Source organism: Pelophylax lessonae (genome assembly GCF_965119305.1).
Source record: "Pelophylax lessonae genome assembly, chromosome: 13".
Taxonomy (NCBI): domain Eukaryota; kingdom Metazoa; phylum Chordata; class Amphibia; order Anura; family Ranidae; genus Pelophylax; species Pelophylax lessonae.
The window spans coordinates 83313009-83453521 of record NC_138780.1 but is presented as its reverse complement, the minus strand read 5'-3'; positions in this window follow the sequence as shown (position 1 = coordinate 83453521).

Sequence of the window (140513 nt, the reverse complement as noted above, 5' to 3'; positions counted from 1 at the left end):
TCGCTGGGAGGATGTTTTCTCCTCTGCTCGCCGCTTCCGCCGTCATTTTCTCTCTACCCACCCTTGCCTCCTTCTCCGCGCAGCTCTCGATTCCCCCCTCTCTTTCGCACCCTCCATGGCATATTCCGCTCCAGGAGCTCCATCATAGCTCCTCGCTGTCGCTGGGAGGATGTTTTCTCCTCCGCTCGCCCCTTCCACCGTCATTTTCTCTACCCACCCTTGCCTCCTTCTCCGCGCAGCTCTCGATTCCCCCCTCTCTCTCGCACCCTCCATATTACATCCAGCTCCAGGAGCTCCATCATAGCTCCTCGCTGTCGCTGGGAGGATGTTTTCTCCTCCGCTCGCCCCTTCCACCGTCATTTTCTCTCTACCCACCCTTGCCTCCTTCTCCGCGCAGCTCTCGATTCCCCCCTCTCTTTCGCACCCTCCATGTCATATTCCGCTCCAGGAGCTCCATCATAGCTCCTCGCTGTCGCTGGGAGGATGTTTTCTCCTCCGCTCGCCCCTTCCACCGTCATTTTCTCTCTACCCACCCTTGCCTCCTTCTCTGCGCAGCTCTCGATTCCCCCTCTCTCTCGCACCCTCCATATTACATCCAGCTCCAGGAGCTCCATCATAGCTCCTCGCTGTCGCTGGGAGGATGTTTTCTCCTCCGCTCGCCCCTTCCACCGTCATTTTCTCTCTACCCACCCTTGCCTCCTTTTCCGCGCAGCTCTCGATTCCCCCCTCTCTTTCGCACCCTCCATGTCATATTCCGCTCCAGGAGTTCCATCATAGCTCCTCACTGTCGCTGGGAGGATGTTTTCTCCTCCGCTCGCCCCTTCCACCGTCATTTTCTCTCTACCCACCCTTGCCTCCTTCTCCGCGCAGCTCTCGATTCCCCCCTCTCTTTCGCACCCTCCATGTCATATTCCGCTCCAGGAGCTCCATCATAGCTCCTCGCTGTCGCTGGGAGGATGTTTTCTCCACCGCTCGCCCCTTCCACCGTCATTTTCTCTCTACCCACCCTTGCCTCCTTCTCCGCGCAGCTCTCGATTCCCCCCTCTCTCTCGCACCCTCCATATTACATCCAGCTCCAGGAGCTCCATCATAGCTCCTCGCTGTCGCTGGGAGGATGTTTTCTCCTCCGCTCGCCCCTTCCACCGTCATTTTCTCTCTACCCACCCTTGCCTCCTTCTCCGCGCAGCTCTCGATTCCCCCCTCTCTTTCGCACCCTCCATGTCATATTCCGCTCCAGGAGTTCCATCATAGCTCCTCACTGTCGCTGGGAGGATGTTTTCTCCTCCGCTCGCCCCTTCCCCCGTCATTTTCTCTCTACCCACCCTTGCCTCCTTCTCCGCGCAGCTCTCGATTCCCACCTCTCTTTCGCACCCTCCATGTCATATTCCGCTCCAGGAGTTCCATCATAGCTCCTCACTGTCGCTGGGAGCATGTTTTCTCCTCCGCTCGCCCCTTCCACCGTCATTTTCTCTCTACCCACCCTTGCCTCCTTCTCCGCGCAGCTCTCGATTCCCCCCTCTCTTTCGAACCCTCCATGTCATATTCCGCTCCAGGAGCTCCATCATAGCTCCTCGCTGTCGCTGGGAGGATGTTTTCTCCTCCGCTCGCCCCTTCCACCGTCATTTTCTCTCTACCCACCCTTTCCTCCTTTTCCGCGCAGCTCTCGATTCCCCCCTCTCTTTCGCACCCTCCATGTCATATTCCGCTCCAGGAGCTCCATCATAGCTCCTCGCTGTCGCTGGGAGGATGTTTTCTCCTCCGCTCGCCCCTTCCACCGTCATTTTCTCTCTACCCACCCTTGCCTCCTTTTCCGCGCAGCTCTCGATTCCCCCCTCTCTTTCTCACCCTCCATGTCATATTCCGCTCCAGGAGTTCCATCATAGCTCCTCACTGTCGCTGGGAGGATGTTTTCTCCTCCGCTCGCCCCTTCCACCGTCATTTTCTCTCTACCCACCCTTGCCTCCTTCTCCGCGCAGCTCTCGATTCCCCCCTCTCTTTCGCACCCTCCATGTCATATTCCGCTCCAGGAGCTCCATCATAGCTCCTCGCTGTCGCTGGGAGGATGTTTTCTCCTCCGCTCGCCCCTTCCACCGTCATTTTCTCTCTACCCACCCTTGCCTCCTTCTCCGCGCAGCTCTCGATTCCCCCCTCTCTCTCGCACCCTCCATATTACATCCAGCTCCAGGAGCTCCATCATAGCTCCTCGCTGTCGCTGGGAGGATGTTTTCTCCTCCGCTTGCCCCTTCCACCGTCATTTTCTCTCTACCCACCCTTGCCTTCTTTTCCGCGCAGCTCTCGATTCCCCCCTCTCTTTCGCACCCTCCATGTCATATTCCGCTCCAGGAGTTCCATCATAGCTCCTCACTGTCGCTGGGAGGATGTTTTCTCCTCTGCTCGCCCCTTCCACCATCATTTTCTCTCTACCCACCCTTGCCTCCTTCTCCGCGCAGCTCTCGATTCCCCCCTCTCTTTCGCACCCTCCATGTCATATTCCGCTCCAGGAGCTCCATCATAGCTCCTCGCTGTCGCTGGGAGGATGTTTTCTCCTCCGCTCGCCCCTTCCACCGTCATTTTCTCTCTACCCACCCTTGCCTCCTTCTCCGCACAGCTCTCGATTCCCCCCTCTCTCTCGCACCCTCCATATTACATCCAGCTCCAGGAGCTCCATCATAGCTCCTCGCTGTCGCTGGGAGGATGTTTTCTCCTCCGCTCGCCCCTTCCACCGTCATTTTCTCTCTACCCACCCTTGCCTCCTTCTCCGCGCAGCTCTCGATTCCCTCCTCTCTCTCGCACCCTCCATATTACATCCAGCTCCAGGAGCTCCATCATAGCTCCTCGCTGTCGCTGGGAGGATGTTTTCTCTTCTGCTCGCCGCTTCCGCCGTCAATTTCTCTCTACCCACCCTTGCCTCCTTCTCCGCGCAGCTCTCGATTCCCCCCTCTCTTTCGCACCCTCCATGGCATATTCCGCTCCAGGAGCTCCATCATAGCTCCTCGCTGTCGCTGGGAGGATGTTTTCTCCTCCGCTCGCCCCTTCCACCGTCATTTTCTCTCTACCCACCCTTGCCTCCTTCTCCGCGCAGCTCTCGATTCCCCCCTCTCTCTCGCACCCTCCATATTACATCCAGCTCCAGGAGCTCCATCATAGCTCCTCGCTGTCGCTGGGAGGATGTTTTCTCCTCCGCTCGCCCCTTCCACCGTCATTTTCTCTCTACCCACCCTTACCTCCTTCTCCGTGCAGCTCTCGATTCCCCCCTCTCTTTCGCACCCTCCATGTCATATTCCGCTCCAGGAGCTCCATCATAGCTCCTCGCTGTCGCTGGGAGGATGTTTTCTCCTCCGCTCGCCCCTTCCACCGTCATTTTCTCTCTACCCACCCTTGCCTCCTTCTCCGCGCAGCTCTCGATTCCCCCCTCTCTCTCGCACCCTCCATATTACATCCAGCTCCAGGAGCTCCATCATAGCTCCTCGCTGTCGCTGGGAGGATGTTTTCTCCTCCGCTCGCCCCTTCCACCGTCATTTTTTCTCTTCCCACCCTTGCCTAATTTTCCGCGCAGCTCTCGATTCCCCCCTCTCTTTCGCACCCTCCATGTCATATTCCGCTCCAGGAGTTCCATCATAGCTCCTCACTGTCGCTGGGAGGATGATTTCTCCTCCGCTCGCCCCTTCCACCGTCATTTTCTCTCTACCCACCCTTGCCTCCTTCTCCGCGCAGCTCTCGATTCCCCCCTCTCTTTCGCACCCTCCATGTCATATTCCGCTCCAGGAGCTCCATCATAGCTCCTCGCTGTCGCTGGGAGGATGTTTTCTCCACCGCTCGCCCCTTCCACCGTCATTTTCTCTCTACCCACCCTTGCCTCCTTCTCCGCGCAGCTCTCGATTCCCCCCTCTCTCTCGCACCCTCCATATTACATCCAGCTCCAGGAGCTCCATCATAGCTCCTCGCTGTCGCTGGGAGGATGTTTTCTCCTCCGCTCGCCCCTTCCACCTTCATTTTCTCTCTACCCACCCTTGCCTCCTTTTCCGCGCAGCTCTCGATTCCCCCTCTCTTTCGCACCCTCCATGTCATATTCCGCTCCAGGAGCTCCATCATAGCTCCTCGCTGTCGCTGGGAGGATGTTTTCTCCTCTGCTCGCCCCTTCCACCATCATTTTATCTCTACCCACCCTTGCCTCCTTCTCCGCGCAGCTCTCGATTCCCCCCTCTCTTTCGCACCCTCCATGTCATATTCCGCTCCAGGAGCTCCATCATAGCTCCTCGCTGTCGCTGGGAGGATGTTTTCTCCTCCGCTCGCCCCTTCCACCGTCATTTTCTCTCTACCCACCCTTGCCTCCTTCTCCGCGCAGCTCTCGATTCCCCCCTCTCTCTCGCACCCTCCATATTACATCCAGCTCCAGGAGCTCCATCATAGCTCCTCGCTGTCGCTGGGAGGATGTTTTCTCCTCCGCTCGCCCCTTCCACCGTCATTTTCTCTACCCACCCTTGCCTCCTTCTCTGCGCAGCTCTCGATTCCCCCCTCTCTCTCGCACCCTCCATATTACATCCAGCTCCAGGAGCTCCATCATAGCTCCTCGCTGTCGCTGGGAGGATGTTTTCTCCTCCGCTCGCCCCTTCCACCGTCATTTTCTCTCTACCCACCCTTGCCTCCTTCTCCGCGCAGCTCTCGATTCCCTCCTCTCTCTCGCACCCTCCATATTACATCCAGCTCCAGGAGCTCCATCATAGCTCCTCGCTGTCGCTGGGAGGATGTTTTCTCCTCTGCTCGCCGCTTCCGCCGTCATTTTCTCTCTACCCACCCTTGCCTCCTTCTCCGCGCAGCTCTCGATTCCCCCCTCTCTTTCGCACCCTCCATGGCATATTCCGCTCCAGGAGCTCCATCATAGCTCCTCGCTGTCGCTGGGAGGATGTTTTCTCCTCCGCTCGCCCCTTCCACCGTCATTTTCTCTACCCACCCTTGCCTCCTTCTCCGCGCAGCTCTCGATTCCCCCCTCTCTCTCGCACCCTCCATATTACATCCAGCTCCAGGAGCTCCATCATAGCTCCTCGCTGTCGCTGGGAGGATGTTTTCTCCTCCGCTCGCCCCTTCCACCGTCATTTTCTCTCTACCCACCCTTGCCTCCTTCTCCGCGCAGCTCTCGATTCCCCCCTCTCTTTCGCACCCTCCATGTCATATTCCGCTCCAGGAGCTCCATCATAGCTCCTCGCTGTCGCTGGGAGGATGTTTTCTCCTCCGCTCGCCCCTTCCACCGTCATTTTCTCTCTACCCACCCTTGCCTCCTTCTCTGCGCAGCTCTCGATTCCCCCTCTCTCTCGCACCCTCCATATTACATCCAGCTCCAGGAGCTCCATCATAGCTCCTCGCTGTCGCTGGGAGGATGTTTTCTCCTCCGCTCGCCCCTTCCACCGTCATTTTCTCTCTACCCACCCTTGCCTCCTTTTCCGCGCAGCTCTCGATTCCCCCCTCTCTTTCGCACCCTCCATGTCATATTCCGCTCCAGGAGTTCCATCATAGCTCCTCACTGTCGCTGGGAGGATGTTTTCTCCTCCGCTCGCCCCTTCCACCGTCATTTTCTCTCTACCCACCCTTGCCTCCTTCTCCGCGCAGCTCTCGATTCCCCCCTCTCTTTCGCACCCTCCATGTCATATTCCGCTCCAGGAGCTCCATCATAGCTCCTCGCTGTCGCTGGGAGGATGTTTTCTCCACCGCTCGCCCCTTCCACCGTCATTTTCTCTCTACCCACCCTTGCCTCCTTCTCCGCGCAGCTCTCGATTCCCCCCTCTCTCTCGCACCCTCCATATTACATCCAGCTCCAGGAGCTCCATCATAGCTCCTCGCTGTCGCTGGGAGGATGTTTTCTCCTCCGCTCGCCCCTTCCACCGTCATTTTCTCTCTACCCACCCTTGCCTCCTTCTCCGCGCAGCTCTCGATTCCCCCCTCTCTTTCGCACCCTCCATGTCATATTCCGCTCCAGGAGTTCCATCATAGCTCCTCACTGTCGCTGGGAGGATGTTTTCTCCTCCGCTCGCCCCTTCCCCCGTCATTTTCTCTCTACCCACCCTTGCCTCCTTCTCCGCGCAGCTCTCGATTCCCACCTCTCTTTCGCACCCTCCATGTCATATTCCGCTCCAGGAGTTCCATCATAGCTCCTCACTGTCGCTGGGAGCATGTTTTCTCCTCCGCTCGCCCCTTCCACCGTCATTTTCTCTCTACCCACCCTTGCCTCCTTCTCCGCGCAGCTCTCGATTCCCCCCTCTCTTTCGAACCCTCCATGTCATATTCCGCTCCAGGAGCTCCATCATAGCTCCTCGCTGTCGCTGGGAGGATGTTTTCTCCTCCGCTCGCCCCTTCCACCGTCATTTTCTCTCTACCCACCCTTTCCTCCTTTTCCGCGCAGCTCTCGATTCCCCCCTCTCTTTCGCACCCTCCATGTCATATTCCGCTCCAGGAGCTCCATCATAGCTCCTCGCTGTCGCTGGGAGGATGTTTTCTCCTCCGCTCGCCCCTTCCACCGTCATTTTCTCTCTACCCACCCTTGCCTCCTTTTCCGCGCAGCTCTCGATTCCCCCCTCTCTTTCTCACCCTCCATGTCATATTCCGCTCCAGGAGTTCCATCATAGCTCCTCACTGTCGCTGGGAGGATGTTTTCTCCTCCGCTCGCCCCTTCCACCGTCATTTTCTCTCTACCCACCCTTGCCTCCTTCTCCGCGCAGCTCTCGATTCCCCCCTCTCTTTCGCACCCTCCATGTCATATTCCGCTCCAGGAGCTCCATCATAGCTCCTCGCTGTCGCTGGGAGGATGTTTTCTCCTCCGCTCGCCCCTTCCACCGTCATTTTCTCTCTACCCACCCTTGCCTCCTTCTCCGCGCAGCTCTCGATTCCCCCCTCTCTCTCGCACCCTCCATATTACATCCAGCTCCAGGAGCTCCATCATAGCTCCTCGCTGTCGCTGGGAGGATGTTTTCTCCTCCGCTTGCCCCTTCCACCGTCATTTTCTCTCTACCCACCCTTGCCTTCTTTTCCGCGCAGCTCTCGATTCCCCCCTCTCTTTCGCACCCTCCATGTCATATTCTGCTCCAGGAGTTCCATCATAGCTCCTCACTGTCGCTGGGAGGATGTTTTCTCCTCTGCTCGCCCCTTCCACCATCATTTTCTCTCTACCCACCCTTGCCTCCTTCTCCGCGCAGCTCTCGATTCCCCCCTCTCTTTCGCACCCTCCATGTCATATTCCGCTCCAGGAGCTCCATCATAGCTCCTCGCTGTCGCTGGGAGGATGTTTTCTCCTCCGCTCGCCCCTTCCACCGTCATTTTCTCTCTACCCACCCTTGCCTCCTTCTCCGCACAGCTCTCGATTCCCCCCTCTCTCTCGCACCCTCCATATTACATCCAGCTCCAGGAGCTCCATCATAGCTCCTCGCTGTCGCTGGGAGGATGTTTTCTCCTCCGCTCGCCCCTTCCACCGTCATTTTCTCTCTACCCACCCTTGCCTCCTTCTCCGCGCAGCTCTCGATTCCCTCCTCTCTCTCGCACCCTCCATATTACATCCAGCTCCAGGAGCTCCATCATAGCTCCTCGCTGTCGCTGGGAGGATGTTTTCTCTTCTGCTCGCCGCTTCCGCCGTCAATTTCTCTCTACCCACCCTTGCCTCCTTCTCCGCGCAGCTCTCGATTCCCCCTTCTCTTTCGCACCCTCCATGGCATATTCCGCTCCAGGAGCTCCATCATAGCTCCTCGCTGTCGCTGGGAGGATGTTTTCTCCTCCGCTCGCCCCTTCCATCGTCATTTTCTCTCTACCCACCCTTGCCTCCTTCTCCGCGCAGCTCTCGATTCCCCCCTCTCTCTCGCACCCTCCATATTACATCCAGCTCCAGGAGCTCCATCATAGCTCCTCGCTGTCGCTGGGAGGATGTTTTCTCCTCCGCTCGCCCCTTCCACCGTCATTTTCTCTCTACCCACCCTTACCTCCTTCTCCGTGCAGCTCTCGATTCCCCCCTCTCTTTCGCACCCTCCATGTCATATTCCGCTCCAGGAGCTCCATCATAGCTCCTCGCTGTCGCTGGGAGGATGTTTTCTCCTCCGCTCGCCCCTTCCACCGTCATTTTCTCTCTACCCACCCTTGCCTCCTTCTCCGCGCAGCTCTCGATTCCCCCCTCTCTCTCGCACCCTCCATATTACATCCAGCTCCAGGAGCTCCATCATAGCTCCTCGCTGTCGCTGGGAGGATGTTTTCTCCTCCGCTCGCCCCTTCCACCGTCATTTTTTCTCTTCCCACCCTTGCCTAATTTTCCGCGCAGCTCTCGATTCCCCCCTCTCTTTCGCACCCTCCATGTCATATTCCGCTCCAGGAGTTCCATCATAGCTCCTCACTGTCGCTGGGAGGATGATTTCTCCTCCGCTCGCCCCTTCCACCGTCATTTTCTCTCTACCCACCCTTGCCTCCTTCTCCGCGCAGCTCTCGATTCCCCCCTCTCTTTCGCACCCTCCATGTCATATTCCGCTCCAGGAGCTCCATCATAGCTCCTCGCTGTCGCTGGGAGGATGTTTTCTCCACCGCTCGCCCCTTCCACCGTCATTTTCTCTCTACCCACCCTTGCCTCCTTCTCCGCGCAGCTCTCGATTCCCCCCTCTCTCTCGCACCCTCCATATTACATCCAGCTCCAGGAGCTCCATCATAGCTCCTCGCTGTCGCTGGGAGGATGTTTTCTCCTCCGCTCGCCCCTTCCACCTTCATTTTCTCTCTACCCACCCTTGCCTCCTTTTCCGCGCAGCTCTCTATTCCCCCTCTCTTTCGCACCCTCCATGTCATATTCCGCTCCAGGAGCTCCATCATAGCTCCTCGCTGTCGCTGGGAGGATGTTTTCTCCTCCGCTCGCCCCTTCCACCATCATTTTATCTCTACCCACCCTTGCCTCCTTCTCCGCGCAGCTCTCGATTCCCCCCTCTCTTTCGCACCCTCCATGTCATATTCCGCTCCAGGAGCTCCATCATAGCTCCTCGCTGTCGCTGGGAGGATGTTTTCTCCTCCGCTCGCCCCTTCCACCGTCATTTTCTCTCTACCCACCCTTGCCTCCTTCTCCGCGCAGCTCTCGATTCCCCCCTCTCTCTCGCACCCTCCATATTACATCCAGCTCCAGGAGCTCCATCATAGCTCCTCGCTGTCGCTGGGAGGATGTTTTCTCCTCCGCTCGCCCCTTCCACCGTCATTTTCTCTCTACCCACCCTTGCCTCCTTCTCCGCGCAGCTCTCGATTCCCTCCTCTCTCTCGCACCCTCCATATTACATCCAGCTCCAGGAGCTCCATCATAGCTCCTCGCTGTCGCTGGGAGGATGTTTTCTCCTCTGCTCGCCGCTTCCGCCGTCATTTTCTCTCTACCCACCCTTGCCTCCTTCTCCGCGCAGCTCTCGATTCCCCCCTCTCTTTCGCACCCTCCATGGCATATTCCGCTCCAGGAGCTCCATCATAGCTCCTCGCTGTCGCTGGGAGGATGTTTTCTCCTCCGCTCGCCCCTTCCACCGTCATTTTCTCTCTACCCACCCTTGCCTCCTTCTCCGCGCAGCTCTCGATTCCCCCCTCTCTTTCGCACCCTCCATGTCATATTCCGCTCCAGGAGCTCCATCATAGCTCCTCGCTGTCGCTGGGAGGATGTTTTCTCCTCCGCTCGCCCCTTCCACCGTCATTTTCTCTCTACCCACCCTTGCCTCCTTCTCCGCGCAGCTCTCGATTCCCCCCTCTCTCTCGCACCCTCCATATTACATCCAGCTCCAGGAGCTCCATCATAGCTCCTCGCTGTCGCTGGGAGGATGTTTTCTCCTCCGCTCGCCCCTTCCACCGTCATTTTTTCTCTACCCACCCTTGCCTCCTTTTCCGCGCAGCTCTCGATTCCCCCTCTCTTTCGCACCCTCCATGTCATATTCCGCTCCAGGAGTTCCATCATAGCTCCTCACTGTCGCTGGGAGGATGTTTTCTCCTCCGCTCGCCCCTTCCACCGTCATTTTCTCTCTACCCACCCTTGCCTCCTTCTCCGCGCAGCTCTCGATTCCCCCCTCTCTTTCGCACCCTCCATGTCATATTCCGCTCCAGGAGCTCCATCATAGCTCCTCGCTGTCGCTGGGAGGATGTTTTCTCCACCGCTCGCCCCTTCCACCGTCATTTTCTCTCTACCCACCCTTGCCTCCTTCTCCGCGCAGCTCTCGATTCCCCCCTCTCTCTCGCACCCTCCATATTACATCCAGCTCCAGGAGCTCCATCATAGCTCCTCGCTGTCGCTGGGAGGATGTTTTCTCCTCCGCTCGCCCCTTCCACCGTCATTTTCTCTCTACCCACCCTTGCCTCCTTTTCCGCGCAGCTCTCGATTCCCCCCTCTCTTTCGCACCCTCCATGTCATATTCCGCTCCAGGAGTTCCATCATAGCTCCTCACTGTCGCTGGGAGGATGTTTTCTCCTCCGCTCGCCCCTTCCCCCGTCATTTTCTCTCTACCCACCCTTGCCTCCTTCTCCGCGCAGCTCTCGATTCCCACCTCTCTTTCGCACCCTCCATGTCATATTCCGCTCCAGGAGTTCCATCATAGCTCCTCAATGTCGCTGGGAGGATGTTTTCTCCTCCGCTCGCCCCTTCCACCGTCATTTTCTCTCTACCCACCCTTGCCTCCTTCTCCGCGCAGCTCTCGATTCCCCCCTCTCTTTCGAACCCTCCATGTCATATTCCGCTCCAGGAGCTCCATCATAGCTCCTCACTGTCGCTGGGAGGATGTTTTCTCCTCTGCTCGCCCCTTCCACCGTCATTTTCTCTCTACCCACCCTTGCCTCCTCCGCGCAGCTCTCGATTCCCTCCTCTCTCTCGCACCCTCCATATTACATCCAGCTCCAGGAGCTCCATCATAGCTCCTCGCTGTCGCTGGGAGGATGTTTTCTCCTCCGCTCGCCCCTTCCACCGTCATTTTCTCTCTACCCACCCTTGCCTCCTTCTCCGAGCAGCTCTCCATTCCCTCCTCTCTCTCGCACCCTCCATATTACATCCAGCTCCAGGAGCTCCATCATAGCTCCTCGCTGTCGCTGGGAGGATGTTTTCTCCTCCGCTCGCCCCTTCCACCGTCATTTTCTCTCTACCCACCCTTGCCTCCTTTTCCGCGCAGCTCTCGATTCCCCCCTCTCTTTCGCACCCTCCATGTCATATTCCGCTCCAGGAGTTCCATCATAGCTCCTCACTGTCGCTGGGAGGATGTTTTCTCCTCCGCTCGCCCCTTCCACCGTCATTTTCTCTCTACCCACCCTTGCCTCCTTCTCCGCGCAGCTCTCGATTCCCCCCTCTCTTTCGCACCCTCCATGTCATATTCCACTCCAGGAGCTCCATCATAGCTCCTCGCTGTCGCTGGGAGGATGTTTTCTCCTCCGCTCGCCCCTTCCACCGTCATTTTCTCTCTACCCACCCTTGCCTCCTTCTCCGCGCAGCTCTCGATTCCCTCCTCTCTCTCGCACCCTCCATATTACATCCAGCTCCAGGAGCTCCATCATAGCTCCTCGCTGTCGCTGGGAGGATGTTTTCTCCTCTGCTCGCCGCTTCCGCCGTCATTTTCTCTCCACCCACCCTTGCCTCCTTCTCCGTGCCGCTCTCGATTCCCCCCTCTCTTTCGCACCCTCCATGTCATATTCCGCTCCAGGAGCTCCATCATAGCTCCTCGCTGTCGCTGGGAGGATGTTTTCTCCTCCGCTCGCCCCTTCCACCGTCATTTTCTCTCTACCCACCCTTGCCTCCTTTTCCGCGCAGCTCTCGATTCCCCCTCTCTTTCGCACCCTCCATGTCATATTCCGCTCCAGGAGCTCCATCATAGCTCCTCGCTGTCGCTGGGAGGATGTTTTCTCCTCCGCTCGCCCCTTCCACCGTCATTTTCTCTCTACCCACCCTTGCCTCCTTCTCCGCGCAGCTCTCGATTCCCCCCTCTCTTTCGCACCCTCCATGTCATATTCCGCTCCAGGAGTTCCATCATAGCTCCTCACTGTCGCTGGGAGGATGTTTTCTCCTCTGCTCGCCCCTTCCACCGTCATTTTCTCTCTACCCACCCTTGCCTCCATCTCCGCGCAGCTCTCGATTCCCCCCTCTCTTTCGCACCCTCCATGGCATATTCCGCTCCAGGAGTTCCATCATAGCTCCTCGCTGTCGCTGGGAGGATGTTTTCTCCTCCGCTCGCCCCTTCCACCGTCATTTTCTCTCTACCCACCCTTTCCTCCTTTTCCGCGCAGCTCTCGATTCCCCCCTCTCTTTCGCACCCTCCATGTCATATTCCGCTCCAGGAGCTCCATCATAGCTCCTCACTGTCGCTGGGAGGATGTTTTCTCCTCCGCTCGCCCCTTCCACCGTCATTTTCTCTCTACCCACCCTTGCCTCCTTTTCCACGCAGCTCTCGATTCCCCCCTCTCTTTCGCACCCTCCGTGTCATATTCCGCTCCAGGAGCTCCATCATAGCTCCTCGCTGTCGCTGAGAGGATGTTTTCTCCTCCGCTCGCCCCTTCCACCGTCATTTTCTCTCTACCCACCCTTGCCTCCTTTTCCGCGCAGCTCTCGATTCCCCCCTCTCTTTCGCACCCTCCATGTCATATTCCGCTCCAGGAGTTCCATCATAGCTCCTCACTGTCGCTGGGAGGATGTTTTCTCCTCCGCTCGCCCCTTCCACCGTCATTTTCTCTCTACCCACCCTTGCCTCCTTCTCCGTGCAGCTCTCGATTCCCCCCTCTCTTTCGCACCCTCCATGTCATATTCCGCTCCAGGAGCTCCATCATAGCTCCTCGCTGTCGCTGGGAGGATGTTTTCTCCTCCGCTCGCCCCTTCCACCGTCATTTTCTCTCTACCCACCCTTGCCTCCTTCTCCGCGCAGCTCTCGATTCCCTCCTCTCTCTCGCACCCTCCATATTACATCCAGCTTCAGGAGCTCCATCATAGCTCCTCGCTGTCGCTGGGAGGATGTTTTCTCCTCTGCTCGCCGCTTCCGCCGTCATTTTCTCTCCACCCACCCTTGCCTCCTTCTCCGCGCCGCTCTCTATTCCCCCCTCTCTCTCGCACCCATCATGTCATATCCCACTCCAGGAGCTCCATCATAGCTCCTCGCTGTCGCTGGGAGGATGTTTTCTCCTCCGCTCGCCCCTTCCACCGTCATTTTCTCTCTACACACCCTTGCCTCCTTTTCCGCGCAGCTCTCGATTCCCCCCTCTCTTACGCACCCTCCATGTCATATCCCGCTCCAGGAGCTCCATCATAGCTCCTCCCTGTCGCTGGGAGGATGTTTTCTCCTCTGCTCGCCCCTTCCACCGTCATTTTCTCTCTACCCACCCTTGCCTCCTTCTCCGCGCAGCTCTCGATTCCCCCCTCTCTTTCGCACCCTCCATGTCATATTCCGCTCCAGGAGTTCCATCATAGCTCCTCACTGTCGCTGGGAGGATGTTTTCTCCTCCGCTCGCCCCTTCCACCGTCATTTTCTCTCTACCCACCCTTGCCTCCTTCTCCGCGCAGCTCTCGATTCCCCCCTCTCTTTCGCACCCTCCATGTCATATTTCGCTCCAGGAGTTCCATCATAGCTCCTCACTGTCGCTGGGAGGATGTTTTCTCCTCCGCTCGCCCCTTCCACCGTCATTTTCTCTCTACCCACCCTTGCCTCCTTCTCCGCGCAGCTCTCGATTCCCCCCTCTCTCTCGCACCCTCCATATTACATCCAGCTCCAGGAGCTCCATCATAGCTCCTCGCTGTCGCTGGGAGGATGTTTTCTCCTCCGCTCGCCCCTTCCACCGTCATTTTCTCTCTACCCACCCTTGTCTCCTTTTCCGCGCAGCTCTCGATTCCCCCCTCTCTTTCGCACCCTCCATGTCATATTCCGCTCCAGGAGTTCCATCATAGCTCCTCACTGTCGCTGGGAGGATGTTTTCTCCTCCGCTCGCCCCTTCCACCGTCATTTTCTCTCTACCCACCCTTGCCTCCTTCTCCGCGCAGCTCTCGATTCCCCCCTTTCTTTCGCACCCTCCATGTCATATTCCGCTCCAGGAGCTCCATCATAGCTCCTCGCTGTCGCTGGGAGGATGTTTTCTCCTCCGCTCGCCCCTTCCACCGTCATTTTCTCTCTACCCACCCTTGCCTCCTTCTCCGCGCAGCTCTCGATTCCCTCCTCTCTCTCGCACCCCCCATTATACATCCAGCTCCAGGAGCTCCATCATAGCTCCTCGCTGTCGCTGGGAGGATGTTTTCTCCTCCGCTCGCCCCTTCCACCGTCATTTTCTCTCTACCCACCCTTGCCTCCTTTTCCGCGCAGCTCTCGATTCCCCCCTCTCTTTCGCACCCTCCATGTCATATTCCGCTCCAGGAGTTCCATCATAGCTCCTCACTGTCGCTGGGAGGATGTTTTCTCCTCCGCTCGCCCCTTCCCCCGTCATTTTCTCTCTACCCATCCTTGCCTGCTTCTCCGCGCAACTCTCGATTCCCCCCTCTCTTTCGCACCCTCCATGTCATATTCCGCTCCAGGAGCTCCATCATAGCTCCTCGCTGTCGCTGGGAGGATGTTTTCTCCTCCGCTCGCCCCTTCCACCGTCATTTTCTCTCTACCCACCCTTTCCTCCTTTTCCGCGCAGCTCTCGTTTCCCCCCTCTCTTTCGCACCCTCCATGTCATATTCCGCTCCAGGAGCTCCATCATAGCTCCTCACTGTCGCTGGGAGGATGTTTTCTCCTCCGCTCGCCCCTTCCACCGTCATTTTCTCTCTACCCACCCTTGCCTCCTTTTCCACGCAGCTCTCGATTCCCCCCTCTCTTTCGCACCCTCCATGTCATATTCCGCTCCAGGAGTTCCATCATAGCTCCTCACTGTCGCTGGGAGGATGTTTTCTCCTCCGCTCGCCCCTTCCACCGTCATTTTCTCTCTACCCACCCTTGCCTCCTTCTCCGCGCAGCTCTCGATTCCCCCCTCTCTTTCGCACCCTCCATGTCATATTCCGCTCCAGGAGCTCCATCATAGCTCCTCGCTGTCGCTGGGAGGATGTTTTCTCCTCCGCTCGCCCCTTCCACCGTCATTTTCTCTCTACCCACCCTTGCCTCCTTTTCCGCGCAGCTCTCGATTCCCCCCTCTCTTTCGCACCCTCCATGTCATATTCCGCTCCAGGAGTTCCATCATAGCTCCTCACTGTCGCTGGGAGGATGTTTTCTCCTCCGCTCGCCCCTTCCACCGTCATTTTCTCTCTACCCACCCTTGCCTCCTTCTCCGTGCAGCTCTCGATTCCCCCCTCTCTTTCGCACCCTCCATGTCATATTCCGCTCCAGGAGCTCCATCATAGCTCCTCGCTGTCGCTGGGAGGATGTTTTCTCCTCCGCTCGCCCCTTCCACCGTCATTTTCTCTCTACCCACCCTTGCCTCCTTCTCCGCGCAGCTCTCGATTCCCTCCTCTCTCTCGCACCCTCCATATTACATCCAGCTTCAGGAGCTCCATCATAGCTCCTCGCTGTCGCTGGGAGGATGTTTTCTCCTCTGCTCGCCGCTTCCGCCGTCATTTTCTCTCCACCCACCCTTGCCTCCTTCTCCGCGCCGCTCTCGATTCCCCCCTCTCTCTCGCACCCACCATGTCATATGCCGCTCCAGGAGCTCCATCATAGCTCCTCGCTGTCGCTGGGAGGATGTTTTCTCCTCCGCTCGCCCCTTCCACCGTCATTTTCTCTCTACCCACCCTTGCCTCCTTCTCCGCGCAGCTCTCGATTCCCTCCTCTCTCTCGCACCCTCCATATTACATCCAGCTCCAGGAGCTCCATCATAGCTCCTCGCTGTCGCTGGGAGGATGTTTTCTCCTCTGCTCGCCGCTTCCGCCGTCATTTTCTCTCCACCCACCCTTGCCTCCTTCTCCGCGCCGCTCTCTATTCCCCCCTCTCTCTCGCACCCACCATGTCATATCCCACTCCAGGAGCTCCATCATAGCTCCTCGCTGTCGCTGGGAGGATGTTTTCTCCTCCGCTCGCCCCTTCCACCGTCATTTTCTCTCTACACACCCTTGCCTCCTTTTCCGCGCAGCTCTCGATTCCCCCCTCTCTTACGCACCCTCCATGTCATATCCCGCTTCAAGAGCTCCATCATAGCTCCTCCCTGTCGCTGGGAGGATGTTTTCTCCTCTGCTCGCCCCTTCCACCGTCATTTTCTCTCTACCCACCCTTGCCTCCTTCTCCGCGCAGCTCTCGATTCCCCCCTCTCTTTCGCACCCTCCATGTCATATTCCGCTCCAGGAGTTCCATCATAGCTCCTCACTGTCGCTGGGAGGATGTTTTCTCCTCCGCTCGCCCCTTCCCCCGTCATTTTCTCTCTACCCACCCTTGCCTCCTTCTCCGCGCAGCTCTCGATTCCCCCCTCTCTTTCGCACCCTCCATGTCATATTCCGCTCCAGGAGTTGCATCATAGCTCCTCACTGTCGCTGGGAGGATGTTTTCTCCTCCGCTCGCCCCTTCCACCGTCATTTTCTCTCTACCCACCCTTGCCTCCTTCTCCGCGCAGCTCTCGATTCCCCCCTCTCTTTCAAACCCTCCATGTCATATTCCGCTCCAGGAGCTCCATCATAGCTCCTCGCTGTCGCTGGGAGGATGTTTTCTCCTCTGCTCGCCCCTTCCACCGTCATTTTCTCTCTACCCACCCTTGCCTCCTTCTCCGCGCAGCTCTCGATTCCCCCCTCTCTTTCGCACCCTCCATGGCATATTCCGCTCCAGGAGCTCCATCATAGCTCCTCGCTGTCGCTGGGAGGATGTTTTCTCCTCCGCTCGCCCCTTCCACCGTCATTTTCTCTCTACCCACCCTTGCCTCCTTCTCCGCGCAGCTCTCGATTCCCCCTCTCTCTCGCACCCTCCATATTACATCCAGCTCCAGGAGCTCCATCATAGCTTTACGCTGTCGCTGGGAGGATGTTTTCTCCTCCGCTCGCCCCTTCCACCGTCATTTTCTCTCTACCCACCCTTGCCTCCTTTTCCGCGCAGCTCTCGATTCCCCCCTCTCTTTCGCACCCTCCATGTCATATTCCGCTCCAGGAGTTCCATCATAGCTCCTCACTGTCGCTGGGAGGATGTTTTCTCCTCCGCTCGCCCCTTCCACCGTCATTTTCTCTCTACCCACCCTTGCCTCCTTCTCCGCGCAGCTCTCGATTCCCCCCTCTCTTTCGCACCCTCCATGTCATATTCCGCTCCAGGAGTTCCATCATAGCTCCTCACTGTCGCTGGGAGGATGTTTTCTCCTCCGCTCGCCCCTTCCACCGTCATTTTCTCTCTACCCACCCTTGCCTTCTTCTCCGCGCAGCTCTCGATTCCCCCCTCTCTTTCGCACCCTCCATGTCATATTCCGCTCCAGGAGTTCCATCATAGCTCCTCACTGTCGCTGGGAGGATGTTTTCTCCTCCGCTCGCCCCTTCCACCGTCATTTTCTCTTTACCCACCCTTGCCTCCTTCTCCGCGCCGCTCTCGATTCCCCCCTCTCTCTCGCACCCACCATGTCATATCCCGCTCCAGGAGCTCCATCATAGCTCCTCGCTGTCGCTGGGAGGATGTTTTCTCCTCCGCTCGCCCCTTCCACCGTCATTTTCTCTCTACACACCCTTGCCTCCTTTTCCGCGCAGCTCTCGATTCCCCCCTCTCTTACGCACCCTCCATGTCATATCCCGCTCCAGGAGCTCCATCATAGCTCCTCCCTGTCGCTGGGAGGATGTTTTCTCCTCTGCTCGCCCCTTCCACCGTCATTTTCTCTCTACCCACCCTTGCCTCCTTCTCCGCGCAGCTCTCGATTCCCCCCTCTCTTTCGCACCCTCCATGTCATATTCCGCTCCAGGAGTTGCATCATAGCTCCTCACTGTCGCTGGGAGGATGTTTTCTCCTCCGCTCGCCCCTTCCACCGTCATTTTCTCTCTACCCACCCTTGCCTCCTTCTCCGCGCAGCTCTCGATTCCCCCCTCTCTTTCGCACCCTCCATGTCATATTCCGCTCCAGGAATTCCATCATAGCTCCTCACTGTCGCTGGGAGGATGTTTTCTCCTCTGCTCGCCCCTTCCACCGTCATTTTCTCTCTACCCACCCTTGCCTCCTTCTCCGCGCAGCTCTCGATTCCCCCCTCTCTTTCGCACCCTCCATGGCATATTCCGCTCCAGGAGCTCCATCATAGCTCCTCGCTGTCGCTGGGAGGATGTTTTCTCCTCCGCTCGCCCCTTCCACCGTCATTTTCTCTCTACCCACCCTTGCCTCCTTCTCCGCGCAGCTCTCGATTCCCCCCTCTCTCTCGCACCCTCCATATTACATCCAGCTCCAGGAGCTCCATCATAGCTCCTCGCTGTCGCTGGGAGGATGTTTTCTCCTCCGCTCGCCCCTTCCACCGTCATTTTCTCTCTACCCACCCTTGCCTCCTTCTCCGCGCAGCTCTCGATTCCCCCCTCTCTTTCACACCCTCCATGTCATATTCCGCTCCAGGAGCTCCATCATAGCTCCTCGCTGTCGCTGGGAGGATGTTTTCTCCTCCGCTCGCCCCTTCAACCGTCATTTTCTCTCTACCCACCCTTGCCTCCTTCTCCGCGCAGCTCTCGATTCCCCCCTCTCTTTCACACCCTCCATGTCATATTCCGCTCCAGGAGCTCCATCATAGCTCCTCGCTGTCGCTGGGAGGATGTTTTCTCCTCCGCTCGCCCCTTCCACCGTCATTTTCTCTCTATCCACCCTTGCCTCCTTCTCCGCGCAGCTCTCGATTCCCCCCTCTCTCTCGCACCCTCCATATTACATCCAGCTCCAGGAACTCCATCATAGCTCCTCGCTGTCGCTGGGAGGATGTTTTCTCCTCCGCTCGCCCCTTCCACCGTCATTTTCTCTCTACCCACCCTTGTCTCCTTTTCCGCGCAGCTCTCGATTCCCCCCTCTCTTTCGCACCCTCCATGTCATATTCCGCTCCAGGAGTTCCATCATAGCTCCTCACTGTCGCTGGGAGGATGTTTTCTCCTCCGCTCGCCCCTTCAACCGTCATTTTCTCTCTACCCACCCTTGCCTCCTTCTCCGCGCAGCTCTCGATTCCCCCCTCTCTTTCGCACCCTCCATGTCATATTCCGCTCCAGGAGCTCCATCATAGCTCCTCGCTGTCGCTGGGAGGATGTTTTCTCCTCCGCTCGCCCCTTCCACCGTCATTTTCTCTCTACCCACCCTTGCCTCCTTCTCCGCGCAGCTCTCGATTCCCTCCTCTCTCTCGCACCCTCCATATTACATCCAGCTCCAGGAGCTCCATCATAGCTCCTCGCTGTCGCTGGGAGGATGTTTTCTCCTCCGCTCGCCCCTTCCACCGTCATTTTCTCTCTACCCACCCTTGCCTCCTTCTCCGCGCAGCTCTCGATTCCCCCCTCTCTTTCGCACCCTCCATGTCATATTCCGCTCCAGGAGCTCCATCATAGCTCCTCGCTGTCGCTGGGAGGATGTTTTCTCCTCCGCTCGCCCCTTCCACCGTCATTTTCTCTCTATCCACCCTTGCCTCCTTCTCCGCGCAGCTCTCGATTCCCCCCACTCTCTCGCACCCTCCATATTACATCCAGCTCCAGGAGCTCCATCATAGCTCCTCGCTGTCGCTGGGAGGATGTTTTCTCCTCCGCTCGCCCCTTCCACCGTCATTTTCTCTCTACCCACCCTTGCCTCCTTCTCCGCGCAGCTCTCGATTCCCTCCTCTCTCTCGCACCCTCCATATTACATCCAGCTCCAGGAGCTCCATCATAGCTCCTCGCTGTCGCTGGGAGGATGTTTTCTCCTCCGCTCGCCCCTTTCACCGTCATTTTCTCTCTACCCACCCTTGCCTCCTTTTCCGCGCAGCTCTCGATTCCCCCCTCTCTTTCGCACCCTCCATGTCATATTCCGCTCCAGGAGTTCCATCATAGCTCCTCACTGTCGCTGGGAGGATGTTTTCTCCTCCGCTCGCCCCTTCCCCCGTCATTTTCTCTCTACCCACCCTTGCCTCCTTCTCCGCGCAGCTCTCGATTCCCCCCTCTCTTTCGCACCCTCCATGTCATATTCCGCTCCAGGAGCTCCATCATAGCTCCTCGCTGTCGCTGGGAGGATGTTTTCTCCTCCGCTCGCCCCTTCCACCGTCATTTTCTCTCTACCCACCCTTTCCTCCTTTTCCGCGCAGCTCTCGATTCCCCCCTCTCTTTCGCACCCTCTATGTCATATTCCGCTCCAGGAGCTCCATCATAGCTCCTCGCTGTCGCTGGGAGGATGTTTTCTCCTCCGCTCGCCCCTTCCACCGTCATTTTCTCTCTACCCACCCTTGCCTCCTTTTCCGCGCAGCTCTCGATTCCCCCCTCTCTTTCGCACCCTCCATGTCATATTCCGCTCCAGGAGTTCCATCATAGCTCCTCACTGTCGCTGGGAGGATGTTTTCTCCTCCGCTCGCCCCTTCCACCGTCATTTTCTCTCTACCCACCCTTGCCTCCTTCTCCGCGCAGCTCTCGATTCCCTCCTCTCTCTCGCACCCTCCATATTACATCCAGCTTCAGGAGCTCCATCATAGCTCCTCGCTGTCGCTGGGAGGATGTTTTCTCCTCTGCTCGCCGCTTCCGCCGTCATTTTCTCTCCACCCACCCTTGCCTCCTTCTCCGCGCCGCTCTCGATTCCCCCCTCTCTCTCGCACCCACCATGTCATATGCCGCTCCAGGAGCTCCATCATAGCTCCTCGCTGTCGCTGGGAGGATGTTTTCTCCTCCGCTCGCCCCTTCCACCGTCATGTACTCTCTACCCACCCTTGCCTCCTTCTCCGCGCAGCTCTCGATTCCCTCCTCTCTCTCGCACCCTCCATATTACATCCAGCTCCAGGAGCTCCATCATAGCTCCTCGCTGTCGCTGGGAGGATGTTTTCTCCTCTGCTCGCCGCTTCCGCCGTCATTTTCTCTCCACCCACCCTTGCCTCCTTCTCCGCGCCGCTCTCTATTCCCCCCTCTCTCTCGCACCCACCATGTCATATCCCACTCCAGGAGCTCCATCATAGCTCCTCGCTGTCGCTGGGAGGATGTTTTCTCCTCCGCTCGCCCCTTCCACCGTCATTTTCTCTCTACACACCCTTGCCTCCTTTTCCGCGCAGCTCTCGATTCCCCCCTCTCTTACGCACCCTCCATGTCATATCCCGCTCCAGGAGCTCCATCATAGCTCCTCCCTGTCGCTGGGAGGATGTTTTCTCCTCTGCTCGCCCCTTCCACCGTCATTTTCTCTCTACCCACCCTTGCCTCCTTCTCCGCGCAGCTCTCGATTCCCCCCTCTCTTTCGCACCCTCCATGTCATATTCCGCTCCAGGAGTTCCATCATAGCTCCTCACTGTCGCTGGGAGGATGTTTTCTCCTCCGCTCGCCCCTTCCCCCGTCATTTTCTCTCTACCCACCCTTGCCTCCTTCTCCGCGCAGCTCTCGATTCCCAACTCTCTTTCGCACCCTCCATGTCATATTCCGCTCCAGGAGTTGCATCATAGCTCCTCACTGTCGCTGGGAGGATGTTTTCTCCTCCGCTCGCCCCTTCCACCGTCATTTTCTCTCTACCCACCCTTGCCTCCTTCTCCGCGCAGCTCTCGATTCCCCCCTCTCTTTCGAACCCTCCATGTCATATTCCGCTCCAGGAGCTCCATCATAGCTCCTCGCTGTCACTGGGAGGATGTTTTCTCCTCCGCTCGCCCCTTCCACCGTCATTTTCTCTCTACCCACCCTTGCCTCCTTCTCCGCGCAGCTCTCGATTCCCCCCTCTCTTTCGCACCCTCCATGTCATATTCCGCTCCAGGAGTTCCATCATAGCTCCTCACTGTCGCTGGGAGGATGTTTTCTCCTCCGCTCGCCCCTTCCACCGTCATTTTCTCTCTACCCACCCTTGCCTCCTTCTCCGCGCAGCTCTCGATTCCCCCCTCTCTTTCGCACCCTCCATGTCATATTCCGCTCCAGGAGCTCCATCATAGCTCCTCGCTGTCACTGGGAGGATGTTTTCTCCTCCGCTCGCCCCTTCCACCGTCATTTTCTCTCTACCCACCCTTGCCTCCTTCTCCGCGCAGCTCTCGATTCCCCCCTCTCTTTCGCACCCTCCATGTCATATTCCGCTCCAGGAGCTCCATCATAGCTCCTCGCTGTCGCTGGGAGGATGTTTTCTCCTCTGCTCGCCCCTTCCACCGTCATTTTCTCTCTACCCACCCTTGCCTCCTTCTCCGCGCAGCTCTCGATTCCCCCCTCTCTTTTGCACCCTCCATGGCATATTCCGCTCCAGGAGCTCCATCATAGCTCCTCGCTGTCGCTGGGAGGATGTTTTCTCCTCCGCTCGCCCCTTCCACCGTCATTTTCTCTCTACCCACCCTTGCCTCCTTCTCCGCGCAGCTCTCGATTCCCCCTCTCTCTCGCACCCTCCATATTACATCCAGCTCCAGGAGCTCCATCATAGCTTTACGCTGTCGCTGGGAGGATGTTTTCTCCTCCGCTCGCCCCTTCCACCGTCATTTTCTCTCTACCCACCCTTGCCTCCTTTTCCGCGCAGCTCTCGATTCCCCCCTCTCTTTCGCACCCTCCATGTCATATTCCGCTCCAGGAGTTCCATCATAGCTCCTCACTGTCGCTGGGAGGATGTTTTCTCCTCCGCTCGCCCCTTCCACCGTCATTTTCTCTCTACCCACCCTTGCCTCCTTCTCCGCGCAGCTCTCGATTCCCCCCTCTCTTTCGCACCCTCCATGTCATATTCCGCTCCAGGAGTTCCATCATAGCTCCTCACTGTCGCTGGGAGGATGTTTTCTCCTCCGCTCGCCCCTTCCACCGTCATTTTCTCTCTACCCACCCTTGCCTTCTTCTCCGCGCAGCTCTCGATTCCCCCCTCTCTTTCGCACCCTCCATGTCATATTCCGCTCCAGGAGTTCCATCATAGCTCCTCACTGTCGCTGGGAGGATGTTTTCTCCTCCGCTCGCCCCTTCCACCGTCATTTTCTCTTTACCCACCCTTGCCTCCTTCTCCGCGCCGCTCTCGATTCCCCCCTCTCTCTCGCACCCACCATGTCATATCCCGCTCCAGGAGCTCCATCATAGCTCCTCGCTGTCGCTGGGAGGATGTTTTCTCCTCCGCTCGCCCCTTCCACCGTCATTTTCTCTCTACACACCCTTGCCTCCTTTTCCGCGCAGCTCTCGATTCCCCCCTCTCTTACGCACCCTCCATGTCATATCCCGCTCCAGGAGCTCCATCATAGCTCCTCCCTGTCGCTGGGAGGATGTTTTCTCCTCTGCTCGCCCCTTCCACCGTCATTTTCTGTCTACCCACCCTTGCCTCCTTCTCCGCGCAGCTCTCGATTCCCCCCTCTCTTTCGCACCCTCCATGTCATATTCCGCTCCAGGAGTTGCATCATAGCTCCTCACTGTCGCTGGGAGGATGTTTTCTCCTCCGCTCGCCCCTTCCACCGTCATTTTCTCTCTACCCACCCTTGCCTCCTTCTCCGCGCAGCTCTCGATTCCCCCCTCTCTTTCGCACCCTCCATGTCATATTCCGCTCCAGGAATTCCATCATAGCTCCTCACTGTCGCTGGGAGGATGTTTTCTCCTCTGCTCGCCCCTTCCACCGTCATTTTCTCTCTACCCACCCTTGCCTCCTTCTCCGCGCAGCTCTCGATTCCCCCCTCTCTTTCGCACCCTCCATGGCATATTCCGCTCCAGGAGCTCCATCATAGCTCCTCGCTGTCGCTGGGAGGATGTTTTCTCCTCCGCTCGCCCCTTCCACCGTCATTTTCTCTCTACCCACCCTTGCCTCCTTCTCCGCGCAGCTCTCGATTCCCCCCTCTCTCTCGCACCCTCCATATTACATCCAGCTCCAGGAGCTCCATCATAGCTCCTCGCTGTCGCTGGGAGGATGTTTTCTCCTCCGCTCGCCCCTTCCACCGTCATTTTCTCTCTACCCACCCTTGCCTCCTTCTCCGCGCAGCTCTCGATTCCCCCCTCTCTTTCGCACCCTCCATGTCATATTCCGCTCCAGGAATTCCATCATAGCTCCTCACTGTCGCTGGGAGGATGTTTTCTCCTCTGCTCGCCCCTTCCACCGTCATTTTCTCTCTACCCACCCTTGCCTCCTTCTCCGCGCAGCTCTCGATTCCCCCCTCTCTTTCGCACCCTCCATGGCATATTCCGCTCCAGGAGCTCCATCATAGCTCCTCGCTGTCGCTGGGAGGATGTTTTCTCCTCCGCTCGCCCCTTCCACCGTCATTTTCTCTCTACCCACCCTTGCCTCCTTCTCCGCGCAGCTCTCGATTCCCCCCTCTCTCTCGCACCCTCCATATTACATCCAGCTCCAGGAGCTCCATCATAGCTCCTCGCTGTCGCTGGGAGGATGTTTTCTCCTCCGCTCGCCCCTTCCACCGTCATTTTCTCTCTACCCACCCTTGCCTCCTTCTCCGCGCAGCTCTCGATTCCCCCCTCTCTTTCGCACCCTCCATGTCATATTCCGCTCCAGGAGCTCCATCATAGCTCCTCGCTGTCGCTGGGAGGATGTTTTCTCCTCTGCTCGCCCCTTCCACCGTCATTTTCTCTCTACCCACCCTTGCCTCCTTCTCCGCGCAGCTCTCGATTCCCCCCTCTCTTTCGCACCCTCCATGGCATATTCCGCTCCAGGAGCTCCATCATAGCTCCTCGCTGTCGCTGGGAGGATGTTTTCTCCTCCGCTCGCCCCTTCCACCGTCATTTTCTCTCTACCCACCCTTGCCTCCTTCTCCGCGCAGCTCTCGATTCCCCCTCTCTCTCGCACCCTCCATATTACATCCAGCTCCAGGAGCTCCATCATAGCTTTACGCTGTCGCTGGGAGGATGTTTTCTCCTCCGCTCGCCCCTTCCACCGTCATTTTCTCTCTACCCACCCTTGCCTCCTTTTCCGCGCAGCTCTCGATTCCCCCCTCTCTTTCGCACCCTCCATGTCATATTCCGCTCCAGGAGTTCCATCATAGCTCCTCACTGTCGCTGGGAGGATGTTTTCTCCTCCGCTCGCCCCTTCCACCGTCATTTTCTCTCTACCCACCCTTGCCTCCTTCTCCGCGCAGCTCTCGATTCCCCCCTCTCTTTCGCACCCTCCATGTCATATTCCGCTCCAGGAGTTCCATCATAGCTCCTCACTGTCGCTGGGAGGATGTTTTCTCCTCCGCTCGCCCCTTCCACCGTCATTTTCTCTCTACCCACCCTTGCCTTCTTCTCCGCGCAGCTCTCGATTCCCCCCTCTCTTTCGCACCCTCCATGTCATATTCCGCTCCAGGAGTTCCATCATAGCTCCTCACTGTCGCTGGGAGGATGTTTTCTCCTCCGCTCGCCCCTTCCACCGTCATTTTCTCTTTACCCACCCTTGCCTCCTTCTCCGCGCCGCTCTCGATTCCCCCCTCTCTCTCGCACCCACCATGTCATATCCCGCTCCAGGAGCTCCATCATAGCTCCTCGCTGTCGCTGGGAGGATGTTTTCTCCTCCGCTCGCCCCTTCCACCGTCATTTTCTCTCTACACACCCTTGCCTCCTTTTCCGCGCAGCTCTCGATTCCCCCCTCTCTTACGCACCCTCCATGTCATATCCCGCTCCAGGAGCTCCATCATAGCTCCTCCCTGTCGCTGGGAGGATGTTTTCTCCTCTGCTCGCCCCTTCCACCGTCATTTTCTGTCTACCCACCCTTGCCTCCTTCTCCGCGCAGCTCTCGATTCCCCCCTCTCTTTCGCACCCTCCATGTCATATTCCGCTCCAGGAGTTGCATCATAGCTCCTCACTGTCGCTGGGAGGATGTTTTCTCCTCCGCTCGCCCCTTCCACCGTCATTTTCTCTCTACCCACCCTTGCCTCCTTCTCCGCGCAGCTCTCGATTCCCCCCTCTCTTTCGCACCCTCCATGTCATATTCCGCTCCAGGAATTCCATCATAGCTCCTCACTGTCGCTGGGAGGATGTTTTCTCCTCTGCTCGCCCCTTCCACCGTCATTTTCTCTCTACCCACCCTTGCCTCCTTCTCCGCGCAGCTCTCGATTCCCCCCTCTCTTTCGCACCCTCCATGGCATATTCCGCTCCAGGAGCTCCATCATAGCTCCTCGCTGTCGCTGGGAGGATGTTTTCTCCTCCGCTCGCCCCTTCCACCGTCATTTTCTCTCTACCCACCCTTGCCTCCTTCTCCGCGCAGCTCTCGATTCCCCCCTCTCTCTCGCACCCTCCATATTACATCCAGCTCCAGGAGCTCCATCATAGCTCCTCGCTGTCGCTGGGAGGATGTTTTCTCCTCCGCTCGCCCCTTCCACCGTCATTTTCTCTCTACCCACCCTTGCCTCCTTCTCCGCGCAGCTCTCGATTCCCCCCTCTCTTTCGCACCCTCCATGTCATATTCCGCTCCAGGAATTCCATCATAGCTCCTCACTGTCGCTGGGAGGATGTTTTCTCCTCTGCTCGCCCCTTCCACCGTCATTTTCTCTCTACCCACCCTTGCCTCCTTCTCCGCGCAGCTCTCGATTCCCCCCTCTCTTTCGCACCCTCCATGGCATATTCCGCTCCAGGAGCTCCATCATAGCTCCTCGCTGTCGCTGGGAGGATGTTTTCTCCTCCGCTCGCCCCTTCCACCGTCATTTTCTCTCTACCCACCCTTGCCTCCTTCTCCGCGCAGCTCTCGATTCCCCCCTCTCTCTCGCACCCTCCATATTACATCCAGCTCCAGGAGCTCCATCATAGCTCCTCGCTGTCGCTGGGAGGATGTTTTCTCCTCCGCTCGCCCCTTCCACCGTCATTTTCTCTCTACCCACCCTTGCCTCCTTTTCCGCGCAGCTCTTGATTCCCCCCTCTCTTTCACACCCTCCATGTCATATTCCGCTCCAGGAGCTCCATCATAGCTCCTCGCTGTCGCTGGGAGGATGTTTTCTCCTCCGCTCGCCCCTTCAACCGTCATTTTCTCTCTACCCACCCTTGCCTCCTTTTCCGCGCAGCTCTCGATTCCCCCCTCTCTTTCGCACCCTCCATGTCATATTCCGCTCCAGGAGCTCCATCATAGCTCCTTGCTGTCGCTGGGAGGATGTTTTCTCCTCCGCTCGCCCCTTCCACCGTCATTTTCTCTCTACCCACCCTTGCCTCCTTTTCCGCGCAGCTCTCGATTCCCCCCTCTCTTTCGCACCCTCCATGTCATATTCCGCTCCAGGAGTTCCATCATAGCTCCTCACTGTCGCTGGGAGGATGTTTTCTCCTCCGCTCGCCCCTTCCACCATCATTTTCTCTCTACCCACCCTTGCCTCCTTTTCCGCGCAGCTCTCGATTCCCCCCTCTCTTTCGCACCCTCCATGTCATATTCCGCTCCAGGAGTTCCATCATAGCTCCTCACTGTCGCTGGGAGGAAGTTTTCTCCTCCGCTCGCCCCTTCCACCGTCATTTTCTCTCTACCCACCCTTGCCTCCTTTTCCGCGCAGCTCTCGATTCCCCCCTCTCTTTCGCACCCTCCATGTCATATTCCGCTCCAGGAGCTCCATCATAGCTCCTTGCTGTCGCTGGGAGGATGTTTTCTCCTCCGCTCGCCCCTTCCACCGTCATTTTCTCTCTACCCACCCTTGCCTCCTTTTCCGCGCAGCTCTCGATTCCCCCCTCTCTTTCGCACCCTCCATGTCATATTCCGCTCCAGGAGTTCCATCATAGCTCCTCACTGTCGCTGGGAGGATGTTTTCTCCTCCGCTCGCCCCTTCCACCGTCATTTTCTCTCTACCCACCCTTGCCTCCTTCTCCGCGCAGCTCTCGATTCCCCCCTCTCTTTCGCACCCTCCATGTCATATTCCGCTCCAGGAGCTCCATCATAGCTAATCGCTGTCGCTGGGAGGATGTTTTCTCCTCCGCTCGCCCCTTCCACCGTCATTTTCTCTCTACCCACCCTTGCCTCCTTTTCCGCGCAGCTCTCGATTCCCCCCTCTCTTTCGCACCCTCCATGTCATATTCCGCTCCAGGAGTTCCATCATAGCTCCTCACTGTCGCTGGGAGGATGTTTTCTCCTCCGCTCGCCCCTTCCACCGTCATTTTCTCTCTACCCACCCTTGCCTCCTTTTCCGCGCAGCTCTCGATTCCCCCCTCTCTTTCGCACCCTCCATGTCATATTCCGCTCCAGGAGTTCCATCATAGCTCCTCACTGTCGCTGGGAGGATGTTTTCTCCTCCGCTCGCCCCTTCCACCGTCATTTTCTCTCTACCCACCCTTGCCTCCTTCTCCGCGCAGCTCTCGATTCCCTCCTCTCTCTCGCACCCTCCATATTACATCCAGCTTCAGGAGCTCCATCATAGCTCCTCGCTGTCGCTGGGAGGATGTTTTCTCCTCTGCTCGCCGCTTCCGCCGTCATTTTCTCTCCACCCACCCTTGCCTCCTTCTCCGCGCCGCTCTCGATTCCCCCCTCTCTCTCGCACCCACCATGTCATATGCCGCTCCAGGAGCTCCATCATAGCTCCTCGCTGTCGCTGGGAGGATGTTTTCTCCTCCGCTCGCCCCTTCCACCGTCATGTACTCTCTACCCACCCTTGCCTCCTTCTCCGCGCAGCTCTCGATTCCCTCCTCTCTCTCGCACCCTCCATATTACATCCAGCTCCAGGAGCTCCATCATAGCTCCTCGCTGTCGCTGGGAGGATGTTTTCTCCTCTGCTCGCCGCTTCCGCCGTCATTTTCTCTCCACCCACCCTTGCCTCCTTCTCCGCGCCGCTCTCTATTCCCCCCTCTCTCTCGCACCCACCATGTCATATCCCACTCCAGGAGCTCCATCATAGCTCCTCGCTGTCGCTGGGAGGATGTTTTCTCCTCCGCTCGCCCCTTCCACCGTCATTTTCTCTCTACACACCCTTGCCTCCTTTTCCGCGCAGCTCTCGATTCCCCCCTCTCTTACGCACCCTCCATGTCATATCCCGCTCCAGGAGCTCCATCATAGCTCCTCCCTGTCGCTGGGAGGATGTTTTCTCCTCTGCTCGCCCCTTCCACCGTCATTTTCTCTCTACCCACCCTTGCCTCCTTCTCCGCGCAGCTCTCGATTCCCCCCTCTCTTTCGCACCCTCCATGTCATATTCCGCTCCAGGAGTTCCATCATAGCTCCTCACTGTCGCTGGGAGGATGTTTTCTCCTCCGCTCGCCCCTTCCCCCGTCATTTTCTCTCTACCCACCCTTGCCTCCTTCTCCGCGCAGCTCTCGATTCCCAACTCTCTTTCGCACCCTCCATGTCATATTCCGCTCCAGGAGTTGCATCATAGCTCCTCACTGTCGCTGGGAGGATGTTTTCTCCTCCGCTCGCCCCTTCCACCGTCATTTTCTCTCTACCCACCCTTGCCTCCTTCTCCGCGCAGCTCTCGATTCCCCCCTCTCTTTCGAACCCTCCATGTCATATTCCGCTCCAGGAGCTCCATCATAGCTCCTCGCTGTCACTGGGAGGATGTTTTCTCCTCCGCTCGCCCCTTCCACCGTCATTTTCTCTCTACCCACCCTTGCCTCCTTCTCCGCGCAGCTCTCGATTCCCCCCTCTCTTTCGCACCCTCCATGTCATATTCCGCTCCAGGAGTTCCATCATAGCTCCTCACTGTCGCTGGGAGGATGTTTTCTCCTCCGCTCGCCCCTTCCACCGTCATTTTCTCTCTACCCACCCTTGCCTCCTTCTCCGCGCAGCTCTCGATTCCCCCCTCTCTTTCGCACCCTCCATGTCATATTCCGCTCCAGGAGCTCCATCATAGCTCCTCGCTGTCACTGGGAGGATGTTTTCTCCTCCGCTCGCCCCTTCCACCGTCATTTTCTCTCTACCCACCCTTGCCTCCTTCTCCGCGCAGCTCTCGATTCCCCCCTCTCTTTCGCACCCTCCATGTCATATTCCGCTCCAGGAGCTCCATCATAGCTCCTCGCTGTCGCTGGGAGGATGTTTTCTCCTCTGCTCGCCCCTTCCACCGTCATTTTCTCTCTACCCACCCTTGCCTCCTTCTCCGCGCAGCTCTCGATTCCCCCCTCTCTTTCGCACCCTCCATGGCATATTCCGCTCCAGGAGCTCCATCATAGCTCCTCGCTGTCGCTGGGAGGATGTTTTCTCCTCCGCTCGCCCCTTCCACCGTCATTTTCTCTCTACCCACCCTTGCCTCCTTCTCCGCGCAGCTCTCGATTCCCCCTCTCTCTCGCACCCTCCATATTACATCCAGCTCCAGGAGCTCCATCATAGCTTTACGCTGTCGCTGGGAGGATGTTTTCTCCTCCGCTCGCCCCTTCCACCGTCATTTTCTCTCTACCCACCCTTGCCTCCTTTTCCGCGCAGCTCTCGATTCCCCCCTCTCTTTCGCACCCTCCATGTCATATTCCGCTCCAGGAGTTCCATCATAGCTCCTCACTGTCGCTGGGAGGATGTTTTCTCCTCCGCTCGCCCCTTCCACCGTCATTTTCTCTCTACCCACCCTTGCCTCCTTCTCCGCGCAGCTCTCGATTCCCCCCTCTCTTTCGCACCCTCCATGTCATATTCCGCTCCAGGAGTTCCATCATAGCTCCTCACTGTCGCTGGGAGGATGTTTTCTCCTCCGCTCGCCCCTTCCACCGTCATTTTCTCTCTACCCACCCTTGCCTTCTTCTCCGCGCAGCTCTCGATTCCCCCCTCTCTTTCGCACCCTCCATGTCATATTCCGCTCCAGGAGTTCCATCATAGCTCCTCACTGTCGCTGGGAGGATGTTTTCTCCTCCGCTCGCCCCTTCCACCGTCATTTTCTCTTTACCCACCCTTGCCTCCTTCTCCGCGCCGCTCTCGATTCCCCCCTCTCTCTCGCACCCACCATGTCATATCCCGCTCCAGGAGCTCCATCATAGCTCCTCGCTGTCGCTGGGAGGATGTTTTCTCCTCCGCTCGCCCCTTCCACCGTCATTTTCTCTCTACACACCCTTGCCTCCTTTTCCGCGCAGCTCTCGATTCCCCCCTCTCTTACGCACCCTCCATGTCATATCCCGCTCCAGGAGCTCCATCATAGCTCCTCCCTGTCGCTGGGAGGATGTTTTCTCCTCTGCTCGCCCCTTCCACCGTCATTTTCTGTCTACCCACCCTTGCCTCCTTCTCCGCGCAGCTCTCGATTCCCCCCTCTCTTTCGCACCCTCCATGTCATATTCCGCTCCAGGAGTTGCATCATAGCTCCTCACTGTCGCTGGGAGGATGTTTTCTCCTCCGCTCGCCCCTTCCACCGTCATTTTCTCTCTACCCACCCTTGCCTCCTTCTCCGCGCAGCTCTCGATTCCCCCCTCTCTTTCGCACCCTCCATGTCATATTCCGCTCCAGGAATTCCATCATAGCTCCTCACTGTCGCTGGGAGGATGTTTTCTCCTCTGCTCGCCCCTTCCACCGTCATTTTCTCTCTACCCACCCTTGCCTCCTTCTCCGCGCAGCTCTCGATTCCCCCCTCTCTTTCGCACCCTCCATGGCATATTCCGCTCCAGGAGCTCCATCATAGCTCCTCGCTGTCGCTGGGAGGATGTTTTCTCCTCCGCTCGCCCCTTCCACCGTCATTTTCTCTCTACCCACCCTTGCCTCCTTCTCCGCGCAGCTCTCGATTCCCCCCTCTCTCTCGCACCCTCCATATTACATCCAGCTCCAGGAGCTCCATCATAGCTCCTCGCTGTCGCTGGGAGGATGTTTTCTCCTCCGCTCGCCCCTTCCACCGTCATTTTCTCTCTACCCACCCTTGCCTCCTTCTCCGCGCAGCTCTCGATTCCCCCCTCTCTTTCGCACCCTCCATGTCATATTCCGCTCCAGGAATTCCATCATAGCTCCTCACTGTCGCTGGGAGGATGTTTTCTCCTCTGCTCGCCCCTTCCACCGTCATTTTCTCTCTACCCACCCTTGCCTCCTTCTCCGCGCAGCTCTCGATTCCCCCCTCTCTTTCGCACCCTCCATGGCATATTCCGCTCCAGGAGCTCCATCATAGCTCCTCGCTGTCGCTGGGAGGATGTTTTCTCCTCCGCTCGCCCCTTCCACCGTCATTTTCTCTCTACCCACCCTTGCCTCCTTCTCCGCGCAGCTCTCGATTCCCCCCTCTCTCTCGCACCCTCCATATTACATCCAGCTCCAGGAGCTCCATCATAGCTCCTCGCTGTCGCTGGGAGGATGTTTTCTCCTCCGCTCGCCCCTTCAACCGTCATTTTCTCTCTACCCACCCTTGCCTCCTTTTCCGCGCAGCTCTCGATTCCCCCCTCTCTTTCGCACCCTCCATGTCATATTCCGCTCCAGGAGCTCCATCATAGCTCCTTGCTGTCGCTGGGAGGATGTTTTCTCCTCCGCTCGCCCCTTCCACCGTCATTTTCTCTCTACCCACCCTTGCCTCCTTTTCCGCGCAGCTCTCGATTCCCCCCTCTCTTTCGCACCCTCCATGTCATATTCCGCTCCAGGAGTTCCATCATAGCTCCTCACTGTCGCTGGGAGGATGTTTTCTCCTCCGCTCGCCCCTTCCACCATCATTTTCTCTCTACCCACCCTTGCCTCCTTTTCCGCGCAGCTCTCGATTCCCCCCTCTCTTTCGCACCCTCCATGTCATATTCCGCTCCAGGAGTTCCATCATAGCTCCTCACTGTCGCTGGGAGGAAGTTTTCTCCTCCGCTCGCCCCTTCCACCGTCATTTTCTCTCTACCCACCCTTGCCTCCTTTTCCGCGCAGCTCTCGATTCCCCCCTCTCTTTCGCACCCTCCATGTCATATTCCGCTCCAGGAGCTCCATCATAGCTCCTTGCTGTCGCTGGGAGGATGTTTTCTCCTCCGCTCGCCCCTTCCACCGTCATTTTCTCTCTACCCACCCTTGCCTCCTTTTCCGCGCAGCTCTCGATTCCCCCCTCTCTTTCGCACCCTCCATGTCATATTCCGCTCCAGGAGTTCCATCATAGCTCCTCACTGTCGCTGGGAGGATGTTTTCTCCTCCGCTCGCCCCTTCCACCGTCATTTTCTCTCTACCCACCCTTGCCTCCTTCTCCGCGCAGCTCTCGATTCCCCCCTCTCTTTCGCACCCTCCATGTCATATTCCGCTCCAGGAGCTCCATCATAGCTAATCGCTGTCGCTGGGAGGATGTTTTCTCCTCCGCTCGCCCCTTCCACCGTCATTTTCTCTCTACCCACCCTTGCCTCCTTTTCCGCGCAGCTCTCGATTCCCCCCTCTCTTTCGCACCCTCCATGTCATATTCCGCTCCAGGAGTTCCATCATAGCTCCTCACTGTCGCTGGGAGGATGTTTTCTCCTCCGCTCGCCCCTTCCACCGTCATTTTCTCTCTACCCACCCTTGCCTCCTTTTCCGCGCAGCTCTCGATTCCCCCCTCTCTTTCGCACCCTCCATGTCATATTCCGCTCCAGGAGTTCCATCATAGCTCCTCACTGTCGCTGGGAGGATGTTTTCTCCTCCGCTCGCCCCTTCCACCGTCATTTTCTCTCTACCCACCCTTGCCTCCTTTTCCGCGCAGCTCTCGATTCCCCCCTCTCTTTCGCACCCTCCATGTCATATTCCGCTCCAGGAGCTCCATCATAGCTCCTTGCTGTCGCTGGGAGGATGTTTTCTCCTCCGCTCGCCCCTTCCACCGTCATTTTCTCTCTACCCACCCTTGCCTCCTTTTCCGCGCAGCTCTCGATTCCCCCCTCTCTTTCGCACCCTCCATGTCATATTCCGCTCCAGGAGTTCCATCATAGCTCCTCACTGTCGCTGGGAGGATGTTTTCTCCTCCACTCGCCCCTTCCACCGTCATTTTCTCTCTACCCACCCTTGCCTCCTTCTCCGCGCAGCTCTCGATTCCCCCCTCTCTTTCGCACCCTCCATGTCATATTCCGCTCCAGGAGCTCCATCATAGCTAATCGCTGTCGCTGGGAGGATGTTTTCTCCTCCGCTCGCCCCTTCCACCGTCATTTTCTCTCTACCCACCCTTGCCTCCTTTTCCGCGCAGCTCTCGATTCCCCCCTCTCTTTCGCACCCTCCATGTCATATTCCGCTCCAGGAGTTCCATCATAGCTCCTCACTGTCGCTGGGAGGATGTTTTCTCCTCCGCTCGCCCCTTCCACCGTCATTTTCTCTCTACCCACCCTTGCCTCCTTTTCCGCGCAGCTCTCGATTCCCCCCTCTCTTTCGCACCCTCCATGTCATATTCCGCTCCAGGAGTTCCATCATAGCTCCTCACTGTCGCTGGGAGGATGTTTTCTCCTCCGCTCGCCCCTTCCACCGTCATTTTCTCTCTACCCACCCTTGCCTCCTTCTCCGCACAGCTCTCGATTCCCCCCTCTCTTTCGCACCCTCCATGTCATATTCCGCTCCAGGAGCTCCATCATAGCTCCTCGCTGTCGCTGGGAGGATGTTTTCTCCTCCGCTCGCCCCTTCCACCGTCATTTTCTCTCTACCCACCCTTGCCTCCTTTTCCGCGCAGCTCTCGATTCCCCCCTCTCTTTCGCACCCTCCATGTCATATTCCGCTCCAGGAGTTCCATCATAGCTCCTCACTGTCGCTGGGAGGATGTTTTCTCCTCCGCTCGCCTCTTCCACCGTCATTTTCTCTCTACCCACCCTTGCCTCCTTTTCCGCGCAGCTCTCGATTCCCCCCTCTCTTTCGCACCCTCCATGTCATATTCCGCTCCAGGAGTTCCATCATAGCTCCTCACTGTCGCTGGGAGGAAGTTTTCTCCTCCGCTCGCCCCTTCCACCGTCATTTTCTCTCTACCCACCCTTGCCTCCTTTTCCGCGCAGCTCTCGATTCCCCCCTCTCTTTCGCACCCTCCATGTCATATTCCGCTCCAGGAGCTCCATCATAGCTCCTTGCTGTCGCTGGGAGGATGTTTTCTCCTCCGCTCGCCCCTTCCACCGTCATTTTCTCTCTACCCACCCTTGCCTCCTTTTCCGCGCAGCTCTCGATTCCCCCCTCTCTTTCGCACCCTCCATGTCATATTCCGCTCCAGGAGTTCCATCATAGCTCCTCACTGTCGCTGGGAGGATGTTTTCTCCTCCGCTCGCCCCTTCCACCGTCATTTTCTCTCTACCCACCCTTGCCTCCTTTTCCGCGCAGCTCTCGATTCCCCCCTCTCTTTCGCACCCTCCATGTCATATTCCGCTCCAGGAGCTCCATCATAGCTCCTCGCTGTCGCTGGGAGGATGTTTTCTCCTCCGCTCGCCCCTTCCACCGTCATTTTCTCTCTACCCACCCTTGCCTCCTTTTCCGCGCAGCTCTCGATTCCCCCCTCTCTTTCGCACCCTCAATGTCATATTCCGCTCCAGGAGTTCCATCATAGCTCCTCACTGTCGCTGGGAGGATGTTTTCTCCTCCGCTCGCCCCTTCCACCGTCATTTTCTCTCTACCCACCCTTGCCTCCTTTTCCGCGCAGCTCTTGATTCCCCCCTCTCTTTCGCACCCTCCATGTCATATTCCGCTCCAGGAGTTCCATCATAGCTCCTCACTGTCGCTGGGAGGAAGTTTTCTCCTCCGCTCGCCCCTTCCACCGTCATTTTCTCTCTACCCACCCTTGCCTCCTTTTCCGCGCAGCTCTCGATTCCCCCCTCTCTTTCGCACCCTCCATGTCATATTCCGCTCCAGGAGCTCCATCATAGCTCCTTGCTGTCGCTGGGAGGATGTTTTCTCCTCCGCTCGCCCCTTCCACCGTCATTTTCTCTCTACCCACCCTTGCCTCCTTTTCCGCGCAGCTCTCGATTCCCCCCTCTCTTTCGCACCCTCCATGTCATATTCCGCTCCAGGAGTTCCATCATAGCTCCTCACTGTCGCTGGGAGGATGTTTTCTCCTCCGCTCGCCCCTTCCACCATCATTTTCTCTCTACCCACCCTTGCCTCCTTTTCCGCGCAGCTCTCGATTCCCCCCTCTCTTTCGCACCCTCCATGTCATATTCCGCTCCAGGAGTTCCATCATAGCTCCTCACTGTCGCTGGGAGGAAGTTTTCTCCTCCGCTCGCCCCTTCCACCGTCATTTTCTCTCTACCCACCCTTGCCTCCTTTTCCGCGCAGCTCTCGATTCCCCCCTCTCTTTCGCACCCTCCATGTCATATTCCGCTCCAGGAGCTCCATCATAGCTCCTTGCTGTCGCTGGGAGGATGTTTTCTCCTCCGCTCGCCCCTTCCACCGTCATTTTCTCTCTACCCACCCTTGCCTCCTTTTCCGCGCAGCTCTCGATTCCCCCCTCTCTTTCGCACCCTCCATGTCATATTCCGCTCCAGGGGTTCCATCATAGCTCCTCACTGTCGCTGGGAGGATGTTTTCTCCTCCGCTCGCCCCTTCCACCGTCATTTTCTCTCTACCCACCCTTGCCTCCTTCTCCGCGCAGCTCTCGATTCCCCCCTCTCTTTCGCACCCTCCATGTCATATTCCGCTCCAGGAGTTCCATCATAGCTCCTCACTGTCGCTGGGAGGATGTTTTCTCCTCCGCTCGCCTCTTCCACCGTCATTTTCTCTCTACCCACCCTTGCCTCCTTTTCCGCGCAGCTCTCGATTCCCCCCTCTCTTTCGCACCCTCCATGTCATATTCCGCTCCAGGAGTTCCATCATAGCTCCTCACTGTCGCTGGGAGGATGTTTTCTCCTCCGCTCGCCCCTTCCACCGTCATTTTCTCTCTACCCACCCTTGCCTCCTTCTCCGCGCAGCTCTCGATTCCCCCCTCTCTTTCGCAACCTCCATGTCATATTCCGCTCCAGGAGCTCCATCATAGCTCCTCGCTGTCGCTGGGAGGATGTTTTCTCCTCCGCTCGCCCCTTCCACCGTCATTTTCTCTCTACCCACCCTTGCCTCCTTTTCCGCGCAGCTCTCGATTCCCCCCTCTCTTTCGCACCCTCCATGTCATATTCCGCTCCAGGAGTTCCATCATAGCTCCTCACTGTCGCTGGGAGGATGTTTTCTCCTCCGCTCGCCTCTTCCACCGTCATTTTCTCTCTACCCACCCTTGCCTCCTTTTCCGCGCAGCTCTCGATTCCCCCCTCTCTTTCGCACCCTCCATGTCATATTCCGCTCCAGGAGTTCCATCATAGCTCCTCACTGTCGCTGGGAGGAAGTTTTCTCCTCCGCTCGCCCCTTCCACCGTCATTTTCTCTCTACCCACCCTTGCCTCCTTTTCCGCGCAGCTCTCGATTCCCCCCTCTCTTTCGCACCCTCCATGTCATATTTCGCTCCAGGAGCTCCATCATAGCTCCTTGCTGTCGCTGGGAGGATGTTTTCTCCTCCGCTCGCCCCTTCCACCGTCATTTTCTCTCTACCCACCCTTGCCTCCTTTTCCGCGCAGCTCTCGATTCCCCCCTCTCTTTCGCACCCTCCATGTCATATTCCGCTCCAGGAGTTCCATCATAGCTCCTCACTGTCGCTGGGAGGATGTTTTCTCCTCCGCTCGCCCCTTCCACCGTCATTTTCTCTCTACCCACCCTTGCCTCCTTTTCCGCGCAGCTCTCGATTCCCCCCTCTCTTTCGCACCCTCCATGTCATATTCCGCTCCAGGAGCTCCATCATAGCTCCTCGCTGTCGCTGGGAGGATGTTTTCTCCTCCGCTCGCCCCTTCCACCGTCATTTTCTCTCTACCCACCCTTGCCTCCTTTTCCGCGCAGCTCTCGATTCCCCCCTCTCTTTCGCACCCTCAATGTCATATTCCGCTCCAGGAGTTCCATCATAGCTCCTCACTGTCGCTGGGAGGATGTTTTCTCCTCCGCTCGCCCCTTCCACCGTCATTTTCTCTCTACCCACCCTTGCCTCCTTTTCCGCGCAGCTCTCGATTCCCCCCTCTCTTTCGCACCCTCCATGTCATATTCCGCTCCAGGAGTTCCATCATAGCTCCTCACTGTCGCTGGGAGGATGTTTTCTCCTCCGCTCGCCCCTTCCACCGTCATTTTCTCTCTACCCACCCTTGCCTCCTTCTCCGCGCAGCTCTCGATTCCCCCCTCTCTTTCGCACCCTCCATGTCATATTCCGCTCCAGGAGCTCCATCATAGCTAATCGCTGTCGCTGGGAGGATGTTTTCTCCTCCGCTCGCCCCTTCCACCGTCATTTTCTCTCTACCCACCCTTGCCTCCTTTTCCGCGCAGCTCTCGATTCCCCCCTCTCTTTTGCACCCTCCATGTCATATTCCGCTCCAGGAGTTCCATCATAGCTCCTCACTGTCGCTGGGAGGATGTTTTCTCCTCCGCTCGCCCCTTCCACCGTCATTTTCTCTCTACCCACCCTTGCCTCCTTTTCCGCGCAGCTCTCGATTCCCCCCTCTCTTTCGCACCCTCCATGTCATATTCCGCTCCAGGAGCTCCATCATAGCTCCTTGCTGTCGCTGGGAGGATGTTTTCTCCTCCGCTCGCCCCTTCCACCGTCATTTTCTCTCTACCCACCCTTGCCTCCTTTTCCGCGCAGCTCTCGATTCCCCCCTCTCTTTCGCACCCTCCATGTCATATTCCGCTCCAGGAGCTCCATCATAGCTCCTTGCTGTCGCTGGGAGGATGTTTTCTCCTCCGCTCGCCCCTTCCACCGTCATTTTCTCTCTACCCACCCTTGCCTCCTTTTCCGCGCAGCTCTCGATTCCCCCCTCTCTTTCGCACCCTCCATGTCATATTCCGCTCCAGGAGTTCCATCATAGCTCCTCACTGTCGCTGGGTGGATGTTTTCTCCTCCGCTCGCCCCTTCCACCGTCATTTTCTCTCTACCCACCCTTGCCTCCTTCTCCGCTCAGCTCTCGATTCCCCCCTCTCTTTCTCACCCTCCATGTCATATTCCGCTCCAGGAGCTCCATCATAGCTCCTCGCTGTCGCTGGGAGGATGTTTTCTCCTCCGCTCGCCCCTTCCACCGTCATTTTCTCTCTACCCACCCTTGCCTCCTTTTCCGCGCAGCTCTCGATTCCCCCCTCTCTTTCGCACCCTCCATGTCATATTCCGCTCCAGGAGTTCCATCATAGCTCCTCACTGTCGCTGGGAGGATGTTTTCTCCTCCGCTCGCCTCTTCCACCGTCATTTTCTCTCTACCCACCCTTGCCTCCTTTTCCGCGCAGCTCTCGATTCCCCCCTCTCTTTCGCACCCTCCATGTCATATTCCGCTCCAGGAGTTCCATCATAGCTCCTCACTGTCGCTGGGAGGAAGTTTTCTCCTCCGCTCGCCCCTTCCACCGTCATTTTCTCTCTACCCACCCTTGCCTCCTTTTCCGCGCAGCTCTCGATTCCCCCCTCTCTTTCGCACCCTCCATGTCATATTCCGCTCCAGGAGCTCCATCATAGCTCCTTGCTGTCGCTGGGAGGATGTTTTCTCCTCCGCTCGCCCCTTCCACCGTCATTTTCTCTCTACCCACCCTTGCCTCCTTTTCCGCGCAGCTCTCGATTCCCCCCTCTCTTTCGCACCCTCCATGTCATATTCCGCTCCAGGAGTTCCATCATAGCTCCTCACTGTCGCTGGGAGGATGTTTTCTCCTCCGCTCGCCCCTTCCACCGTCATTTTCTCTCTACCCACCCTTGCCTCCTTTTCCGCGCAGCTCTCGATTCCCCCCTCTCTTTCGCACCCTCCATGTCATATTCCGCTCCAGGAGCTCCATCATAGCTCCTCGCTGTCGCTGGGAGGATGTTTTCTCCTCCGCTCGCCCCTTCCACCGTCATTTTCTCTCTACCCACCCTTGCCTCCTTTTCCGCGCAGCTCTCGATTCCCCCCTCTCTTTCGCACCCTCCATGTCATATTCCGCTCCAGGAGCTCCATCATAGCTCCTCGCTGTCGCTGGGAGGATGTTTTCTCCTCCGCTCGCCCCTTCCACCGTCATTTTCTCTCTACCCACCCTTGCCTCCTTTTCCGCGCAGCTCTCGATTCCCCCCTCTCTTTCGCACCCTCAATGTCATATTCCGCTCCAGGAGTTCCATCATAGCTCCTCACTGTCGCTGGGAGGATGTTTTCTCCTCCGCTCGCCCCTTCCACCGTCATTTTCTCTCTACCCACCCTTGCCTCCTTTTCCGCGCAGCTCTCGATTCCCCCCTCTCTTTCGCACCCTCCATGTCATATTCCGCTCCAGGAGCTCCATCATAGCTCCTTGCTGTCGCTGGGAGGATGTTTTCTCCTCCGCTCGCCCCTTCCACCGTCATTTTCTCTCTACCCACCCTTGCCTCCTTTTCCGTGCAGCTCTCGATTCCCCCCTCTCTTTCGCACCCTCCATGTCATATTCCGCTCCAGGAGTTCCATCATAGCTCCTCACTGTCGCTGGGAGGATGTTTTCTCCTCCGCTCGCCCCTTCCACCGTCATTTTCTCTCTACCCACCCTTGCCTCCTTCTCCGCGCAGCTCTCGATTCCCCCCTCTCTTTCGCACCCTCCATGTCATATTCCGCTCCAGGAGCTCCATCATAGCTAATCGCTGTCGCTGGGAGGATGTTTTCTCCTCCGCTCGCCCCTTCCACCGTCATTTTCTCTCTACCCACCCTTGCCTCCTTTTCCGCGCAGCTCTCGATTCCCCCCTCTCTTTCGCACCCTCCATGTCATATTCCGCTCCAGGAGTTCCATCATAGCTCCTCACTGTCGCTGGGAGGATGTTTTCTCCTCCGCTCGCCCCTTCCACCGTCATTTTCTCTCTACCCACCCTTGCCTCCTTTTCCGCGCAGCTCTCGATTCCCCCCTCTCTTTCGCACCCTCCATGTCATATTTCGCTCCAGGAGCTCCATCATAGCTCCTTGCTGTCGCTGGGAGGATGTTTTCTCCTCCGCTCGCCCCTTCCACCGTCATTTTCTCTCTACCCACCCTTGCCTCCTTTTCCGCGCAGCTCTCGATTCCCCCCTCTCTTTCGCACCCTCCATGTCATATTCCGCTCCAGGAGTTCCATCATAGCTCCTCACTGTCGCTGGGAGGATGTTTTCTCCTCCGCTCGCCCCTTCCACCGTCATTTTCTCTCTACCCACCCTTGCCTCCTTTTCCGCGCAGCTCTCGATTCCCCCCTCTCTTTCGCACCCTCCATGTCATATTCCGCTCCAGGAGCTCCATCATAGCTCCTCGCTGTCGCTGGGAGGATGTTTTCTCCTCCGCTCGCCCCTTCCACCGTCATTTTCTCTCTACCCACCCTTGCCTCCTTTTCCGCGCAGCTCTCGATTCCCCCCTCTCTTTCGCACCCTCAATGTCATATTCCGCTCCAGGAGTTCCATCATAGCTCCTCACTGTCGCTGGGAGGATGTTTTCTCCTCCGCTCGCCCCTTCCACCGTCATTTTCTCTCTACCCACCCTTGCCTCCTTTTCCGCGCAGCTCTCGATTCCCCCCTCTCTTTCGCACCCTCCATGTCATATTCCGCTCCAGGAGTTCCATCATAGCTCCTCACTGTCGCTGGGAGGATGTTTTCTCCTCCGCTCGCCCCTTCCACCGTCATTTTCTCTCTACCCACCCTTGCCTCCTTCTCCGCGCAGCTCTCGATTCCCCCCTCTCTTTCGCACCCTCCATGTCATATTCCGCTCCAGGAGCTCCATCATAGCTAATCGCTGTCGCTGGGAGGATGTTTTCTCCTCCGCTCGCCCCTTCCACCGTCATTTTCTCTCTACCCACCCTTGCCTCCTTTTCCGCGCAGCTCTCGATTCCCCCCTCTCTTTTGCACCCTCCATGTCATATTCCGCTCCAGGAGTTCCATCATAGCTCCTCACTGTCGCTGGGAGGATGTTTTCTCCTCCGCTCGCCCCTTCCACCGTCATTTTCTCTCTACCCACCCTTGCCTCCTTTTCCGCGCAGCTCTCGATTCCCCCCTCTCTTTCGCACCCTCCATGTCATATTCCGCTCCAGGAGCTCCATCATAGCTCCTTGCTGTCGCTGGGAGGATGTTTTCTCCTCCGCTCGCCCCTTCCACCGTCATTTTCTCTCTACCCACCCTTGCCTCCTTTTCCGCGCAGCTCTCGATTCCCCCCTCTCTTTCGCACCCTCCATGTCATATTCCGCTCCAGGAGTTCCATCATAGCTCCTCACTGTCGCTGGGAGGATGTTTTCTCCTCCGCTCGCCCCTTCCACCGTCATTTTCTCTCTACCCACCCTTGCCTCCTTTTCCGCGCAGCTCTCGATTCCCCCCTCTCTTTCGCACCCTCCATGTCATATTCCGCTCCAGGAGTTCCATCATAGCTCCTCACTGTCGCTGGGTGGATGTTTTCTCCTCCGCTCGCCCCTTCCACCGTCATTTTCTCTCTACCCACCCTTGCCTCCTTCTCCGCTCAGCTCTCGATTCCCCCCTCTCTTTCTCACCCTCCATGTCATATTCCGCTCCAGGAGCTCCATCATAGCTCCTCGCTGTCGCTGGGAGGATGTTTTCTCCTCCGCTCGCCCCTTCCACCGTCATTTTCTCTCTACCCACCCTTGCCTCCTTTTCCGCGCAGCTCTCGATTCCCCCCTCTCTTTCGCACCCTCCATGTCATATTCCGCTCCAGGAGTTCCATCATAGCTCCTCACTGTCGCTGGGAGGATGTTTTCTCCTCCGCTCGCCTCTTCCACCGTCATTTTCTCTCTACCCACCCTTGCCTCCTTTTCCGCGCAGCTCTCGATTCCCCCCTCTCTTTCGCACCCTCCATGTCATATTCCGCTCCAGGAGTTCCATCATAGCTCCTCACTGTCGCTGGGAGGAAGTTTTCTCCTCCGCTCGCCCCTTCCACCGTCATTTTCTCTCTACCCACCCTTGCCTCCTTTTCCGCGCAGCTCTCGATTCCCCCCTCTCTTTCGCACCCTCCATGTCATATTCCGCTCCAGGAGCTCCATCATAGCTCCTTGCTGTCGCTGGGAGGATGTTTTCTCCTCCGCTCGCCCCTTCCACCGTCATTTTCTCTCTACCCACCCTTGCCTCCTTTTCCGCGCAGCTCTCGATTCCCCCCTCTCTTTCGCACCCTCCATGTCATATTCCGCTCCAGGAGTTCCATCATAGCTCCTCACTGTCGCTGGGATGATGTTTTCTCCTCCGCTCGCCCCTTCCACCGTCATTTTCTCTCTACCCACCCTTGCCTCCTTTTCCGCGCAGCTCTCGATTCCCCCCTCTCTTTCGCACCCTCCATGTCATATTCCGCTCCAGGAGCTCCATCATAGCTCCTCGCTGTCGCTGGGAGGATGTTTTCTCCTCCGCTCGCCCCTTCCACCGTCATTTTCTCTCTACCCACCCTTGCCTCCTTTTCCGCGCAGCTCTCGATTCCCCCCTCTCTTTCGCACCCTCAATGTCATATTCCGCTCCAGGAGTTCCATCATAGCTCCTCACTGTCGCTGGGAGGATGTTTTCTCCTCCGCTCGCCCCTTCCACCGTCATTTTCTCTCTACCCACCCTTGCCTCCTTTTCCGCGCAGCTCTCGATTCCCCCCTCTCTTTCGCACCCTCCATGTCATATTCCGCTCCAGGAGTTCCATCATAGCTCCTCACTGTCGCTGGGAGGAAGTTTTCTCCTCCGCTCGCCCCTTCCACCGTCATTTTCTCTCTACCCACCCTTGCCTCCTTTTCCGCGCAGCTCTCGATTCCCCCCTCTCTTTCGCACCCTCCATGTCATATTCCGCTCCAGGAGCTCCATCATAGCTCCTCGCTGTCGCTGGGAGGATGTTTTCTCCTCCGCTCGCCCCTTCCACCGTCATTTTCTCTCTACCCACCCTTGCCTCCTTTTCCGCGCAGCTCTCGATTCCCCCCTCTCTTTCGCACCCTCAATGTCATATTCCGCTCCAGGAGTTCCATCATAGCTCCTCACTGTCGCTGGGAGGATGTTTTCTCCTCCGCTCGCCCCTTCCACCGTCATTTTCTCTCTACCCACCCTTGCCTCCTTTTCCGCGCAGCTCTCGATTCCCCCCTCTCTTTCGCACCCTCCATGTCATATTCCGCTCCAGGAGCTCCATCATAGCTCCTCACTGTCGCTGGGAGGATGTTTTCTCCTCCGCTCGCCCCTTCCACCGTCATTTTCTCTCTACCCACCCTTGCCTCCTTCTCCGCGCAGCTCTCGATTCCCCCCTCTCTTTCGCACCCTCCATGTCATATTCCGCTCCAGGAGCTCCATCATAGCTCCTTGCTGTCGCTGGGAGGATGTTTTCTCCTCCGCTCGCCCCTTCCACCGTCATTTTCTCTCTACCCACCCTTGCCTCCTTTTCCGTGCAGCTCTCGATTCCCCCCTCTCTTTCGCACCCTCCATGTCATATTCCGCTCCAGGAGTTCCATCATAGCTCCTCACTGTCGCTGGGAGGATGTTTTCTCCTCCGCTCGCCCCTTCCACCGTCATTTTCTCTCTACCCACCCTTGCCTCCTTCTCCGCGCAGCTCTCGATTCCCCCCTCTCTTTCGCACCCTCCATGTCATATTCCGCTCCAGGAGCTCCATCATAGCTAATCGCTGTCGCTGGGAGGATGTTTTCTCCTCCGCTCGCCCCTTCCACCGTCATTTTCTCTCTACCCACCCTTGCCTCCTTTTCCGCGCAGCTCTCGATTCCCCCCTCTCTTTCGCACCCTCCATGTCATATTCCGCTCCAGGAGTTCCATCATAGCTCCTCACTGTCGCTGGGAGGATGTTTTCTCCTCCGCTCGCCCCTTCCACCGTCATTTTCTCTCTACCCACCCTTGCCTCCTTTTCCGCGCAGCTCTCGATTCCCCCCTCTCTTTCGCACCCTCCATGTCATATTCCGCTCCAGGAGCTCCATCATAGCTCCTTGCTGTCGCTGGGAGGATGTTTTCTCCTCCGCTCGCCCCTTCCACCGTCATTTTCTCTCTACCCACCCTTGCCTCCTTTTCCGCGCAGCTCTCGATTCCCCCCTCTCTTTCGCACCCTCCATGTCATATTCCGCTCCAGGAGTTCCATCATAGCTCCTCACTGTCGCTGGGAGGATGTTTTCTCCTCCGCTCGCCCCTTCCACCGTCATTTTCTCTCTACCCACCCTTGCCTCCTTCTCCGCGCAGCTCTCGATTCCCCCCTCTCTTTCGCACCCTCCATGTCATATTCCGCTCCAGGAGCTCCATCATAGCTCCTCGCTGTCGCTGGGAGGATGTTTTCTCCTCCGCTCGCCCCTTCCACCGTCATTTTCTCTCTACCCACCCTTGCCTCCTTTTCCGCGCAGCTCTCGATTCCCCCCTCTCTTTCGCACCCTCCATGTCATATTCCGCTCCAGGAGCTCCATCATAGCTCCTTGCTGTCGCTGGGAGGATGTTTTCTCCTCCGCTCGCCCCTTCCACCGTCATTTTCTCTCTACCCACCCTTGCCTCCTTTTCCGCGCAGCTCTCGATTCCCCCCTCTCTTTCGCACCCTCCATGTCATATTCCGCTCCAGGAGTTCCATCATAGCTCCTCACTGTCGCTGGGAGGAAGTTTTCTCCTCCGCTCGCCCCTTCCACCGTCATTTTCTCTCTACCCACCCTTGCCTCCTTCTCCGCGCAGCTCTCGATTCCCCCCTCTCTTTCGCACCCTCCATGTCATATTCTGCTCCAGGAGCTCCATCATAGCTCCTCGCTGTCGCTGGGAGGATGTTTTCTCCTCCGCTCGCCCCTTCCACCGTCATTTTCTCTCTACCCACCCTTGCCTCCTTCTCCGCGCAGCTCTCGATTCCCCCCTCTCTCTCGCACCCTCCATATTACATCCAGCTCCAGGAGCTCCATCATAGCTCCTCGCTGTCGCTGGGAGGATGTTTTCTCCTCCGCTCGCCCCTTCCACCGTCATTTTCTCTCTACCCACCCTTGCCTCCTTTTCCGCGCAGCTCTCGATTCCCCCCTCTCTTTCGCACCCTCCATGTCATATTCCGCTCCAGGAGTTCCATCATAGCTCCTCGCTTTCGCTGGGAGGAGGTTTTCTCCTCTGCTCGCCCCTTCCACCGTCATTTTCTCTCTACCCACCCTTGCCTCCTTCTCCGCGCAGCTCTCGATTCCCCCCTCTCTTTCGCACCCTCCATGTCATATTCCGCTCCAGGAGCTCCATCATAGCTCCTCGCTGTCTCTGGGAGGATGTTTTTTCCTCCGCTCGCCCCTTCCACCGTCATTTTCTCTCTACCCACCCTTGCCTCCTTCTCCGCGCAGCTCTCGATTCCCCCCTCTCTTTCGCACCCTCCATGTCATATTCCGCTCCAGGAGTTCCATCATAGCTCCTCACTGTCGCTGGGAGGATGTTTTCTCCTCCGCTCGCCCCTTCCACCGTCATTTTCTCTCTACCCACCTTTGCCTCCTTCTCCGCGCAGCTCTCGATTCCCCCCTCTCTTTCGCACCCTCCATGTCATATTCTGCTCCAGGAGCTCCATCATAGCTCCTCGCTGTCGCTGGGAGGATGTTTTCTCCTCCGCTCGCCCCTTCCACCGTCATTTTCTCTCTACCCACCCTTGCCTCCTTCTCCGCGCAGCTCTCGATTCCCCCCTCTCTCTCGCACCCTCCATATTACATCCAGCTCCAGGAGCTCCATCATAGCTCCTCGCTGTCGCTGGGAGGATGTTTTCTCCTCCGCTCGCCCCTTCCACCGTCATTTTCTCTCTACCCACCCTTGCCTCCTTTTCCGCGCAGCTCTCGATTCCCCCCTCTCTTTCGCACCCTCCATGTCATATTCCGCTCCAGGAGTTCCATCATAGCTCCTCGCTTTCGCTGGGAGGAGGTTTTCTCCTCTGCTCGCCCCTTCCACCGTCATTTTCTCTCTACCCACCCTTGCCTCCTTCTCCGCGCAGCTCTCGATTCCCCCCTCTCTTTCGCACCCTCCATGTCATATTCCGCTCCAGGAGCTCCATCATAGCTCCTCGCTGTCTCTGGGAGGATGTTTTTTCCTCCGCTCGCCCCTTCCACCGTCATTTTCTCTCTACCCACCCTTGCCTCCTTCTCCGCGCAGCTCTCGATTCCCCCCTCTCTTTCGCACCCTCCATGTCATATTCCGCTCCAGGAGTTCCATCATAGCTCCTCACTGTCGCTGGGAGGATGTTTTCTCCTCCGCTCGCCCCTTCCACCGTCATTTTCTCTCTACCCACCTTTGCCTCCTTTTCCGCGCAGCTCTCGATTCCCCCCTCTCTTTCGCACCCTCCATGTCATATTCCGCTCCAGGAGTTCCATCATAGCTCCTCACTGTCGCTGGGAGGAAGTTTTCTCCTCCGCTCGCCCCTTCCACCGTCATTTTCTCTCTACCCACCCTTGCATCCTTTTCCGCGCAGCTCTCGATTCCCCCCTCTCTTTCGCACCCTCCATGTCATATTCCGCTCCAGGAGTTCCATCATAGCTCCTCACTGTCGCTGGGAGGATGTTTTCTCCTCCGCTCGCCCCTTCCACCGTCATTTTCTCTCTACCCACCCTTGCCTCCTTCTCCGCACAGCTCTCGATTCCCCCCTCTCTTTCGCACCCTCCATGTCATATTCCACTCCAGGAGCTCCATCATAGCTCCTCGTTGTCGCTGGGAGGATGTTTTCTCCTCCGCTCGCCCCTTCCACCGTCATTTTCTCTCTACCCACCCTTGCCTCCTTTTCCGCGCAGCTCTCGATTTCCCCCTCTCTTTCGCACCCTCCATGTCATATTCCGCTCCAGGAGCTCCATCATAGCTCCTCGCTGTCGCTGGGAGGATGTTTTCTCCTCCGCTCGCCCCTTCCACCGTCATTTTCTCTCTACCCACCCTTGCCTCCTTCTCCGCGCAGCTCTCGATTCCCCCCTCTCTTTCGCACCCTCCATGTCATATTCCGCTCCAGGAGCTCCATCATAGCTCCTCGCTGTCGCTGGGAGGATGTTTTCTCCTCCGCTCGCCCCTTCCACCGTCATTTTCTATCTACCCACCCTTGCCTCCTTCTCCGCGCAGCTCTCGATTCCCCCCTCTCTCTCGCACCCTCCATATTACATCCAGCTCCAGGAGCTCCATCATAGCTCCTCGCTGTCGCTGGGAGGATGTTTTCTCCTCTGCTCGCCCCTTCCACCGTCATTTTCTCTCTACCCACCCTTGCCTCCTTCTCCGCGCAGCTCTCGATTCCCCCCTCTCTTTCGCACCCTCCATGTCATATTCCGCTCCAGGAGCTCCATCATAGCTCCTCGCTGTCGCTGGGAGGATGTTTTCTCCTTCGCTCGCCCCTTCCACCATCATTTTCTCTCTACCCACCCTTGCCTCCTTTTCCGCGCAGCTCTCGATTCCCCCCTCTCTTTTGCACCCTCCATGTCATATTCCGCTCCAGGAGTTCCATCATAGCTCCTCGCTGTCGCTGGGAGGATGTTTTCTCCTCTGCTCGCCCCTTCCACCGTCATTTTCTCTCTACCCACCCTTGCCTCCTTCTCCGCGCAGCTCTCGATTCCCCCCTCTCTTTCGCACCCTCCATGTCATATTCCGCTCCAGGAGCTCCATCATAGCTCCTCGCTGTCTCTGGGAGGATGTTTTCTCCTCCGCTCGCCCCTTCCACCGTCATTTTCTCTCTACCCACCCTTGCCTCCTTCTCCGCGCAGCTCTCGATTCCCCCCTCTCTTTCGCACCCTCCATGTCATATTCCGCTCCAGGAGTTCCATCATAGCTCCTCACTGTCGCTGGGAGGATGTTTTCTCCTCCGCTCGCCCCTTCCACCGTCATTTTCTCTCTACCCACCCTTGCCTCCTTTTCCGCGCAGCTCTCGATTCCCCCCTCTCTTTCGCACCCTCCATGTCATATTCCGCTCCAGGAGTTCCATCATAGCTCCTCACTGTCGCTGGGAGGAAGTTTTCTCCTCCGCTCGCCCCTTCCACCGTCATTTTCTCTCTACCCACCCTTGCCTCCTTTTCCGCGCAGCTCTCGATTCCCCCCTCTCTTTCGCACCCTCCATGTCATATTCCGCTCCAGGAGTTCCATCATAGCTCCTCACTGTCGCTGGGAGGAAGTTTTCTCCTCCGCTCGCCCCTTCCACTGTCATTTTCTCTCTACCCACCCTTGCATCCTTTTCCGCGCAGCTCTCGATTCCCCCCTCTCTTTCGCACCCTCCATGTCATATTCCGCTCCAGGAGTTCCATCATAGCTCCTCACTGTCGCTGGGAGGATGTTTTCTCCTCCGCTCGCCCCTTCCACCGTCATTTTCTCTCTACCCACCCTTGCCTCCTTCTCCGCGCAGCTCTCGATTCCCACCTCTCTTTCGCACCCTCCATGTCATATTCCACTCCAGGAGCTCCATCATAGCTCCTTGCTGTCGCTGGGAGGATGTTTTCTCCTCCGCTCGCCCCTTCCACCGTCATTTTCTCTCCACCCACCCTTGCCTCCTTCTCCGCGCCGCTCTCGATTCCCCCCTCTCTCTCGCACCCACCATGTCATATCCCGCTCCAGGAGCTCCATCATAGCTCCTCGCTGTCGCTGGGAGGATGTTTTCTCCTCCGCTCGCCCCTTCCACCGTCATTTTCTCTCTACCCACCCTTGCCTCCTTCTCCGCGCAGCTCTCGATTCCCCCCTCTCTCTCGCACCCTCCATGTCATATTCCACTCCAGGAGCTCCATCATAGCTCCTTGCTGTCGCTGGGAGGATGTTTTCTCCTCCGCTCGCCCCTTCCACCGTCATTTTCTCTCCACCCACCCTTGCCTCCTTCTCTGCGCCGCTCTCGATTCCCCCCTCTCTCTCGCACCCACCATGTCATATCCCGCTCCAGGAGCTCCATCATAGCTCCTCGCTGTCGCTGGGAGGATGTTTTCTCCTCCGCTCGCCCCTTCCACCGTCATTTTCTCTCTACCCACCCTTGCCTCCTTCTCCGCGCAGCTCTCGATTCCCCCCTCTCTCTCGCACCCTCCATATTACATCCAGCTCCAGGAGCTCCATCATAGCTCCTCGCTTTCGCTGGGAGGATGTTTTCTCCTCCGCTCGCCCCTTCCACCGTCATTTTCTCTCTACCCACCCTTGCCTCCTTCTCCGCGCAGCTCTCGATTCCCCCCTCTCTTTCGCACCCTCCATGTCATATTCCGCTCCAGGAGCTCCATCATAGCTCCTCGCTGTCGCTGGGAGGATGTTTTCTCCTCCGCTCGCCCCTTCCACCGTCATTTTCTCTCTACCCACCCTTGCCTCCTTCTCCGCGCAGCTCTTGATTCCCCCCTCTCTCTTGCACCCTCCATATTACATCCAGCTCCAGGAGCTCCATCATAGCTCCTCGCTGTCGCTGGGAGGATGTTTTCTCCTCCGCTCGCCCCTTCCACCGTCATTTTCTCTCTACCCACCCTTGCCTCCTTTTCCGCGCAGCTCTCGATTCCCCCCTCTCTTTCGCACCCTCCATGTCATATTCCGCTCCAGGAGTTCCATCATAGCTCCTCGCTGTCGCTGGGAGGATGTTTTTTCCTCTGCTCGCCCCTTCCACCGTCATTTTCTCTCTACCCACCCTTGCCTCCTTCTCCGCGCAGCTCTCGATTCCCCCCTCTCTTTCGCACCCTCCATGTCATATTCCGCTCCAGGAGCTCCATCATAGCTCCTCGCTGTCGATGGGAGGACGTTTTCTCCTCCGCTCGCCCCTTCCACCGTCATTTTCTCTCTACCCACCCTTGCCTCCTTCTCCGCGCAGCTCTCGATTCCCCCCTCTCTTTCGCACCCTCCATGTCATATTCCGCTCCAGGAGCTCCATCATAGCTCCTCGCTGTCGCTGGGAGGATGTTTTCTCCTCCGCTCGCCCCTTCCACCGTCATTTTCTCTCTACCCACCCTTGCCTCCTTTTCCGCGCAGCTCTCGATTCCCCCCTCTCTTTCGCACCCTCCATGTCATATTCCGCTCCAGGAGCTCCATCATAGCTCCTCGCTGTCGCTGGGAGGATGTTTTCTCCTCCGCTCGCCCCTTCCACCGTCATTTTCTCTCTACCCACCCTTGCCTCCTTCTCCGCGCAGCTCTCGATTCCCCCCTCTCTTTCGCACCCTCCATGTCATATTCCGCTCCAGGAGCTCCATCATAGCTCCTCGCTGTCGCTGGGAGGATATTTTCTCCTCCGCTCGCCCCTTCCACCGTCATTTTCTCTCTACCCACCCTTGCCTCCTTCTCCGCGCAGCTCTCGATTCCCCCCTCTCTCTCGCACCCTCCATATTACATCCAGCTCCAGGAGCTCCATCATAGCTCCTCGCTGTCGCTGGGAGGATGTTTTCTCCTCCGCTCGCCCCTTCCACCGTCATTTTCTCTCTACCCACCCTTGCCTCCATCTCCGCGCAGCTCTCGATTCCCCCCTCTCTTTCGCACCCTCCATGTCATATTCCGCTCCAGGAGTTCCATCATAGCTCCTCACTGTCGCTGGGAGGATGTTTTCTCCTCCGCTCGCCCCTTCCACCGTCATTTTCTCTCTACCCACCCTTGCCTTCTTCTCCGCGCAGCTCTCGATTCCCCCCTCTCTTTCGCACCCTCCATGTCATATTCCGCTCCAGGAGCTCCATCATAGCTCCTCGCTGTCGCTGGGAGGATGTTTTCTCCTCCGCTCGCCCCTTCCACCGTCATTTTCTCTCTACCCACCCTTGCCTCCTTCTCCGCGCAGCTCTCGATTCCCTCCTCTCTCTCGCACCCTCCATTTTACATCCAGCTCCAGGAGCTCCATCATAGCTCCTCGCTGTCGCTGGGATGATGTTTTCTCCTCTGCTCGCCGCTTCCACCGTCATTTTCTCTCCACCCACCCTTGCCTCCTTCTCCGCGCCGCTCTCGATTCCCCCCTCTCTCTCGCACCCACCATGTCATATCCCGCTCCAGGAGCTCCATCATAGCTCCTCGCTGTCGCTGGGAGGATGTTTTCTCCTCCGCTCGCCCCTTCCACTGTCATTTTCTCTCTACCCACCCTTGCCTCCTTCTCCGCGCAGCTCTCGATTCCTCCCTCTCTCTCGCACCCTCCATATTACATCCAGCTCCAGGAGCTCCATCATAGCTCCTCGCTGTCGCTGGGAGGATGTTTTCTCCTCCGCTCGCCCCTTCCACCGTCATTTTCTCTCTACCCACCCTTGCCTCCTTTTCCGCGCAGCTCTCGATTCCCCCCTCTCTTTCGCACCCTCCATGTCATATTCCGCTCCAGGAGTTCCATCATAGCTCCTCACTGTCGCTGGGAGGATGTTTTCTCCTCCGCTCGCCCCTTCCACCGTCATTTTCTCTCTACCCACCCTTGCCTCCTTTTCCGCGCAGCTCTCGATTCCCCCCTCTCTTTCGCACCCTCCATGTCATATTCCGCTCCAGGAGTTCCATCATAGCTCCTCACTGTCGCTGGGAGGAAGTTTTCTCCTCCGCTCGCCCCTTCCACCGTCATTTTCTCTCTACCCACCCTTGCCTCCTTTTCCGCGCAGCTCTCGATTCCCCCCTCTCTTTCGCACCCTCCATGTCATATTCCGCTCCAGGAGCTCCATCATAGCTCCTTGCTGTCGCTGGGAGGATGTTTTCTCCTCCGCTCGCCCCTTCCACCGTCATTTTCTCTCTACCCACCCTTGCCTCCTTTTCCGCGCAGCTCTCGATTCCCCCCTCTCTTTCGCACCCTCCATGTCATATTCCGCTCCAGGAGTTCCATCATAGCTCCTCACTGTCGCTGGGAGGATGTTTTCTCCTCCGCTCGCCCCTTCCACCGTCATTTTCTCTCTACCCACCCTTGCCTCCTTCTCCGCGCAGCTCTCGATTCCCCCCTCTCTTTCGCACCCTCCATGTCATATTCCGCTCCAGGAGCTCCATCATAGCTCCTCGCTGTCGCTGGGAGGATGTTTTCTCCTCCGCTCGCCCCTTCCACCGTCATTTTCTCTCTACCCACCCTTGCCTCCTTCTCCGCGCAGCTCTCGATTCCCCCCTCTCTCTCGCACCCTCCATATTACATCCAGCTCCAGGAGCTCCATCATAGCTCCTCGCTGTCGCTGGGAGGATGTTTTCTCCTCCGCTCGCCCCTTCCACCGTCATTTTCTCTCTACCCACCCTTGCCTCCTTCTCCGCGCAGCTCTCGATTCCCTCCTCTCTCTCGCACCCTCCATATTACATCCAGCTCCAGGAGCTCCATCATAGCTCCTCGCTGTCGCTGGGAGGATGTTTTCTCCTCCGCTCGCCCCTTCCACCGTCATTTTCTCTCTACCCACCCTTGCCTCCTTCTCCGCGCAGCTCTCGATTCCCTCCTCTCTCTCGCACCCTCCATATTACATCCAGCTCCAGGAGCTCCATCATAGCTCCTCGCTGTCGCTGGGAGGATGTTTTCTCCTCTGCTCACCGCTTCCACCGTCATTTTCTCTCCACCCACCCTTGCCTCCTTCTCCGCGCCGCTCTCGATTCCCCCCTCTCTCTCGCACCCACCATGTCATATCCCGCTCCAGGAGCTCCATCATAGCTCCTCGCTGTCGCTGGGAGGATGTTTTCTCCTCCGCTCGCCCCTTCCACTGTCATTTTCTCTCTACCCACCCTTGCCTCCTTCTCCGCGCAGCTCTCAATTCCTCCCTCTCTCTCGCACCCTCCATATTACATCCAGCTCCAGGAGCTCCATCATAGCTCCTCGCTGTCGCTGGGAGGATGTTTTCTCCTCCGCTCGCCCCTTCCACCGTCATTTTCTCTCTACCCACCCTTGCCTCCTTTTCCGCGCAGCTCTCGATTCCCCCCTCTCTTTCGCACCCTCCATGTCATATTCCGCTCCAGGAGTTCCATCATAGCTCCTCACTGTCGCTGGGAGGAAGTTTTCTCCTCCGCTCGCCCCTTCCACCGTCATTTTCTCTCTACCCACCCTTGCATCCTTTTCCGCGCAGCTCTCGATTCCCCCCTCTCTTTCGCACCCTCCATGTCATATTCCGCTCCAGGAGTTCCATCATAGCTCCTCACTGTCGCTGGGAGGATGTTTTCTCCTCCGCTCGCCCCTTCCACCGTCATTTTCTCTCTACCCACCCTTGCCTCCTTCTCCGCACAGCTCTCGATTCCCCCCTCTCTTTCGCACCCTCCATGTCATATTCCGCTCCAGGAGCTCCATCATAGCTCCTCGCTGTCGCTGGGAGGATGTTTTCTCCTCGGCTCGCCCCTTCCACCGTCATTTTCTCTCTACCCACCCTTGCCTCCTTTTCCGCGCAGCTCTCAATTCCCCCCTCTCTTTCGCACCCTCCATGTCATATTCCGCTCCAGGAGTTCCATCATAGCTCCTCACTGTTGCTGGGAGGAAGTTTTCTCCTCCGCTCGCCCCTTCCACCGTCATTTTCTCTCTACCCACCCTTGCCTCCTTTTCCGCGCAGCTCTCGATTCCCCCCTCTCTTTCGCACCCTCCATGTCATATTCCGCTCCAGGAGCTCCATCATAGCTCCTTGCTGTCGCTGGGAGGATGTTTTCTCCTCCGCTCGCCCCTTCCACCGTCATTTTCTCCCTACCCACCCTTGCCTCCTTTTCCGCGCAGCTCTCGATTCCCCCCTCTCTTTCGCACCCTCCATGTCATATTCCGCTCCAGGAGTTCCATCATAGCTCCTCACTGTCGCTGGGAGGATGTTTTCTCCTCCGCTCGCCCCTTCCACCGTCATTTTCTCTCTACCCACCCTTGCCTCCTTCTCCGCGCAGCTCTCGATTCCCCCCTCTCTTTCGCACCCTCCATGTCATATTCCGCTCCAGGAGCTCCATCATAGCTCCTCGCTGTCGCTGGGAGGATGTTTTCTCCTCCGCTCGCCCCTTCCACCGTCATTTTCTCTCTACCCACCCTTGCCTCCTTTTCCGCGCAGCTCTCGATTCCCCCCTCTCTTTTGCACCCTCCATGTCATATTCCGCTCCAGGAGTTCCATCATAGCTCCTCACTGTCGCTGGGAGGATGTTTTCTCCTCCGCTCGCCCCTTCCACCGTCATTTTCTCTCTACCCACCCTTGCCTCCTTTTCCGCGCAGCTCTCGATTCCCCCCTCTCTTTCGCACCCTCCATGTCATATTCCGCTCCAGGAGCTCCATCATAGCTCCTTGCTGTCGCTGGGAGGATGTTTTCTCCTCCGCTCGCCCCTTCCACCGTCATTTTCTCTCTACCCACCCTTGCCTCCTTCTCCGCGCAGCTCTCGATTCCCCCCTCTCTTTCGCACCCTCCATGTCATATTCTGCTCCAGGAGCTCCATCATAGCTCCTCGCTGTCGCTGGGAGGATGTTTTCTCCTCCGCTCGCCCCTTCCACCGTCATTTTCTCTCTACCCACCCTTGCCTCCTTTTCCGCGCAGCTCTCGATTCCCCCCTCTCTTTCGCACCCTCCATGTCATATTCCGCTCCAGGAGTTCCATCATAGCTCCTCACTGTCACTGGGAGGATGTTTTCTCCTCCGCTCGCCCCTTCCACCGTCATTTTCTCTCTACCCACCCTTGCCTCCTTTTCCGCGCAGCTCTCGATTCCCCCCTCTCTTTCGCACCCTCCATGTCATATTCCGCTCCAGGAGTTCCATCATAGCTCCTCACTGTCGCTGGGAGGAAGTTTTCTCCTCCGCTCGCCCCTTCCACCGTCATTTTCTCTCTACCCACCCTTGCCTCCTTTTCCGCGCAGCTCTCGATTCCCCCCTCTCTTTCGCACCCTCCATGTCATATTCCGCTCCAGGAGTTCCATCATAGCTCCTCACTGTCGCTGGGAGGAAGTTTTCTCCTCCGCTCGCCCCTTCCACCGTCATTTTCTCTCTACCCACCCTTGCCTCCTTTTCCGCGCAGCTCTCGATTCCCCCCTCTCTTTCGCACCCTCCATGTCATATTCCGCTCCAGGAGCTCCATCATAGCTCCTTGCTGTCGCTGGGAGGATGTTTTCTCCTCCGCTCGCCCCTTCCACCGTCATTTTCTCCCTACCCACCCTTGCCTCCTTTTCCGCGCAGCTCTCGATTCCCCCCTCTCTTTCGCACCCTCCATGTCATATTCCGCTCCAGGAGTTCCATCATAGCTCCTCACTGTCGCTGGGAGGATGTTTTCTCCTCCGCTCGCCCCTTCCACCGTCATTTTCTCTCTACCCACCCTTGCCTCCTTCTCCGCGCAGCTCTCGATTCCCCCCTCTCTTTCGCACCCTCCATGTCATATTCCGCTCCAGGAGCTCCATCATAGCTCCTCGCTGTCGCTGGGAGGATGTTTTCTCCTCCGCTCGCCCCTTCCACCGTCATTTTCTCTCTACCCACCCTTGCCTCCTTTTCCGCGCAGCTCTCGATTCCCCCCTCTCTTTCGCACCCTCCATGTCATATTCCGCTCCAGGAGTTCCATCATAGCTCCTCACTGTCGCTGGGAGGATGTTTTCTCCTCCGCTCGCCCCTTCCACCGTCATTTTCTCTCTACCCACCCTTGCCTCCTTTTCCGCGCAGCTCTCGATTCCCCCCTCTCTTTCGCACCCTCCATGTCATATTCCGCTCCAGGAGCTCCATCATAGCTCCTTGCTGTCGCTGGGAGGATGTTTTCTCCTCCGCTCGCCCCTTCCACCGTCATTTTCTCCCTACCCACCCTTGCCTCCTTTTCCGCGCAGCTCTCGATTCCCCCCTCTCTTTCGCACCCTCCATGTCATATTCCGCTCCAGGAGTTCCATCATAGCTCCTCACTGTCGCTGGGAGGATGTTTTCTCCTCCGCTCGCCCCTTCCACCGTCATTTTCTCTCTACCCACCCTTGCCTCCTTCACCGCGCAGCTCTCGATTCCCCCCTCTCTTTCGCACCCTCCATGTCATATTCCGCTCCAGGAGCTCCATCATAGCTCCTCGCTGTCGCTGGGAGGATGTTTTCTCCTCCGCTCGCCCCTTCCACCGTCATTTTCTCTCTACCCACCCTTGCCTCCTTTTCCGCGCAGCTCTCGATTCCCCCCTCTCTTTCGCACCCTCCATGTCATATTCCGCTCCAGGAGTTCCATCATAGCTCCTCACTGTCGCTGGGAGGATGTTTTCTCCTCCGCTCGCCCCTTCCACCGTCATTTTCTCTCTACCCACCCTTGCCTCCTTTTCCGCGCAGCTCTCGATTCCCCCCTCTCTTTCGCACCCTCCATGTCATATTCCGCTCCAGGAGCTCCATCATAGCTCCTTGCTGTCGCTGGGAGGATGTTTTCTCCTCCGCTCGCCCCTTCCACCGTCATTTTCTCTCTACCCACCCTTGCCTCCTTCTCCGCGCAGCTCTCGATTCCCCCCTCTCTTTCGCACCCTCCATGTCATATTCCGCTCCAGGAGCTCCATCATAGCTCCTCGCTGTCGCTGGGAGGATGTTTTCTCCTCCGCTCGCCCCTTCCACCGTCATTTTCTCTCTACCCACCCTTGCCTCCTTTTCCGCGCAGCTCTCGATTCCCCCCTCTCTTTCGCACCCTCCATGTCATATTCCGCTCCAGGAGTTCCATCATAGCTCCTCACTGTCGCTGGGAGGATGTTTTCTCCTCCGCTCGCCCCTTCCACCGTCATTTTCTCTCTACCCACCCTTGCCTCCTTTTCCGTGCAGCTCTCGATTCCCCCCTCTCTTTCGCACCCTCCATGTCATATTCCGCTCCAGGAGTTCCATCATAGCTCCTCACTGTCGCTGGGAGGAAGTTTTCTCCTCCGCTCGCCCCTTCCACCGTCATTTTCTCTCTACCCACCCTTGCATCCTTTTCCGTGCAGCTCTCGATTCCCCCCTCTCTTTTGCACCCTCCATGTCATATTCCGCTCCAGGAGTTCCATCATAGCTCCTCACTGTCGCTGGGAGGATGTTTTCTCCTCCGCTCGCCCCTTCCACCGTCATTTTCTCTCTACCCACCCTTGCCTCCTTCTCCGCACAGCTCTCGATTCCCCCCTCTCTTTCGCACCCTCCATGTCATATTCCGCTCCAGGAGCTCCATCATAGCTCCTCGCTGTCCCTGGGAGGATGTTTTCTCCTCGGCTCGCCCCTTCCACCGTCATTTTCTCTCTACCCACCCTTGCCTCCTTTTCCGCGCAGCTCTCGATTCCCCCCTCTCTTTCGCACCCTCCATGTCATATTCCGCTCCAGGAGTTCCATCATAGCTCCTCACTGTCGCTGGGAGGAAGTTTTCTCCTCCGCTCGCCCCTTCCACCGTCATTTTCTCTCTACCCACCCTTGCCTCCTTTTCCGCGCAGCTCTCGATTCCCCCCTCTCTTTCGCACCCTCCATGTCATATTCCGCTCCAGGAGCTCCATCATAGCTCCTTGCTGTCGCTGGGAGGATGTTTTCTCCTCCGCTCGCCCCTTCCACCGTCATTTTCTCCCTACCCACCCTTGCCTCCTTTTCCGCGCAGCTCTCGATTCCCCCCTCTCTTTCGCACCCTCCATGTCATATTCCGCTCCAGGAGTTCCATCATAGCTCCTCACTGTCGCTGGGAGGATGTTTTCTCCTCCGCTCGCCCCTTCCACCGTCATTTTCTCTCTACCCACCCTTGCCTCCTTCTCCGCGCAGCTCTCGATTCCCCCCTCTCTTTCGCACCCTCCATGTCATATTCCGCTCCAGGAGCTCCATCATAGCTCCTCGCTGTCGCTGGGAGGATGTTTTCTCCTCCGCTCGCCCCTTCCACCGTCATTTTCTCTCTACCCACCCTTGCCTCCTTTTCCGCGCAGCTCTCGATTCCCCCCTCTCTTTCGCACCCTCCATGTCATATTCCGCTCCAGGAGTTCCATCATAGCTCCTCACTGTCGCTGGGAGGATGTTTTCTCCTCCGCTCGCCCCTTCCACCGTCATTTTCTCTCTACCCACCCTTGCCTCCTTTTCCGCGCAGCTCTCGATTCCCCCCTCTCTTTCGCACCCTCCATGTCATATTCCGCTCCAGGAGCTCCATCATAGCTCCTTGCTGTCGCTGGGAGGATGTTTTCTCCTCCGCTCGCCCCTTCCACCGTCATTTTCTCCCTACCCACCCTTGCCTCCTTTTCCGCGCAGCTCTCGATTCCCCCCTCTCTTTCGCACCCTCCATGTCATATTCCGCTCCAGGAGTTCCATCATAGCTCCTCACTGTCGCTGGGAGGATGTTTTCTCCTCCGCTCGCCCCTTCCACCGTCATTTTCTCTCTACCCACCCTTGCCTCCTTCTCCGCGCAGCTCTCCATTCCCCCCTCTCTTTCGCACCCTCCATGTCATATTCCGCTCCAGGAGCTCCATCATAGCTCCTCGCTGTCGCTGGGAGGATGTTTTCTCCTCCGCTCGCCCCTTCCACCGTCATTTTCTCTCTAACCACCCTTGCCTCCTTTTCCGCGCAGCTCTCGATTCCCCCCTCTCTTTCGCACCCTCCATGTCATATTCCGCTCCAGGAGTTCCATCATAGCTCCTCACTGTCGCTGGGAGGATGTTTTCTCCTCCGCTCGCCCCTTCCACCGTCATTTTCTCTCTACCCACCCTTGCCTCCTTTTCCGCGCAGCTCTCGATTCCCCCCTCTCTTTCGCACCCTCCATGTCATATTCCGCTCCAGGAGTTCCATCATAGCTTCTCACTGTCGCTGGGAGGAAGTTTTCTCCTCCGCTCGCCCCTTCCACCGTCATTTTCTCTCTACCCACCCTTGCATCCTTTTCCGCGCAGCTCTCGATTCCCCCCTCTCTTTTGCACCCTCCATGTCATATTCCGCTCCAGGAGTTCCATCATAGCTCCTCACTGTCGCTGGGAGGATGTTTTCTCCTCCGCTCGCCCCTTCCACCGTCATTTTCTCTCTACCCACCCTTGCCTCCTTCTCCGCACAGCTCTCGATTCCCCCCTCTCTTTCGCACCCTCCATGTCATATTCCGCTCCAGGAGCTCCATCATAGCTCCTCGCTGTCGCTGGGAGGATGTTTTCTCCCCGGCTCGCCCCTTCCACCGTCATTTTCTCTCTACCCACCCTTGCCTCCTTTTCCGCGCAGCTCTCGATTCCCCCCTCTCTTTCGCACCCTCCATGTCATATTCCGCTCCAGGAGTTCCATCATAGCTCCTCACTGTTGCTGGGAGGAAGTTTTCTCCTCCGCTCGCCCCTTCCACCGTCATTTTCTCTCTACCCACCCTTGCCTCCTTTTCCGCGCAGCTCTCGATTCCCCCCTCTCTTTCGCACCCTCCATGTCATATTCCGCTCCAGGAGCTCCATCATAGCTCCTTGCTGTCGCTGGGAGGATGTTTTCTCCTCCGCTCGCCCCTTCCACCGTCATTTTCTCTCTACCCACCCTTGCCTCCTTTTCCGCGCAGCTCTCGATTCCCCCCTCTCTTTCGCACCCTCCATGTCATATTCCGCTCCAGGAGTTCCATCATAGCTCCTCACTGTCGCTGGGAGGATGTTTTCTCCTCCGCTCGCCCCTTCCACCGTCATTTTCTCTCTACCCACCCTTGCCTCCTTTTCCGCGCAGCTCTCGATTCCCCCCTCTCTTTCGCACCCTCCATGTCATATTCCGCTCCAGGAGTTCCATCATAGCTCCTCACTGTCGCTGGGAGGAAGTTTTCTCCTCCGCTCGCCCCTTCCACCGTCATTTTCTCTCTACCCACCCTTGCATCCTTTTGCGCGCAGCTCTCGATTCCCCCCTCTCTTTCGCACCCTCCATGTCATATTCCGCTCCAGGAGTTCCATCATAGCTCCTCACTGTCGCTGGGAGGATGTTTTCTCCTCCGCTCGCCCCTTCCACCGTCATTTTCTCTCTACCCACCCTTGCCTCCTTCTCCGCACAGCTCTCGATTCCCCCCTCTCTTTCGCACCCTCCATGTCATATTCCGCTCCAGGAGCTCCATCATAGCTCCTCGCTGTCGCTGGGAGGATGTTTTCTCCTCGGCTCGCCCCTTCCACCGTCATTTTCTCTCTACCCACCCTTGCCTCCTTTTCCGCGCAGCTCTCGATTCCCCCCTCTCTTTCGCACCCTCCATGTCATATTCCGCTCCAGGAGTTCCATCATAGCTCCTCACTGTCGCTGGGAGGATGTTTTCTCCTCCGCTCGCCCCTTCCACCGTCATTTTCTCCCTACCCACCCTTGCCTCCTTTTCCGCGCAGCTCTCGATTCCCCCCTCTCTTTCGCACCCTCCATGTCATATTCCGCTCCAGGAGTTCCATCATAGCTCCTCACTGTCGCTGGGAGGATGTTTTCTCCTCCGCTCGCCCCTTCCACCGTCATTTTCTCTCTACCCACCCTTGCCTCCTTCTCCGCGCAGCTCTCGATTCCCCCCTCTCTTTCGCACCCTCCATGTCATATTCCGCTCCAGGAGTTCCATCATAGCTCCTCACTGTCGCTGGGAGGATGTTTTCTCCTCCGCTCGCCCCTTCCACCGTCATTTTCTCTCTACCCACCCTTGCCTCCTTTTCCGCGCAGCTCTCGATTCCCCCCTCTCTTTCGCACCCTCCATGTCATATTCCGCTCCAGGAGCTCCATCATAGCTCCTTGCTGTCGCTGGGAGGATGTTTTCTCCTCCGCTCGCCCCTTCCACCGTCATTTTCTCCCTACCCACCCTTGCCTCCTTTTCCGCGCAGCTCTCGATTCCCCCCTCTCTTTCGCACCCTCCATGTCATATTCCGCTCCAGGAGTTCCATCATAGCTCCTCACTGTCGCTGGGAGGATGTTTTCTCCTCCGCTCGCCCCTTCCACCGTCATTTTCTCTCTACCCACCCTTGCCTCCTTTTCCGCGCAGCTCTCGATTCCCCCCTCTCTTTCGCACCCTCCATGTCATATTCCGCTCCAGGAGCTCCATCATAGCTCCTTGCTGTCGCTGGGAGGATGTTTTCTCCTCCGCTCGCCCCTTCCACCGTCATTTTCTCCCTACCCACCCTGGCCTCCTTTTCCGCGCAGCTCTCGATTCCCCCCTCTCTTTCGCACCCTCCATGTCATATTCCGCTCCAGGAGTTCCATCATAGCTCCTCACTGTCGCTGGGAGGATGTTTTCTCCTCCGCTCGCCCCTTCCACCGTCATTTTCTCTCTACCCACCCTTGCCTCCTTCTCCGCGCAGCTCTCGATTCCCCCCTCTCTTTCGCACCCTCCATGTCATATTCCGCTCCAGGAGCTCCATCATAGCTCCTCGCTGTCGCTGGGAGGATGTTTTCTCCTCCGCTCGCCCCTTCCACCGTCATTTTCTCTCTACCCACCCTTGCCTCCTTTTCCGCGCAGCTCTCGATTCCCCCCTCTCTTTCGCACCCTCCATGTCATATTCCGCTCCAGGAGTTCCATCATAGCTCCTCACTGTCGCTGGGAGGATGTTTTCTCCTCCGCTCGCCCCTTCCACCGTCATTTTCTCTCTACCCACCCTTGCCTCCTTTTCCGCGCAGCTCTCGATTCCCCCCTCTCTTTCGCACCCTCCATGTCATATTCCGCTCCAGGAGCTCCATCATAGCTCCTTGCTGTCGCTGGGAGGATGTTTTCTCCTCCGCTCGCCCCTTCCACCGTCATTTTCTCTCTACCCACCCTTGCCTCCTTCTCCGCGCAGCTCTCGATTCCCCCCTCTCTTTCGCACCCTCCATGTCATATTCCGCTCCAGGAGCTCCATCATAGCTCCTCGCTGTCGCTGGGAGGATGTTTTCTCCTCCGCTCGCCCCTTCCACCGTCATTTTCTCTCTACCCACCCTTGCCTCCTTTTCCGCGCAGCTCTCGATTCCCCCCTCTCTTTCGCACCCTCCATGTCATATTCCGCTCCAGGAGTTCCATCATAGCTCCTCACTGTCGCTGGGAGGATGTTTTCTCCTCCGCTCGCCCCTTCCACCGTCATTTTCTCTCTACCCACCCTTGCCTCCTTTTCCGTGCAGCTCTCGATTCCCCCCTCTCTTTCGCACCCTCCATGTCATATTCCGCTCCAGGAGTTCCATCATAGCTCCTCACTGTCGCTGGGAGGAAGTTTTCTCCTCCGCTCGCCCCTTCCACCGTCATTTTCTCTCTACCCACCCTTGCATCCTTTTCCGCGCAGCTCTCGATTCCCCCCTCTCTTTTGCACCCTCCATGTCATATTCCGCTCCAGGAGTTCCATCATAGCTCCTCACTGTCGCTGGGAGGATGTTTTCTCCTCCGCTCGCCCCTTCCACCGTCATTTTCTCTCTACCCACCCTTGCCTCCTTCTCCGCACAGCTCTCGATTCCCCCCTCTCTTTCGCACCCTCCATGTCATATTCCGCTCCAGGAGCTCCATCATAGCTCCTCGCTGTCCCTGGGAGGATGTTTTCTCCTCGGCTCGCCCCTTCCACCGTCATTTTCTCTCTACCCACCCTTGCCTCCTTTTCCGCGCAGCTCTCGATTCCCCCCTCTCTTTCGCACCCTCCATGTCATATTCCGCTCCAGGAGTTCCATCATAGCTCCTCACTGTCGCTGGGAGGAAGTTTTCTCCTCCGCTCGCCCCTTCCACCGTCATTTTCTCTCTACCCACCCTTGCCTCCTTTTCCGCGCAGCTCTCGATTCCCCCCTCTCTTTCGCACCCTCCATGTCATATTCCGCTCCAGGAGCTCCATCATAGCTCCTTGCTGTCGCTGGGAGGATGTTTTCTCCTCCGCTCGCCCCTTCCACCGTCATTTTCTCCCTACCCACCCTTGCCTCCTTTTCCGCGCAGCTCTCGATTCCCCCCTCTCTTTCGCACCCTCCATGTCATATTCCGCTCCAGGAGTTCCATCATAGCTCCTCACTGTCGCTGGGAGGATGTTTTCTCCTCCGCTCGCCCCTTCCACCGTCATTTTCTCTCTACCCACCCTTGCCTCCTTCTCCGCGCAGCTCTCGATTCCCCCCTCTCTTTCGCACCCTCCATGTCATATTCCGCTCCAGGAGCTCCATCATAGCTCCTCGCTGTCGCTGGGATGATGTTTTCTCCTCCGCTCGCCCCTTCCACCGTCATTTTCTCTCTACCCACCCTTGCCTCCTTTTCCGCGCAGCTCTCGATTCCCCCCTCTCTTTCGCACCCTCCATGTCATATTCCGCTCCAGGAGTTCCATCATAGCTCCTCACTGTCGCTGGGAGGATGTTTTCTCCTCCGCTCGCCCCTTCCACCGTCATTTTCTCTCTACCCACCCTTGCCTCCTTTTCCGCGCAGCTCTCGATTCCCCCCTCTCTTTCGCACCCTCCATGTCATATTCCGCTCCAGGAGCTCCATCATAGCTCCTTGCTGTCGCTGGGAGGATGTTTTCTCCTCCGCTCGCCCCTTCCACCGTCATTTTCTCCCTACCCACCCTTGCCTCCTTTTCCGCGCAGCTCTCGATTCCCCCCTCTCTTTCGCACCCTCCATGTCATATTCCGCTCCAGGAGTTCCATCATAGCTCCTCACTGTCGCTGGGAGGATGTTTTCTCCTCCGCTCGCCCCTTCCACCGTCATTTTCTCTCTACCCACCCTTGCCTCCTTCTCCGCGCAGCTCTCCATTCCCCCCTCTCTTTCGCACCCTCCATGTCATATTCCGCTCCAGGAGCTCCATCATAGCTCCTCGCTGTCGCTGGGAGGATGTTTTCTCCTCCGCTCGCCCCTTCCACCGTCATTTTCTCTCTAACCACCCTTGCCTCCTTTTCCGCGCAGCTCTCGATTCCCCCCTCTCTTTCGCACCCTCCATGTCATATTCCGCTCCAGGAGTTCCATCATAGCTCCTCACTGTCGCTGGGAGGATGTTTTCTCCTCCGCTCGCCCCTTCCACCGTCATTTTCTCTCTACCCACCCTTGCCTCCTTTTCCGCGCAGCTCTCGATTCCCCCCTCTCTTTCGCACCCTCCATGTCATATTCCGCTCCAGGAGTTCCATCATAGCTCCTCACTGTCGCTGGGAGGAAGTTTTCTCCTCCGCTCGCCCCTTCCACCGTCATTTTCTCTCTACCCACCCTTGCATCCTTTTCCGCGCAGCTCTCGATTCCCCCCTCTCTTTTGCACCCTCCATGTCATATTCCGCTCCAGGAGTTCCATCATAGCTCCTCACTGTCGCTGGGAGGATGTTTTCTCCTCCGCTCGCCCCTTCCACCGTCATTTTCTCTCTACCCACCCTTGCCTCCTTCTCCGCACAGCTCTCGATTCCCCCCTCTCTTTCGCACCCTCCATGTCATATTCCGCTCCAGGAGCTCCATCATAGCTCCTCGCTGTCGCTGGGAGGATGTTTTCTCCCCGGCTCGCCCCTTCCACCGTCATTTTCTCTCTACCCACCCTTGCCTCCTTTTCCGCGCAGCTCTCGATTCCCCCCTCTCTTTCGCACCCTCCATGTCATATTCCGCTCCAGGAGTTCCATCATAGCTCCTCACTGTCGCTGGGAGGAAGTTTTCTCCTCCGCTCGCCCCTTCCACCGTCATTTTCTCTCTACCCACCCTTGCCTCCTTTTCCGCGCAGCTCTCGATTCCCCCCTCTCTTTCGCACCCTCCATGTCATATTCCGCTCCAGGAGCTCCATCATAGCTCCTTGCTGTCGCTGGGAGGATGTTTTCTCCTCCGCTCGCCCCTTCCACCGTCATTTTCTCTCTACCCACCCTTGCCTCCTTTTCCGCGCAGCTCTCGATTCCCCCCTCTCTTTCGCACCCTCCATGTCATATTCCGCTCCAGGAGTTCCATCATAGCTCCTCACTGTCGCTGGGAGGATGTTTTCTCCTCCGCTCGCCCCTTCCACCGTCATTTTCTCTCTACCCACCCTTGCCTCCTTTTCCGCGCAGCTCTCGATTCCCCCCTCTCTTTCGCACCCTCCATGTCATATTCCGCTCCAGGAGTTCCATCATAGCTCCTCACTGTCGCTGGGAGGAAGTTTTCTCCTCCGCTCGCCCCTTCCACCGTCATTTTCTCTCTACCCACCCTTGCATCCTTTTGCGCGCAGCTCTCGATTCCCCCCTCTCTTTCGCACCCTCCATGTCATATTCCGCTCCAGGAGTTCCATCATAGCTCCTCACTGTCGCTGGGAGGATGTTTTCTCCTCCGCTCGCCCCTTCCACCGTCATTTTCTCTCTACCCACCCTTGCCTCCTTCTCCGCACAGCTCTCGATTCCCCCCTCTCTTTCGCACCCTCCATGTCATATTCCGCTCCAGGAGCTCCATCATAGCTCCTCGCTGTCGCTGGGAGGATGTTTTCTCCTCGGCTCGCCCCTTCCACCGTCATTTTCTCTCTACCCACCCTTGCCTCCTTTTCCGCGCAGCTCTCGATTCCCCCCTCTCTTTCGCACCCTCCATGTCATATTCCGCTCCAGGAGTTCCATCATAGCTCCTCACTGTCGCTGGGAGGATGTTTTCTCCTCCGCTCGCCCCTTCCACCGTCATTTTCTCCCTACCCACCCTTGCCTCCTTTTCCGCGCAGCTCTCGATTCCCCCCTCTCTTTCGCACCCTCCATGTCATATTCCGCTCCAGGAGTTCCATCATAGCTCCTCACTGTCGCTGGGAGGATGTTTTCTCCTCCGCTCGCCCCTTCCACCGTCATTTTCTCTCTACCCACCCTTGCCTCCTTTTCCGCGCAGCTCTCGATTCCCCCCTCTCTTTCGCACCCTCCATGTCATATTCCGCTCCAGGAGCTCCATCATAGCTCCTTGCTGTCGCTGGGAGGATGTTTTCTCCTCCGCTCGCCCCTTCCACCGTCATTTTCTCCCTACCCACCCTTGCCTCCTTTTCCGCGCAGCTCTCGATTCCCCCCTCTCTTTCGCACCCTCCATGTCATATTCCGCTCCAGGAGTTCCATCATAGCTCCTCACTGTCGCTGGGAGGATGTTTTCTCCTCCGCTCGCCCCTTCCACCGTCATTTTCTCTCTACCCACCCTTGCCTCCTTCTCCGCGCAGCTCTCGATTCCCCCCTCTCTTTCGCACCCTCCATGTCATATTCCGCTCCAGGAGCTCCATCATAGCTCCTCGCTGTCGCTGGGAGGATGTTTTCTCCTCCGCTCGCCCCTTCCACCGTCATTTTCTCTCTACCCACCCTTGCCTCCTTTTCCGCGCAGCTCTCGATTCCCCCCTCTCTTTCGCACCCTCCATGTCATATTCCGCTCCAGGAGTTCCATCATAGCTCCTCACTGTCGCTGGGAGGATGTTTTCTCCTCCGCTCGCCCCTTCCACCGTCATTTTCTCTCTACCCACCCTTGCCTCCTTTTCCGCGCAGCTCTCGATTCCCCCCTCTCTTTCGCACCCTCCATGTCATATTCCGCTCCAGGAGCTCCATCATAGCTCCTTGCTGTCGCTGGGAGGATGTTTTCTCCTCCGCTCGCCCCTTCCACCGTCATTTTCTCCCTACCCACCCTTGCCTCCTTTTCCGCGCAGCTCTCGATTCCCCCCTCTCTTTCGCACCCTCCATGTCATATTCCGCTCCAGGAGTTCCATCATAGCTCCTCACTGTCGCTGGGAGGATGTTTTCTCCTCCGCTCGCCCCTTCCACCGTCATTTTCTCTCTACCCACCCTTGCCTCCTTCACCGCGCAGCTCTCGATTCCCCCCTCTCTTTCGCACCCTCCATGTCATATTCCGCTCCAGGAGCTCCATCATAGCTCCTCGCTGTCGCTGGGAGGATGTTTTCTCCTCCGCTCGCCCCTTCCACCGTCATTTTCTCTCTACCCACCCTTGCCTCCTTTTCCGCGCAGCTCTCGATTCCCCCCTCTCTTTCGCACCCTCCATGTCATATTCCGCTCCAGGAGTTCCATCATAGCTCCTCACTGTCGCTGGGAGGATGTTTTCTCCTCCGCTCGCCCCTTCCACCGTCATTTTCTCTCTACCCACCCTTGCCTCCTTTTCCGCGCAGCTCTCGATTCCCCCCTCTCTTTCGCACCCTCCATGTCATATTCCGCTCCAGGAGCTCCATCATAGCTCCTTGCTGTCGCTGGGAGGATGTTTTCTCCTCCGCTCGCCCCTTCCACCGTCATTTTCTCTCTACCCACCCTTGCCTCCTTCTCCGCGCAGCTCTCGATTCCCCCCTCTCTTTCGCACCCTCCATGTCATATTCCGCTCCAGGAGCTCCATCATAGCTCCTCGCTGTCGCTGGGAGGATGTTTTCTCCTCCGCTCGCCCCTTCCACCGTCATTTTCTCTCTACCCACCCTTGCCTCCTTTTCCGCGCAGCTCTCGATTCCCCCCTCTCTTTCGCACCCTCCATGTCATATTCCGCTCCAGGAGTTCCATCATAGCTCCTCACTGTCGCTGGGAGGATGTTTTCTCCTCCGCTCGCCCCTTCCACCGTCATTTTCTCTCTACCCACCCTTGCCTCCTTTTCCGTGCAGCTCTCGATTCCCCCCTCTCTTTCGCACCCTCCATGTCATATTCCGCTCCAGGAGTTCCATCATAGCTCCTCACTGTCGCTGGGAGGAAGTTTTCTCCTCCGCTCGCCCCTTCCACCGTCATTTTCTCTCTACCCACCCTTGCATCCTTTTCCGTGCAGCTCTCGATTCCCCCCTCTCTTTTGCACCCTCCATGTCATATTCCGCTCCAGGAGTTCCATCATAGCTCCTCACTGTCGCTGGGAGGATGTTTTCTCCTCCGCTCGCCCCTTCCACCGTCATTTTCTCTCTACCCACCCTTGCCTCCTTCTCCGCACAGCTCTCGATTCCCCCCTCTCTTTCGCACCCTCCATGTCATATTCCGCTCCAGGAGCTCCATCATAGCTCCTCGCTGTCCCTGGGAGGATGTTTTCTCCTCGGCTCGCCCCTTCCACCGTCATTTTCTCTCTACCCACCCTTGCCTCCTTTTCCGCGCAGCTCTCGATTCCCCCCTCTCTTTCGCACCCTCCATGTCATATTCCGCTCCAGGAGTTCCATCATAGCTCCTCACTGTCGCTGGGAGGAAGTTTTCTCCTCCGCTCGCCCCTTCCACCGTCATTTTCTCTCTACCCACCCTTGCCTCCTTTTCCGCGCAGCTCTCGATTCCCCCCTCTCTTTCGCACCCTCCATGTCATATTCCGCTCCAGGAGCTCCATCATAGCTCCTTGCTGTCGCTGGGAGGATGTTTTCTCCTCCGCTCGCCCCTTCCACCGTCATTTTCTCCCTACCCACCCTTGCCTCCTTTTCCGCGCAGCTCTCGATTCCCCCCTCTCTTTCGCACCCTCCATGTCATATTCCGCTCCAGGAGTTCCATCATAGCTCCTCACTGTCGCTGGGAGGATGTTTTCTCCTCCGCTCGCCCCTTCCACCGTCATTTTCTCTCTACCCACCCTTGCCTCCTTCTCCGCGCAGCTCTCGATTCCCCCCTCTCTTTCGCACCCTCCATGTCATATTCCGCTCCAGGAGCTCCATCATAGCTCCTCGCTGTCGCTGGGAGGATGTTTTCTCCTCCGCTCGCCCCTTCCACCGTCATTTTCTCTCTACCCACCCTTGCCTCCTTTTCCGCGCAGCTCTCGATTCCCCCCTCTCTTTCGCACCCTCCATGTCATATTCCGCTCCAGGAGTTCCATCATAGCTCCTCACTGTCGCTGGGAGGATGTTTTCTCCTCCGCTCGCCCCTTCCACCGTCATTTTCTCTCTACCCACCCTTGCCTCCTTTTCCGCGCAGCTCTCGATTCCCCCCTCTCTTTCGCACCCTCCATGTCATATTCCGCTCCAGGAGCTCCATCATAGCTCCTTGCTGTCGCTGGGAGGATGTTTTCTCCTCCGCTCGCCCCTTCCACCGTCATTTTCTCCCTACCCACCCTTGCCTCCTTTTCCGCGCAGCTCTCGATTCCCCCCTCTCTTTCGCACCCTCCATGTCATATTCCGCTCCAGGAGTTCCATCATAGCTCCTCACTGTCGCTGGGAGGATGTTTTCTCCTCCGCTCGCCCCTTCCACCGTCATTTTCTCTCTACCCACCCTTGCCTCCTTCTCCGCGCAGCTCTCCATTCCCCCCTCTCTTTCGCACCCTCCATGTCATATTCCGCTCCAGGAGCTCCATCATAGCTCCTCGCTGTCGCTGGGAGGATGTTTTCTCCTCCGCTCGCCCCTTCCACCGTCATTTTCTCTCTAACCACCCTTGCCTCCTTTTCCGCGCAGCTCTCGATTCCCCCCTCTCTTTCGCACCCTCCATGTCATATTCCGCTCCAGGAGTTCCATCATAGCTCCTCACTGTCGCTGGGAGGATGTTTTCTCCTCCGCTCGCCCCTTCCACCGTCATTTTCTCTCTACCCACCCTTGCCTCCTTTTCCGCGCAGCTCTCGATTCCCCCCTCTCTTTCGCACCCTCCATGTCATATTCCGCTCCAGGAGTTCCATCATAGCTTCTCACTGTCGCTGGGAGGAAGTTTTCTCCTCCGCTCGCCCCTTCCACCGTCATTTTCTCTCTACCCACCCTTGCATCCTTTTCCGCGCAGCTCTCGATTCCCCCCTCTCTTTTGCACCCTCCATGTCATATTCCGCTCCAGGAGTTCCATCATAGCTCCTCACTGTCGCTGGGAGGATGTTTTCTCCTCCGCTCGCCCCTTCCACCGTCATTTTCTCTCTACCCACCCTTGCCTCCTTCTCCGCACAGCTCTCGATTCCCCCCTCTCTTTCGCACCCTCCATGTCATATTCCGCTCCAGGAGCTCCATCATAGCTCCTCGCTGTCGCTGGGAGGATGTTTTCTCCCCGGCTCGCCCCTTCCACCGTCATTTTCTCTCTACCCACCCTTGCCTCCTTTTCCGCGCAGCTCTCGATTCCCCCCTCTCTTTCGCACCCTCCATGTCATATTCCGCTCCAGGAGTTCCATCATAGCTCCTCACTGTTGCTGGGAGGAAGTTTTCTCCTCCGCTCGCCCCTTCCACCGTCATTTTCTCTCTACCCACCCTTGCCTCCTTTTCCGCGCAGCTCTCGATTCCCCCCTCTCTTTCGCACCCTCCATGTCATATTCCGCTCCAGGAGCTCCATCATAGCTCCTTGCTGTCGCTGGGAGGATGTTTTCTCCTCCGCTCGCCCCTTCCACCGTCATTTTCTCTCTACCCACCCTTGCCTCCTTTTCCGCGCAGCTCTCGATTCCCCCCTCTCTTTCGCACCCTCCATGTCATATTCCGCTCCAGGAGTTCCATCATAGCTCCTCACTGTCGCTGGGAGGATGTTTTCTCCTCCGCTCGCCCCTTCCACCGTCATTTTCTCTCTACCCACCCTTGCCTCCTTTTCCGCGCAGCTCTCGATTCCCCCCTCTCTTTCGCACCCTCCATGTCATATTCCGCTCCAGGAGTTCCATCATAGCTCCTCACTGTCGCTGGGAGGAAGTTTTCTCCTCCGCTCGCCCCTTCCACCGTCATTTTCTCTCTACCCACCCTTGCATCCTTTTGCGCGCAGCTCTCGATTCCCCCCTCTCTTTCGCACCCTCCATGTCATATTCCGCTCCAGGAGTTCCATCATAGCTCCTCACTGTCGCTGGGAGGATGTTTTCTCCTCCGCTCGCCCCTTCCACCGTCATTTTCTCTCTACCCACCCTTGCCTCCTTCTCCGCACAGCTCTCGATTCCCCCCTCTCTTTCGCACCCTCCATGTCATATTCCGCTCCAGGAGCTCCATCATAGCTCCTCGCTGTCGCTGGGAGGATGTTTTCTCCTCGGCTCGCCCCTTCCACCGTCATTTTCTCTCTACCCACCCTTGCCTCCTTTTCCGCGCAGCTCTCGATTCCCCCCTCTCTTTCGCACCCTCCATGTCATATTCCGCTCCAGGAGTTCCATCATAGCTCCTCACTGTCGCTGGGAGGATGTTTTCTCCTCCGCTCGCCCCTTCCACCGTCATTTTCTCCCTACCCACCCTTGCCTCCTTTTCCGCGCAGCTCTCGATTCCCCCCTCTCTTTCGCACCCTCCATGTCATATTCCGCTCCAGGAGTTCCATCATAGCTCCTCACTGTCGCTGGGAGGATGTTTTCTCCTCCGCTCGCCCCTTCCACCGTCATTTTCTCTCTACCCACCCTTGCCTCCTTCTCCGCGCAGCTCTCGATTCCCCCCTCTCTTTCGCACCCTCCATGTCATATTCCGCTCCAGGAGTTCCATCATAGCTCCTCACTGTCGCTGGGAGGATGTTTTCTCCTCCGCTCGCCCCTTCCACCGTCATTTTCTCTCTACCCACCCTTGCCTCCTTTTCCGCGCAGCTCTCGATTCCCCCCTCTCTTTCGCACCCTCCATGTCATATTCCGCTCCAGGAGCTCCATCATAGCTCCTTGCTGTCGCTGGGAGGATGTTTTCTCCTCCGCTCGCCCCTTCCACCGTCATTTTCTCCCTACCCACCCTTGCCTCCTTTTCCGCGCAGCTCTCGATTCCCCCCTCTCTTTCGCACCCTCCATGTCATATTCCGCTCCAGGAGTTCCATCATAGCTCCTCACTGTCGCTGGGAGGATGTTTTCTCCTCCGCTCGCCCCTTCCACCGTCATTTTCTCTCTACCCACCCTTGCCTCCTTTTCCGCGCAGCTCTCGATTCCCCCCTCTCTTTCGCACCCTCCATGTCATATTCCGCTCCAGGAGCTCCATCATAGCTCCTTGCTGTCGCTGGGAGGATGTTTTCTCCTCCGCTCGCCCCTTCCACCGTCATTTTCTCCCTACCCACCCTGGCCTCCTTTTCCGCGCAGCTCTCGATTCCCCCCTCTCTTTCGCACCCTCCATGTCATATTCCGCTCCAGGAGTTCCATCATAGCTCCTCACTGTCGCTGGGAGGATGTTTTCTCCTCCGCTCGCCCCTTCCACCGTCATTTTCTCTCTACCCACCCTTGCCTCCTTCTCCGCGCAGCTCTCGATTCCCCCCTCTCTTTCGCACCCTCCATGTCATATTCCGCTCCAGGAGCTCCATCATAGCTCCTCGCTGTCGCTGGGAGGATGTTTTCTCCTCCGCTCGCCCCTTCCACCGTCATTTTCTCTCTACCCACCCTTGCCTCCTTTTCCGCGCAGCTCTCGATTCCCCCCTCTCTTTCGCACCCTCCATGTCATATTCCGCTCCAGGAGTTCCATCATAGCTCCTCACTGTCGCTGGGAGGATGTTTTCTCCTCCGCTCGCCCCTTCCACCGTCATTTTCTCTCTACCCACCCTTGCCTCCTTTTCCGCGCAGCTCTCGATTCCCCCCTCTCTTTCGCACCCTCCATGTCATATTCCGCTCCAGGAGCTCCATCATAGCTCCTTGCTGTCGCTGGGAGGATGTTTTCTCCTCCGCTCGCCCCTTCCACCGTCATTTTCTCTCTACCCACCCTTGCCTCCTTCTCCGCGCAGCTCTCGATTCCCCCCTCTCTTTCGCACCCTCCATGTCATATTCCGCTCCAGGAGCTCCATCATAGCTCCTCGCTGTCGCTGGGAGGATGTTTTCTCCTCCGCTCGCCCCTTCCACCGTCATTTTCTCTCTACCCACCCTTGCCTCCTTTTCCGCGCAGCTCTCGATTCCCCCCTCTCTTTCGCACCCTCCATGTCATATTCCGCTCCAGGAGTTCCATCATAGCTCCTCACTGTCGCTGGGAGGATGTTTTCTCCTCCGCTCGCCCCTTCCACCGTCATTTTCTCTCTACCCACCCTTGCCTCCTTTTCCGTGCAGCTCTCGATTCCCCCCTCTCTTTCGCACCCTCCATGTCATATTCCGCTCCAGGAGTTCCATCATAGCTCCTCACTGTCGCTGGGAGGAAGTTTTCTCCTCCGCTCGCCCCTTCCACCGTCATTTTCTCTCTACCCACCCTTGCATCCTTTTCCGCGCAGCTCTCGATTCCCCCCTCTCTTTTGCACCCTCCATGTCATATTCCGCTCCAGGAGTTCCATCATAGCTCCTCACTGTCGCTGGGAGGATGTTTTCTCCTCCGCTCGCCCCTTCCACCGTCATTTTCTCTCTACCCACCCTTGCCTCCTTCTCCGCACAGCTCTCGATTCCCCCCTCTCTTTCGCACCCTCCATGTCATATTCCGCTCCAGGAGCTCCATCATAGCTCCTCGCTGTCCCTGGGAGGATGTTTTCTCCTCGGCTCGCCCCTTCCACCGTCATTTTCTCTCTACCCACCCTTGCCTCCTTTTCCGCGCAGCTCTCGATTCCCCCCTCTCTTTCGCACCCTCCATGTCATATTCCGCTCCAGGAGTTCCATCATAGCTCCTCACTGTCGCTGGGAGGAAGTTTTCTCCTCCGCTCGCCCCTTCCACCGTCATTTTCTCTCTACCCACCCTTGCCTCCTTTTCCGCGCAGCTCTCGATTCCCCCCTCTCTTTCGCACCCTCCATGTCATATTCCGCTCCAGGAGCTCCATCATAGCTCCTTGCTGTCGCTGGGAGGATGTTTTCTCCTCCGCTCGCCCCTTCCACCGTCATTTTCTCCCTACCCACCCTTGCCTCCTTTTCCGCGCAGCTCTCGATTCCCCCCTCTCTTTCGCACCCTCCATGTCATATTCCGCTCCAGGAGTTCCATCATAGCTCCTCACTGTCGCTGGGAGGATGTTTTCTCCTCCGCTCGCCCCTTCCACCGTCATTTTCTCTCTACCCACCCTTGCCTCCTTCTCCGCGCAGCTCTCGATTCCCCCCTCTCTTTCGCACCCTCCATGTCATATTCCGCTCCAGGAGCTCCATCATAGCTCCTCGCTGTCGCTGGGATGATGTTTTCTCCTCCGCTCGCCCCTTCCACCGTCATTTTCTCTCTACCCACCCTTGCCTCCTTTTCCGCGCAGCTCTCGATTCCCCCCTCTCTTTCGCACCCTCCATGTCATATTCCGCTCCAGGAGTTCCATCATAGCTCCTCACTGTCGCTGGGAGGATGTTTTCTCCTCCGCTCGCCCCTTCCACCGTCATTTTCTCTCTACCCACCCTTGCCTCCTTTTCCGCGCAGCTCTCGATTCCCCCCTCTCTTTCGCACCCTCCATGTCATATTCCGCTCCAGGAGCTCCATCATAGCTCCTTGCTGTCGCTGGGAGGATGTTTTCTCCTCCGCTCGCCCCTTCCACCGTCATTTTCTCCCTACCCACCCTTGCCTCCTTTTCCGCGCAGCTCTCGATTCCCCCCTCTCTTTCGCACCCTCCATGTCATATTCCGCTCCAGGAGTTCCATCATAGCTCCTCACTGTCGCTGGGAGGATGTTTTCTCCTCCGCTCGCCCCTTCCACCGTCATTTTCTCTCTACCCACCCTTGCCTCCTTCTCCGCGCAGCTCTCCATTCCCCCCTCTCTTTCGCACCCTCCATGTCATATTCCGCTCCAGGAGCTCCATCATAGCTCCTCGCTGTCGCTGGGAGGATGTTTTCTCCTCCGCTCGCCCCTTCCACCGTCATTTTCTCTCTAACCACCCTTGCCTCCTTTTCCGCGCAGCTCTCGATTCCCCCCTCTCTTTCGCACCCTCCATGTCATATTCCGCTCCAGGAGTTCCATCATAGCTCCTCACTGTCGCTGGGAGGATGTTTTCTCCTCCGCTCGCCCCTTCCACCGTCATTTTCTCTCTACCCACCCTTGCCTCCTTTTCCGCGCAGCTCTCGATTCCCCCCTCTCTTTCGCACCCTCCATGTCATATTCCGCTCCAGGAGTTCCATCATAGCTCCTCACTGTCGCTGGGAGGAAGTTTTCTCCTCCGCTCGCCCCTTCCACCGTCATTTTCTCTCTACCCACCCTTGCATCCTTTTCCGCGCAGCTCTCGATTCCCCCCTCTCTTTTGCACCCTCCATGTCATATTCCGCTCCAGGAGTTCCATCATAGCTCCTCACTGTCGCTGGGAGGATGTTTTCTCCTCCGCTCGCCCCTTCCACCGTCATTTTCTCTCTACCCACCCTTGCCTCCTTCTCCGCACAGCTCTCGATTCCCCCCTCTCTTTCGCACCCTCCATGTCATATTCCGCTCCAGGAGCTCCATCATAGCTCCTCGCTGTCGCTGGGAGGATGTTTTCTCCCCGGCTCGCCCCTTCCACCGTCATTTTCTCTCTACCCACCCTTGCCTCCTTTTCCGCGCAGCTCTCGATTCCCCCCTCTCTTTCGCACCCTCCATGTCATATTCCGCTCCAGGAGTTCCATCATAGCTCCTCACTGTCGCTGGGAGGAAGTTTTCTCCTCCGCTCGCCCCTTCCACCGTCATTTTCTCTCTACCCACCCTTGCCTCCTTTTCCGCGCAGCTCTCGATTCCCCCCTCTCTTTCGCACCCTCCATGTCATATTCCGCTCCAGGAGCTCCATCATAGCTCCTTGCTGTCGCTGGGAGGATGTTTTCTCCTCCGCTCGCCCCTTCCACCGTCATTTTCTCTCTACCCACCCTTGCCTCCTTTTCCGCGCAGCTCTCGATTCCCCCCTCTCTTTCGCACCCTCCATGTCATATTCCGCTCCAGGAGTTCCATCATAGCTCCTCACTGTCGCTGGGAGGATGTTTTCTCCTCCGCTCGCCCCTTCCACCGTCATTTTCTCTCTACCCACCCTTGCCTCCTTTTCCGCGCAGCTCTCGATTCCCCCCTCTCTTTCGCACCCTCCATGTCATATTCCGCTCCAGGAGTTCCATCATAGCTCCTCACTGTCGCTGGGAGGAAGTTTTCTCCTCCGCTCGCCCCTTCCACCGTCATTTTCTCTCTACCCACCCTTGCATCCTTTTGCGCGCAGCTCTCGATTCCCCCCTCTCTTTCGCACCCTCCATGTCATATTCCGCTCCAGGAGTTCCATCATAGCTCCTCACTGTCGCTGGGAGGATGTTTTCTCCTCCGCTCGCCCCTTCCACCGTCATTTTCTCTCTACCCACCCTTGCCTCCTTCTCCGCACAGCTCTCGATTCCCCCCTCTCTTTCGCACCCTCCATGTCATATTCCGCTCCAGGAGCTCCATCATAGCTCCTCGCTGTCGCTGGGAGGATGTTTTCTCCTCGGCTCGCCCCTTCCACCGTCATTTTCTCTCTACCCACCCTTGCCTCCTTTTCCGCGCAGCTCTCGATTCCCCCCTCTCTTTCGCACCCTCCATGTCATATTCCGCTCCAGGAGTTCCATCATAGCTCCTCACTGTCGCTGGGAGGATGTTTTCTCCTCCGCTCGCCCCTTCCACCGTCATTTTCTCCCTACCCACCCTTGCCTCCTTTTCCGCGCAGCTCTCGATTCCCCCCTCTCTTTCGCACCCTCCATGTCATATTCCGCTCCAGGAGTTCCATCATAGCTCCTCACTGTCGCTGGGAGGATGTTTTCTCCTCCGCTCGCCCCTTCCACCGTCATTTTCTCTCTACCCACCCTTGCCTCCTTCTCCGCACAGCTCTCGATTCCCCCCTCTCTTTCGCACCCTCCATGTCATATTCCGCTCCAGGAGCTCCATCATAGCTCCTCGCTGTCGCTGGGAGGATGTTTTCTCCTCCGCTCGCCCCTTCCACCGTCATTTTCTCTCTACCCACCCTTGCCTCCTTTTCCGCGCAGCTCTCGATTCCCCCCTCTCTTTCGCACCCTCCATGTCATATTCCGCTCCAGGAGTTCCATCATAGCTCCTCACTGTCGCTGGGAGGATGTTTTCTCCTCCGCTCGCCCCTTCCACCGTCATTTTCTCTCTACCCACCCTTGCCTCCTTTTCCGCGCAGCTCTCGATTCCCCCCTCTCTTTCGCACCCTCCATGTCATATTCCGCTCCAGGAGCTCCATCATAGCTCCTTGCTGTCGCTGGGAGGATGTTTTCTCCTCCGCTCGCCCCTTCCACCGTCATTTTCTCTCTACCCACCCTTGCCTCCTTCTCCGCGCAGCTCTCGATTCCCCCCTCTCTTTCGCACCCTCCATGTCATATTCCGCTCCAGGAGTTCCATCATAGCTCCTCACTGTCGCTGGGAGGATGTTTTCTCCTCCGCTTGCCCCTTCCACCGTCATTTTCTCTCTACCCACCCTTGCCTCCTTTTCCGCGCAGCTCTCGATTCCCCCCTCTCTTTCGCACCCTCCATGTCATATTCCGCTCCAGGAGTTCCATCATAGCTCCTCACTGTCGCTGGGAGGAAGTTTTCTCCTCCGCTCGCCCCTTCCACCGTCATTTTCTCTCTACCCACCCTTGCATCCTTTTCCGCGCAGCTCTCGATTCCCCCCTCTCTTTTGCACCCTCCATGTCATATTCCGCTCCAGGAGTTCCATCATAGCTCCTCACTGTCGCTGGGAGGATGTTTTCTCCTCCGCTCGCCCCTTCCACCGTAATTTTCTCTCTACCCACCCTTGCCTCCTTCTCCGCACAGCTCTCGATTCCCCCCTCTCTTTCGCACCCTCCATGTCATATTCCGCTCCAGGAGCTCCATCATAGCTCCTCGCTGTCGCTGGGAGGATGTTTTCTCCCCGGCTCGCCCCTTCCACCGTCATTTTCTCTCTACCCACCCTTGCCTCCTTTTCCGCGCAGCTCTCGATTCCCCCCTCTCTTTCGCACCCTCCATGTCATATTCCGCTCCAGGAGTTCCATCATAGCTCCTCACTGTCGCTGGGAGGAAGTTTTCTCCTCCGCTCGCCCCTTCCACCGTCATTTTCTCTCTACCCACCCTTGCCTCCTTTTCCGCGCAGCTCTCGATTCCCCCCTCTCTTTCGCACCCTCCATGTCATATTCCGCTCCAGGAGCTCCATCATAGCTCCTTGCTGTCGCTGGGAGGATGTTTTCTCCTCCGCTCGCCCCTTCCACCGTCATTTTCTCTCTACCCACCCTTGCCTCCTTTTCCGCGCAGCTCTCGATTCCCCCCTCTCTTTCGCACCCTCCATGTCATATTCCGCTCCAGGAGTTCCATCATAGCTCCTCACTGTCGCTGGGAGGATGTTTTCTCCTCCGCTCGCCCCTTCCACCGTCATTTTCTCTCTACCCACCCTTGCCTCCTTTTCCGCGCAGCTCTCGATTCCCCCCTCTTTTTCGCACCCTCCATGTCATATTCCGCTCCAGGAGTTCCATCATAGCTCCTCACTGTCGCTGGGAGGAAGTTTTCTCCTCCGCTCGCCCCTTCCACCGTCATTTTCTCTCTACCCACCCTTGCATCCTTTTCCGCGCAGCTCTCGATTCCCCCCTCTCTTTCGCACCCTCCATGTCATATTCCGCTCCAGGAGTTCCATCATAGCTCCTCACTGTCGCTGGGAGGATGTTTTCTCCTCCGCTCGCCCCTTCCACCGTCATTTTCTCTCTACCCACCCTTGCCTCCTTCTCCGCACAGCTCTCGATTCCCCCCTCTCTTTCGCACCCTCCATGTCATATTCCGCTCCAGGAGCTCCATCATAGCTCCTCGCTGTCGCTGGGAGGATGTTTTCTCCTCGGCTCGCCCCTTCCACCGTCATTTTCTCTCTACCCACCCTTGCCTCCTTTTCCGCGCAGCTCTCGATTCCCCCCTCTCTTTCGCACCCTCCATGTCATATTCCGCTCCAGGAGTTCCATCATAGCTCCTCACTGTCGCTGGGAGGAAGTTTTCTCCTCCGCTCGCCCCTTCCACCATCATTTTCTCTCTACCCACCCTTGCCTCCTTTTCCGCGCAGCTCTCGATTCCCCCCTCTCTTTCGCACCCTCCATGTCATATTCCGCTCCAGGAGCTCCATCATAGCTCCTTGCTGTCGCTGGGAGGATGTTTTCTCCTCCGCTCGCCCCTTCCACCGTCATTTTCTCCCTACCCACCCTTGCCTCCTTTTCCGCGCAGCTCTCGATTCCCCCCTCTCTTTCGCACCCTCCATGTCATATTCCGCTCCAGGAGTTCCATCATAGCTCCTCACTGTCGCTGGGAGGATGTTTTCTCCTCCGCTCGCCCCTTCCACCGTCATTTTCTCTCTACCCACCCTTGCCTCCTTCTCCGCGCAGCTCTCGATTCCCCCCTCTCTTTCGCACCCTCCATGTCATATTCCGCTCCAGGAGCTCCATCATAGCTCCTCGCTGTCGCTGGGAGGATGTTTTCTCCTCCGCTCGCCCCTTCCACCGTCATTTTCTCTCTACCCACCCTTGCCTCCTTTTCCGCGCAGCTCTCGATTCCCCCCTCTCTTTCGCACCCTCCATGTCATATTCCGCTCCAGGAGTTCCATCATAGCTCCTCACTGCCGCTGGGAGGATGTTTTCTCCTCCGCTCGCCCCTTCCACCGTCATTTTCTCTCTACCCACCCTTGCCTCCTTTTCCGCGCAGCTCTCGATTCCCCCCTCTCTTTCGCACCCTCCATGTCATATTCCGCTCCAGGAGCTCCATCATAGCTCCTTGCTGTCGCTGGGAGGATGTTTTCTCCTCCGCTCGCCCCTTCCACCGTCATTTTCTCTCTACCCAACCTTGCCTCCTTCTCCGCGCAGCTCTCGATTCCCCCCTCTCTTTCGCACCCTCCATGTCATATTCCGCTCCAGGAGCTCCATCATAGCTCCTCGCTGTCGCTGGGAGGATGTTTTCTCCTCCGCTCGCCCCTTCCACCGTCATTTTCTCTCTACCCACCCTTGCCTCCTTTTCCGCGCAGCTCTCGATTCCCCCCTCTCTTTCGCACCCTCCATGTCATATTCCGCTCCAGGAGTTCCATCATAGCTCCTCACTGTCGCTGGGAGGATGTTTTCTCCTCCGCTCGCCCCTTCCACCGTCATTTTCTCTCTACCCACCCTTGCCTCCTTTTCCGCGCAGCTCTCGATTCCTTCCTCTCTTTCGCACCCTCCATGTCATATTCCGCTCCAGGAGTTCCATCATAGCTCCTCACTGTCGCTGGGAGGAAGTTTTCTCCTCCGCTCGCCCCTTCCACCGTCATTTTCTCTCTACCCACCCTTGCATCCTTTTCCGCGCAGCTCTCGATTCCCCCCTCTCTTTCGCACCCTCCATGTCATATTCCGCTCCAGGAGTTCCATCATAGCTCCTCACTGTCGCTGGGAGGATGTTTTCTCCTCCGCTCGCCCCTTCCACCGTCATTTTCTCTCTACCCACCCTTGCCTCCTTCTCCGCACAGCTCTCGATTCCCCCCTCTCTTTCGCACCCTCCATGTCATATTCCGCTCCAGGAGTTCCATCATAGCTCCTCGCTGTCGCTGGGAGGATGTTTTCTCCTCGGCTCGCCCCTTCCACCGTCATTTTCTCTCTACCCACCCTTTTCTCCTTTTCCGCGCAGCTCTCGATTCCCCCCTCTCTTTCACACCCTCCATGTCATATTCCGCTCCAGGAGTTCCATCATAGCTCCTCACTGTCGCTGGGAGGAAGTTTTCTCCTCCGCTCGCCCCTTCCACCGTCATTTTCTCTCTACCCACCCTTGCCTCCTTTTCCGCGCAGCTCTCGATTCCCCCCTCTCTTTCGCACCCTCCATGTTATATTCCGCTCCAGGAGCTCCATCATAGCTCCTCGCTGTCGCTGGGAGGATGTTTTCTCCTCCGCTCGCCCCTTCCACCGTCATTTTCTCTCTACCCACCCTTGCCTCCTTTTCCGCGCAGCTCTCGATTCCCCCCTCTCTTTCGCACCCTCCATGTCATATTCCGCTCCAGGAGTTCCATCATAGCTCCTCACTGTCGCTGGGAGGAAGTTTTCTCCTCCGCTCGCCCCTTCCACCGTCATTTTCTCTCTACCCACCCTTGCCTCCTTTTCCGCGCAGCTCTCGATTCCCCCCTCTCTTTCGCACCCTCCATGTCATATTCCGCTCCAGGAGCTCCATCATAGCTCCTTGCTGTCGCTGGGAGGATGTTTTCTCCTCCGCTCGCCCCTTCCACCGTCATTTTCTCTCTACCCACCCTTGCCTCCTTTTCCGCGCAGCTCTCGATTCCCCCCTCTCTTTCGCACCCTCCATGTCATATTCCGCTCCAGGAGTTCCATCATAGCTCCTCACTGTCGCTGGGAGGATGTTTTCTCCTCCGCTCGCCCCTTCCACCGTCATTTTCTCTCTACCCACCCTTGCCTCCTTCTCCGCGCAGCTCTCGATTCCCCCCTCTCTTTCGCACCCTCCATGTCATATTCCGCTCCAGGAGCTCCATCATAGCTCCTCGCTGTCGCTGGGAGGATGTTTTCTCCTCCGCTCGCCCCTTCCACCGTCATTTTCTCTCTACCCACCCTTGCCTCCTTTTCCGCGCAGCTCTCGATTCCCCCCTCTCTTTCGCACCCTCCATGTCATATTCCGCTCCAGGAGTTCCATCATAGCTCCTCACTGTCGCTGGGAGGAAGTTTTCTCCTCCGCTCGCCCCTTCCACCGTCATTTTCTCTCTACCCACCCTTGCCTCCTTTTCCGCGCAGCTCTCGATTCCCCCCTCTCTTTCGCACCCTCCATGTCATATTCCGCTCCAGGAGCTCCATCATAGCTCCTTGCTGTCGCTGGGAGGATGTTTTCTCCTCCGCTCGCCCCTTCCACCGTCATTTTCTCTCTACCCACCCTTGCCTCCTTTTCCGCGCAGCTCTCGATTCCCCCCTCTCTTTCGCACCCTCCATGTCATATTCCGCTCCAGGAGTTCCATCATAGCTCCTCACTGTCGCTGGGAGGATGTTTTCTCCTCCGCTCGCCCCTTCCACCGTCATTTTCTCTCTACCCACCCTTGCCTCCTTCTCCGCGCAGCTCTCGATTCCCCCCTCTCTTTCGCACCCTCCATGTCATATTCTGCTCCAGGAGCTCCATCATAGCTCCTCGCTGTCGCTGGGAGGATGTTTTCTCCTCCGCTTGCCCCTTCCACCGTCATTTTCTCTCTACCCACCCTTGCCTCCTTTTCCGCGCAGCTCTCGATTCCCCCCTCTCTTTCGCACCCTCCATGTCATATTCTGCTCCAGGAGCTCCATCATAGCTCCTCGCTGTCGCTGGGAGGATGTTTTCTCCTCCGCTCGCCCCTTCCACCGTCATTTTCTCTCTACCCACCCTTGCCTCCTTCTCCGCGCAGCTCTCGATTCCCCCCTCTCTTTCGCACCCTCCATGTCATATTCCGCTCCAGGAGCTCCATCATAGCTCCTCGCTGTCGCTGGGAGGATGTTTTCTCCTCCGCTCGCCCCTTCCACCGTCATTTTCTCTCTACCCACCCTTGCCTCCTTCTCCGCGCAGCTCTCGATTCCCCCCTCTCTTTCGCACCCTCCATGTCATATTCCGCTCCAGGAGTTCCATCATAGCTCCTCACTGTCGCTGGGAGGATGTTTTCTCCTCCGCTCGCCCCTTCCACCGTCATTTTCTCTCTACCCACCCTTGCCTCCTTCTCCGCGCAGCTCTCGATTCCCCCCTCTCTTTCGCACCCTCCATGTCATATTCCGCTCCAGGAGCTCCATCATAGCTCCTCGCTGTCGCTGGGAGGATGTTTTCTCCTCCGCTCGCCCCTTCCACCGTCATTTTCTCTCTACCCACCCTTGCCTCCTTCTCCGCGCAGCTCTCGATTCCCCCCTCTCTTTCGCACCCTCCATGTCATATTCCGCTCCAGGAGCTCCATCATAGCTCCTCGCTGTCCCTGGGAGGATGTTTTCTCCTCCGCTCGCCCCTTCCACCGTCATTTTCTCTCTACCCACCCTTGCCTCCTTCTCCGCGCAGCTCTCGATTCCCCCCTCTCTTTCGCACCCTCCATGTCATATTCCGCTCCAGGAGCTCCATCATAGCTCCTCGCTGTCGCTGGGAGGATGTTTTCTCCTCCGCTCGCCCCTTCCACCGTCATTTTCTCTCTACCCACCCTTGCCTCCTTTTCCGCGCAGCTCTCGATTCCCCCCTCTCTTTCGCACCCTCCATGTCATATTCCGCTCCAGGAGTTCCATCATAGCTCCTCACTGTCGCTGGGAGGAAGTTTTCTCCTCCGCTCGCCCCTTCCACCGTCATTTTCTCTCTACCCACCCTTGCCTCCTTTTCCGCGCAGCTCTTGATTCCCCCCTCTCTTTCGCACCCTCCATGTCATATTCCGCTCCAGGAGCTCTATCATAGCTCCTTGCTGTCGCTGGGAGGATGTTTTCTCCTCCGCTCGCCCCTTCCACCGTCATTTTCTCTCTACCCACCCTTGCCTTCTTTTCCGCGCAGCTCTCGATTCCCCCCTCTCTTTTGCACCCTCCATGTCATATTCCGCTCCAGGAGTTCCATCATAGCTCCTCACTGTCGCTGGGAGGATGTTTTCTCCTCCGCTCGCCCCTTCCACCGTCATTTTCTCTCTACCCACCCTTGCCTCCTTCTCCGCGCAGCTCTCGATTCCCCCCTCTCTTTCGCACCCTCCATGTCATATTCCGCTCCAGGAGCTCCATCATAGCTCCTCGCTGTCGCTGGGAGGATGTTTTCTCCTCCGCTCGCCCCTTCCACCGTCATTTTCTCTCTACCAACCCTTGCCTCCTTTTCCGCGCAGCTCTCGATTCCCCCCTCTCTTTCGCACCCTCCATGTCATATTCCGCTCCAGGAGTTCCATCATAGCTCCTCACTGTCGCTGGGAGGATGTTTTCTCCTCCGCTCGCCTCTTCCACCGTCATTTTCTCTCTACCCACCCTTGCCTCCTTTTCCGCGCAGCTCTCGATTCCCCCCTCTCTTTCGCACCCTCCATATCATATTCCGCTCCAGGAGTTCCATCATAGCTCCTCACTGTCGCTGGGAGGAAGTTTTCTCCTCCGCTCGCCCCTTCCACCGTCATTTTCTCTCTACCCACCCTTGCCTCCTTTTCCGCGCAGCTCTCGATTCCCCCCTCTCTTTCGCACCCTCCATGTCATATTCCGCTCCAGGAGCTCCATCATAGCTCCTCGCTGTCGCTGGGAGGATGTTTTCTCCTCCGCTCGCCCCTTCCACCGTCATTTTCTCTCTACCCACCCTTGCCTCCTTTTCCGCGCAGCTCTCGATTCCCCCCTCTCTTTCGCACCCTCAATGTCATATTCCGCTCCAGGAGTTCCATCATAGCTCCTCACTGTCGCTGGGAGGATGTTTTCTCCTCCGCTCGCCCCTTCCACCGTCATTTTCTCTCTACCCACCCTTGCCTCCTTTTCCGCGCAGCTCTCGATTCCCCCCTCTCTTTCGCACCCTCCATGTCATATTCCGCTCCAGGAGTTCCATCATAGCTCCTCACTGTCGCTGGGAGGATGTTTTCTCCTCCGCTCGCCCCTTCCACCGTCATTTTCTCTCTACCCACCCTTGCCTCCTTTTCCGCGCAGCTCTCGATTCCCCCCTCTCTTTCGCACCCTCCATGTCATATTCCGCTCCAGGAGCTCCATCATAGCTCCTCGCTGTCGCTGGGAGGATGTTTTCTCCTCCGCTCGCCCCTTCCACCGTCATTTTCTCTCTACCCACCCTTGCCTCCTTTTCCGCACAGCTCTCGATTCCCCCCTCTCTTTCGCACCCTCAATGTCATATTCCGCTCCAGGAGTTCCATCATAGCTCCTCACTGTCGCTGGGAGGAAGTTTTCTCCTCCGCTCGCCCCTTCCACCGTCATTTTCTCTCTACACACCCTTGCCTCCTTTTCCGCGCAGCTCTCGATTCCCCCCTCTCTTTCGCACCCTCCATGTCATATTCCGCTCCAGGAGCTCCATCATAGCTCCTCGCTGTCGCTGGGAGGATGTTTTCTCCTCCGCTCGCCCCTTCCACCGTCATTTTCTCTCTACCCACCCTTGCCTCCTTTTCCGCGCAGCTCTCGATTCCCCCCTCTCTTTCGCACCCTCAATGTCATATTCCGCTCCAGGAGTTCCATCATAGCTCCTCACTGTCGCTGGGAGGATGTTTTCTCCTCCGCTCGCCCCTTCCACCGTCATTTTCTCTCTACCCACCCTTGCCTCCTTTTCCGCGCAGCTCTCGATTCCCCCCTCTCTTTCGCACCCTCCATGTCATATTCCGCTCCAGGAGTTCCATCATAGCTCCTCACTGTCGCTGGGAGGAAGTTTTCTCCTCCGCTCGCCCCTTCCACCGTCATTTTCTCTCTACCCACCCTTGCCTCCTTTTCCGCGCAGCTCTCGATTCCCCCCTCTCTTTCGCACCCTCCATGTCATATTCCGCTCCAGGAGCTCCATCATAGCTCCTTGCTGTCGCTGGGAGGATGTTTTCTCCTCCGCTCGCCCCTTCCACCGTCATTTTCTCTCTACCCACCCTTGCCTCCTTTTCCGCGCAGCTCTCGATTCCCCCCTCTCTTTCGCACCCTCCATGTCATATTCCGCTCCAGGAGTTCCATCATAGCTCCTCACTGTCGCTGGGAGGATGTTTTCTCCTCCGCTCGCCCCTTCCACCGTCATTTTCTCTCTACCCACCCTTGCCTCCTTCTCCGCGCAGCTCTCGATTCCCCCCTCTCTTTCGCACCCTCCATGTCATATTCCGCTCCAGGAGCTCCATCATAGCTCCTCGCTGTCGCTGGGAGGATGTTTTCTCCTCCGCTCGCCCCTTCCACCGTCATTTTCTCTCTACCCACCCTTGCCTCCTTTTCCGCGCAGCTCTCGATTCCCCCCTCTCTTTCGCACCCTCAATGTCATATTCCGCTCCAGGAGTTCCATCATAGCTCCTCACTGTCGCTGGGAGGATGTTTTCTCCTCCGCTCGCCCCTTCCACCGTCATTTTCTCTCTACCCACCCTTGCCTCCTTTTCCGCGCAGCTCTCGATTCCCCCCTCTCTTTCGCACCCTCCATGTCATATTCCGCTCCAGGAGTTCCATCATAGCTCCTCACTGTCGCTGGGAGGAAGTTTTCTCCTCCGCTCGCCCCTTCCACCGTCATTTTCTCTCTACCCACCCTTGCCTCCTTTTCCGCGCAGCTCTCGATTCCCCCCTCTCTTTCGCACCCTCCATGTCATATTCCGCTCCAGGAGCTCCATCATAGCTCCTTGCTGTCGCTGGGAGGATGTTTTCTCCTCCGCTCGCCCCTTCCACCGTCATTTTCTCTCTACCCACCCTTGCCTCCTTTTCCGCGCAGCTCTCGATTCCCCCCTCTCTTTCGCACCCTCCATGTCATATTCCGCTCCAGGAGTTCCATCATAGCTCCTCACTGTCGCTGGGAGGATGTTTTCTCCTCCGCTCGCCCCTTCCACCGTCATTTTCTCTCTACCCACCCTTGCCTCCTTCTCCGCGCAGCTCTCGATTCCCCCCTCTCTTTCGCACCCTCCATGTCATATTCCGCTCCAGGAGCTCCATCATAGCTCCTCGCTGTCGCTGGGAGGATGTTTTCTCCTCCGCTCGCCCCTTCCACCGTCATTTTCTCTCTACCCACCCTTGCCTCCTTTTCCGCGCAGCTCTCGATTCCCCCCTCTCTTTCGCACCCTCCATGTCATATTCCGCTCCAGGAGCTCCATCATAGCTCCTTGCTGTCGCTGGGAGGATGTTTTCTCCTCCGCTCGCCCCTTCCACCGTCATTTTCTCTCTACCCACCCTTGCCTCCTTTTCCGCGCAGCTCTCGATTCCCCCCTCTCTTTCGCACCCTCCATGTCATATTCCGCTCCAGGAGTTCCATCATAGCTCCTCACTGTCGCTGGGAGGATGTTTTCTCCTCCGCTCGCCCCTTCCACCATCATTTTCTCTCTACCCACCCTTGCCTCCTTTTCCGCGCAGCTCTCGATTCCCCCCTCTCTTTCGCACCCTCCATGTCATATTCCGCTCCAGGAGTTCCATCATAGCTCCTCACTGTCGCTGGGAGGAAGTTTTCTCCTCCGCTCGCCCCTTCCACCGTCATTTTCTCTCTACCCACCCTTGCCTCCTTCTCCGCGCAGCTCTCGATTCCCCCCTCTCTTTCGCACCCTCCATGTCATATTCCGCTCCAGGAGCTCCATCATAGCTAATCGCTGTCGCTGGGAGGATGTTTTCTCCTCCGCTCGCCCCTTCCACCGTCATTTTCTCTCTACCCACCCTTGCCTCCTTTTCCGCGCAGCTCTCGATTCCCCCCTCTCTTTCGCACCCTCCATGTCATATTCCGCTCCAGGAGTTCCATCATAGCTCCTCACTGTCGCTGGGAGGATGTTTTCTCCTCCGCTCGCCCCTTCCACCGTCATTTTCTCTCTACCCACCCTTGCCTCCTTTTCCGCGCAGCTCTCGATTCCCCCCTCTCTTTCGCACCCTCCATGTCATATTCCGCTCCAGGAGCTCCATCATAGCTCCTTGCTGTCGCTGGGAGGATGTTTTCTCCTCCGCTCGCCCCTTCCACCGTCATTTTCTCTCTACCCACCCTTGCCTCCTTTTCTGCGCAGCTCTCGATTCCCCCCTCTCTTTCGCACCCTCCATGTCATATTCCGCTCCAGGAGTTCCATCATAGCTCCTCACTGTCGCTGGGAGGATGTTTTCTCCTCCGCTCGCCCCTTCCACCGTCATTTTCTCTCTACCCACCCTTGCCTCCTTCTCCGCGCAGCTCTCGATTCCCCCCTCTCTTTCGCACCCTCCATGTCATATTCCGCTCCAGGAGCTCCATCATAGCTCCTCGCTGTCGCTGGGAGGATGTTTTCTCCTCCGCTCGCCCCTTCCACCGTCATTTTCTCTCTACCCACCCTTGCCTCCTTTTCCGCGCAGCTCTCGATTCCCCCCTCTCTTTCGCACCCTCCATGTCATATTCCGCTCCAGGAGTTCCATCATAGCTCCTCACTGTCGCTGGGAGGATGTTTTCTCCTCCGCTCGCCCCTTCCACCGTCATTTTCTCTCTACCCACCCTTGCCTCCTTTTCCGCGCAGCTCTCAATTCCCCCCTCTCTTTCGCACCCTCCATGTCATATTCCGCTCCAGGAGCTCTATCATAGCTCCTTGCTGTCGCTGGGAGGATGTTTTCTCCTCCGCTCGCCCCTTCCACCGTCATTTTCTCTCTACCCACCCTTGCCTCCTTTTCCGCGCAGCTCTCGATTCCCCCCTCTCTTTCGCACCCTCCATGTCATATTCCGCTCCAGGAGTTCCATCATAGCTCCTCACTGTCACTGGGAGGATGTTTTCTCCTCCGCTCGCCCCTTCCACCGTCATTTTCTCTCTACCCACCCTTGCCTCCTTCTCCGCGCAGCTCTCGATTCCCCCCTCTCTTTCGCACCCTCCATGTCATATTCTGCTCCAGGAGCCCCATCATAGCTCCTCGCTGTCGCTGGGAGGATGTTTTCTCCTCCGCTCGCCCCTTCCACCGTCATTTTCTCTCTACCCACCCTTGCCTCCTTCTCCGCGCAGCTCTCGATTCCCCCCTCTCTTTCGCACCCTCCATGTCATATTCCGCTCCAGGAGCTCCATCATAGCTCCTTGCTGTCGCTGGGAGGATGTTTTCTCCTCCGCTCGCCCCTTCCACCATCATTTTCTCTCTACCCACCCTTGCCTCCTTCTCCGCGCAGCTCTCGATTCCCCCCTCTCTTTCGCACCCTCCATGTCATATTCCGCTCCAGGAGCTCCATCATAGCTCCTCGCTGTCGCTGGGAGGATGTTTTCTCCTCCGCTCGCCCCTTCCACCGTCATTTTCTCTCTACCCACCCTTGCCTCCTTTTCCGCGCAGCTCTCGATTCCCCCCTCTCTTTCGCACCCTCCATGTCATATTCCGCTCCAGGAGCTCCATCATAGCTCCTCGCTGTCGCTGGGAGGATGTTTTCTCCTCCGCTCGCCCCTTCCACCGTCATTTTCTTTCTACCCACCCTTGCCTCCTTTTCCACGCAGCTCTTGATTCCCCCCTCTCTTTCGCACCCTCCATGTCATATTCCGCTCCAGGAGCTCCATCATAGCTCCTCGCTGTTGCTGGGAGGATGTTTTCTCCTCCGCTCGCCCCTTCCACCGTCATTTTCTCTCTACCCACCCTTGCCTCCTTCTCCGCACAGCTCTCGATTCCCCCCTCTCTTTCGCACCCTCCATGTCATATTCCGCTCCAGGAGCTCCATCATAGCTCCTCGCTGTCGCTGGGAGGATGTTTTCTCCTCTTCTCGCCCCTTCCACCGTCATTTTCTCTCTACCCACCCTTTCCTCCTTTTCCGCGCAGCTCTCGATTCCCCCCTCTCTTTCGCACCCTCCATGTCATATTCCGCTCCAGGAGCTCCATCATAGCTCCTCGCTGTCGCTGGGAGGATGTTTTCTCCTCCGCTCGCCCCTTCCACCGTCATTTTCTTTCTACCCACCCTTGCCTCCTTTTCCACGCAGCTCTCGATTCCCCCCTCTCTTTCGCACCCTCCATGTCATATTCCGCTCCAGGAGCTCCATCATAGCTCCTCGCTGTTGCTGGGAGGATGTTTTCTCCTCCGCTCGCCCCTTCCATCGTCATTTTCTCTCTACCCACCCTTGCCTCCTTCTCCGCACAGCTCTCGATTCCCCCCTCTCTTTCGCACCCTCCATGTCATATTCCGCTCCAGGAGCTCCATCATAGCTCCTCGCTGTCGCTGGGAGGATGTTTTCTCCTCCGCTCGCCCCTTCCACCGTCATTTTCTCTCTACCCACCCTTGCCTCCTTTTCCGCGCAGCTCTCGATTCCCCCCTCTCTTTCACACCCTCCATGTCATATTCCGCTCCAGGAGTTCCATCATAGCTCCTCACTGTCGCTGGGAGGATGTTTTCTCCTCTGCTCGCCCCTTCCACTGTCATTTTCTCTCTACCCACCCTTTCCTCCTTTTCCGCGCAGCTCTCGATTCCCCCCTCTCTTTCGCACCCTCCATGTCATATTCCGCTCCAGGAGCTCCATCATAGCTCCTCGCTGTCGCTGGGAGGATGTTTTCTCCTCCGCTCGCCCCTTCCACCGTCATTTTCTCTCTATCCACCCTTGCCTCCTTTTCCGCGCAGCTCTCGATTCCCGCCTCTCTTTCGCACCCTCCATGTCATATTCCGCTCCAGGAGTTCCATCATAGCTCCTCACTGTCGCTGGGAGGATGTTTTCTCCTCCGCTCGCCCCTTCCACCGTCATTTTCTCTCTACCCACCCTTGCCTCCTTCTCCGCGCAGCTCTCGATTCCCCCCTCTCTTTCGCACCCTCCATGTCATATTCCGCTCCAGGAGCTCCATCATAGCTCCTCGCTGTCGCTGGGAGGATGTTTTCTCCTCCGCTCGCCCCTTCCACCGTCATTTTCTCTCTACCCACCCTTGCCTCCTTTTCCGCGCAGCTCTCAATTCCCCCCTCTCTTTCGCACCCTCCATGTCATATTCCGCTCCAGGAGCTCTATCATAGCTCCTTGCTGTCGCTGGGAGGATGTTTTCTCCTCCGCTCGCCCCTTCCACCGTCATTTTCTCTCTACCCACCCTTGCCTCCTTTTCCGCACAGCTCTCGATTCCCCCCTCTCTTTCGCACCCTCCATGTCATATTCCGCTCCAGGAGTTCCATCATAGCTCCTCACTGTCACTGGGAGGATGTTTTCTCCTCCGCTCGCCCCTTCCACCGTCATTTTCTCTCTACCCACCCTTGCCTCCTTTTCCGCGCAGCTCTCGATTCCCCCCTCTCTTTCGCACCCTCCATGTCATATTCCGCTCCAGGAGCTCCATCATAGCTCCTCGCTGTTGCTGGGAGGATGTTTTCTCCTCCGCTCGCCCCTTCCACCGTCATTTTCTCTCTACCCACCCTTGCCTCCTTCTCCGCACAGCTCTCGATTCCCCCCTCTCTTTCGCACCCTCCATGTCATATTCCGCTCCAGGAGCTCCATCATAGCTCCTCGCTGTCGCTGGGAGGATGTTTTCTCCTCTGCTCGCCCCTTCCACCGTCATTTTCTCTCTACCCACCCTTTCCTCCTTTTCCGCGCAGCTCTCGATTCCCCCCTCTCTTTCGCACCCTCCATGTCATATTCCGCTCCAGGAGCTCCATCATAGCTCCTCGCTGTCGCTGGGAGGATGTTTTCTCCTCCGCTCGCCCCTTCCACCGTCATTTTCTTTCTACCCACCCTTGCCTCCTTTTCCACGCAGCTCTCGATTCCCCCCTCTCTTTCGCACCCTCCATGTCATATTCCGCTCCAGGAGCTCCATCATAGCTCCTCGCTGTTGCTGGGAGGATGTTTTCTCCTCCGCTCGCCCCTTCCACCGTCATTTTCTCTCTACCCACCCTTGCCTCCTTCTCCGCACAGCTCTCGATTCCCCCCTCTCTTTCGCACCCTCCATGTCATATTCCGCTCCAGGAGCTCCATCATAGCTCCTCGCTGTCGCTGGGAGGATGTTTTCTCCTCCGCTCGCCCCTTCCACCGTCATTTTCTCTCTACCCACCCTTGCCTCCTTTTCCGCGCAGCTCTCGATTCCCCCCTCTCTTTCGCACCCTCCATGTCATATTCCGCTCCAGGAGTTCCATCATAGCTCCTCACTGTCGCTGGGAGGATGTTTTCTCCTCCGCTCGCCCCTTCCACCGTCATTTTCTCTCTACCCACCCTTTCCTCCTTTTCCGTGCAGCTCTCGATTCCCCCCTCTCTTTCGCACCCTCCATGTCATATTCCGCTCCAGGAGCTCCATCATAGCTCCTCGCTGTCGCTGGGAGGATGTTTTCTCCTCCGCTCGCCCCTTCCACCGTCATTTTCTCTCTACCCACCCTTGCCTCCTTTTCCGCGCAGCTCTCGATTCCCCCCTCTCTTTCGCACCCTCCATGTCATATTCCGCTCCAGGAGCTCCATCATAGCTCCTCGCTGTCGCTGGGAGGATGTTTTCTCCTCCGCTCGCCCCTTCCACCGTCATTTTCTCTCTACCCACCCTTGCCTCCTTCTCCGCGCAGCTCTCAATTCCCCCCTCTCTTTCGCACCCTCCATGTCATATTCCGCTCCAGGAGCTCCATCATAGCTCCTCGCTGTCGCTGGGAGGATGTTTTCTCCTCCGCTCGCCCCTTCCACCGTCATTTTCTCTCTACCCACCCTTGCCTCCTTCTCCGCGCAGCTCTCGATTCCCCCCTCTCTTTCGAACCCTCCATGTCATATTCCGCTCCAGGAGCTCCATCATAGCTCCTCGCTGTCGCTGGGAGGATGTTTTCTCCTCTGCTCGCCCCTTCCACCGTCATTTTCTCTCTACCCACCCTTTCCTCCTTTTCCGCGCAGCTCTCGATTCCCCCCTCTCTTTCGCACCCTCCATGTCATATTCCGCTCCAGGAGCTCCATCATAGCTCCTCGCTGTCGCTGGGAGGATGTTTTCTCCTCCGCTCGCCCCTTCCACTGTCATTTTCTTTCTACCCACCCTTGCCTCCTTTTCCACGCAGCTCTCGATTCCCCCCTCTCTTTCGCACCCTCCATGTCATATTCCGCTCCAGGAGCTCCATCATAGCTCCTCGCTGTCGCTGGGAGGATGTTTTCTCCTCTGCTCGCCCCTTCCACCGTCATTTTCTCTCTACCCACCCTTTCCTCCTTTTCCGCGCAGCTCTCGATTCCCCCCTCTCTTTCGCACCCTCCATGTCATATTCCGCTCCAGGAGCTCCATCATAGCTCCTCGCTGTCGCTGGGAGGATGTTTTCTCCTCCGCTCGCCCCTTCCACCGTCATTTTCTCTCTACCCACCCTTGCCTCCTTTTCCGCGCAGCTCTCGATTCCCCCCTCTCTTTCGCACCCTCCATGTCATATTCCGCTCCAGCAGCTCCATCATAGCTCCTCGCTGTCGCTGGGATAATGTTTTCTCCTCCGCTCGCCCCTTCCACCGTCATTTTCTCTCTACCCACCCTTGCCTCCTTCTCCGCGCAGCTCTCGATTCCCTCCTCTCTCTCGCACCCTCCATATTACATCTAGCTCCAGGAGCTCCATCATAGCTCCTCGCTGTCGCTGGGAGGATGTTTTCTCCTCCGCTCGCCCCTTCCACCGTCATTTTCTCTCTACCCACCCTTGCCTCCTTTTCCGCGCAGCTCTCGATTCCCCCCTCTCTTTCGCACCCTCAATGTCATATTCCGCTCCAGGAGTTCCATCATAGCTCCTCACTGTCGCTGGGAGGATGTTTTCTCCTCCGCTCGCCCCTTCCACCGTCATTTTCTCTCTACCCACCCTTGCCTCCTTTTCCGCGCAGCTCTCGATTCCCCCCTCTCTTTCGCACCCTCCATGTCATATTCCGCTCCAGGAGTTCCATCATAGCTCCTCACTGTCGCTGGGAGGAAGTTTTCTCCTCCGCTCGCCCCTTCCACCGTCATTTTCTCTCTACCCACCCTTGCCTCCTTTTCCGCGCAGCTCTCGATTCCCCCCTCTCTTTCGCACCCTCCATGTCATATTCCGCTCCAGGAGCTCCATCATAGCTCCTTGCTGTCGCTGGGAGGATGTTTTCTCCTCCGCTCGCCCCTTCCACCGTCATTTTCTCTCTACCCACCCTTGCCTCCTTTTCCGCGCAGCTCTCGATTCCCCCCTCTCTTTCGCACCCTCCATGTCATATTCCGCTCCAGGAGTTCCATCATAGCTCCTCACTGTCGCTGGGAGGATGTTTTCTCCTCCGCTCGCCCCTTCCACCATCATTTTCTCTCTACCCACCCTTGCCTCCTTTTCCGCGCAGCTCTCGATTCCCTCCTCTCTTTCGCACCCTCCATGTCATATTCCGCTCCAGGAGTTCCATCATAGCTCCTCACTGTCGCTGGGAGGATGTTTTCTCCTCCGCTCGCCCCTTCCACCGTCATTTTCTCTCTACCCACCCTTGCCTCCTTTTCCGCGCAGCTCTCGATTCCCCCCTCTCTTTCGCACCCTCCATGTCATATTCCGCTCCAGGAGCTCCATCATAGCTCCTTGCTGTCGCTGGGAGGATGTTTTCTCCTCCGCTCGCCCCTTCCACCGTCATTTTCTCTCTACCCACCCTTGCCTCCTTTTCCGCGCAGCTCTCGATTCCCCCCTCTCTTTCGCACCCTCCATGTCATATTCCGCTCCAAGAGTTCCATCATAGCTCCTCACTGTCGCTGGGAGGATGTTTTCTCCTCCGCTCGCCCCTTCCACCGTCATTTTCTCTCTACCCACCCTTGCCTCCTTCTCCGCGCAGCTCTCGATTCCCCCCTCTCTTTCGCACCCTCCATGTCATATTCCGCTCCAGGAGCTCCATCATAGCTAATCGCTGTCGCTGGGAGGATGTTTTCTCCTCCGCTCGCCCCTTCCACCGTCATTTTCTCTCTACCCACCCTTGCCTCCTTTTCCGCGCAGCTCTCGATTCCCCCCTCTCTTTCGCACCCTCCATGTCATATTCCGCTCCAGGAGTTCCATCATAGCTCCTCACTGTCGCTGGGAGGATGTTTTCTCCTCCGCTCGCCCCTTCCACCGTCATTTTCTCTCTACCCACCCTTGCCTCCTTTTCCGCGCAGCTCTCGATTCCCCCCTCTCTTTCGCACCCTCCATGTCATATTCCGCTCCAGGAGTTCCATCATAGCTCCTCACTGTCGCTGGGAGGATGTTTTCTCCTCCGCTCGCCCCTTCCACCATCATTTTCTCTCTACCCACCCTTGCCTCCTTCTCCGCGCAGCTCTCGATTCCCCCCTCTCTTTCGCACCCTCCATGTCATATTCCGCTCCAGGAGCTCCATCATAGCTCCTTGCTGTCGCTGGGAGGATGTTTTCTCCTCCGCTCGCCCCTTCCACCGTCATTTTCTCTCTACCCTCCCTTGCCTCCTTTTCCGCGCAGCTCTCGATTCCCCCCTCTCTTTCGCACCCTCCATGTCATATTCCGCTCCAGGAGTTCCATCATAGCTCCTCGCTGTCGCTGGGAGGATGTTTTCTCCTCCGCTCGCCCCTTCCACCATCATTTTCTCTCTACCCACCCTTGCCTCCTTTTCCGCGCAGCTCTCGATTCCCCCCTCTCTTTCGCACCCTCCATGTCATATTCCGCTCCAGGAGCTCCATCATAGCTCCTTGCTGTCGCTGGGAGGATGTTTTCTCCTCCGCTCGCCCCTTCCACCGTCATTTTCTCTCTACCCACCCTTGCCTCCTTTTCCGCGCAGCTCTCGATTCCCCCCTCTCTTTCGCACCCTCCATGTCATATTCCGCTCCAGGAGTTCCATCATAGCTCCTCACTGTCGCTGGGAGGATGTTTTCTCCTCCGCTCGCCCCTTCCACCGTCATTTTCTCTCTACCCACCCTTGCCTCCTTCTCCGCGCAGCTCTCGATTCCCCCCTCTCTTTCGCACCCTCCATGTCATATTCCGCTCCAGGAGCTCCATCATAGCTAATCGCTGTCGCTGGGAGGATGTTTTCTCCTCCGCTCGCCCCTTCCACCGTCATTTTCTCTCTACCCACCCTTGCCTCCTTTTCCGCGCAGCTCTCGATTCCCCCCTCTCTTTCGCACCCTCCATGTCATATTCCGCTCCAGGAGTTCCATCATAGCTCCTCACTGTCGCTGGGAGGATGTTTTCTCCTCCGCTCGCCCCTTCCACCGTCATTTTCTCTCTACCCACCCTTGCCTCCTTTTCCGCGCAGCTCTCGATTCCCCCCTCTCTTTCGCACCCTCCATGTCATATTCCGCTCCAGGAGTTCCATCATAGCTCCTCACTGTCGCTGGGAGGATGTTTTCTCCTCCGCTCGCCCCTTCCACCTTCATTTTCTCTCTACCCACCCTTGCCTCCTTCTCCGCGCAGCTCTCGATTCCCCCCTCTCTTTCGCACCCTCCATGTCATATTCCGCTCCAGGAGCTCCATCATAGCTCCTCGCTGTCGCTGGGAGGATGTTTTCTCCTCCGCTCGCCCCTTCCACCGTCATTTTCTCTCTACCCACCCTTGCCTCCTTTTCCGCGCAGCTCTCGATTCCCCCCTCTCTTTCGCACCCTCCATGTCATATTCCGCTCCAGGAGTTCCATCATAGCTCCTCACTGTCGCTGGGAGGATGTTTTCTCCTCCGCTCGCCTCTTCCACCGTCATTTTCTCTCTACCCACCCTTGCCTCCTTTTCCGCGCAGCTCTCGATTCCCCCCTCTCTTTCGCACCCTCCATGTCATATTCCGCTCCAGGAGTTCCATCATAGCTCCTCACTGTCGCTGGGAGGATGTTTTCTCCTCCGCTCGCCCCTTCCACCGTCATTTTCTCTCTACCCACCCTTGCCTCCTTCTCCGCGCAGCTCTCGATTCCCCCCTCTCTTTCGCACCCTCCATGTCATATTCCGCTCCAGGAGCTCCATCATAGCTCCTCGCTGTCGCTGGGAGGATGTTTTCTCCTCCGCTCGCCACTTCCACCGTCATTTTCTCTCTACCCACCCTTGCCTCCTTTTCCGCGCAGCTCTCGATTCCCCCCTCTCTTTCGCACCCTCCATGTCATATTCCGCTCCAGGAGCTCCATCATAGCTCCTCGCTGTCGCTGGGAGGATGTTTTCTCCTCCGCTCGCCCCTTCCACCGTCATTTTCTCTCTACCCACCCTTGCCTCCTTTTCCGCGCAGCTCTCGATTCCCCCCTCTCTTTCGCACCCTCCATGTCATATTCCGCTCCAGGAGTTCCATCATAGCTCCTCACTGTCGCTGGGAGGATGTTTTCTCCTCCGCTCGCCCCTTCCACCGTCATTTTCTCTCTACCCACCCTTGCCTCCTTTTCCGCGCAGCTCTCGATTCCCCCCTCTCTTTCGCACCCTCCATGTCATATTCCGCTCCAGGAGTTCCATCATAGCTCCTCACTGTCGCTGGGAGGATGTTTTCTCCTCCGCTCGCCCCTTCCACCTTCATTTTCTCTCTACCCACCCTTGCCTCCTTCTCCGCGCAGCTCTCGATTCCCCCCTCTCTTTCGCACCCTCCATGTCATATTCCGCTCCAGGAGCTCCATCATAGCTCCTCGCTGTCGCTGGGAGGATGTTTTCTCCTCCGCTCGCCCCTTCCACCGTCATTTTCTCTCTACCCACCCTTGCCTCCTTTTCCGCGCAGCTCTCGATTCCCCCCTCTCTTTCGCACCCTCCATGTCATATTCCGCTCCAGGAGTTCCATCATAGCTCCTCACTGTCGCTGGGAGGATGTTTTCTCCTCCGCTCGCCTCTTCCACCGTCATTTTCTCTCTACCCACCCTTGCCTCCTTTTCCGCGCAGCTCTCGATTCCCCCCTCTCTTTCGCACCCTCCATGTCATATTCCGCTCCAGGAGTTCCATCATAGCTCCTCACTGTCGCTGGGAGGATGTTTTCTCCTCCGCTCGCCCCTTCCACCGTCATTTTCTCTCTACCCACCCTTGCCTCCTTCTCCGCGCAGCTCTCGATTCCCCCCTCTCTTTCGCACCCTCCATGTCATATTCCGCTCCAGGAGCTCCATCATAGCTCCTCGCTGTCGCTGGGAGGATGTTTTCTCCTCCGCTCGCCACTTCCACCGTCATTTTCTCTCTACCCACCCTTGCCTCCTTTTCCGCGCAGCTCTCGATTCCCCCCTCTCTTTCGCACCCTCCATGTCATATTCCGCTCCAGGAGCTCCATCATAGCTCCTCGCTGTCGCTGGGAGGATGTTTTCTCCTCCGCTCGCCCCTTCCACCGTCATTTTCTCTCTACCCACCCTTGCCTCCTTTTCCGCGCAGCTCTCGATTCCCCCCTCTCTTTCGCACCCTCAATGTCATATTCCGCTCCAGGAGTTCCATCATAGCTCCTCACTGTCGCTGGGAGGATGTTTTCTCCTCCGCTCGCCCCTTCCACCGTCATTTTCTCTCTACCCACCCTTGCCTCCTTTTCCGCGCAGCTCTCGATTCCCCCCTCTCTTTCGCACCCTCCATGTCATATTCCGCTCCAGGAGTTCCATCATAGCTCCTCACTGTCGCTGGGAGGATGTTTTCTCCTCCGCTCGCCCCTTCCACCTTCATTTTCTCTCTACCCACCCTTGCCTCCTTCTCCGCGCAGCTCTCGATTCCCCCCTCTCTTTCGCACCCTCCATGTCATATTCCGCTCCAGGAGCTCCATCATAGCTCCTCGCTGTCGCTGGGAGGATGTTTTCTCCTCCGCTCGCCCCTTCCACCGTCATTTTCTCTCTACCCACCCTTGCCTCCTTTTCCGCGCAGCTCTCGATTCCCCCCTCTCTTTCGCACCCTCCATGTCATATTCCGCTCCAGGAGTTCCATCATAGCTCCTCACTGTCGCTGGGAGGATGTTTTCTCCTCCGCTCGCCTCTTCCACCGTCATTTTCTCTCTACCCACCCTTGCCTCCTTTTCCGCGCAGCTCTCGATTCCCCCCTCTCTTTCGCACCCTCCATGTCATATTCCGCTCCAGGAGTTCCATCATAGCTCCTCACTGTCGCTGGGAGGGTGTTTTCTCCTCCGCTCGCCCCTTCCACCGTCATTTTCTCTCTACCCACCCTTGCCTCCTTCTCCGCGCAGCTCTCGATTCCCCCCTCTCTTTCGCACCCTCCATGTCATATTCCGCTCCAGGAGCTCCATCATAGCTCCTCGCTGTCGCTGGGAGGATGTTTTCTCCTCCGCTCGCCACTTCCACCGTCATTTTCTCTCTACCCACCCTTGCCTCCTTTTCCGCGCAGCTCTCGATTCCCCCCTCTCTTTCGCACCCTCCATGTCATATTCCGCTCCAGGAGCTCCATCATAGCTCCTCGCTGTCGCTGGGAGGATGTTTTCTCCTCCGCTCGCCCCTTCCACCGTCATTTTCTCTCTACCCACCCTTGCCTCCTTTTCCGCGCAGCTCTCGATTCCCCCCTCTCTTTCGCACCCTCAATGTCATATTCCGCTCCAGGAGTTCCATCATAGCTCCTCACTGTCGCTGGGAGGATGTTTTCTCCTCCGCTCGCCCCTTCCACCGTCATTTTCTCTCTACCCACCCTTGCCTCCTTTTCCGCGCAGCTCTCGATTCCCCCCTCTCTTTCGCACCCTCCATGTCATATTCCGCTCCAGGAGTTCCATCATAGCTCCTCACTGTCGCTGGGAGGAAGTTTTCTCCTCCGCTCGCCCCTTCCACCGTCATTTTCTCTCTACCCACCCTTGCCTCCTTTTCCGCGCAGCTCTCGATTCCCCCCTCTCTTTCGCACCCTCCATGTCATATTCCGCTCCAGGAGCTCCATCATAGCTCCTTGCTGTCGCTGGGAGGATGTTTTCTCCTCCGCTCGCCCCTTCCACCGTCATTTTCTCTCTACCCACCCTTGCCTCCTTTTCCGCGCAGCTCTCGATTCCCCCCTCTCTTTCGCACCCTCCATGTCATATTCCGCTCCAGGAGCTCCATCATAGCTCCTCGCTGTCGCTGGGAGGATGTTTTCTCCTCCGCTCGCCCCTTCCACCGTCATTTTCTCTCTACCCACCCTTGCCTCCTTTTCCGCGCAGCTCTCGATTCCCCCCTCTCTTTCGCACCCTCAATGTCATATTCCGCTCCAGGAGTTCCATCATAGCTCCTCACTGTCGCTGGGAGGATGTTTTCTCCTCCGCTCGCCCCTTCCACCGTCATTTTCTCTCTACCCACCCTTGCCTCCTTTTCCGCGCAGCTCTCGATTCCCCCCTCTCTTTCGCACCCTCCATGTCATATTCCGCTCCAGGAGCTCCATCATAGCTCCTTGCTGTCGCTGGGAGGATGTTTTCTCCTCCGCTCGCCCCTTCCACCGTCATTTTCTCTCTACCCACCCTTGCCTCCTTTTCCGCGCAGCTCTCGATTCCCCCCTCTCTTTCGCACCCTCCATGTCATATTCCGCTCCAGGAGTTCCATCATAGCTCCTCACTGTCGCTGGGAGGATGTTTTCTCCTCCGCTCGCCCCTTCCACCATCATTTTCTCTCTACCCACCCTTGCCTCCTTTTCCGCGCAGCTCTCGATTCCCCCCTCTCTTTCGCACCCTCCATGTCATATTCTGCTCCAGGAGTTCCATCATAGCTCCTCACTGTCGCTGGGAGGAAGTTTTCTCCTCCGCTCGCCCCTTCCACCGTCATTTTCTCTCTACCCACCCTTGCCTCCTTTTCCGCGCAGCTCTCGATTCCCCCCTCTCTTTCGCACCCTCCATGTCATATTCCGCTCCAGGAGCTCCATCATAGCTCCTCACTGTCGCTGGGAGGATGTTTTCTCCTCCGCTCGCCCCTTCCACCATCATTTTCTCTCTACCCACCCTTGCCTCCTTCTCCGCGCAGCTCTCGATTCCCCCCTCTCTTTCGCACCCTCCATGTCATATTCCGCTCCAGGAGCTCCATCATAGCTAATCGCTGTCGCTGGGAGGATGTTTTCTCCTCCGCTCGCCCCTTCCACCGTCATTTTCTCTCTACCCACCCTTGCCTCCTTTTCCGCGCAGCTCTCGATTCCCCCCTCTCTTTCGCACCCTCCATGTCATATTCCGCTCCAGGAGTTCCATCATAGCTCCTCACTGTCGCTGGGAGGATGTTTTCTCCTCCGCTCGCCCCTTCCACCGTCATTTTCTCTCTACCCACCCTTGCCTCCTTTTCCGCGCAGCTCTCGATTCCCCCCTCTTTCGCACCCTCCATGTCATATTCCGCTCCAGGAGCTCCACCATAGCTCCTTGCTGTCGCTGGGAGGATGTTTTCTCCTCCGCTCGCCCCTTCCACCGTCATTTTCTCTCTACCCACCCTTGCCTCCTTTTCCGCGCAGCTCTCGATTCCCCCCTCTCTTTCGCACCCTCCATGTCATATTCCGCTCCAGGAGTTCCATCATAGCTCCTCACTGTCGCTGGGAGGATGTTTTCTCCTCCGCTCGCCCCTTCCACCGTCATTTTCTCTCTACCCACCCTTGCCTCCTTTTCCGCGCAGCTCTCGATTCCCCCCTCTCTTTCGCACCCTCCATGTCATATTCCGCTCCAGGAGTTCCATCATAGCTCCTCACTGTCGCTGGGAGGATGTTTTCTCCTCCGCTCGCCCCTTCCACCGTCATTTTCTCTCTACCCACCCTTGCCTCCTTTTCCGCGCAGCTCTCGATTCCCCCCTCTCTTTCGCACCCTCTATGTCATATTCCGCTCCAGGAGTTCCATCATAGCTCCTCACTGTCGCTGGGAGGATGTTTTCTCCTCCGCTCGCCCCTTCCACTGTCATTTTCTCTCTACCCACCCTTGCCTCCTTTTCCGCGCAGCTCTCGATTCCACCCTCTCTTTCGCACCCTCCATGTCATATTCCGCTCCAGGAGCTCCATCATAGCTCCTTGCTGTCGCTGGGAGGATGTTTTCTCCTCCGCTCGCCCCTTCCACCGTCATTTTCTCTCTACCCACCCTTGCCTCCTTTTCCGCGCAGCTCTCGATTCCCCCCTCTCTTTCGCACCCTCCATGTCATATTCCGCTCCAGGAGTTCCATCATAGCTCCTCACTGTCGCTGGGAGGAAGTTTTCTCCTCCGCTCGCCCCTTCCACCTTCATTTTCTCTCTACCCACCCTTGCCTCCTTTTCCGCGCAGCTCTCGATTCCCCCCTCTCTTTCGCACCCTCCATGTCATATTCCGCTCCAGGAGCTCCATCATAGCTCCTTGCTGTCGCTGGGAGGATGTTTTCTCCTCCGCTCGCCCCTTCCACCGTCATTTTCTCTCTACCCACCCTTGCCTCCTTTTCCGCGCCGCTCTCGATTCCCCCCTCTCTTTCGCACCCTCCATGTCATATTCCGCTCCAGGAGTTCCATCATAGCTCCTCACTGTCGCTGGGAGGATGTTTTCTCCTCCGCTCGCCCCTTCCACCGCCATTTTCTCTCTACCCACCCTTGCCTCCTTCTCCGCGCAGCTCTCGATTCCCCCCTCTCTTTCGCACCCTCCATGTCATATTCCGCTCCAGGAGCTCCATCATAGCTCCTCGCTGTCGCTGGGAGGATGTTTTCTCCTCCGCTCGCCCCTTCCACCGTCATTTTTTTTCTACCCACCCTTTCCTCCTTTTCCGCGCAGCTCTCGATTCCCCCCTCTCTTTCGCACCCTCCATGTCATATTCCGCTCCAGGAGCTCCATCATAGCTCCTTGCTGTCGCTGGGAGGATGTTTTCTCCTCCGCTCGCCCCTTCCACCGTCATTTTCTCTCTACCCACCCTTGCCTCCTTTTCCGCGCAGCTCTCGATTCCCCCCTCTCTTTCGCACCCTCCATGTCATATTCCGCTCCAGGAGTTCCATCATAGCTCCTCACTGTCGCTGGGAGGATGTTTTCTCCTCCGCTCGCCCCTTCCACCGTCATTTTATCTCTACCCACCCTTGCCTCCTTTTCCGCGCAGCTCTCGATTCCCCCCTCTCTTTCGCACCCTCCATGTCATATTCCGCTCCAGGAGCTCCATCATAGCTCCTCGCTGTCGCTGGGAGGATGTTTTCTCCTCCGCTCGCCCCTTCCACCGTCATTTTCTCTCTACCCACCCTTTCCTCCTTTTCCACGCAGCTCTCGATTCCCCCCTCTCTTTCGCACCCTCCATGTCATATTCCGCTCCAGGAGCTCCATCATAGCTCCTCGCTGTCGCTGGGAGGATGTTTTCTCCTCCGCTCGCCCCTTCCACCGTCATTTTCTCTCTACCCACCCTTTCCTCCTTTTCCGCGCAGCTCTCGATTCCCCCCTCTCTTTCGCACCCTCCATGTCATATTCCGCTCCAGGAGCTCCATCATAGCTCCTCGCTGTCGCTGGGAGGATGTTTTCTCCTCCGCTCGCCCCTTCCACCGTCATTTTCTTTCTACCCACCCTTGCCTCCTTTTCCACGCAGCTCTCGATTCCCCCCTCTCTTTCGCACCCTCCATGTCATATTCCGCTCCAGGAGCTCCATCATAGCTCCTCGCTGTTGCTGGGAGGATGTTTTCTCCTCCGCTCGCCCCTTCCACCGTCATTTTCTCTCTACCCACCCTTGCCTCCTTCTCCGCACAGCTCTCGATTCCCCCCTCTCTTTCGCACCCTCCATGTCATATTCCGCTCCAGGAGCTCCATCATAGCTCCTCGCTGTCGCTGGGAGGATGTTTTCTCCTCCGCTCGCCCCTTCCACCGTCATTTTCTCTCTACCCACCCTTGCCTCCTTTTCCGCGCAGCTCTCGATTCCCCCCTCTCTTTCGCACCCTCCATGTCATATTCCGCTCCAGGAGCTCCATCATAGCTCCTCGCTGTCGCTGGGAGGATGTTTTCTCCTCCGCTCGCCCCTTCCACCGTCATTTTCTCTCTACCCACCCTTGCCTCCTTCTCCGCGCAGCTCTCAAATCCCCCCTCTCTTTCGCACCCTCCATGTCATATTCCGCTCCAGGAGCTCCATCATAGCTCCTCGCTGTCGCTGGGAGGATGTTTTCTCCTCCGCTCGCCCCTTCCACCGTCATTTTCTCTCTACCCACCCTTGCCTCCTTCTCCGCGCAGCTCTCAATTCCCCCCTCTCTTTCGCACCCTCCATGTCATATTCCGCTCCAGGAGCTCCATCATAGCTCCTCGCTGTCGCTGGGAGGATGTTTTCTCCTCCGCTCGCCCCTTCCACCGTCATTTTCTCTCTACCCACCCTTGCCTCCTTCTCCGCGCAGCTCTCGATTCCCCCCTCTCTTTCGAACCCTCCATGTCATATTCCGCTCCAGGAGCTCCATCATAGCTCCTCGCTGTCGCTGGGAGGATGTTTTCTCCTCTGCTCGCCCCTTCCACCGTCATTTTCTCTCTACCCACCCTTTCCTCCTTTTCCGCGCAGCTCTCGATTCCCCCCTCTCTTTCGCACCCTCCATGTCATATTCCGCTCCAGGAGCTCCATCATAGCTCCTCGCTGTCGATGGGAGGATGTTTTCTCCTCCGCTCGCCCCTTCCACCGTCATTTTCTTTCTACCCACCCTTGCCTCCTTTTCCACGCAGCTCTCGATTCCCCCCTCTCTTTCGCACCCTCCATGTCATATTCCGCTCCAGGAGCTCCATCATAGCTCCTCGCTGTTGCTGGGAGGATGTTTTCTCCTCCGCTCGCCCCTTCCACCGTCATTTTCTCTCTACCCACCCTTGCCTCCTTCTCCGCACAGCTCTCGATTCCCCCCTCTCTTTCGCACCCTCCATGTCATATTCCGCTCCAGGAGCTCCATCATAGCTCCTCGCTGTCGCTGGGAGGATGTTTTCTCCTCTGCTCGCCCCTTCCACCGTCATTTTCTCTCTACCCACCCTTTCCTCCTTTTCCGCGCAGCTCTCGATTCCCCCCTCTCTTGCGCACCCTCCATGTCATATTCCGCTCCAGGAGCTCCATCATAGCTCCTCGCTGTCGCTGGGAGGATGTTTTCTCCTCCGCTCGCCCCTTCCACCGTCATTTTCTCTCTACCCACCCTTGCCTCCTTTTCCGCGCAGCTCTCGATTCCCCCCTCTCTTTCGCACCCTCCATGTCATATTCCGCTCCAGGAGCTCCATCATAGCTCCTCGCTGTCGCTGGGAGGATGTTTTCTCCTCTGCTCGCCCCTTCCACCGTCATTTTCTCTCTACCCACCCTTTCCTCCTTTTCCGCGCAGCTCTCGATTCCCCCCTCTCTTTCGCACCCTCCATGTCATATTCCGCTCCAGGAGCTCCATCATAGCTCCTCGCTGTCGCTGGGAGGATGTTTTCTCCTCCGCTCGCCCCTTCCACCGTCTTTTTCTTTCTACCCACCCTTGCCTCCTTTTCCACGCAGCTCTCGATTCCCCCCTCTCTTTCGCACCCTCCATGTCATATCCCGCTCCAGGAGCTCCATCATAGCTCCTCGCTGTTGCTGGGAGGATGTTTTCTCCTCCGCTCGCCCCTTCCACCGTCATTTTCTCTCTACCCACCCTTGCCTCCTTCTCCGCACAGCTCTCGATTCCCCCCTCTCTTTCGCACCCTCCATGTCATATTCCGCTCCAGGAGCTCCATCATAGCTCCTCGCTGTCGCTGGGAGGAAGTTTTCTCCTCTGCTCGCCCCTTCCACCGTCATTTTCTCTCTACCCACCCTTTCCTCCTTTTCCGCGCAGCTCTCGATTCCCCCCTCTCTTGCGCACCCTCCATGTCATATTCCGCTCCAGGAGCTCCATCATAGCTCCTCGCTGTCGCTGGGAGGATGTTTTCTCCTCCGCTCGCCCCTTCCACCGTCATTTTCTCTCTACCCACCCTTGCCTCCTTTTCCGCGCAGCTCTCGATTCCCCCCTCTCTTTCGCACCCTCCATGTCATATTCCGCTCCAGGAGTTCCATCATAGCTCCTCACTGTCGCTGGGAGGATGTTTTCTCCTCCGCTCGCCCCTTCCACCGTCATTTTCTCTCTACCCACCCTTGCCTCCTTCTCCGCGCAGCTCTCGATTCCCCCCTCTCTTTCGCACCCTCCATGTCATATTCCGCTCCAGGAGCTCCATCATAGCTCCTCGCTGTCGCTGGGAGGATGTTTTCTCCTCCGCTCGCCCCTTCCACCGTCATTTTCTCTCTACCCACCCTTGCCTCCTTCTCCGCGCAGCTCTCGATTCCCTCCTCTCTCTCGCACCCTCCATATTACATCCAGCTCCAGGAGCTCCATCATACCTCTTCGCTGTCGCTGGGAGGATGTTTTCTCCTCCACTCGCCCCTTCCACCGCCATTTTCTCTCTACCCACCCTTGCCTCCTTCTCCGCGCTGCTCTCGATTCCCTCCTCTCTCTCGCACCCTCCATATTACATCCAGCTCCAGGAGCTCCATCATAGCTCCTCGCTGTCGCTGGGAGGATGTTTTCTCCTCCGCTCGCCCCTTCCACCGTCATTTTCTCTCTACCCACCCTTGCCTCCTTCTCCGCGCAGCTCTCGATTCCCCCCTCTCTTTCGCACCCTCCATGCCATATTTTCTCCTCTGCTCGCCCCTTCCACCGTCATTTTCTCTCTACCCACCCTTTCCTCCTTTTCCGCGCAGCTCTCGATTCCCCCCTCTCTTGCGCACCCTCCATGTCATATTCCGCTCCAGGAGCTCCATCATAGCTCCTCGCTGTCGCTGGGAGGATGTTTTCTCCTCCGCTCGCCCCTTCCACCGTCATTTTCTCTCTACCCACCCTTGCCTCCTTTTCCGCGCAGCTCTCGATTCCCCCCTCTCTTTCGCACCCTCCATGTCATATTCCGCTCCAGGAGTTCCATCATAGCTCCTCACTGTCGCTGGGAGGATGTTTTCTCCTCCGCTCGCCCCTTCCACCGTCATTTTCTCTCTACCCACCCTTGCCTCCTTCTCCGCGCAGCTCTCGATTCCCTCCTCTCTCTCGCAACCTCCATATTACATCCAGCTCCAGGAGCTCCATCATAGCTCCTCGCTGTCGCTGGGAGGATGTTTTCTCCTCTGCTCGCCGCTTCCGCCGTCATTTTCTCTCCACCCACCCTTGCCTCCTTCTCCGCGCCGCTCTCGATTCCCCCCTCTCTTTCGCACCCTCCATGCCATATTCTGCTCCAGGAGCTCCATCATAGCTCCTCGCTGTCACTGGGAGGATGTTTTCTCCTCCGCTCGCCCCTTCCACCGTCATTTTCTCTCTACCCACCCTTGCCTCCTTTTCCGCGCAGCTCTCGATTCCCTCCTCTCTCTCGCACCCTCCATATTACATCCAGCTCCAGGAGCTCCATCATAGCTCCTCGCTGTCGCTGGGAGGATGTTTTCTCCTCCGCTCGCCCCTTCCACCGTCATTTTCTCTCTACCCACCCTTGCCTCCTTCTCCGCGCAGCTCTCGATTCCCTCCTCTCTCTCGCAACCTCCATATTACATCCAGCTCCAGGAGCTCCATCATAGCTCCTCGCTGTCGCTGGGAGGATGTTTTCTCCTCTGCTCGCCGCTTCCGCCGTCATTTTCTCTCCACCCACCCTTGCCTCCTTCTCCGCGCCGCTCTCGATTCCCCCCTCTCTTTCGCACCCTCCATGCCATATTCTGCTCCAGGAGCTCCATCATAGCTCCTCGCTGTCACTGGGAGGATGTTTTCTCCTCCGCTCGCCCCTTCCACCGTCATTTTCTCTCTACCCACCCTTGCCTCCTTCTCCGCGCAGCTCTCGATTCCCCCCTCTCTTTCGCACCCTCCATGTCATATTCCGCTCCAGGAGCTCCATCATAGCTCCTCGCTGTCGCTGGGAGGATGTTTTCTCCTCCGCTCGCCCCTTCCACCGTCATTTTCTCTCTACCCACCCTTGCCTCCTTCTCCGCGCAGCTCTCGATTCCCCCCTCTCTTTCGCACCCTCCATGTCATATTCCGCTCCAGGAGCTCCATCATAGCTCCTCGCTGTCGCTGGGAGGATGTTTTCTCCTCCGCTCGCCCCTTCCACCGTCATTTTCTTTCTACCCACCCTTGCCTCCTTTTCCACGCAGCTCTCGATTCCCCCCTCTCTTTCGCACCCTCCATGTCATATTCCGCTCCAGGAGCTCCATCATAGCTCCTCGCTGTTGCTGGGAGGATGTTTTCTCCTCCGCTCGCCCCTTCCACCGTCATTTTCTCTCTACCCACCCTTGCCTCCTTCTCCGCGCAGCTCTCGATTCCCCCCTCTCTTTCGCACCCTCCATGTCATATTCCGCTCCAGGAGCTCCATCATAGCTCCTCGCTGTCGCTGGGAGGATGTTTTCTCCTCCGCTCGCCCCTTCCACCGTCATTTTCTTTCTACCCACCCTTGCCTCCTTTTCCACGCAGCTCTCGATTCCCCCCTCTCTTTCGCACCCTCCATGTCATATTCCGCTCCAGGAGCTCCATCATAGCTCCTCGCTGTTGCTGGGAGGATGTTTTCTCCTCCGCTCGCCCCTTCCACCGTCATTTTCTCTCTACCCACCCTTGCCTCCTTCTCCGCGCAGCTCTCGATTCCCCCCTCTCTTTCGCACCCTCCATGTCATATTCCGCTCCAGGAGCTCCATCATAGCTCCTCGCTGTCGCTGGGAGGATTTTTTTTCCTCTGCTCGCCCCTTCCACCGTCATTTTCTCTCTACCCACCCTTTCCTCCTTTTCCGCGCAGCTCTCGATTCCCCCCTCTCTTGCGCACCCTCCATGTCATATTCCGCTCCAGGAGCTCCATCATAGCTCCTCGCTGTCGCTGGGAGGATGTTTTCTCCTCCGCTCGCCCCTTCCACCGTCATTTTCTCTCTACCCACCCTTGCCTCCTTTTCCGCGCAGCTCTCGATTCCCCCCTCTCTTTCGCACCCTCCATGTCATATTCCGCTCCAGGAGTTCCATCATAGCTCCTCACTGTCGCTGGGAGGATGTTTTCTCCTCCACTCGCCCCTTCCACCGTCATTTTCTCTCTACCCACCCTTGCCTCCTTCTCCGCGCTGCTCTCGATTCCTTCCTCTCTCTCGCACCCTCCATATTACATCCAGCTCCAGGAGCTCCATCATAGCTCCGCTGTCGCTGGGAGGATGTTTTCTCCTCCGCTCGCCCCTTCCACCGTCATTTTCTCTCTACCCACCCTTGCCTCCTTCTCCGCGCAGCTCTCGATTCCCTCCTCTCTCTCGCACCCTCCATATTACATCCAGCTCCAGGAGCTCCATCATAGCTCCTCGCTGTCGCTGGGAGGATGTTTTCTCCTCTGCTCGCCGCTTCCGCCGTCATTTTCTCTCCACCCACCCTTGCCTCCTTCTCCGCGCCGCTCTCGATTCCCCCCTCTCTTTCGCACCCTCCATGTCATATTCTGCTCCAGGAGCTCCATCATAGCTCCTCGCTGTCGCTGGGAGGATGTTTTCTCCTCCGCTCGCCCCTTCCACCGTCATTTTCTCTCTACCCACCCTTGCCTCCTTCTCCGCGCAGCTCTCGATTCCCCCCTCTCTTTCGCACCCTCCATGTCATATTCCGCTCCAGGAGCTCCATCATAGCTCCTCGCTGTCGCTGGGAGGATGTTTTCTCCTCCGCTCGCCCCTTCCACCGTCATTTTCTCTCTACCCACCCTTTCCTCCTTTTCCGCGCAGCTCTCGATTCCCCCCTCTCTTTTGCACCCTCCATGTCATATTCCGCTCCAGGAGCTCCATCATAGCTCCTCGCTGTCGCTGGGAGGATGTTTTCTCCTCCGCTCGCCCCTTCCACCGTCATTTTCTCTCTACCCACCCTTGCCTCCTTTTCCGCGCAGCTCTCGATTCCCCCCTCTCTTTCGCACCCTCCATGTCATATTCCGCTCCAGGAGCTCCATCATAGCTCCTCGCTGTCGCTGGGAGGATGTTTTCTCCTCCGCTCGCCTCTTCCACCATCATTTTCTCTCTACCCACCCTTGCCTCCTTCTCCGCGCAGCTCTCAATTCCCCCCTCTCTTTCGCACCCTCCATGTCATATTCCGCTCCAGGAGCTCCATCATAGCTCCTCGCTGTCGCTGGGAGGATGTTTTCTCCTCCGCTCGCCCCTTCCACCGTCATTTTCTCTCTACCCACCCTTGCCTCCTTCTCCGCGCAGCTCTCGATTCCCCCCTCTCTTTCGAACCCTCCATGTCATATTCCGCTCCAGGAGCTCCATCATAGCTCCTCGCTGTCGCTGGGAGGATGTTTTCTCCTCTGCTCGCCCCTTCCACCGTCATTTTCTCTCTACCCACCCTTTCCTCCTTTTCCGCGCAGCTCTCGATTCCCCCCTCTCTTTCGCACCCTCCATGTCATAATCCGCTCCAGGAGCTCCATCATAGCTCCTCGCTGTCGCTGGGAGGATGTTTTCTCCTCCGCTCGCCCCTTCCACCGTCATTTTCTTTCTACCCACCCTTGCCTCCTTTTCCACGCAGCTCTCGATTCCCCCCTCTCTTTCGCACCCTCCATGTCATATTCCGCTCCAGGAGCTCCATCATAGCTCCTCGCTGTTGCTGGGAGGATGTTTTCTCCTCCGCTCGCCCCTTCCACCGTCATTTTCTCTCTACCCACCCTTGCCTCCTTCTCCGCACAGCTCTCGATTCCCCCCTCTCTTTCGCACCCTCCATGTCATATTCCGCTCCAGGAGCTCCATCATAGCTCCTCGCTGTCGCTGGGAGGATGTTTTCTCCTCTGCTCGCCCCTTCCACCGTCATTTTCTCTCTACCCACCCTTTCCTCCTTTTCCGCGCAGCTCTCGATTCCCCCCTCTCTTGCGCACCCTCCATGTCATATTCCGCTCCAGGAGCTCCATCATAGCTCCTCGCTGTCGCGGGGAGGATGTTTTCTCCTCCGCTCGCCCCTTCCACCGTCATTTTCTCTCTACCCACCCTTGCCTCCTTTTCCGCGCAGCTCTTGATTCCCCCCTCTCTTTCGCACCCTCCATGTCATATTCCGCTCCAGGAGTTCCATCATAGCTCCTCACTGTCGCTGGGAGGATGTTTTCTCCTCCGCTCGCCCCTTCCACCGTCATTTTCTCTCTACCCACCCTTGCCTCCTTCTCCGCGCAGCTCTCGATTCCCCCCTCTCTTTCGCACCCTCCATGTCATATTCCGCTCCAGGAGCTCCATCATAGCTCCTCGCTGTCGCTGGGAGGATTTTTTCTCCTCTGCTCGCCCCTTCCACCGTCATTTTCTCTCTACCCACCCTTGCCTCCTTTTCCGCGCAGCTCTCGATTCCCCCCTCTCTTGCGCACCCTCCATGTCATATTCCGCTCCAGGAGCTCCATCATAGCTCCTCGCTGTCGCTGGGAGGATGTTTTCTCCTCCGCTCGCCCCTTCCACCGTCATTTTCTCTCTACCCACCCTTGCCTCCTTTTCCGCGCAGCTCTCGATTCCCCCCTCTCTTTCGCACCCTCCATGTCATATTCCGCTCTAGGAGTTCCATCATAGCTCCTCACTGTCGCTGGGAGGATGTTTTCTCCTCCACTCGCCCCTTCCACCGTCATTTTCTCTCTACCCACCCTTGCCTCCTTCTCCGCGCTGCTCTCGATTCCCTCCTCTCTCTCGCACCCTCCATATTACATCCAGCTCCAGGAGCTCCATCATAGCTCCGCTGTCGCTGGGAGGATGTTTTCTCCTCTGCTCGCCCCTTCCACCGTCATTTTCTCTCTACCCACCCTTTCCTCCTTTTCCGCGCAGCTCTCGATTCCCCCCTCTCTTTCGCACCCTCCATGTCATATTCCGCTCCAGGAGCTCCATCATAGCTCCTCGCTGTCGCTGGGAGGATTTTTTCTCCTCTGCTCGCCCCTTCCACCGTCATTTTCTCTCTACCCACCCTTTCCTCCTTTTCCACGCAGCTCTCGATTCCCCCCTCTCTTGCGCACCCTCCATGTCATATTCCGCTCCAGGAGCTCCATCATAGCTCCTCGCTGTCGCTGGGAGGATGTTTTCTCCTCCGCTCGCCCCTTCCACCGTCATTTTCTCTCTACCCACCCTTGCCTCCTTTTCCGCGCAGCTCTCGATTCCCCCCTCTCTTTCGCACCCTCCATGTCATATTCCGCTCCAGGAGTTCCATCATAGCTCCTCACTGTCGCTGGGAGGATGTTTTCTCCTCCGCTCGCCCCTTCCACCGTCATTTTCTCTCTACCCACCCTTGCCTCCTTCTCCGCGCAGCTCTCGATTCCCCCCTCTCTTTCGCACCCTCCATGTCATATTCCGCTCCAGGAGCTCCATCATAGCTCCTCGCTGTCGCTGGGAGGATGTTTTCTCCTCCGCTCGCCCCTTCCACCGTCATTTTCTCTCTACCCACCCTTGCCTCCTTCTCCGCGCAGCTCTCGATTCCCTCCTCTCTCTCGCACCCTCCATATTACATCCAGCTCCAGGAGCTCCATCATACCTCTTCGCTGTCGCTGGGAGGATGTTTTCTCCTCCACTCGCCCCTTCCACCGTCATTTTCTCTCTACCCACCCTTGCCTCCTTCTCCGCGCTGCTCTCGATTCCCTCCTCTCTCTCGCACCCTCCATATTACATCCAGCTCCAGGAGCTCCATCATAGCTCCTCGCTGTCGCTGGGAGGATGTTTTCTCCTCCGCTCGCCCCTTCCACCGTCATTTTCTCTCTACCCACCCTTGCCTCCTTCTCCGCGCCGCTCTCGATTCCCCCCTCTCTTTCGCACCCTCCATGCCATATTTTCTCCTCTGCTCGCCCCTTCCACCGTCATTTTCTCTCTACCCACCCTTTCCTCCTTTTCCGCGCAGCTCTCGATTCCCCCCTCTCTTGCGCACCCTCCATGTCATATTCCGCTCCAGGAGCTCCATCATAGCTCCTCGCTGTCGCTGGGAGGATGTTTTCTCCTCCGCTCGCCCCTTCCACCGTCATTTTCTCTCTACCCACCCTTGCCTCCTTTTCCGCGCAGCTCTCGATTCCCCCCTCTCTTTCGCACCCTCCATGTCATATTCCGCTCCAGGAGTTCCATCATAGCTCCTCACTGTCGCTGGGAGGATGTTTTCTCCTCCGCTCGCCCCTTCCACCGTCATTTTCTCTCTACCCACCCTTGCCTCCTTCTCCGCGCAGCTCTCGATTCCCCCCTCTCTTTCGCACCCTCCATGTCATATTCCGCTCCAGGAGCTCCATCATAGCTCCTCGCTGTCGCTGGGAGGATGTTTTCTCCTCCGCTCGCCCCTTCCACCGTCATTTTCTCTCTACCCACCCTTGCCTCCTTCTCCGCGCAGCTCTCGATTCCCTCCTCTCTCTCGCACCCTCCATATTACATCCAGCTCCAGGAGCTCCATCATACCTCTTCGCTGTCGCTGGGAGGATGTTTTCTCCTCCACTCGCCCCTTCCACCGTCATTTTCTCTCTACCCACCCTTGCCTCCTTCTCCGCGCTGCTCTCGATTCCCTCCTCTCTCTCGCACCCTCCATATTACATCCAGCTCCAGGAGCTCCATCATAGCTCCTCGCTGTCGCTGGGAGGATGTTTTCTCCTCCGCTCGCCCCTTCCACCGTCATTTTCTCTCTACCCACCCTTGCCTCCTTCTCCGCGCAGCTCTCGATTCCCTCCTCTCTCTCGCAACCTCCATATTACATCCAGCTCCAGGAGCTCCATCATAGCTCCTCGCTGTCGCTGGGAGGATGTTTTCTCCTCTGCTCGCCGCTTCCGCCGTCATTTTCTCTCCACCCACCCTTGCCTCCTTCTCCGCGCCGCTCTCGATTCCCCCCTCTCTTTCGCACCCTCCATGCCATATTCTGCTCCAGGAGCTCCATCATAGCTCCTCGCTGTCACTGGGAGGATGTTTTCTCCTCCGCTCGCCCCTTCCACCGTCATTTTCTCTCTACCCACCCTTGCCTCCTTCTCCGCGCAGCTCTCGATTCCCCCCTCTCTTTCGCACCCTCCATGTCATATTCCGCTCCAGGAGCTCCATCATAGCTCCTCGCTGTCGCTGGGAGGATGTTTTCTCCTCCGCTCGCCCCTTCCACCGTCATTTTCTCTCTACCCACCCTTGCCTCCTTCTCCGCGCAGCTCTCGATTCCCCCCTCTCTTTCGCACCCTCCATGTCATATTCCGCTCCAGGAGCTCCATCATAGCTCCTCGCTGTCGCTGGGAGGATGTTTTCTCCTCCGCTCGCCCCTTCCACCGTCATTTTCTTTCTACCCACCCTTGCCTCCTTTTCCACGCAGCTCTCGATTCCCCCCTCTCTTTCGCACCCTCCATGTCATATTCCGCTCCAGGAGCTCCATCATAGCTCCTCGCTGTTGCTGGGAGGATGTTTTCTCCTCCGCTCGCCCCTTCCACCGTCATTTTCTCTCTACCCACCCTTGCCTCCTTCTCCGCGCAGCTCTCGATTCCCCCCTCTCTTTCGCACCCTCCATGTCATATTCCGCTCCAGGAGCTCCATCATAGCTCCTCGCTGTCGCTGGGAGGATGTTTTCTCCTCCGCTCGCCCCTTCCACCGTCATTTTCTTTCTACCCACCCTTGCCTCCTTTTCCACGCAGCTCTCGATTCCCCCCTCTCTTTCGCACCCTCCATGTCATATTCCGCTCCAGGAGCTCCATCATAGCTCCTCGCTGTTGCTGGGAGGATGTTTTCTCCTCCGCTCGCCCCTTCCACCGTCATTTTCTCTCTACCCACCCTTGCCTCCTTCTCCGCGCAGCTCTCGATTCCCCCCTCTCTTTCGCACCCTCCATGTCATATTCCGCTCCAGGAGCTCCATCATAGCTCCTCGCTGTCGCTGGGAGGATTTTTTCTCCTCTGCTCGCCCCTTCCACCGTCATTTTCTCTCTACCCACCCTTTCCTCCTTTTCCGCGCAGCTCTCGATTCCCCCCTCTCTTGCGCACCCTCCATGTCATATTCCGCTCCAGGAGCTCCATCATAGCTCCTCGCTGTCGCTGGGAGGATGTTTTCTCCTCCGCTCGCCCCTTCCACCGTCATTTTCTCTCTACCCACCCTTGCCTCCTTTTCCGCGCAGCTCTCGATTCCCCCCTCTCTTTCGCACCCTCCATGTCATATTCCGCTCCAGGAGTTCCATCATAGCTCCTCACTGTCGCTGGGAGGATGTTTTCTCCTCCACTCGCCCCTTCCACCGTCATTTTCTCTCTACCCACCCTTGCCTCCTTCTCCGCGCTGCTCTCGATTCCTTCCTCTCTCTCGCACCCTCCATATTACATCCAGCTCCAGGAGCTCCATCATAGCTCCGCTGTCGCTGGGAGGATGTTTTCTCCTCCGCTCGCCCCTTCCACCGTCATTTTCTCTCTACCCACCCTTGCCTCCTTCTCCGCGCAGCTCTCGATTCCCTCCTCTCTCTCGCACCCTCCATATTACATCCAGCTCCAGGAGCTCCATCATAGCTCCTCGCTGTCGCTGGGAGGATGTTTTCTCCTCTGCTCGCCGCTTCCGCCGTCATTTTCTCTCCACCCACCCTTGCCTCCTTCTCCGCGCCGCTCTCGATTCCCCCCTCTCTTTCGCACCCTCCATGTCATATTCTGCTCCAGGAGCTCCATCATAGCTCCTCGCTGTCGCTGGGAGGATGTTTTCTCCTCCGCTCGCCCCTTCCACCGTCATTTTCTCTCTACCCACCCTTGCCTCCTTCTCCGCGCAGCTCTCGATTCCCCCCTCTCTTTCGCACCCTCCATGTCATATTCCGCTCCAGGAGCTCCATCATAGCTCCTCGCTGTCGCTGGGAGGATGTTTTCTCCTCCGCTCGCCCCTTCCACCGTCATTTTCTCTCTACCCACCCTTTCCTCCTTTTCCGCGCAGCTCTCGATTCCCCCCTCTCTTTTGCACCCTCCATGTCATATTCCGCTCCAGGAGCTCCATCATAGCTCCTCGCTGTCGCTGGGAGGATGTTTTCTCCTCCGCTCGCCCCTTCCACCGTCATTTTCTCTCTACCCACCCTTGCCTCCTTTTCCGCGCAGCTCTCGATTCCCCCCTCTCTTTCGCACCCTCCATGTCATATTCCGCTCCAGGAGCTCCATCATAGCTCCTCGCTGTCGCTGGGAGGATGTTTTCTCCTCCGCTCGCCTCTTCCACCATCATTTTCTCTCTACCCACCCTTGCCTCCTTCTCCGCGCAGCTCTCAATTCCCCCCTCTCTTTCGCACCCTCCATGTCATATTCCGCTCCAGGAGCTCCATCATAGCTCCTCGCTGTCGCTGGGAGGATGTTTTCTCCTCCGCTCGCCCCTTCCACCGTCATTTTCTCTCTACCCACCCTTGCCTCCTTCTCCGCGCAGCTCTCGATTCCCCCCTCTCTTTCGAACCCTCCATGTCATATTCCGCTCCAGGAGCTCCATCATAGCTCCTCGCTGTCGCTGGGAGGATGTTTTCTCCTCTGCTCGCCCCTTCCACCGTCATTTTCTCTCTACCCACCCTTTCCTCCTTTTCCGCGCAGCTCTCGATTCCCCCCTCTCTTTCGCACCCTCCATGTCATATTCCGCTCCAGGAGCTCCATCATAGCTCCTCGCTGTCGCTGGGAGGATGTTTTCTCCTCCGCTCGCCCCTTCCACCGTCATTTTCTTTCTACCCACCCTTGCCTCCTTTTCCACGCAGCTCTCGATTCCCCCCTCTCTTTCGCACCCTCCATGTCATATTCCGCTCCAGGAGCTCCATCATAGCTCCTCGCTGTTGCTGGGAGGATGTTTTCTCCTCCGCTCGCCCCTTCCACCGTCATTTTCTCTCTACCCAACCTTGCCTCCTTCTCCGCACAGCTCTCGATTCCCCCCTCTCTTTCGCACCCTCCATGTCATATTCCGCTCCAGGAGCTCCATCATAGCTCCTCGCTGTCGCTGGGAGGATGTTTTCTCCTCTGCTCGCCCCTTCCACCGTCATTTTCTCTCTACCCACCCTTTCCTCCTTTTCCGCGCAGCTCTCGATTCCCCCCTCTCTTGCGCACCCTCCATGTCATATTCCGCTCCAGGAGCTCCATCATAGCTCCTCGCTGTCGCGGGGAGGATGTTTTCTCCTCCGCTCGCCCCTTCCACCGTCATTTTCTCTCTACCCACCCTTGCCTCCTTTTCCGCGCAGCTCTCGATTCCCCCCTCTCTTTCGCACCCTCCATGTCATATTCCGCTCCAGGAGTTCCATCATAGCTCCTCGCTGTCGCTGGGAGGATGTTTTCTCCTCCGCTCGCCCCTTCCACCGTCATTTTCTCTCTACCCACCCTTGCCTCCTTTTCCGCGCAGCTCTCGATTCCCCCCTCTCTTTCGCACCCTCCATGTCATATTCCGCTCCAGGAGCTCCATCATAGCTCCTCGCTGTTGCTGGGAGGATGTTTTCTCCTCCGCTCGCCCCTTCCACCGTCATTTTCTCTCTACCCACCCTTGCCTCCTTTTCCGCGCAGCTCTCGATTCCCCCCTCTCTTTCGCACCCTCCATGTCATATTCCGCTCCAGGAGTTCCATCATAGCTCCTCACTGTCGCTGGGAGGATGTTTTCTCCTCCACTCGCCCCTTCCACCGTCATTTTCTCTCTACTCACCCTTGCCTCCTTCTCCGCGCTGCTCTCGATTCCTTCCTCTCTCTCGCACCCTCCATATTACATCCAGCTCCAGGAGCTCCATCATAGCTCCTCGCTGTCGCTGGGAGGATGTTTTCTCCTCCGCTCGCCCCTTCCACCGTCATTTTCTCTCTACCCACCCTTGCCTCCTTCTCCGCGCAGCTCTCGATTCCCTCCTCTCTCTCGCACCCTCCATATTACATCCAGCTCCAGGAGCTCCATCATAGCTCCTCGCTGTCGCTGGGAGGATGTTTTCTCCTCTGCTCGCCGCTTCCGCCGTCATTTTCTCTCCACCCACCCTTGCCTCCTTCTCCGCGCCGCTCTCGATTCCCCCCTCTCTTTCGCACCCTCCATGTCATATTCTGCTCCAGGAGCTCCATCATAGCTCCTCGCTGTCGCTGGGAGGATGTTTTCTCCTCCGCTCGCCCCTTCCACCGTCATTTTCTCTCTACCCACCCTTGCCTCCTTCTCCGCGCAGCTCTCGATTCCCCCCTCTCTTTCGCACCCTCCATGTCATATTCCGCTCCAGGAGCTCCATCATAGCTCCTCGCTGTCGCTGGGAGGATGTTTTCTCCTCCGCTCGCCCCTTCCACCGTCATTTTCTCTCTACCCACCCTTTCCTCCTTTTCCGCGCAGCTCTCGATTCCCCCCTCTCTTTTGCACCCTCCATGTCATATTCCGCTCCAGGAGCTCCATCATAGCTCCTCGCTGTCGCTGGGAGGATGTTTTCTCCTCCGCTCGCCCCTTCCACCGTCATTTTCTCTCTACCCACCCTTGCCTCCTTTTCCGCGCAGCTCTCGATTCCCCCCTCTCTTTCGCACCCTCCATGTCATATTCCGCTCCAGGAGCTCCATCATAGCTCCTCGCTGTCGCTGGGAGGATGTTTTCTCCTCCGCTCGCCTCTTCCACCATCATTTTCTCTCTACCCACCCTTGCCTCCTTCTCCGCGCAGCTCTCAATTCCCCCCTCTCTTTCGCACCCTCCATGTCATATTCCGCTCCAGGAGCTCCATCATAGCTCCTCGCTGTCGCTGGGAGGATGTTTTCTCCTCCGCTCGCCCCTTCCACCGTCATTTTCTCTCTACCCACCCTTGCCTCCTTCTCCGCGCAGCTCTCGATTCCCCCCTCTATTTCGAACCCTCCATGTCATATTCCGCTCCAGGAGCTCCATCATAGCTCCTCGCTGTCGCTGGGAGGATGTTTTCTCCTCTGCTCGCCCCTTCCACCGTCATTTTCTCTCTACCCACCCTTTCCTCCTTTTCCGCGCAGCTCTCGATTCCCCCCTCTCTTTCGCACCCTCCATGTCATATTCCGCTCCAGGAGCTCCATCATAGCTCCTCGCTGTCGCTGGGAGGATGTTTTCTCCTCCGCTCGCCCCTTCCACCGTCATTTTCTTTCTACCCACCCTTGCCTCCTTTTCCACGCAGCTCTCGATTCCCCCCTCTCTTTCGCACCCTCCATGTCATATTCCGCTCCAGGAGCTCCATCATAGCTCCTCGCTGTTGCTGGGAGGATGTTTTCTCCTCCGCTCGCCCCTTCCACCGTCATTTTCTCTCTACCCACCCTTGCCTCCTTCTCCGCACAGCTCTCGATTCCCCCCTCTCTTTCGCACCCTCCATGTCATATTCCGCTCCAGGAGCTCCATCATAGCTCCTCGCTGTCGCTGGGAGGATGTTTTCTCCTCTGCTCGCCCCTTCCACCGTCATTTTCTCTCTACCCACCCTTTCCTCCTTTTCCGCGCAGCTCTCGATTCCCCCCTCTCTTGCGCACCCTCCATGTCATATTCCGCTCCAGGAGCTCCATCATAGCTCCTCGCTGTCGCGGGGAGGATGTTTTCTCCTCCGCTCGCCCCTTCCACCGTCATTTTCTCTCTACCCACCCTTGCCTCCTTTTCCGCGCAGCTCTCGATTCCCCCCTCTCTTTCGCACCCTCCATGTCATATTCCGCTCCAGGAGTTCCATCATAGCTCCTCGCTGTCGCTGGGAGGATGTTTTCTCCTCCGCTCGCCCCTTCCACCGTCATTTTCTCTCTACCCACCCTTGCCTCCTTTTCCGCGCAGCTCTCGATTCCCCCCTCTCTTTCGCACCCTCCATGTCATATTCCGCTCCAGGAGCTCCATCATAGCTCCTCGCTGTTGCTGGGAGGATGTTTTCTCCTCCGCTCGCCCCTTCCACCGTCATTTTCTCTCTACCCACCCTTGCCTCCTTCTCCGCGCAGCTCTCGATTCCCCCCTCTCTTTCGCACCCTCCATGTCATATTCCGCTCCAGGAGCTCCATCATAGCTCCTCGCTGTCGCTGGGAGGATGTTTTCTCCTCTGCTCGCCCCTTCCACCGTCATTTTCTCTCTACCCACCCTTTCCTCCTTTTCCGCGCAGCTCTCGATTCCCCCCTCTCTTGCGCACCCTCCATGTCATATTCCGCTCCAGGAGCTCCATCATAGCTCCTCGCTGTCGCGGGGAGGATGTTTTCTCCTCCGCTCGCCCCTTCCACCGTCATTTTCTCTCTACCCACCCTTGCCTCCTTTTCCGCGCAGCTCTCGATTCCCCCCTCTCTTTCGCACCCTCCATGTCATATTCCGCTCCAGGAGTTCCATCATAGCTCCTCGCTGTCGCTGGGAGGATGTTTTCTCCTCCGCTCGCCCCTTCCACCGTCATTTTCTCTCTACCCACCCTTGCCTCCTTTTCCGCGCAGCTCTCGATTCCCCCCTCTCTTTCGCACCCTCCATGTCATATTCCGCTCCAGGAGTTCCATCATAGCTCCTCACTGTCGCTGGGAGGATGTTTTCTCCTCCACTCGCCCCTTCCACCGTCATTTTCTCTCTACCCACCCTTGCCTCCTTCTCCGCGCTGCTCTCGATTCCCTCCTCTCTCTCGCACCCTCCATATTACATCCAGCTCCAGGAGCTCCATCATAGCTCCGCTGTCGCTGGGAGGATGTTTTCTCCTCCGCTCGCCCCTTCCACCGTCATTTTCTCTCTACCCACCCTTGCCACCTTCTCCGCGCAGCTCTCGATTCCCTCCTCTCTCTCGCACCCTCCATATTACATCCAGCTCCAGGAGCTCCATCATAGCTCCTCGCTGTCGCTGGGAGGATGTTTTCTCCTCTGCTCGCCGCTTCCGCCGTCATTTTCTCTCCACCCACCCTTGCCTCCTTCTCCGCGCCGCTCTCGATTCCCCCCTCTCTTTCGCACCCTCCATGTCATATTCTGCTCCAGGAGCTCCATCATAGCTCCTCGCTGTCGCTGGGAGGATGTTTTCTCCTCCGCTCGCCCCTTCCACCGTCATTTTCTCTCTACCCACCCTTGCCTCCTTCTCCGCGCAGCTCTCGATTCCCCCCTCTCTTTCGCACCCTCCATGTCATATTCCGCTCCAGGAGCTCCATCATAGCTCCTCGCTGTCGCTGGGAGGATTTTTTCTCCTCCGCTCGCCCCTTCCACCGTCATTTTCTCTCTACCCACCCTTTCCTCCTTTTCCGCGCAGCTCTCGATTCCCCCCTCTCTTTCGCACCCTCCATGTCATATTCCGCTCCAGGAGCTCCATCATAGCTCCTCGCTGTCGCTGGGAGGATGTTTTCTCCTCCGCTCGCCCCTTCCACCGTCATTTTCTCTCTACCCACCCTTGCCTCCTTTTCCGCGCAGCTCTCGATTCCCCCCTCTCTTTCGCACCCTCCATGTCATATTCCGCTCCAGGAGCTCCATCATAGCTCCTCGCTGTCGCTGGGAGGATGTTTTCTCCTCCGCTCGCCTCTTCCACCGTCATTTTCTCTCTACCCACCCTTGCCTCCTTCTCCGCGCAGCTCTCAATTCCCCCCTCTCTTTCGCACCCTCCATGTCATATTCCGCTCCAGGAGCTCCATCATAGCTCCTCGCTGTCGCTGGGAGGATGTTTTCTCCTCCGCTCGCCCCTTCCACCGTCATTTTCTCTCTACCCACCCTTGCCTCCTTCTCCGCGCAGCTCTCAATTCCCCCCTCTCTTTCGAACCCTCCATGTCATATTCCGCTCCAGGAGCTCCATCATAGCTCCTCGCTGTCGCTGGGAGGATGTTTTCTCCTCTGCTCGCCCCTTCCACCGTCATTTTCTCTCTACCCACCCTTTCCTCCTTTTCCGCGCAGCTCTCGATTCCCCCCTCTCTTTCGCACCCTCCATGTCATATTCCGCTCCAGGAGCTCCATCATAGCTCCTCGCTGTCGCTGGGAGGATGTTTTCTCCTCCGCTCGCCCCTTCCACCGTCATTTTCTTTCTACCCACCCTTGCCTCCTTTTCCACGCAGCTCTCGATTCCCCCCTCTCTTTCGCACCCTCCATGTCATATTCCGCTCCAGGAGCTCCATCATAGCTCCTCGCTGTTGCTGGGAGGATGTTTTCTCCTCCGCTCGCCCCTTCCACCGTCATTTTCTCTCTACCCACCCTTGCCTCCTTCTCCGCACAGCTCTCGATTCCCCCCTCTCTTTCGCACCCTCCATGTCATATTCCGCTCCAGGAGCTCCATCATAGCTCCTCGCTGTCGCTGGGAGGATGTTTTCTCCTCTGCTCGCCCCTTCCACCGTCATTTTCTCTCTACCCACCCTTTCCTCCTTTTCCGCGCAGCTCTCGATTCCCCCCTCTCTTGCGCACCCTCCATGTCATATTCCGCTCCAGGAGCTCCATCATAGCTCCTCGCTGTCGCGGGGAGGATGTTTTCTCCTGCGCTCGCCCCTTCCACCGTCATTTTCTCTCTACCCACCCTTGCCTCCTTTTCCGCGCAGCTCTCGATTCCCCCCTCTCTTTCGCACCCTCCATGTCATATTCCGCTCCAGGAGTTCCATCATAGCTCCTCACTGTCGCTGGGAGGATGTTTTCTCCTCCACTCGCCCCTTCCACCGTCATTTTCTCTCTACCCACCCTTGCCTCCTTCTCCGCGCAGCTCTCGATTCCCCCCTCTCTTTCGCACCCTCCATGTCATATTCCGCTCCAGGAGCTCCATCATAGCTCCTCGCTGTCGCTGGGAGGATTTTTTCTCCTCTGCTCGCCCCTTCCACCGTCATTTTCTCTCTACCCACCCTTTCCTCCTTTTCCACGCAGCTCTCGATTCCCCCCTCTCTTGCGCACCCTCCATGTCATATTCCGCTCCAGGAGCTCCATCATAGCTCCTCGCTGTCGCTGGGAGGAAGTTTTCTCCTCCGCTCGCCCCTTCCACCGTCATTTTCTCTCTACCCACCCTTGCCTCCTTTTCCGCGCAGCTCTCAATTCCCCCCTCTCTTTCGCACCCTCCATGTCATATTCCGCTCCAGGAGCTCCATCATAGCTCCTTGCTGTCGCTGGGAGGATGTTTTCTCCTCCGCTCGCCCCTTCCACCGTCATTTTCTCTCTACCCACCCTTGCCTCCTTTTCCGCGCAGCTCTCGATTCCCCCCTCTCTTTCGCACCCTCCATGTCATATTCCGCTCCAGGAGTTCCATCATAGCTCCTCACTGTCGCTGGGAGGATGTTTTCTCCTCCGCTCGCCCCTTCCACCGTCATTTTCTCTCTACCCACCCTTGCCTCCTTTTCCGCGCTTCTCTTGATTCCCCCCTCTCTTTCGCACCCTCCATGTCATATTCCGCTCCAGGAGTTCCATCATAGCTCCTCACTGTCGCTGGGAGGATGTTTTCTCCTCCGCTCGCCCCTTCCACCGTCATTTTCTCTCTACCCACCCTTGCCTCCTTCTCCGCGCAGCTCTCGATTCCCCCCTCTCTTTCGCACCCTCCATGTCATATTCCGCTCCAGGAGCTCCATCATAGCTCCTCGCTGTCGCTGGGAGGATTTTTTCTCCTCTGCTCGCCCCTTCCACCGTCATTTTCTCTCTACCCACCCTTGCCTCCTTTTCCGCGCAGCTCTCGATTCCCCCCTCTCTTGCGCACCCTCCATGTCATATTCCGCTCCAGGAGCTCCATCATAGCTCCTCGCTGTCGCTGGGAGGATGTTTTCTCCTCCGCTCGCCCCTTCCACCGTCATTTTCTCTCTACCCACCCTTGCCTCCTTTTCCGCGCAGCTCTCGATTCCCCCCTCTCTTTCGCACCCTCCATGTCATATTCCGCTCTAGGAGTTCCATCATAGCTCCTCACTGTCGCTGGGAGGATGTTTTCTCCTCCACTCGCCCCTTCCACCGTCATTTTCTCTCTACCCACCCTTGCCTCCTTCTCCGCGCTGCTCTCGATTCCCTCCTCTCTCTCGCACCCTCCATATTACATCCAGCTCCAGGAGCTCCATCATAGCTCCGCTGTCGCTGGGAGGATGTTTTCTCCTCCGCTCGCCCCTTCCACCGTCATTTTCTTTCTACCCACCCTTGCCTCCTTTTCCACGCAGCTCTCGATTCCCCCCTCTCTTTCGCACCCTCCATGTCATATTCCGCTCCAGGAGCTCCATCATAGCTCCTCGCTGTCGCTGGGAGGATGTTTTCTCCTCCGCTCGCCCCTTCCACCGTCATTTTCTCTCTACCCACCCTTGCCTCCTTCTCCGCGCAGCTCTCGATTCCCCCCTCTCTTTCGCACCCTCCATGTCATATTCCGCTCCAGGAGCTCCATCATAGCTCCTCGCTGTCGCTGGGAGGATGTTTTCTCCTCCGCTCGCCCCTTCCACCGTCATTTTCTCTCTACCCACCCTTTCCTCCTTTTCCGCGCAGCTCTCGATTCCCCCCTCTCTTTCGCACCCTCCATGTCATATTCCGCTCCAGGAGCTCCATCATAGCTCCTCACTGTCGCTGGGAGGATGTTTTCTCCTCCGCTCGCCCCTTCCACCGTCATTTTCTCTCTACCCACCCTTGCCTCCTTTTCCGCGCAGCTCTCGATTCCCCCCTCTCTTTCGCACCCTCCATGTCATATTCCGCTCCAGGAGCTCCATCATAGCTCCTCGCTGTCGCTGGGAGGATGTTTTCTCCTCCGCTCGCCCCTTCCACCGTCATTTTCTCTCTACCCACCCTTGCCTCCTTCTCCGCGCAGCTCTCAATTCCCCCCTCTCTTTCGCACCCTCCATGTCATATTCCGCTCCAGGAGCTCCATCATAGCTCCTCGTTGTCGCTGGGAGGATGTTTTCTCCTCCGCTCGCCCCTTCCACCGTCATTTTCTCTCTACCCACCCTTGCCTCCTTCTCCGCGCAGCTCTCGATTCCCCCCTCTCTTTCGAACCCTCCATGTCATATTCCGCTCCAGGAGCTCCATCATAGCTCCTCGCTGTCGCTGGGAGGATGTTTTCTCCTCTGCTCGCCCCTTCCACCGTCATTTTCTCTCTACCCACCCTTTCCTCCTTTTCCGCGCAGCTCTCGATTCCCCCCTCTCTTTCGCACCCTCCATGTCATATTCCGCTCCAGGAGCTCCATCATAGCTCCTCGCTGTCGCTGGGAGGATGTTTTCTCCTCCGCTCACCCCTTCCACCGTCATTTTCTTTCTACCCACCCTTGCCTCCTTTTCCACGCAGCTCTCGATTCCCCCCTCTCTTTCGCACCCTCCATGTCATATTCCGCTCCAGGAGCTCCATCATAGCTCCTCGCTGTTGCTGGGAGGATGTTTTCTCCTCCGCTCGCCCCTTCCACCGTCATTTTCTCTCTACCCACCCTTGCCTCCTTCTCCGCACAGCTCTCGATTCCCCCCTCTCTTTCGCACCCTCCATGTCATATTCCGCTCCAGGAGCTCCATCATAGCTCCTCGCTGTCGCTGGGAGGATGTTTTCTCCTCTGCTCGCCCCTTCCACCGTCATTTTCTCTCTACCCACCCTTTCCTCCTTTTCCGCGCAGCTCTCGATTCCCCCCTCTCTTGCGCACCCTCCATGTCATATTCCGCTCCAGGAGCTCCATCATAGCTCCTCGCTGTCGCTGGGAGGATGTTTTCTCCTCCGCTCGCCCCTTCCACCGTCATTTTCTCTCTACCCACCCTTGCCTCCTTTTCCGCGCAGCTCTCGATTCCCCCCTCTCTTTCGCACCCTCCATGTCATATTCCGCTCCAGGAGTTCCATCATAGCTCCTCACTGTCGCTGGGAGGATGTTTTCTCCTCCACTCGCCCCTTCCACCGTCATTTTCTCTCTACCCACCCTTGCCTCCTTCTCCGCGCAGCTCTCGATTCCCCCCTCTCTTTCGCACCCTCCATGTCATATTCCGCTCCAGGAGCTCCATCATAGCTCCTCGCTGTCGCTGGGAGGATTTTTTCTCCTCTGCTCGCCCCTTCCACCGTCATTTTCTCTCTACCCACCCTTTCCTCCTTTTCCGCGCAGCTCTCGATTCCCCCCTCTCTTTCGCACCCTCCATGTCATATTCCGCTCCAGGAGTTCCATCATAGCTCCTCACTGTCGCTGGGAGGATGTTTTCTCCTCCGCTCGCCCCTTCCACCGTCATTTTCTCTCTACCGACCCTTGCCTCCTTCTCCGCGCAGCTCTCGATTCCCCCCTCTCTTTCGCACCCTCCATGTCATATTCTGCTCCAGGAGCTCCATCATAGCTCCTCGCTGTCGCTGGGAGGATGTTTTCTCCTCCGCTCGCCCCTTCCACCGTCATTTTCTCTCTACCCACCCTTGCCTCCTTCTCCGCGCAGCTCTCGATTCCCCCCTCTCTTTCGCACCCTCCATGTCATATTCCGCTCCAGGAGCTCCATCATAGCTCCTTGCTGTCGCTGGGAGGATGTTTTCTCCTCCGCTCGCCCCTTCCACCATCATTTTCTCTCTACCCACCCTTGCCTCCTTCTCCGCGCAGCTCTCGATTCCCCCCTCTCTTTCGCACCCTCCATGTCATAATCCGCTCCAGGAGCTCCATCATAGCTCCTCGCTGTCGCTGGGAGGATGTTTTCTCCTCCGCTCGCCCCTTCCACCGTCATTTTCTCTCTACCCACCCTTGCCTCCTTTTCCGCGCAGCTCTCGATTCCCCCCTCTCTTTCGCACCCTCCATGTCATATTCCGCTCCAGGAGCTCCATCATAGCTCCTCGCTGTCGCTGGGAGGATGTTTTCTCCTCCGCTCGCCCCTTCCACCGTCATTTTCTCTCTACCCACCCTTGCCTCCTTTTCCACGCAGCTCTCGATTCCCCCCTCTCTTTCGCACCCTCCATGTCATATTCCGCTCCAGGAGCTCCATCATAGCTCCTCGCTGTTGCTGGGAGGATGTTTTCTCCTCCGCTCGCCCCTTCCACCGTCATTTTCTCTCTACCCACCCTTGCCTCCTTCTCCGCACAGCTCTCGATTCCCCCCTCTCTTTCGCACCCTCCATGTCATATTCCGCTCCAGGAGCTCCATCATAGCTCCTCGCTGTCGCTGGGAGGATGTTTTCTCCTCTGCTCGCCCCTTCCACCGTCATTTTCTCTCTACCCACCCTTTCCTCCTTTTCCGCGCAGCTCTCGATTCCCCCCTCTCTTTCGCACCCTCCATGTCATATTCCGCTCCAGGAGCTCCATCATAGCTCCTCGCTGTCGCTGGGAGGATGTTTTCTCCTCCGCTCGCCCCTTCCACCGTCATTTTCTTTCTACCCACCCTTGCCTCCTTTTCCACGCAGCTCTCGATTCCCCCCTCTCTTTCGAACCCTCCATGTCATATTCCGCTCCAGGAGCTCCATCATAGCTCCTCGCTGTCGCTGGGAGGATGTTTTCTCCTCCGCTCGCCCCTTCCACCGTCATTTTCTCTCTACCCACCCTTGCCTCCTTCTCCGCGCAGCTCTCGATTCCCCCCTCTCTTTCGCACCCTCCATGTCATATTCCGCTCCAGGAGCTCCATCATAGCTCCTCGCTGTCGCTGGGAGGATGTTTTCTCCTCCGCTCGCCCCTTCCACCGTCATTTTTCTCTCTACCCACCCTTGCCTCCTTCTCCGCGCAGCTCTCGATTCCCCCCTCTCTCTCGCACCCTCCATATTACATCCAGCTCCAGGAGCTCCATCATAGCTCCTCGCTGTTGCTGGGAGGATGTTTTCTCCTCCGCTCGCCCCTTCCACCGTCATTTTCTCTCTACCCACCCTTGCCTCCTTCTCCGCGCAGCTCTCGATTCCCCCCTCTCTTTCGCACCCTCCATGTCATATTCCGCTCCAGGAGCTCCATCATAGCTCCTCGCTGTCGCTGGGAGGATGTTTTCTCCTCTGCTCGCCCCTTCCACCGTCATTTTCTCTCTACCCACCCTTTCCTCCTTTTCCGCGCAGCTCTCGATTCCCCCCTCTCTTTCGCACCCTCCATGTCATATTCCGCTCCAGGAGCTCCATCATAGCTCCTCGCTGTCGCTGGGAGGATGTTTTCTCCTCCGCTCGCCCCTTCCACCGTCATTTTCTTTCTACCCACCCTTGCCTCCTTTTCCACGCAGCTCTCGATTCCCCCCTCTCTTTCGCACCCTCCATGTCATATTCCGCTCCAGGAGCTCCATCATAGCTCCTCGCTGTTGCTGGGAGGATGTTTTCTCCTCCGCTCGCCCCTTCCACCGTCATTTTCTCTCTACCCACCCTTGCCTCCTTCTCCGCACAGCTCTCGATTCCCCCCTCTCTTTCGCACCCTCCATGTCATATTCCGCTCCAGGAGCTCCATCATAGCTCCTCGCTGTCGCTGGGAGGATGTTTTCTCCTCTGCTCGCCCCTTCCACCGTCATTTTCTCTCTACCCACCCTTTCCTCCTTTTCCGCGCAGCTCTCGATTCCCCCCTCTCTTGCGCACCCTCCATGTCATATTCCGCTCCAGGAGCTCCATCATAGCTCCTCGCTGTCGCTGGGAGGATGTTTTCTCCTCCGCTCGCCCCTTCCAACGTCATTTTCTCTCTACCCACCCTTGCCTCCTTTTCCGCGCAGCTCTCGATTCCCCCCTCTCTTTCGCACCCTCCATGTCATATTCCGCTCCAGGAGTTCCATCATAGCTCCTCACTGTCGCTGGGAGGATGTTTTCTCCTCCACTCGCCCCTTCCACCGTCATTTTCTCTCTACCCACCCTTGCCTCCTTCTCCGCGCAGCTCTCGATTCCCCCCTCTCTTTCGCACCCTCCATGTCATATTCCGCTCCAGGAGCTCCATCATAGCTCCTCGCTGTCGCTGGGAGGATTTTTTCTCCTCTGCTCGCCCCTTCCACCGTCATTTTCTCTCTACCCACCCTTTCCTCCTTTTCCGCGCAGCTCTCGATTCCCCCCTCTCTTTCGCACCCTCCATGTCATATTCCGCTCCAGGAGTTCCATCATAGCTCCTCACTGTCGCTGGGAGGATGTTTTCTCCTCCGCTCGCCCCTTCCACCGTCATTTTCTCTCTACCGACCCTTGCCTCCTTCTCCGCGCAGCTCTCGATTCCCCCCTCTCTTTCGCACCCTCCATGTCATATTCTGCTCCAGGAGCTCCATCATAGCTCCTCGCTGTCGCTGGGAGGATGTTTTCTCCTCCGCTCGCCCCTTCCACCGTCATTTTCTCTCTACCCACCCTTGCCTCCTTCTCCGCGCAGCTCTCGATTCCCCCCTCTCTTTCGCACCCTCCATGTCATATTCCGCTCCAGGATCTCCATCATAGCTCCTTGCTGTCGCTGGGAGGATGTTTTCTCCTCCGCTCGCCCCTTCCACCATCATTTTCTCTCTACCCACCCTTGCCTCCTTCTCCGCGCAGCTCTCGATTCCCCCCTCTCTTTCGCACCCTCCATGTCATAATCCGCTCCAGGAGCTCCATCATAGCTCCTCGCTGTCGCTGGGAGGATGTTTTCTCCTCCGCTCGCCCCTTCCACCGTCATTTTCTCTCTACCCACCCTTGCCTCCTTTTCCGCGCAGCTCTCGATTCCCCCCTCTCTTTCGCACCCTCCATGTCATATTCCGCTCCAGGAGCTCCATCATAGCTCCTCGCTGTCGCTGGGAGGATGTTTTCTCCTCCGCTCGCCCCTTCCACCGTCATTTTCTCTCTACCCACCCTTGCCTCCTTTTCCACGCAGCTCTCGATTCCCCCCTCTCTTTCGCACCCTCCATGTCATATTCCGCTCCAGGAGCTCCATCATAGCTCCTCGCTGTTGCTGGGAGGATGTTTTCTCCTCCGCTTGCCCCTTCCACCGTCATTTTCTCTCTACCCACCCTTGCCTCCTTCTCCGCACAGCTCTCGATTCCCCCCTCTCTTTCGCACCCTCCATGTCATATTCCGCTCCAGGAGCTCCATCATAGCTCCTCGCTGTCGCTGGGAGGATGTTTTCTCCTCTGCTCGCCCCTTCCACCGTCATTTTCTCTCTACCCACCCTTTCCTCCTTTTCCGCGCAGCTCTCGATTCCCCCCTCTCTTTCGCACCCTCCATGTCATATTCCGCTCCAGGAGCTCCATCATAGCTCCTCGCTGTCGCTGGGAGGATGTTTTCTCCTCCGCTCGCCCCTTCCACCGTCATTTTCTTTCTACCCACCCTTGCCTCCTTTTCCACGCAGCTCTCGATTCCCCCCTCTCTTTCGCACCCTCCATGTCATATTCCGCTCCAGGAGCTCCATCATAGCTCCTCGCTGTTGCTGGGAGGATGTTTTCTCCTCCGCTCGCCCCTTCCACCGTCATTTTCTCTCTACCCACCCTTGCCTCCTTCTCCGCACAGCTCTCGATTCCCCCCTCTCTTTCGCACCCTCCATGTCATATTCCGCTCCAGGAGCTCCATCATAGCTCCTCGCTGTCGCTGGGAGGATGTTTTCTCCTCTGCTCGCCCCTTCCACCGTCATTTTCTCTCTACCCACCCTTTCCTCCTTTTCCGCGCAGCTCTCGATCCCCCCCTCTCTTGCGCACCCTCCATGTCATATTCCGCTCCAGGAGCTCCATCATAGCTCCTCGCTGTTGCTGGGAGGATGTTTTCTCCTCCGCTCGCCCCTTCCACCGTCATTTTCTCTCTACCCACCCTTGCCTCCTTCTCCGCACAGCTCTCGATTCCCCCCTCTCTTTCGCACCCTCCATGTCATATTCCGCTCCAGGAGCTCCATCATAGCTCTTCGCTGTCGCTGGGAGGATGTTTTCTCCTCCGCTCGCCCCTTCCACCGTCATTTTCTCTCTACCCACCCTTTCCTCCTTTTCCGCGCAGCTCTCGATTCCCCCCTCTCTTTCGCACCCTCCATGTCATATTCCGCTCCAGGAGCTCCATCATAGCTCCTCGCTGTCGCTGGGAGGATTTTTTCTCCTCTGCTCGCCCCTTCCACCGTCATTTTCTCTCTACCCACCCTTTCCTCCTTTTCCGCGCAGCTCTCGATTCCCCCCTCTCTTGCGCACCCTCCATGTCATATTCCGCTCCAGGAGCTCTATCATAGCTCCTCGCTGTCGCTGGGAGGAAGTTTTCTCCTCCGCTCGCCCCTTCCACCGTCATTTTCTCTCTACCCACCCTTGCCTCCTTTTCCGCGCAGCTCTCAATTCCCCCCTCTCTTTCGCACCCTCCATGTCATATTCCGCTCCAGGAGCTCCATCATAGCTCCTTGCTGTCGCTGGGAGGATGTTTTCTCCTCCGCTCTCCCCTTCCACCGTCATTTTCTCTCTACCCACCCTTGCCTCCTTTTCCGCGCAGCTCTCGATTCCCCCCTCTCTTTCGCACCCTCCATGTCATATTCCGCTCCAGGAGTTCCATCATAGCTCCTCACTGTCGCTAGGAGGATGTTTTCTCCTCCGCTCGCCCCTTCCACCGTCATTTTCTCTCTACCCACCCTTGCCTCCTTCTCCGCGCAGCTCTCGATTCCCCCCTCTCTTTCGCACCCTCCATGTCATATTCTGCTCCAGGAGCTCCATCATAGCTCCTCGCTGTCGCTGGGAGGATGTTTTCTCCTCCGCTCGCCCCTTCCACCGTCATTTTCTCTCTACCCACCCTTGCCTCCTTTTCCGCGCAGCTCTCGATTCCCCCCTCTCTTTCGCACCCTCCATGTCATATTCCGCTCCAGGAGCTCCATCATAGCTCCTCGCTGTCGCTGGGAGGATGTTTTCTCCTCCGCTCGCCCCTTCCACCGTCATTTTCTTTCTACCCACCCTTGCCTCCTTTTCCACGCAGCTCTCGATTCCCCCCTCTCTTTCGCACCCTCCATGTCATATTCCGCTCCAGGAGCTCCATCATAGCTCCTCGCTGTTGCTGGGAGGATGTTTTCTCCTCCGCTCGCCCCTTCCACCGTCATTTTCTCTCTACCCACCCTTGCCACCTTCTCCGCACAGCTCTCGATTCCCCCCTCTCTTTCGCACCCTCCATGTCATATTCCGCTCCAGGAGCTCCATCATAGCTCCTCGCTGTCGCTGGGAGGATGTTTTCTCCTCCGCTCGCCCCTTCCACCGTCATTTTCTCTCTACCCACCCTTTCCTCCTTTTCCGCGCAGCTCTCGATTCCCCCCTCTCTTTCGCACCCTCCATGTCATATTCCGCTCCAGGAGCTCCATCATAGCTCCTCGCTGTCGCTGGGAGGATGTTTTCTCCTCCGCTCGCCCCTTCCACCGTCATTTTCTTTCTACCCACCCTTGCCTCCTTTTCCACTCAGCTCTCGATTCCCCCCTCTCTTTCGCACCCTCCATGTCATATTCCGCTCCAGGAGCTCCATCATAGCTCCTCGCTGTTGCTGGGAGGATGTTTTCTCCTCCGCTCGCCCCTTCCACCGTCATTTTCTCTCTACCCACCCTTGCCTCCTTCTCCGCACAGCTCTCGATTCCCCCCTCTCTTTCGCACCCTCCATGTCATATTCCGCTCCAGGAGCTCCATCATAGCTCCTCGCTGTCGCTGGGAGGATGTTTTCTCCTCTGCTCGCCCCTTCCACCGTCATTTTCTCTCTACCCACCCTTTCCTCCTTTTCCGCGCAGCTCTCGATTCCCCCCTCTCTTGCGCACCCTCCATGTCATATTCCGCTCCAGGAGCTCCATCATAGCTCCTCGCTGTCGCTGGGAGGATGTTTTCTCCTCCGCTCGCCCCTTCCACCGTCATTTTCTCTCTACCCACCCTTGCCTCCTTTTCCGCGCAGCTCTCGATTCCCCCCTCTCTTTCGCACCCTCAATGTCATATTCCGCTCCAGGAGTTCCATCATAGCTCCTCACTGTCGCTGGGAGGATGTTTTCTCCTCCGCTCGCCCCTTCCACCGTCATTTTCTCTCTACCCACCCTTGCCTCCTTTTCCGCGCAGCTCTCGATTCCCCCCTCTCTTTCGCACCCTCCATGTCATATTCCGCTCCAGGAGTTCCATCATAGCTCCTCACTGTCGCTGGGAGGAAGTTTTCTCCTCCGCTCGCCCCTTACACCGTCATTTTTTCTCTACCCACCCTTGCCTCCTTTTCCGCGCAGCTCTCGATTCCCCCCTCTCTTTCGCACCCTCCATGTCATATTCCGCTCCAGGAGCTCCATCATAGCTCCTCGCTGTCGCTGGGAGGATGTTTTCTCCTCCGCTCGCCCCTTCCACCGTCATTTTCTCTCTACCCACCCTTGCCTCCTTTTCCGCGCAGCTCTCGATTCCCACCTCTCTTTCGCACCCTCCATGTCATATTCCGCTCCAGGAGTTCCATCATAGCTCCTCACTGTCGCTGGGAGGATGTTTTCTCCTCCGCTCGCCCCTTCCACCGTCATTTTCTCTCTACCCACCCTTGCCTCCTTCTCCGCGCAGCTCTCGATTCCCCCCTCTCTTTCGCACCCTCCATGTCATATTCTGCTCCAGGAGCTCCATCATAGCTCCTCGCTGTCGCTGGGAGGATGTTTTCTCCTCCGCTCGCCCCTTCCACCGTCATTTTCTCTCTACCCACCCTTGCCTCCTTCTCCGCGCAGCTCTCGATTCCCCCCTCTCTTTCGCACCCTCCATGTCATATTCCGCTCCAGGAGCTCCATCATAGCTCCTTGCTGTCGCTGGGAGGATGTTTTCTCCTCCGCTCGCCCCTTCCACCATCATTTTCTCTCTACCCACCCTTGCCTCCTTCTCCGCGCAGCTCTCGATTCCCCCCTCTCTTTCGCACCCTCCATGTCATATTCCGCTCCAGGAGCTCCATCATAGCTCCTCGCTGTCGCTGGGAGGATGTTTTCTCCTCCGCTCGCCCCTTCCACCGTCATTTTCTCTCTACCCACCCTTGCCTCCTTTTCCGCGCATCTCTCGATTCCCCCCTCTCTTTCGCACCCTCCATGTCATATTCCGCTCCAGGAGCTCCATCATAGCTCCTCGCTGTTGCTGGGAGGATGTTTTCTCCTCCGCTTGCCCCTTCCACCGTCATTTTCTCTCTACCCACCCTTGCCTCCTTCTCCGCACAGCTCTCGATTCCCCCCTCTCTTTCGCACCCTCCATGTCATATTCCGCTCCAGGAGCTCCATCATAGCTCCTCGCTGTCGCTGGGAGGATGTTTTCTCCTCTGCTCGCCCCTTCCACCGTCATTTTCTCTCTACCCACCCTTTCCTCCTTTTCCGCGCAGCTCTCGATTCCCCCCTCTCTTTCGCACCCTCCATGTCATATTCCGCTCCAGGAGCTCCATCATAGCTCCTCGCTGTCGCTGGGAGGATGTTTTCTCCTCCGCTCGCCCCTTCCACCGTCATTTTCTTTCTACCCACCCTTGCCTCCTTTTCCACGCAGCTCTCGATTCCCCCCTCTCTTTCGCACCCTCCATGTCATATTCCGCTCCAGGAGCTCCATCATAGATCCTCGCTGTTGCTGGGAGGATGTTTTCTCCTCCGCTCGCCCCTTCCACCGTCATTTTCTCTCTACCCACCCTTGCCTCCTTCTCCGCACAGCTCTCGATTCCCCCCTCTCTTTCGCACCCTCCATGTCATATTCCGCTCCAGGAGCTCCATCATAGCTCCTCGCTGTCGCTGGGAGGATGTTTTCTCCTCTGCTCGCCCCTTCCACCGTCATTTTCTCTCTACCCACCCTTTCCTCCTTTTCCGCGCAGCTCTCGATTCCCCCCTCTCTTGCGCACCCTCCATGTCATATTCCGCTCCAGGAGCTCCATCATAGCTCCTCGCTGTCGCTGGGAGGATGTTTTCTCCTCCGCTCGCCCCTTCCACCGTCATTTTCTCTCTACCCACCCTTGCCTCCTTTTCCGCGCAGCTCTCGATTCCCCCCTCTCTTTCGCACCCTCCATGTCATATTCCGCTCCAGGAGTTCCATCATAGCTCCTCACTGTCGCTGGGAGGATGTTTTCTCCTCCGCTCGCCCCTTCCACCGTCATTTTCTCTCTACCCACCCTTGCCTCCTTCTCCGCGCAGCTCTCAATTCCCCCCTCTCTTTCGCACCCTCCATGTCATATTCCGCTCCAGGAGCTCCATCATAGCTCCTCGCTGTCGCTGGGAGGATGTTTTCTCCTCCGCTCGCCCCTTCCACCGTCATTTTCTCTCTACCCACCCTTGCCTCCTTCTCCGCGCAGCTCTCGATTCCCCCCTCTCTTTCGAACCCTCCATGTCATATTCCGCTCCAGGAGCTCCATCATAGCTCCTCGCTGTCGCTGGGAGGATGTTTTCTCCTCTGCTCGCCCCTTCCACCGTCATTTTCTCTCTACTCACCCTTTCCTCCTTTTCCGCGCAGCTCTCGATTCCCCCCTCTCTTTCGCACCCTCCATGTCATATTCCGCTCCAGGAGCTCCATCATAGCTCCTCGCTGTCGCTGGGAGGATGTTTTCTCCTCTGCTCGCCCCTTCCACCGTCATTTTCTCTCTACCCACCCTTTCCTCCTTTTCCGCGCAGCTCTCGATTCCCCCCTCTCTTTCGCACCCTCCATGTCATATTCCGCTCCAGGAGTTCCATCATAGCTCCTCACTGTCGCTGGGAGGAAGTTTTCTCCTCCGCTCGCCCCTTCCACCGTCATTTTCTCTCTACCCACCCTTGCCTCCTTTTCCGCGCAGCTCTCGATTCCCCCCTCTCTTTCGCACCCTCCATGTCATATTCCGCTCCAGGAGCTCCATCATAGGTCCTTGCTGTCGCTGGGAGGACGTTTTCTCCTCCGCTCGCCCCTTCCACCGTCATTTTCTCTCTACCCACCCTTGCCTCCTTTTCCGCGCAGCTCTCGATTCCCCCCTCTCTTTCGCACCCTCCATGTCATATTCCGCTCCAGGAGTTCCATCATAGCTCCTCACTGTCGCTGGGAGGATGTCTTCTCCTCCGCTCGCCCCTTCCACCGTCATTTTCTCTCTACCCACCCTTGCCTCCTTTTCCGCGCAGCTCTCGATTCCCCCCTCTCTTTCGCACCCTCCATGTCATATTCCGCTCCAGGAGTTCCATCATAGCTCCTCACTGTCGCTGGGAGGAAGTTTTCTCCTCCGCTTGCCCCTTCCACCGTCATTTTCTCTCTACCCACCCTTGCCTCCTTTTCCGCGCAGCTCTCGATTCCCCCCTCTCTTTCGCACCCTCCATGTCATATTCCGCTCCAGGAGCTCCATCATAGCTCCTTGCTGTCGCTGGGAGGATGTTTTCTCCTCCGCTCGCCCCTTCCACCGTCATTTTCTCTCTACCCACCCTTGCCTCCTTTTCCGCGCAGCTCTCGATTCCCCCCTCTCTTTCGCACCCTCCATGTCATATTCCGCTCCAGGAGTTCCATCATAGCTCCTCACTGTCGCTGGGAGGATGTTTTCTCCTCCGCTCGCCCCTTCCACCGTCATTTTCTCTCTACCCACCCTTGCCTCCTTTTCCGCGCAGCTCTCGATTCCCCCCTCTCTTTCGCACCCTCCATGTCATATTCCGCTCCAGGAGCTCCATCATAGCTCCTCGCTGTCGCTGGGAGGATGTTTTCTCCTCCGCTCGCCCCTTCCACCGTCATTTTCTCTCTACCCACCCTTGCCTCCTTTTCCGCGCAGCTCTCGATTCCCCCCTCTCTTTCGCACCCTCAATGTCATATTCCGCTCCAGGAGTTCCATCATAGCTCCTCACTGTCGCTGGGAGGATGTTTTCTCCTCCGCTCGCCCCTTCCACCGTCATTTTCTCTCTACCCACCCTTGCCTCCTTTTCCGCGCAGCTCTCGATTCCCCCCTCTCTTTCGCACCCTCCATGTCATATTCCGCTCCAGGAGTTCCATCATAGCTCCTCACTGTCGCTGGGAGGAAGTTTTCTCCTCCGCTCGCCCCTTCCACCGTCATTTTCTCTCTACCCACCCTTGCCTCCTTTTCCGCGCAGCTCTCGATTCCCCCCTCTCTTTCGCACCCTCCATGTCATATTCCGCTCCAGGAGCTCCATCATAGCTCCTCGCTGTCGCTGGGAGGATGTTTTCTCCTCCGCTCGCCCCTTCCACCGTCATTTTCTCTCTACCCACCCTTGCCTCCTTTTCCGCGCAGCTCTCGATTCCCCCCTCTCTTTCGCACCCTCAATGTCATATTCCGCTCCAGGAGTTCCATCATAGCTCCTCACTGTCGCTGGGAGGATGTTTTCTCCTCCGCTCGCCCCTTCCACCGTCATTTTCTCTCTACCCACCCTTGCCTCCTTTTCCGCGCAGCTCTCGATTCCCCCCTCTCTTTCGCACCCTCCATGTCATATTCCGCTCCAGGAGTTCCATCATAGCTCCTCACTGTCGCTGGGAGGAAGTTTTCTCCTCCGCTCGCCCCTTCCACTGTCATTTTCTCTCTACCCACCCTTGCCTCCTTTTCCGCGCAGCTCTCGATTCCCCCCTCTCTTTCGCACCCTCCATGTCATATTCCGCTCCAGGAGTTCCATCATAGCTCCTCACTGTCGCTGGGAGGAAGTTTTCTCCTCCGCTCGCCCCTTCCACCGTCATTTTCTCTCTACCCACCCTTGCCTCCTTTTCCGCGCAGCTCTCGATTCCCCCCTCTCATTCGCACCCTCCATGTCATATTCCGCTCCAGGAGTTCCATCATAGCTCCTCACTGTCGCTGGGAGGATGTTTTCTCCTCCGCTCGCCCCTTCCACCATCATTTTCTCTCTACCCACCCTTGCCTCCTTTTCCGCGCAGCTCTCGATTCCCCCCTCTCTTTCGCACCCTCCATGTCATATTCCGCTCCAGGAGTTCCATCATAGCTCCTCACTGTCGCTGGGAGGATTTTTTCTCCTCCGCTCGCCCCTTCCACCGTCATTTTCTCTCTACCCACCCTTGCCTCCTTTTCCGCGCAGCTCTCGATTCCCCCCTCTCTTTCTCACCCTCCATGTCATATTCCGCTCCAGGAGTTCCATCATAGCTCCTCACTGTCGCTGGGAGGATGTTTTCTCCTCCGCTCGCCCCTTCCACCGTCATTTTCTCTCTAACCACCCTTGCCTCCTTTTCCGCGCAGCTCTCGATTCCCCCCTCTCTTTCGCACCCTCCATGTCATATTCCGCTCCAGGAGCTCCATCATAGCTCCTCACTGTCGCTGGGAGGATGTTTTCTCCTCCGCTCGCCCCTTCCACCATCATTTTCTCTCTACCCACCCTTGCCTCCTTTTCCGCGCAGCTCTCGATTCCCCCCTCTCTTTCGCACCCTCCATGTCATATTCCGCTCCAGGAGTTCCATCATAGCTCCTCACTGTCGCTGGGAGGAAGTTTTCTCCTCCGCTCGCCCCTTCCACCGTCATTTTCTCTCTACCCACCCTTGCCTCCTTTTCCGCACAGCTCTCGATTCCCCCCTCTCTTTCGCACCCTCCATGTCATATTCCGCTCCAGGAGTTCCATCATAGCTCCTCACTGTCGCTGGGAGGATGTTTTCTCCTCCGCTCGCCCCTTCCACCGTCATTTTCTCTCTACCCACCCTTGCCTCCTTCTCCGCGCAGCTCTCGATTCCCCCCTCTCTTTCGCACCCTCCATGTCATATTCCGCTCCAGGAGCTCCATCATAGCTCTTCGCTGTCGCTGGGAGGATGTTTTCTCCTCCGCTCGCCCCTTCCACCATCATTTTCTCTCTACCCACCCTTGCCTCCTTCACCGCGCAGCTCTCGATTCCCCCCTCTCTTTCGCACCCTCCATATCATATTCCGCTCCAGGAGCTCCATCATAGCTCCTCGCTGTCGCTGGGAGGATGTTTTCTCCTCCGCTCGCCCCTTCCACCGTCATTTTCTCTCTACCCACCCTTGCCTCCTTTTCCGCGCAGCTCTCGATTCCCCCCTCTCTTTCGCACCCTCCATGTCATATTCCGCTCCAGGAGCTCCATCATAGCTCCTTGCTGTCGCTGGGAGGATGTTTTCTCCTCCGCTCGCCCCTTCCACCGTCATTTTCTCTCTACCCACCCTTGCCTCCTTTTCCGCGCAGCTCTCGATTCCCCCCTCTCTTTCGCACCCTCCATGTCATATTCCGCTCCAGGAGTTCCATCATAGCTCCTCACTGTCGCTGGGAGGATGTTTTCTCCTCCGCTCGCCCCTTCCACCATCATTTTCTCTCTACCCACCCTTGCCTCCTTTTCCGCGCAGCTCTCGATTCCCCCCTCTCTTTCGCACCCTCCATGTCATATTCCGCTCCAGGAGTTCCATCATAGCTCCTCACTGTCGCTGGGAGGAAGTTTTCTCCTCCGCTCGCCCCTTCCACCGTCATTTTCTCTCTACCCACCCTTGCCTCCTTTTCCGCGCAGCTCTCGATTCCCCCCTCTCTTTCGCACCCTCCATGTCATATTCCGCTCCAGGAGTTCCATCATAGCTCCTCACTGTCGCTGGGAGGATGTTTTCTCCTCCGCTCGCCCCTTCCACCGTCATTTTCTCTCTACCCACCCTTGCCTCCTTCTCCGCGCAGCTCTCGATTCCCCCCTCTCTTTCGCACCCTCCATGTCATATTCCGCTCCAGGAGCTCCATCATAGCTCTTCGCTGTCGCTGGGAGGATGTTTTCTCCTCCGCTCGCCCCTTCCACCATCATTTTCTCTCTACCCACCCTTGCCTCCTTCTCCGCGCAGCTCTCGATTCCCCCCTCTCTTTCGCACCCTCCATATCATATTCCGCTCCAGGAGCTCCATCATAGCTCCTCGCTGTCGCTGGGAGGATGTTTTCTCCTCCGCTCGCCCCTTCCACCATCATTTTCTCTCTACCCACCCTTGCCTCCTTCTCCGCGCAGCTCTCGATTCCCCCCTCTCTTTCGCACCCTCCATGTCATATTCCGCTCCAGGAGCTCCATCATAGCTCTTCGCTGTCGCTGGGAGGATGTTTTCTCCTCCGCTCGCCCCTTCCACCATCATTTTCTCTCTACCCACCCTTGCCTCCTTCTCCGCGCAGCTCTCGATTCCCCCCTCTCTTTCGCACCCTCCATGTCATATTCCGCTCCAGGAGCTCCATCATAGCTCTTCGCTGTCGCTGGGAGGATGTTTTCTCCTCCGCTCGCCCCTTCCACCATCATTTTCTCTCTACCCACCCTTGCCTCCTTCTCCGCGCAGCTCTCGATTCCCCCCTCTCTTTCGCACCCTCCATGTCATATTCCGCTCCAGGAGTTCCATCATAGCTCCTCACTGTCGCTGGGAGGATGTTTTCTCCTCCGCTCGCCCCTTCCACCGTCATTTTCTCTCTACCCACCCTTGCCTCCTTCTCCGCGCAGCTCTCAATTCCCCCCTCTCTTTCGCACCCTCCATGTCATATTCCGCTCCAGGAGCTCCATCATAGCTCCTCGCTGTCGCTGGGAGGATGTTTTCTCCTCCGCTCGCCCCTTCCACCGTCATTTTCTCTCTACCCACCCTTGCCTCCTTCTCCGCGCAGCTCTCGATTCCCCCTCTCTTTCGAACCCTCCATGTCATATTCCGCTCCAGGAGCTCCATCATAGCTCCTCGCTGTCGCTGGGAGGATGTTTTCTCCTCTGCTCGCCCCTTCCACCGTCATTTTCTCTCTAACCACCCTTTCCTCCTTTTCCGCGCAGCTCTCGATTCCCCCCTCTCTTTCGCACCCTCCATGTCATATTCCGCTCCAGGAGCTCCATCATAGCTCCTCGCTGTCGCTGGGAGGATGTTTTCTCCTCCGCTCGCCCCTTCCACCGTCATTTTCTTTCTACCCACCCTTGCCTCCTTTTCCACGCAGCTCTCGATTCCCCCCTCTCTTTCGCACCCTCCATGTCATATTCCGCTCCAGGAGCTCCATCATAGCTCCTCGCTGTTGCTGGGAGGATGTTTTCTCCTCCGCTCGCCCCTTCCACCGTCATTTTCTCTCTACCCACCCTTGCCTCCTTCTCCGCACAGCTCTCGATTCCCCCCTCTCTTTCGCACCCTCCATGTCATATTCCGCTCCAGGAGCTCCATCATAGCTCCTCGCTGTCGCTGGGAGGATGTTTTCTCCTCTGCTCGCCCCTTCCACCGTCATTTTCTCTCTACCCACCCTTTCCTCCTTTTCCGCGCAGCTCTCGATTCCCCCCTCTCTTGCGCCCCCTCCATGTCATATTCCGCTCCAGGAGCTCCATCATAGCTCCTCGCTGTCGCTGGGAGGATGTTTTCTCCTCCGCTCGCCCCTTCCACCGTCATTTTCTCTCTACCCACCCTTGCCTCCATTTTCCGCGCAGCTCTCGATTCCCCCCTCTCTTTCGCACCCTCCATGTCATATTCCGCTCCAGGAGTTCCATCATAGCTCCTCACTGTCGCTGGGAGGATGTTTTCTCCTCCGCTCGCCTCTTCCACCGTCATTTTCTCTCTACCCACCCTTGCCTCCTTTTCCGCGCAGCTCTCGATTCCCCCCTCTCTTTCGCACCCTCCATGTCATATTCCGCTCCAGGAGTTCCATCATAGCTCCTCACTGTCGCTGGGAGGATGTTTTCTCCTCCGCTCGCCCCTTCCACCGTCATTTTCTCTCTACCCACCCTTGCCTCCTTTTCCGCGCAGCTCTCGATTCCCCCCTCTCTTTCGCACCCTCCATGTCATATTCCGCTCCAGGAGTTCCATCATAGCTCCTCACTGTCGCTGGGAGGAAGTTTTCTCCTCCGCTCGCCCCTTCCACCGTCATTTTCTCTCTACCCACCCTTGCCTCCTTTTCCGCGCAGTTTTCGATTCCCCCCTCTCTTTCGCACCCTCCATGTCATATTCCGCTCCAGGAGCTCCATCATAGCTCCTTGCTGTCGCTGGGAGGATGTTTTCTCCTCCGCTCGCCCCTTCCACCGTCATTTTCTCTCTACCCACCCTTGCCTCCTTCTCCGCGCAGCTCTCGATTCCCCCCTCTCTTTCGCACCCTCCATGTCATATTCCGCTACAGGAGCTCCATCATAGCTCCTTGCTGTCGCTGGGAGGATGTTTTCTCCTCCGCTCGCCCCTTCCACCGTCATTTTCTCTCTACCCACCCTTGCCTCCTTCTCCGCGCAGCTCTCGATTCCCCCCTCTCTCTCGCACCCTCCATATTACATCCAGCTCCAGGAGCTCCATCATAGCTCCTCGCTGTCGCTGGGAGGATGTTTTCTC